Genomic DNA, 121896 nt, shown 5'->3' on the forward strand with positions numbered 1-121896 from the left:
AATAAATTTGTACCAAAATATACTGATCCTTGAATTCCATTTTCCATGAACTTACAGCAGTACCTGCATATAAGGAGAGACAGATTCAGAGTCAGAGTCTGTCTCTGTCGCATCCTAAAGTCCTTACTGTTTCTCACCATCATGCATCTTAGAAAAATTAAGTTTCCTAAAAGACTTGCTCACAGAGGACCATTATTATTATTATTATTATTACTGAGACTGGAGTAAGAGTTCCTGAGATGACACTCTTCCCCTGATAGCCTGATGCTCTGAGCTCCTCTCTCACCCTCTCCAACAGGCTGACTCATAAGCAACATCTCAGAGGGGTGTGCAGTCCAGGCAGAGAAGGCTTCCTACAGAGTCACATCAGCAGCAATGGGAAACTCAAGCTGAATTATGGTTTTTCTTGTTTTTTTTTTAATAGAACCCAAATAAGGCAAAAGCAAGACCCAGACCTTGTCTGTCTCCCAGAGCCCAAGGTGTGCTTGGCCTGTCCTTTACCAAAAGGAACTCACTGACTTGAGAGAACAATCCAGCTGGCCCTACACAGTTCTACTCTCCAGATTTACAGAGTCATTTGCATCTACAATTAAAACCTTGTTGGTCAGTACTGTCATGGGATGGTTTGTGGAGAACAGTTCCAGGTCACCGTCCCCTTTAGGTAACCCACAGATCAACTTTAGCCCACCTCATCATCATAAAATCCCTAAAGAGCACAGCATCACTGACCAACCCAAGAAACCTCACAAGCTCCACGAACCAAACCGAAACTTGGATACAAGCTGATCATGCACCTCTCAGCCCCAGTTTCAATCTATATGAACCTTCACCCCTAACTCCTTGAAGAGCCCAGGAATTGGGCAATAGCTGCCTGGCTCTTTGTTCTGAGCTTTGGAATAAATACCTACTTTCTTCTAAAGCCCTTTCCCGTGCCCCGGTTGTCAGTGATTGGCTTTCTGCACATTGGGTGAGCCAATCCAGTTTGGAAATTCTACAGCTATGCCTCCAACAAGTTTGGGGTCCTGTTTCGAGAGTTTTTCTTTTCTTTCTTTGGTTACTAAAACCATAATGGAGATTGCAAAAATCTTCCAAGCCAAAAAAACAAAGCTAAAGGTTCAAAAGGAGTCTACATTCTTAGTTTCGAGTGTTTTGAAATCTTTTTTTTTTTTCTGAAATTAATCAGAGAAGCCAATTACATTCAACTTGTGATAAACAATCTAAAAAACAATGATTAGGACAAATGACTCAATAGAAATATTTGTTTTCTTCTGAAAGTGACATATAAGAATAGTGACAAGACAGAAAGTCTCTAGCCTGAAACCCAGGACAATGGAGGGAATTTCTCACGGCTGAAGTCAGTGCACAGAATATTTCTTTGTGAACAACATGCACTTTCCCGGGATGTTGGTGCCTGGGCTGAGGAAGAATCATTGTCAAATGCAACAACAGCTCCAGGGTGGCACTAAAGTGATGGACAGCATGATTTCACGCCTGTCGCTTTAGCTAAAACAATGCAAAACCACTGAAGGGCTGGGGAGAATTTGGTGCAGAGGTTAAGACATCCTGTGGAATGCCTGCATCCCACATCCAAGTCTCTGAGCTCAAATTCCCACAACATTCCTTACTCCAGCTTCCTGCCAGGACAGACCTTGGGACCAGCTCTGGCCTGGCCCAGTCCCAGCTAATGTAGGTCATTTGGTGACTCAACCAATGGGTAAAAAAATTTTTTTCTGTGTCTCTGACTTCCAAATACATAAGTAAATAAATAAACTTGAAAAATGGTTTGTTTAAAACATGAGCTGTGTTTTCTACCAACAGGGCACGCGCTTGGCCTAGCAGTGAAGATGCCTGTTACACTGTCCATATTCCACCCTGGAGGATGTGGCTCCCACTTCCAACCCTGACTGCTGATCCTAGCTTCCTGCTTTTGACCAGAAGAGGCATGAGTAATGGGAGTTCAGTCTTCCCAGCTCCCATCCCCCAGCAGTTGTAGGCTTTGGGGAGTGAACCAGTGGAAAAGAACTTTGCTTTTTTCTCTCACTCCCTGACTCTCAAATAGATGCTTTTTTTTTTTTTAAACATTTCCACTGACAAGTCACCTAGAGAGCTGGTCTCTATTCTCTTGCCAATCAACGCATTTCAAAACCTGGAAGTTTTGGTGGGTTGTACAAGGAAAATTCTACTTCATCTGATTGACACTAAGCTTGAATTGTGAAGTCAACTGAAACTTTGTGGTGTGACTGGAAAATTGAAAAGCTACATTTCCCCATGTGTTTTGAATGTGTAGTTAATGGGTACTCCATGGATAATCAATCCTCAGCCTGCATCTTCTACTCTGCAGGATGAGGGTTTTGATTAAATAATCCCTAGGGCTCCGTTAAGCCTTCTTCATTTAGATTTCTAAATTTATCTCTGCTTCTTTTTTTCCCCCCTTTTGATTTCAAGTGCTTCTCCCATAATTTCATCACTTGCCTACCAGATTCCAAAGCAAAACACCATCCCAGGCACTTCTATAAAATATACACATATACTCTGTCGAGAGCTTAAAAATATTATTATCTTGACATGCTAAACAGACATTCAGATAAAAGTACTTGTCCAGTAGATTTGTAAAGAAATCTGTTCACAGTTTAATAAGACAAGCTCACTGTTACATTTACAGCAATTACTCTATTTTTCTTTTCCCTGGCATCATATCAAGGCCTTTTTAATAATTTTTTAAAAGATTTATTTTGGAAAGTCAGATATACAGAGAGGAGGAGAGACAGAGAGGAAGATCTTTCGTCCGATGTTTCACTCCCCAAGTGAGCGCAACGGCCAGTGCTGCGCCGATCCAGGGTCTCTCATGCAGGTGCAGGGTCCCAAGGCTTTAATAATTCTTTTCTGATTATAAAGAAAACACTACTACACAGCTAACATAAAGGTTAATTTTTTTTAAAGATTGACACTATCAAGTCCAGGATCCTTGCCTCACATATGCTGGGAACCCACATGGTTGCCGGTTCAAATACCAGCTGCTCCACTTCCTATCCAGCTCCCTGCTTATTGCCTGAGAAAGCAGTAGAGGATAGCCCAAAGCCTCGGGACCCTGCACCTGTGTGAGAGACCCATAAGAAGCTCCTGGCTCCTGGCTTCAAATCAGCTCCTCAGCTCTGGCCATTACAGCCATTTGGAGAGTGAGCCAGCACAAGGAAGATCTTTCTCTCTGTATCTCCTTTTCTCTGTATATCTGCCTTTACAATAAAATAAAATAAAGCTTTTTTAAAAACTGTCACTACCAAATACTGAGGGATATGTGAAAAGATGGAAACGTGTTTACATTACTGGTGTCAGTAATAAAAAGTAGAGTCACTTTGAGAAGAAGTCTGACAGTTCTTACAAAACTAAACATACTCCTACCCTACTAAATCAGAAATTCTACTCTTAAGTGTTTACTCAAGAGAAATAAAAACATATGTCCACAAAAGTGCTTGGAGAAGAAAGCTTCTAGCAGCCTTCCTCTCTGTATATCCGCCTTTCCAATGAAAAAATAATAAAAAAATAAATCTTAAAATAATAAAAACAAATCTTCAAAAAGGAAAATGGAAGATCTCTATCTGCCAAATTAAAAAAAAAAAGTCTTTCAAGCCACAATAAAATTAATACTATGAACTTAAATTTAGTGAGTTGATTTCATCACTCATTTCATGCTTATGGAGGTGGTTGGGTGTTTTATAAAACTAATATCAAACATTTACATCTTATTATAAAGTAACATTTTATCAATGGTATTTTACCAGCTCATTAGATATTCTTTAAAAGTACTGTGCCATAATTTATTTAAATATTTTAGCTAACCTATGTTGTTTTTCACCGCTGTATATAATACTTGAATGAACATAAACAAGTAATATGCATTTTACTTATGATCTTATAGCAACCTAATGAATTGACCAAATAAAGTACTTTTCCAACCTGTACAGCACTGTGGTTTAATGGAAAGGCACTGTCTAACTTCACTAATTCTTATGTTGTTATTTTGAGAAACTTAACAAATTTACCAAATCTATCTCTTCTTCTGTGCTATGAGAGTTTCAACATGATAGAACGTGGGCTGTGCCTGGTACAATACCCACATGTAGCTTATTTCCGATAAATGATAGCTAATATATTTCCAGTCATGATTCTTGTGTTCTGTGGCAGCCAGTTTAGGTTATCCTTAGCAAACAAGGTAATAAGGAAGACTCAGCAAGGGGCAAGGACAAAATGAACTCTGTCTAAATTTGAAGTAATGATATCACTTATTGCACAGCTTTAGTCATGTAAGAGCTGCTCAGTAAAAGTAAGCTGAGTAAATGAGTTAGGGAATGGATGTGCAAATAAGAGAGTAGCCACCTGATTTTAACTCACCTAGACCTGAGGCCAGCATCAACCTCCCTGGAAAGCTTTTCCAGGCCCTGCTGCTCCAGAAGCAGTTGAACATACAGGTTTGCAAGCTGAAATTTGGAAATCCCTCCAAGAGGGGATCAGAGTTCAAAAGTCTGTCTACATCTCTAACTATATTTCTGTCTATATCTCTAACTTCAGCTTAGATTAAAACACTGGTAACAACCTGCCTGCAATTCTAGTAGATTATTCTGGTTGTCCCCAACAAGGCAGGGGAGCAGAGTATCCCACTGAACCTGGTTCCCATGAGGAAGATGAGGCCCAAGGGAATGAAACGACTTGCCCAAATCCCCTGCTCCAAGCCAGGTGGCAGCTGGTGGATTCACTCCACAGATGCTGTGCAGTTCCCAGCTAAGCACCTCCAGCCTGCAAATAGTGTGTCCCGTGTCCCATCCTTAATTAAAATTATTTTCTGTATTTACTTCCATCCCTGTCCCTACTCCACTGTCAGCTCTGCTGAAATACACTAGGGATTCTTGACAGCAGAGGGGGCAGCTGAGCCAATTGTGACCTTTTCCCGTTTATTAAGGCAAGCCAGGCTCCCAGATGGGAGGCAGTTGGAGATGATCTCTCTGTCCTTCATCTGAAAAACAGTTAGGTCACAGTAGTTCAAACCAGGGATCTGTAGTAAGAAACCCAACATGGGGCCCAGCGCAGTAGCCTAGCAGATGAAGTCCTCCCTTGAACCCATCGGGGTCCCTTATGGGTGCTGGCTCTAATCCCAGCAGCTTCGCTGCCCATCCAACTCCCTGCTTATGGTCTGGGAAAACAATCGAGGATGGCCCAAAGCCTTGGGACCCTGCACCTTTGTGGGAGACCCAGAAGAGCTCCTGGCTCCTGGCTTCGGATCGGCTCAGCACCGGCTGTTGCGGTTACTTGGGGAGTAAATCATTGGACAAAAAATATTTCTCTCTGTCTCTCCTCCTCTCTCTCTCTCTCTATATATATATATATATCTGACTTTGCAATAAAAATAAATAAATCTTAAAAAAAAACGAAAGAAAGAAACACAATGCGGAGACACAGGTGTTCTGATCCTAGCTCGGCCAACAACTTGTCTTTTCAGTAAAGTCCCTTCATTAAAATGTAATGAAGGGCAGGTCCGGCACCCAGCCACCGCCCTCATTGGGCGGTGAAGGGGATTTGGGAGGGGCGCGACCTTAGGCCTGGGAATTTAAACCTCCAGCTGCCTCCTGGCAGCTGGTGGGTCTCGGGTCGAGGCGTCTCATGCCTGGATTCCAGACGGCTGCCATGGGCACATGGTGAGCCATGTCTGGGCGGCCAGTGCGCCATTGGCGCCAGGCTCCGCCTACTGGCCGCCCGGCTGGGAGCTCTGGGGAGTTTGTTCTTTCAGTCGCTGCTTAATTAGCTCCAGGTTGAACACATTGTGATTCTCGGACCTGAAACAGGCAGTAACTCTTTCTTTGTAAAAGTTGTAATCACTAATAATACTGGGCACCAAATACCAGTCCATGCAGAAGCCTGGGCTTGGGGCTTGTCCTGCAAAAGTAGCTCCAACGGCTGGCTAATGTGTCAACTGGTGGGGAACAGAGTAGATCTGGTACGAAGGAGCAAACCTTAGCCCACAAGCAAAACTAGAAACCAGGAGGGAGCAAAGGTCATGCCAAGCTAGGCTCTTGTACCTACTGGTCTGCAGGAGCCAGGGACACAAAGCCACAGTGTCTAAGGCAGAGGTCGGGACAGGTGATGAGCTGTGCTAAGCTGAGTCAGAGCAACCACTGGCATGCGAGTGATCTATGGCTGGGAACAGACCCGGTTGGGGAGCAAAGGGGACAACCCTAGCTGGGCTGAGGTTCCCACAAAGAGGCACGTGGCCTGGAAGGGGGGCTGCGTTCTGATCTGGATACAGTTGTAGTCTCCCTTGGCACAAGTGTGGACTGGGATTGGATGCACCGAACCGGGCTGGACCCCGACTCCCCCTGGTGTTCTGGAGGACCAGGGCAGATGTGTGATAGACTAGGCAAGGTCTCAAACCCCTACTGAGCCATGTGTGAGCCATACGTAGGTATGGACAAGCCATGGCTGGGCTGGAACATCCAACAGCAAGAACCAGATTGGGTGGAAGGCCAGTCAGGAAAAGCCACAGTTCCTGCTATGACAGGAGGTGGACTGAGTAGGATTGGCTCATGGACCCACTGGTAAGCGTGTAACCTGGCATTGGGAGAGGTTCTGATGGAGGAGCCTGGGCAACTCCTCTGGCAGGACACAGACCCGGCAGGTCAGCGCAAGAAACATGATAGGAAACAGCCCAGAACAGGCCATGGAAAGCTACCCACTGGCATACACTTGGCAGACGTAGGGGCAAGACCAGGCTGAATCTGTCCACGTCATCCACTGGCAAATCCAGGCACCAGTGTGGGTCGACCTAGGTTCGGTTGCAACAAAGACTAGTGCACAATATGGAATGCCGAGGTGAGGTTGCCTGTACCGGAGGGGACCGCAGCGCCCAACCAGCCTGAGAACAAGAAAGGAAGTAGGCAGAGCCAGCAGGGGAATAAGGGAGGGTTCCTTTGCTGGACAGCTACTCCCGCTGGAGAGCATGGGCTGGGATGGGGGCAGACCAGACTAGGCAGAGCTACCACACCTGTGCGCCTCATGTGGACTAGATCAGGGAAAAGCCGGGCTCGGTGGATTATTCCTACTGGTGCAAACAGAATTAAAGTGGGCGAGGTTTGTTTTGGGCAGCTGGAATCTGGGAGTGGGAGAGGCCTGGGAGGGTAATAGTGGGCTCATCCCTCTTGGGTTACCACTTCCACGGGAGGACATAAAACTAAACAGTGGCTGGGGTGGAATGGGGTGTGGGGCAGACTGGATTACTGCTACACTTACTGGCAAACCAGGGTAGGGGCGGTCCTGGTGGGGGTTATTGTGGGTCGCTCCAACTAGGCTGCAGCTCCCACTGGTTTAGGTGAGGGCCAAATATGTGCGGGGCAGAACCAGGCTGGACTGCAACACCCATTGGTTCCAGTGGAAGTCGGGAGTGAAAACAGAACCAACCCAGCAATTACAACCACCAGCTGATTGGAGCGATGGACGGTGCCTGGCCCTGTACTTGTTAGCACATACAAGAAGTTTCTTTGGAGATCTTCCTAATCTAAATGCTGGACTCAGAACCCTAACGAAGAAAAGAGAGAAGACAGAACAGGTCAACCAACCATCTCAGCTATGATGGACTATGTCAATCAGTGGATTTTTCAAAGACCTCATAGTGCTTGGAGTGGCGAGATTGACAGCGATTCATAACTGTTGCAACATCAAAACCACTTGAGCAAGAACCTCAGAGCATGCCCTACACCCGGGACTTGGGGAGGGTGGGAAATTGGGTTGGCCTTCTCCCTTAATACCCCCCTTTTAAACATGAAGGTAACAATATGGAAAACATACTAGTATTATCCACTTTCCTGCAGCCCTTGAACCTTCTTACTCTAACTAAGTATGTAAAGAATATAAAAATAAATTATATTTAAAAAAAAAATGTAATGAAGTTCTAGATCTGGAGTTCTCAGACCTGGCTACATATCAAACCCCCCTAAGGAACAAGATCAGGGAGACGGCAGACCTCCAGGGGAGAACCTGAAGAGACATGATTTTTATAACTGGACATCCCAGGAGTTTCTAATTACACGCACCTTTTGGGAACTACTAAGCTAGATCACCTCAAAGGTTGTTAGTTTCCTTCTAACTTAAAGTTCAAAATGTGTACAGCTCTATCCTGTTCCCTTGAAAAACACTACTGTTGTGTTGGTACAAATTGCTTACGGAACTATGTCAACAGGCTTTAAAGGCAGTGCCGTTCTTCAAAAATACAACATAAATCACAAATGGAAGTCGCCTAGATTTTCATATTTTCTAGTAACAGGGATTTTTTTAAGATTTATTTATTTTTATTGGAAAATAAAATACACAGAGGAGGAAAGGCAGAGAGTACAATCCTCCAGCCACTGATTCATTCTCCAAGTGGCCCCAATGGCCCAAGCTAAGCCAATACGAAGCCAGGAGCCTCCTCTAGCTCTCTTAGGCGGGTGCAGGGTCCCAAGGCTTGGGCCGTCCTTGACTGCTTTCCCGGGCCACAAGCTGGGAGCTGGATGGGAAGCAAAGCCACGAGGATTAGAACCAGCACCCACATGGGATCCCTGAGCACTCAAGGTGAGGCCCCTAGTCACTAGGTTACCGTGCCGAACCAAGGTTTTTTGTTGGTGTTTTTTGTTTTTTAATATTTATTTATTCATTTGAAGGAATTACAGAGAGAGAGAAAAATAGAGATCTTCTACCTGCTGGTTCACTCCCTAGATGGCCATAACAGCTAGGGCAAAGTCAGGAACCTAGAACTCTATCCAAGTCTCTCTTGTGTGTGGCAAGAGGTCCAAGCACTTAGACATCTTCCCCTGCATTCCTAAATGCATTAGCTGGAGGCTGGATCAGATGTGAAGCATCCAGGACTAACCCAGTGCCTATACTGGATGTAGGTTTTGCAGGAAGTTTAAACCAGTATACCACAACACTGATTCCTCTAGTAAGTTGTAGGGCCCAGTGTGATAACCTAGTGGCTAAATCCTCACCTTGTATACCCAGGCCTCCCATATGGGAGTCGTTTCGAGTCCCAGCTGCTCCACTTTTCATCCAGCTCCCTGCTTGTGGCCTGGAAAAATAGTAGAGGATGGCCCAAATTTTGGGACCCTGTATCCATGTGGGAGACCTAGAAGAGGCTCCTGGCTTCGAATTGGCACAGCTCCAGCCATTAATCCACTTGAGGAATGAATCAGCAGACAGAATATCTTCCTCTCTGTCTCTCTTCCTCTTTGTATATTGATTTTTCAATAAAAATAAATATATATATTTTTTTAAAACACTGTCATTTGACCCAGCATATAGGACACCTGCTATGACATTGTGCCTGTGAATGTCTGCTCCTTTGTGCCTCACTCGACCTTCCTACTGATGTGCACCCTGGGAGGCAGAATGGAATGGCTCCAAGACTTCTCTGCCATCCCCAAAGGAGATCCATACTGGGTTCTCATTTCCACCTGACCCAGATGCTGTGGGCACTGGGCAGTGATCGAGAAGGTAGAAGATCTTTCTCCAACTTTCTATCTTTGTCTCTCTTTTAATTATCCTTTCAAATTAAAAATGAAAATAAACTTTTGTCTAAAAAAGTTTAAATTAGTCATAAAAACCAATTTTAATTACATGTTATTTAACTCAATATATCTAAAAATCATTTTAACTTGTAGGCTATAGAAAAATGTATTGATGTCATATTTTATGTCCTTTTCTTTTATGGTAGGTCTTTATAATCTGATATGAACTGTTTCAGCATAATTGATTGCTCAACATATCCGAATTTAACTAGTCACATTTCAAACGACCAATGGTAACTACATAAGCACAAGACAGATCAATAAGCCATATCAATAGGATAATACAATAAATCAGCAGTGTCCACAATTAGCAGAGAATGACAGTGATAACATAGGATCACCTTGGTAATGTAGATGCCACATGACCTAATTTCTGGTTCTCTAGAGATCAAGTACAATGTCCAAGTTCAGGATGATTCTGTCTAGGACTGAGGAAACAGGTGAGGAAATAGGAACTTAGGCTGGTATTTAGTGATGTCAGCTATATTAGGCCAGGTTACTCAGAACTGGACAGTCAATTCATGAGTTGCTGGAAGGGAAACGATTTATTTAAAATGAAAACTTCCTGGAGGCAAAGTGACCTCTTTGGTCTCAAAAGTGCTTTTTCCCCATCCGCAAGTTAGCCACAGGAGTTTTCAGGGAGAAGGGGGAATTGGGAGAGATTAGGGAAGATTGTCAGGTTTCTAGGATTGGTGCTGGTACTCAGACATCTGATGCCACTTCAGAAGCTACCTGTGGAAGGAAGCATGGCTGTTTAAAGCTGGTAGCTGTAAATGCATACCTTAACTGAGGTTAGGCCCTGAAATCCTTTATCTAACATTACTGAACAATCAAAACATCAGTAATTATGTTGTGTGAATAAAAAACATGAAAAGGAAAGCAAGATGTATTTTCTGTACAGTTACAGTACAGCCAAGTTAGGATATGAAAAGGAAAAAAAAATGAAAGATAAATTCAGTACAAGGCTGGCACACTGGATCAACTGCTAATCTGCCTCCAAGCACCACATCACATATGGGCACCAGTTTGTGTCCCAGGTACTCCACTTCCCATCTAGCTCTCTGCTTTGGGCATGGAAAGGCAGTCTAACATGGGGCAATGTCTTGGGACCCTATGCCTACATGGGAGACCCAGAGGAGGCTCCTGGTTCCTGCCTTCTTGCTCCTGGCTTCAGATCAGCTCATCTGCAGCAGTTACAGCCATTTGGGAGTGAACCGAGGATGGATGATCTTTCTCTCTGTCTTTGCCTCTCTCTGAATATCTGCCTTTTCAATAAAAACAAACAAACCTTTATTTTAAAAAGGTATATTCAGTATGGTTATAATGGAACACTGCAATCAAGTGCAACTATTTAAAAATAAGTAAAAAAAATATAAAGCCAAAACAAGTGGTAGACCCAAGCACCAACTGTAGAGAATACATGTAGCATTACACCTATGCAAACAAGCTTGCTGGGGCTGACACTGTGACATAGCAGCTAATTCTCAGCCTGAGCTGCCAGCATCCCATCTGGGTGCCAGTTTAAGGTGTGGTGGCTACACTTCCAACCCAACTTTAGCTAATGGCCTGGGAAGGTAGCAGAGGAGAGCCCAAGTCCTCAGGCCCCCACACCCACCTGGAAGGCCCCAAAGAAGATTCTGACTCCTGGCTTTAGAAGGCCATTTGGAGAGTGTGCCAGTGGATGGAAGACCTTCCTCTCAATCTCTCCTTTTCTCTCTCTCTCTCTCTCTGTAATTCTGCATTTAAAGTAAGGATAAACAGAGAGAAAAAGAAGAGGGAGAGGGAGGGGAAAGGGAGGGAGGAGCAGGAAGGAAAGGGAAAAGAAATCTTTCTAACTCAGGGTAAATGTAACTGAGCCTCTTGAGAAGCTAATGACTGATTTATAAGGTGTCCTTCACAGTTCTACTGCATTTCCACTACAGAAGAAGTGATTGTCAGTGGAGTATACTTATGGTCACTGAAACAATAATGTAGCCAGTAACGATACAGTATATTTAAAATTCATGTTTAAGCATACTTTATTTTCCTTTCTCATTTCTGATTCATAAAAAGCCCGTGTACATCAGGCAGATGGTATGCATATCCGTAGTTTAGGGAACTGTGGTTCTGAGAAGGCATGTGATTCCTTAAGTCTCAGAACCAGTGAGTAAATAGCATAGCTTCTCCATGTGCCGCTCCTTGGTCCATGTGGGAATTCAACCTTGGCCTCATTATCGGCAAGCTCTCCCCAGCTACTTACCTGATGCAGCTATAAATATCGCTAATTCACTTTTCAAAGGCCTTTCCTTTTCTAATAGATTAAGTTCCAGTTAGCCTCCGATCCGCCCCCTCCACTGGGTCTGCCTTCTCTAATCACACATTTCCCTCGAAGGTGTGAATGCCTTTGCCTCAGGCAAGGATGCCTTTTCTATAGCACCGCGTGGAGCTGCAAGCCAGCTTTTAAAGTGGGAACCACACTCTTCTGCTGGCTGAGATAACAATTTGCAAGCTCACTCAGGGAGACACAGAAGAGTTTTGAGCAGGGATGGGATGTGACATGCTAAGCTGGTGTGTAGCAGGTGAGAAGTTGAAACAGAAAAAGGGAGAACAACAAGAGCAATGGTCAATACCAGCTCCTCCTGATATTCAGGGCCTCATCAGTCCAGTTTACCTAAAGCAGCCATCTCATCATTCTTGATGGTACCAGGTCATCAGTCTTTAGTTTCCATATAACATCTGTCATTATCGTGCTTTTATTTCTTATTTCATATACAAATTCTAAGTTGAATTCTAGAGTCCATGAAAGTACAGACGCTCCTGATTATATACTCTATTTTATCCACAACTATTAAACTACTTGTGAACCCATAGTAAACACCTCACAGATACGAGTACAATATACAAAAGAGACTTTTGCTTTATGCCAGGGCCGGGCCAAGTATTTAGCTCTGGATATAGACACTATCACTGAATCTTGTTTTTTTGTTTTTGCAAATTCAAAAGTTGCCTGTAGAATTCAAACTGCAAAAACAAATTGAAAATCTGTGGACAGGAAGGATTAAAGGGAAAGAACCACAGACATTGACAACGGAAATGTGGAGGCCAACGGAGCACAAGAACAATCTTGGCAAGTCAGTGCCCTGATCAGCAGTGGAGATATCTCTTCCTCTGCAGAAGAAGGCAAAGCGAATTCCGTGAGAGCCACTGCCAATCCAAAATCAGAGTCTGTGTGCAAAGTCACTGAAAAATAATGTCGTGATCAGCTAATGATTTCTGCCTTTTCAGGGTGAGAGAAACAAGTAAAAATAGGGTTATCTCACCAAACTGCCATCGCCAATCTGCAGTTCTCAGATGTATTCTATTCACAGTCTAAAACATCAACATTTTCTTCATGTAGCATGCAAACATGTGGATTTAATTTTTGAAAAATGAAATGGATCAAGCTAAGGAGCAGCTGCTTGTCATACTGTATTGCTGAGGTCAAAGTCGTGGGCTCAGTCTCTATGGACCTGTTAGCTTTGCTGTTAAATAGTCCTGATCTCATCCCTGGTCAAAATCATATGTCTACATGTAAATGTGCACTCGAAAGTTATGTAAAAACTAAATCAAAGTTAAATGCACCCTCAATATTAAGATGTAAGTTCTTCCCCAATTTATCGGTAGATTCAATCTAATTCCTACCAAAATCCATGCATTTGTGATAAAATTCACATGCTGACTCTAAAATGTATGCAGAAATACAAGAGAATTCACATAACAACTGTGAAAAAGCAGAATAAAGGGAAATTGTACTATCTGATAGTTCTATCCTAAAACTATCAGAAAATCTCAAATATGTTCACAAAAAGGTGTTCTTAGAGGTCAGTGAACAAAACAGAGAATCCAAAAACATCCCCACATACATGCTCAACTGATTCATAACAAAGATGTCAAGTTAATTCAGTGGGTAAAGCATAATATTTCCAAAATATGGCACAGCAATATAAACCTCACTCATTTTATTCTATATATACCATACACACTAAAATTAATAATAGAGCTAAATGTAAGTAAGAAAACTATAAGAAGAAAAACAAAAGAACCCTAGGAAAGGCAAACATTTCTTAAATCAGAACGCTTCATTAAATTTAAAAATTTTTGTTCCTCAAAAAGATACACTAAAAAAATATACACTAAGAAATATAATAGCAAGACTGGTAAAAACAGACATCTGACAAAGAATTCTAATTTGAATATATAAAGAACACTTATAACTCATAACAAGAAAACAAGTAACCCAAATATAAGAAAACATTTGAACAGGTGCTTCCCCAAAAAAGATGCAGACATGACAAACAAGAATACAAAACAGACGCTCATCACTAGTACTTCAGGAAAGTGCCAACTACACCACAACAAAATCACTTTTACACAATCTTCAGCGTGATTAAAACTAAAAAGATTGATTCTACCATTTGCTAATGAAGATATATAGCAACTGAAACCTTCATACATTGCTGGTGGAAATGCATAAACCAGAACCACTTTGAAAGTTTGGTAATTTCTGGGCCCGACACAATGGCTTAGTGGCTAAATCCTCACCTATACATGCTGGGATGCCATATGGGCATCAGTGTGTGTCCCGGCTGCTCCAGATCCCATCCAGCACCTTCCTGATCTCCCACATGGGTGCAGGGTCCCAAGACTTTGGGTCATGCTCTACTGCTTTCCCAGGCTACAAGCAGGAAGCTGGATGGGAAGCAGAACATTCGAAAGAAATTTCTGGATCCTGGCTTCAAATCGGATGGGATCAGCTCTGCTCCAGCCTTTGGGGAGTGAACCACAGAATAGAGGATCTTTCTCTGTGTCTCTCCTTCTCTCTGTAAATCTGTCTTTCCAATAAAAATAAAATAAATCTTAAAAAAAAAATAAGTTCCCACTTTGAAAAAGACCAAAACAAACAAACAAAAAAAGGTATTCTAAAAGCAGAAAATTACAGCTAATCTTCCATATATAAACAGCTTAGATAATATTTTTAGGAAACTCCATAGAACTCTAATTTTAATCAATTGCCTCACTGAGCCTCAGAATTTCAATTGTATTTCTTGATTTCTTAGAACCTATTCAACCAAGAGTTGTTTAAAATGAGGCAATCAGGAGTAGGCATTTCTCCAAGGAGTTAAAACTGCCTCCGTTCCACAACAGAGTGCCCAGTTTGATTCCCAGTTCCACTCCTTATCCCAGTATCGCATTAATGTGTATGCTGGGAGGTAGCAGGTGATGGCTTAAGTCATTATGTCCCTGCAAGCCACATGGGAGATACAGACAACTTTCCTCTCCCACCTCTCAAATATATAGTATAAACAAATATTTCTCTTTTTTATTATTATTATTTTTTATTGGAAAGGCGATATACAGAGAGGAGAGACAGAGAGGAAGATCTTCCGTCCGATGATTCACTCCCTAAGTGAGCACAACGGGCCGATGCTATGCCGATCCAAAGCCAGGAGCCTCTTCCGGGTCTCCCACGCGGGTGCAGGGTCCCAAAGCTTTGGGCAGTCCTCGACTGCTTTCCCAGGCCACAGGCAGGGAGCTGGAAGGGAAGCGGGGCTGCCGGGATAGAACCGGCGCCCACATGGGATCCCGGGCGTGCAAGGCGAGGACCTTAACCACTTGCGCCACCGCACCGGGCCCTAAACAAATATTTCTTAAAAGAGGCACGCATGCCATCATTGCCATTACCAGTCCTTTCTTTGTCCATGGTAGACACTGCTAATGGCACATTGTCTTCTGGAGCCCACAATTGGCCCAGAAATCTTTGAAGCATTACAAGGAACAGCATGCTACCAAGTAATAGCAGGAGGCCTGTGAGAAACAACTTGTTTAGGGGTTCTATTCCAACTTTCCATTTTTAAAGGAAGATGGGACCAGGTGAAAGATATGACTTATATCAGAACATGGAGCAAGTTAATTGGAAATTCAGTCTCCTGCATTCCAAAAGTACTTAGGGATGGAGTAGGCAATAAGGGTTGCCTCAAAGAACAAGCCCAGTAACAAAACCCAGTCTCCATACTGGTGGTATGATTAACTGTTTTTGCAGTGTAGTCATAAAAATCATTAGGAACAATAAAAGAGGATCGTGCCTCTTCCTCTGTCCTTCCTTAGAGCAAGCAGCCCTTTTCCTCTAAATTAACACAGTATTGGAATCAATTTAAAGGATCTTCACATATGAAGGATCACTGTAGTATTGGCTGATCTGCATGCTGAGTTACTGATTCATTGCAAGCACTCACATGTCTCCAACCGGCTTGACTATCATTCCTCAGTATCTACCCATCCTTCCATCTCACCTACCCTGCAATGACCTTCCTGACACCCATCCCACTTAGAATGAGCATTTCTTCTCTTGTTTAGCAATTCACCCTGACTAGGCCCCGGGAATGTGTCACATGTTAGCAGGAAACCCAACTTGCTTCTTCTTCATAGGCCTCTAGAATCCTCCAGCACCTGGCTGACACAACCATTGCTCCAACGATAAGTGCTAACTAAAATGTGAAAAGGATAACAGTAGTTTCTGGACTTTATTTTCAAAAAGCCCATGGAGATCTTGGAAGCACACAGTTTGTTCTCATCCTGACTAGGTCCTGAACCACTCATGGAAAGAGCCGACTTGGAGAGGCATCCTGTTGAACTGTCTTACCTGGTTTTGTTTCACAATAGTATTGTACATAGAGTAATTTATTTCTACCTCCTCTAATACCTAAACCTAGTAATAATTTGTAGGGAGGCCTGTAATCGAATTTATTTATCCTCTATCATACAAGTTGGAATTGAGGAGAAATCTGGAAAAGACACAGAAAAGCTGAGCAGGAACAAGAGAAGGATGAGGCCATTGATGATATGCGTTCACTAACAAAATCAAATACGTATTTTGAAAAGTAGCCTGTAACTAAGGGAGAATTTATACCTCCTTGCTTCCCATAATCATAGGTTGTCAAATTGAATAGAACACATGCAGTTAAAATCATACATACTAAAAATTATTCTTTTTTTTTTAAATTCAACTTCAACAAAGAATTTTGTACTTATTTGATAAATCTGACAACCCTGCTCCAGGAGACATGTGGTATTGTCTGAAGACAATCTTGCTTGTAGTAACCTGAGGGTGCTACTGGCATCTAGTGGACAGAGGGCAGGTATGCTGCTACAAGGCATAGGATAGGCACTCCACAGCAAAGAACAATCTGCTCTACAAAGTGAATAATGCCACTATCCAGAAAAGCTGATTTAGAAAGATGATTTCCTCAGTACAAACTGCCAAGTGAAACCAAGCCCACAAACAGTGTCTTGAACACAGATGCTAGATGCCATCAAATCCAGGTCTAGTAGGAGCCCTGCCTTGGATTAACCCACTGAATTGAGAAGGCTGGAGAGCCAGCCCAACAAGATTGCAATCACCAGACTCATTAGGTCATTTGTTCCTCCGGTAGAATAAGGGCGGGGGACAGCATTGTCTGGAAGGGATCTGCTTGGGAGAGTGACACAAGTCAGGTTAGAGTGGGCAATTCCAGGTCTGGGGTAGAAGACAGGTCCAACCTGCAGACAGCCCAGGCTGACTGAGGCCCCCTGATCCCTCTTCCCAACAGAGCTTCAGGGCTCTGATTCAGAGCTGGACCTCTGGTTTCCTGCTCTTCTGTGTCTAAAGTACACATAATCGTACTCCTTATCTCAACTTCTATTGCAGAGAACCAGACACTAGACAAAGCAGGAACGTATGTGCCTCAGCACCTGACAGCAGAGACCTATTGCTCCTTCATGCATTTCTAGTCCACCTCTTGTTTTCCTTGTAGCCCATTTTAAAACTCCAGAGTATCTCAGTTCCTGAGACCCAAATGTCTGCTAACCCCATATCTAGCAGCAGATTAAATATTCTCTTCTCTTACCCATATTGTCCTGATTTTTTAAAAATTTATTTATTTAGGGGTCAGCATAGTGGCTCAAAAGGCTAATTCTCTGCCTGCTAGTGCCAGCATCCCATATGTACGTCAGTTCATATCCCAGCTACTCCACTTCTGATCCAGCTCCCTGCTTATGGTCTGGGAAAGCAATGGAGAATGGCTCAACTTCTAGGACAGGTTAAATAAGAGAGAGAGAGAGAAAGAACTTCCATACTACAGTTCACATCCCACATGACCACAATAAGCCAGGTGCCAGGAACTTCTTCCATATCCCCCAGTGAGTACAGGAATCCAAGCATTTGGGCGATTTTCCACATACATTAGAAGGAACCTGGATCAGAAGTGAAACAGCCAGGACTTGAACTGTGTCTGTACGGAATACCAGTACCACAGGCAGTGGCTTTACCCATTAAGCCCCTCTCCCCAGCCCCAGCTCTCTTAATTTTGATTTGGCACAGAGGGCAGGACCAAGATTCCAGTAACACTAGTATCACCCAAACAACACAGCAGGAAACTAGGGAAGCATACCTCACTCCTGTGCAGGCACATACTCCCACCACCACTACAACTAGCTTTCAAAAACATGTTTGCAAAATTTCTTTCTAAATCCATATGTTATCATGAACTAGAATGTTATAGTATATTCCACAGTGCTCGGCAGATATGACAAAATTCTGATCATGTTGGGGGGGGAATCATATATATATATATATTTTTTTTAAGATTTATTTTCATTGGAAAGTCAGATATACAGAAGACACAGAGAAACAGAGAAAGACCTTCTGTCTGATGATTCACTCCTCAAATAGCTGCAACTACCAGAGCTGAGCCAATCCAAAGCCAGGAGCCAAGAACCTCTTCCTGATCTCCCACATGGGTTCAGGGTCCCAAAGCTTTGGGCCATCTCTCCTGCTTTTCCAGGCCACAAGCAGGGAGCTGGATGGGAAGCAGGGCCACCAGAATTAGAACCAATGCCCATAGGGATCCCGGCGCATTCAAGGTGAGAAGTTTAGCCACTCAGCTACCATGCCAGGCCACCAAAATCAGATATATTAAATGCTTCTCCAGCGTCCCTTGAGGTGCAAAGGAAAACACAATTAAAACTCACAACTGTGAAACACATTGCTCATTCCAGGAGAGCCAGCTTGTCTGCACTTCTGCTCAGCTCTCACCATGTTGAAAAGGGGACAACTGCAAAGGGTTTGCATTTTCAAGAGGAGATCAAAAGTTTTCGCAACTGATTAGCATCCAGAAAGCAACAGCCTGCTTTAACCTTGAGATGCAAATAACCAAAGATTGTCAAGGGATCTGAAGGGCTGGACGATTTGATGGAAGATCAAATTCCCGACATTTCCAGGGCAATTAGTTTCACATGCAAAGTCACAGGAAGGTGCTGCCCATTCTCCACAAGCAGTAAAGCTGTAACAAGACTCTGAGCTTTACAAACCTGGACTAATTGGCCTGCACCCACCCAGCAGAGTTCATTATTGTTATCCCCATTTCAGAGAACAGAGGAAATGGTAGAAATCTTTTTACTTCGCCACTAGGCTCAGGGATCTTGAATATTTCCCACTTCAGATCACCATACATAAACTCCAGATACCAAGGTCAGGATTGTTTGGCTAATTATTTATACTACTAGGAAGGCGAAGTCTGGAATTAAGTCGAATCTCTTCAAAGCTGCCTCTTAAAATCTCACTTGAAGTTGAGTTCTGACCACAAAAAGGTTTAAAACGGCTCAGCACTTTTATCTAATGGGTACAGAAACCAGGAAGGAAGTTACTGTCAATTCCAGCCAGGACTTTAGAGCAATGAGCTAAATTGATTTTGAAAGATCTGATTGCTGAATTGCTTCCCTTGAACCAGCCGCCTGGACTGATGCCTTGGCTGACTTCTAACCTGCTGTAGCCACGTGGCTAAGTGCATTTGGTGACAAATGTGGCCTGTTGTCGTGGTAGATTTTCCACTTACAAGTGCATAGCGGTGTGTGTCTTTTGTCATCCCTCTAACTTTCTGAAGGGCAGTATGTCACTGTCCTCCTGGGCTATTCAATGACTGGACAGTCTTCCAGTGGGACACCTGACTGACTGACAAGGAGTGTGACAACCCCAGATTCCAAAGGGCCTCCACCTTACTGTCCACTACTCTCTGGCATGGATGAGGCTTTGTCTTATTGGAGCTGGCAGCCCATTTTCTCATTTCAGCTAAAGGCGCCTGGCTGCAAATCTTGCCCAGACAGAATGTAGTCACCCAGAGGTGCCGCTGCAATTCTTGCTGGCAAGACCACCTGACACTGAACAGGTACTGGCTTTCCTGACCTTTTGTTCTACTACTCTTTCATGAAAAAAAGGCGTGGCAGATAATAAGTAATCTAGGCCCTACAAAGGCTTCTGCTCCAACTGCCTCCCCTCTCTCAGGTGCTTATAACAATAAGGTGTGGTGGTGAAGAACAGGGCTCTCTGCCACCTTACCAGTTTTGGAATCTGCCACAGTTATTTTTTAACTGCAATTTCCTCATCTATGAGCATAAGAGAACGATTCTCAGACCATGGGCAGTTGTTGAGAGCAATAAATGAATCACTGGCACAAGGTCAAACCTCAATTAATGTGACCTTTATGTCATCCGGTTGGTGGTGGAGCAAGTTTCCCTTGCCAAAACCATGGGCAACTGCAAGCTTACAGGCCTACCTTTTGATGCTTACAAATAAGCTTTCTGTCCCACAAAAATAAGGAAACCAGGAGAAACAAATCCCAAGTTACCTGGTTCTCCTGAGTGTCTTGTGTTAAATTCTAACCTCATTGGCCTCACTCTGTCTCTGTGACTTCCTCCTACCCTGGTTCACCAGAAATCTCTACCCCACTGACCTTGACTCAGACAGCTCTCCCACATGCACCTGGCACGCATGGAAATTCCCATTGTCTTCACTGCTTTGATCTCCTTCATTACAACAGCATCCACACTGATGAGTGCCAGGAGCTGACACTTTACACTGGTACCATCAAAGCTGGGCTAGGGGGCCACACACTTCTGAGGAACTGTCCCTACTAGTATGCTGTAGGGCCATTTTTCTGTCCTCTCTGACCTAAAATGCCCAGTATAAAACTTTCAGTTTAGACAGCATCATTCCTCCATAGGCTCCTCTATGGATATTCATTTAGTACAAGAAAAGCAGAGGAAAGCCACTTCCCTTAAAAGGGATTCATTGAACCCCTAGTTCTCCAAAAAGGATCAGATTAGGGCATTGAAAAGACAGTGAGAGACCTGGGCCATGGGATTGAGAGACTTTGAGAAGGCTACAGTGCAAACCATTACTGCATCTAAAGCATGTGGCTTTGGGAACCACAGTTACTGGTGGGTCCAATGACCAAGAATGAATAAGGTAAAATGTGCTCAAGGTTGTAGGGCAGAACTATACAAAAGTGAGTTTTTCCCACTTCCCTTGCCTCCCTGAAGGCAGCTCCAGTCTAGTTGAATATGCATGTTCGTGGCACCCAGGCTGCTGTGGAGAAGCCTGAAGACTTGAAATAGACACTTTCTACTTTTGTTATGGATTCCAAAACCTTCATAATCAAATTGTGAAAGTCAAGGAGTTTGAGGAGAGACTTAAAAGAATCTAGGACTTTCTAGGACTTAAAAGAATCATAAAGGTTTTTTACCTATAAGGAATGATATCAAGTGAAAGAGATAGTTTCCACATGGTGGTTTAGTCTGCTGTCAGAAAAGAATCCAAGGGTAGAACGGTGATCATAAATACTGGCCAGAACAAGAAAGGCTTTTACAGTTTTTCAGTTTATTGAGTAATTCCTCTTGATTCACTAAAGTGCTTGAGATATCAAGTGCAATGTTTGCCGATTTCCCAGGTATATCATTAGCATTTTAAATACCTCCCCAGTGCTTCCACATCTAAAAGTAAAAACAGAAAATAAGACAGGAAAGTATATGAGGAAATCAAATTTCTCCCCCAAACCTCAGAGCCTCAAAGTTGATGCTCCTATGATAACACACAGGATAATAAGGGAAAAGCATAACAACTTGGTAGATCACAACTCTACTGACATGAGAAAGTTCAGACTGAAGACCAAAGATACAGGAGGGAATTATGTCTGATCAGACAGACACAGCTGTGTGAAACTGTGATTCAACCCAAAGGGTCCGAGCTGGAAGACTGAGTGGGAACTAAGTGGGGAAACCCAGGTAGGCACATCTGTTCAGATCCTTCTTCTCCTCTCCCAGCAGCATTGCTCCCTCCCAGGATGGGGCAAAACCTCTACTAGAACAGGGGTCTTAGGACTTTCTGTCCCACAAGGGGAGTCAGAAAATTCCTTTATTATATACCTCTAAAACAGAAAGGCAGGGTAGGGAAGAATAAAGCTTCTTGGGTTTCATGGCTTACTTTTGGGGGGAGAGGCAGTCCAGTTTCTAGGGACTGTCCTGGGGAAGACAAGTTACAGCCTCTGTGGGTTACCTTTGGAAAGGAGGGAGGGTTCAGAGATAGAACGGGAAAAAACAGAAATTCTGCTTCTGGGCTCTTCAATTTTGGGTATGGTGTTCTGAACCAACATCACTGAAATTCAACATGGATACATCAGCTCTGGTATCTTACTCCTTCCATTATGATTCTCCGTATAGAACTAGGCAAAAGCAGAGAGAGGTAGCATGAAGGTTCTCCTGCACTGGCTCATGGTGACTCCTATCACTTAAGCTAAAGTGACATTGGTGGGAACTGGTCTGTGGTCCAAACAATGCAAACAGGCTGGAAAAACCTGGCCCAGCTGTACAGAGAAAACAGATTGGCAAGCACTTGGTCTGCCACAGCAAGCAACATTAACTCTGGCATTTAGTCAGTTTCACATTTGGTTTTTTCTTCATTGGCACAAAAATATATAATGCAGACATGGCTGGGTTGAGCAAGATTGATATTCACAGGAACCAGAGAAATCATCTTTCCCTAAATTGGCACATCTTTGGCAGGGTTGCTGTCGCTTCCTATTTCCTGACCATAGCAGACATAGCTAATTAATCATGACATCCCTTGCCTGAAACTCTAGTCAAATCCACACACTCCTTCTCAAGCTAAAATTATAGACATTTGCGACCAATGGATCAGAAGTGGCATTGAAAACAAAAAGCTTAATTGTATCTCTGATCCTTTCCAACTCCTGCATTTTTGTAGATGAGAAAACAGAATTTTGGAAAGTATAATAGAATCATTCATTGACAAAGTTATATTATACCCCTACTGTATACTAGACACTATGCTAAGTTCAAACAATATTATTCCAAACAAGGCATAGGCCTGCCTTAAGGAATTTAATGAATATATAATGATTGAACAAGTCATCACAATACAGCAGACCAAAAACTAAGAAAGAAAAGCAGGGTGCCAGCTGTGAAACAGCATGATAATGTTAGAAACAAAACACAAACCAACCAATAAGTGGAATACTTATTAAAGATAGTAAGAAAATCTATATTCAAGGAACTAATATAATAGAATTTAGTAGTAGGTAAGGAGGGATTGGCCAAACTTTAAATACAGCAAGGAATAATGAGAATTTTTTTAAGCCAAGAATCAGGGTAGAAGCATCAATGGGTGGGGAATTACAAAAGGTATAATAATTCTTGCTCATCTGACTTGCCAAATGAATGGTTAAAAACTCACATAGAAACGTAATTGCCATTGCAACCGCATTAGAGGTGGGGTCTTTCAGGCATAACCAGGCCTTGGGTCTCTGTCCTTGTGAATGGATTCATCTCTTAATTTTGGGAGTGACTTCATTTCAGTGGTGGGTTCTCCTATCAACACGTTCTGTTACTGCCACCTTCTCTTTCACATGGTCTCTCTGCAACATCCGCATCACATGTCGTAACCATGCTATTGGCTTTTATAGCCTCCAGAACAGTAAGAAATAACTCTCTCTGCTTTATAAACTATATGATCTGTGGCATTCTCTTGCAGGAGCAGAAAAATAGACCCTGACAGATGGACACTGAAGGTCAAGGCCTGGAGGACTTAGAGGAGTCTGACTACAGTGAGGTCAAGGAGAGAGACTACCAGCAGTGACAGCTAATAACTTCATCATGCCTAGGTTTAGACAAAATTTACTAGGGAAAGAGCCATCTATCTGTGCTAAGTCATGAAAAATGAACAAACTTGGGCCCGGCGCGGTGGCACAAGTGGTTAAGGTCCTTGCCTTGCACGCCCGGGATCCCATATGGGCGCTGGTTCTATCCCAGCAGCCCCGCTTCCCTTTCAGCTCCCTGCTTGTGGCCCGGGAAAGCAGTTGAGGACGGCCCAAAGCTTTGGGACCCTGTGTCCGCGTGGGAGACCCAGAAGAGGCTGCTGGCTTCGGATCGGCATAGCATCGGCCCGTTGCGCTCACTTGGGGAGTGAATCATCGGACGGAAGATCTTCCTCTCTGTCTCTCCTCTCTGTATATCGCCTTTCCAATAAAAAAAATAATAAAAATAAATCTTTAAAAGAAAAAAAGAAAAGAAAAATGAACAAACTTAAGCCAAAAAAAGGATGAAGTTGAAATATCTCAAGCAGAAGAAGCAACCTGTGCAAAAACAAAAGATAGAGATGAGGATGATCTGTGTAGAAAAGAGCAAAAAATTAAGCCTGACAGGAGTTCACACTGTAAGGACACAGAAGTAGAAGTATGTCACAGGTATGTCTGTATACCAATCCCAAAACTCAGCGGCTTGAAGTACTAAGAGCACTGCTGCTCCTTAGTCCCTGGGTCAGCTAAGCAGTTCTTCTCAGCTAGGTTCACACATGCATTGGCAGTCAGATGTGGGCTGGGCACCAGCTCTCTCTTATGTGTCCGAACATCGGGAAAATAGTCCAGGATAGACTTGGCTGTGACAACAGGGCTCTTTTCCAAACAATCTCCCATCCTCCAGCAGGCTAGCCTGGCCCTGTCCACATGGCAGTGGCAGGGTTCCAAGAGGAGAAATACTCCAGGCCTCTTGATGCCTCAGTTCAGAATTGACACAGTGCCACTTTCAGCATATTTAATAAGCCAAGGTACATTATAAAGCCAGCCTGAGGCTGATGGTGTCGTATAGTAGGCTAAGCTTCTGCCCATGGCACCAATCCAGCTCCTTGCTTGTGGCCTGGAAAAACAGTAGAAAATGGCTTAAGCCCTTGGGCTCCTGCATCCACATGGGAAACATGGAGGAGGCTTCTAGCACATGGCTTCAGATTAACTCATTTTAGGTCTCGGCTTTTTGTGGAGTGAACCAGTGGACATGAGATATCTCTCTGTGTATCTTTTTGCTCTGTAACTTTACCTTTTAAATAAAAATAAAATAAAATAATTCTTTTGTTTGTTTAAAGCCAGTCTAGATGAAGGGGAGTTAGGCTTTATAGGTAATAATTAAGCCACCACTCAGGATGTTATATCCCACATCAGAATGCTTAAGTTCATGTTCAGTTCTGCACCCAATTCCAGCTTCCTGTTAATGTACACCTATGGTGTGAGGAGATGGCTCCAGTACTTGAATCCCTGAAACCTATGTAGAAGACCTGGGTTGAGTTTCCAGCTTCCTGCTTCAGCCTCGCCCAACCCCCAGATGATTGGGACATTTGGGAAATGAATCAGCAGATGGAAGATCTCTATCTCCCTTCTTCTCTGCCTTTCAATTACATTAAACAAAGAAATAAAAAATTATGCACTAATGTAAAAGAATGCTAAGCAGAGATATACATTTTTATTACTCTGAAAGGAATGTTGCTACATGCTTTAAACAATTTTGCTCAATGAAATACCTTTGCCAGTTGTTTTGAGGACAGGATATATATGTTTATTGTACTGGGGTTGTATGTCAATAAATGATTATCTCTAAAGAAAACAAAACCCAAAGCCAGCCCACGCCAAAATGTGGAGAAACAGACTTCATTTCTGAATGAAGAGGCTGAACAAACTTTCTAGAAAATAATGAGTATGTGGAAGGAGAATTATGTATTTTTCTTTTCCCTGCTAATTTGATCTGTGAAAGAGAGAGAACAGTGAAGAAGTAAGCCTGTAGAGATGGGCCCAGAAGTTTTACTTGCCAGACTCAGGGTCTGGAGAGGTGACAGAGTGCCACTGGAAGAGTGGCATAATCAGATAAGAAACCATCCCAGTGCTATATCAGTGCAACAGACAGTTGATAAAGGCATGGGTTATGATGGGAAAAAAAAGAAACCAGCAGTGAGATTACATAGAATAACCATACACAGTTATTAACTGTTGCAAGAAAAAAGAGAGAGAGGGACCCAGGTTGGTGCTCAGTTAAAGCAACGTCACTGACATCCCCATAGGAAGTCCTTGTCTTCCCTCTGCTGGATTCACTATGTGAAGTTCAGGATTTTGTTCTCTCCCTCTGCTACCAGCTGCAGTGTATCCTTGTCTAATTTCTGAATTTAACATCAGGAAGCAGCAACACAGGGAACACTGTAAGAAGTAAACCTCATTGAGATGTAAAGCCCAGCTTATCATAGCTAACAGTCAGAGATCAAAAGTCTTTGTAGATGGAAGAAAAATAACAGATACCAGTAACTAGTATGCCTCTTTGGTAGTGGCTTAGAGAATCATTAACCATGTTAGATACATAAATCATGCCACGGCTCACCCTGGAGCCTGTTCCTCAAGGTTATGTAGAAGAGAAGCAGCCCAGGTCCAAATTGACACCTGCCATTAGGAGCCTTGTCTGTCTATTCTTTTGACTTTCAGTATGCTGCTCATGCTGGTAACCAGTTTGTTGTCTCTGCCCATAGCATCTCAGTCTTTGGCACATCCTCCCAGTCAGCAGTCTGTGGGCTTCTGTTCAAGTTAAACTGCTCTAGTGAACAATGCCTCCAGAGCTACCCAGAGTGAATCATATATGTGCCAAATAAGTATTGCTACAGTCTTGCCAGCACACACCCCAAATCTGATTAATGTGACAATCACAACAGAAACTACCTCTGTATATTCATGGTGGAAATGTGCACCTCAACCATGACCATGTACCTCACTTTTCAGCAAAATGGTTCAAAAAACTATTACAGCTTTGGGGCTAAGCATGAGCCAGCTCTTCTTATTCCTTCTGATTCAGACCTGAAATGGCAGTCAGTCTGCAAGGATGGCCTAGCAACTCCACCCAGCCCTTGTGTACACAAGGACAGAATCTGTTTTTTCACTTCTTGAACCCAGTTTGACCTTGTTGCTTGCTTGAAGCCACAAAACATGGCTAAGTGACACTGGCAACACAATAGGCCCTGCATTTTCTGGCACTGCTCTCCTGCTGCCATATTAGTTCAGGAGAACCTGCCAGCTACCAGTAACCACCAGTCAAAACAAGTCTGCTAGGGGGCTAGATGAGAGGGTGTGTACTACATCCTCAGCAGAAAGAAGTTGTATGTGTTTCAAGAGAGGATAGTTTCTTGCTTCATTTCTTCTTTTTTTTTTCTTCTTTATAATGTGTTTACTTACTTAAAAATAAAGTTGTGTTGGGGGGTGAGACAGATACCCTCGATTTGTTGATTCTCTTCCTGACACTAGACCCGCTTGTTGATAATGGGATGTAGGTGTCCCAAGGAGCTGTTTAACCCACCCCTTTTCACATTTTCTACTGCAATCACTTTCTATCTAGGGAAGGCTAGCAATAAATTAATAACGTGTGTGTGTGTGTGTGTGTGTGCGCGCGCACTAGAACAGTTCTTCCTTTTCTTTATTCAGAAATGCATTTAGAACTTGACATTATGATGGCCAGTTCAAGTGTGTAAAATATGATTACCAACTAAAGGACAGCAGCAGGATTCTTTGCCTCTGAGAGAAAGGTTTCACTTTGTAATACATTCGCAAGCAGTAAGAACAGAGTGTGCTTTGAATTCTGAATACTAAGTATAGTTCAAAAATTCAACTCATTGGGAAGGAGAAAGAACAAATCACAGGTTTTACAACAAAGTCACTTTTCAGGTTCTCAGAATCGCTTGAAAAAACCTACTTCACTGTTTGCCTGCCAAACTTGAGGTTTTTTGTGCTATGGCTGCTAACCTTAGGTCTTCATGGTTCATCAGATCCTCAGAAGTAGAGGGACTGGGTTGCCTTAGCAGGAAAAACCAGTCCAACTAGTGGGGACAGTGCAGCGGGTGGCAACTTAATTCCTCCTAGGGCATTCAGGTGCTGTAGGGTACAGTGATAACAGTTCCAAATCTTGTTAGTCAAGAACAGAATAAGATTCTGTGTCCTCTAAAGTCCTCACCTTGCATGCACTGGGATCCCATATGGGCACTGTTTCAGGTCCCAGCTTCTCCACTTCCCTTCCAGCTCCCTGCTTATAGCCTGCAAAAGCAGTAGAGAACAACCCAAAGTCTTGGGACCCTGCACCCATGTGGAGGACTCAGAAGATCAGCTCAGCTATGGCCATTGCAGCCACTTGGGGAGTAAACCAGTAAATGAAAGATTTTTTCTCTCTTTCCTTGTCTCTGTAAATCTGTCTTTCCAATAAAAATAAATAAGTCTTAAAAAAGAAGAGAGATTCCATGCCCTGCTGAGACATCCTGACCACCATCAAGAAGTACAAAATGTTCATCCAAGACTCTGTCTGAGACAACACCAGGATAGAATGCCTTGGTACTAGGGACTGGAAGCAGAGAAGTGTGGATGCCAACAACACCCGCACCTATGCTTTTAGCTGGAGCTGGGATGGGGAGGTTTCTCCCGTGCCAGTTTTCTTTGGCATGTGACTTTCAACTTGTCAATACTTGAAATACAACCAATAAATTGAAGACTGTACAGAAGTTACTTTGGAAGGAAAAAAAAATCATGACCCAAGATGCCAGGCTTGAGCAATGTCATATGGTTTTACTTTCCTAAACGTACCTTGTAGCCCACACGCTGAGGTCAAGGAGAAGCATGCTGCTGTTGTTTTTGCAGCCTCCTCTCTCAGAACACACGTGCTGATGCAGTCTGGTCCACAGTCTCTCATTATTGTTATTAACATATGCCATGGCTGAGAGATGTTCCCTTCAAAGGCCATGCTGGGTCCACATGCTCTTTCAGCCTTCCTGTTTGTAAGTTCCCAAGACACAAAGGCTGAGACACTTTTCCTAACAGCGCACTCTCTATACAGCTAACCAATAGCCTGCAATGCTCGAAGCACTTCCTACTGGAAGCAGCTTATATTTTGAACACTCTAAGCAGAAAATCTACAATCCCTAATCATCTTTAGTCTTGTGTTGTACCTTCAGCACAGCATCCCTCTTTTCATTTGGACTATAAAGAAGGTTGTCTATGCACAGACAGACCAGGGAAACCCAAAACTCAGCGTTATTTGTCCTTCCTCAGATATGAATGGGAAATCAACTTTTTCATTCTTTGGCCATGATTCCACTATGCAGGGTAAAATAAAGCACAAATAGTGATTAATGACAACCTGCCTGACCAGCTCTCACTTTTGGTAACAGTAAACATTTTCTGTTAGGCATAGAGATGCAAAGTTGTAGCTCATCCAGTTAAGCTTTTGTTTACAACACCAGCATCCCATATTGAAGTGCCAGATCAAATCCTACTTCCATCACTCCTGATCCACGTCCTGCTAAAGTGCCTGGGAAGGGAGTAGAAGATGCCCCAAGTGGGCGCGACACAGTGGCTCAATGGCAAAAATCCTCACTTTGCAAATGCTGGGATTTCAAATGGGCACTGTTTCCTGTCCTGGCCGCTTCACTTTCCATCCAGTACCCTGCTTATGGCCTGAGAAAGTAGTAAAGGATGGCCCAAAGCCTTGGGGCCCAGACCCTGTATTCATGTGGGAAACCCAGAAGCTCCTGGCTGCTAGCTTCACATTGAGTCAACTTAGCTCCAACCATTGTAATCATTTAGGGAATGAACCAGCAGATGGAAGATCTTTCTCTGCCTCTCTTTCTCTGCATAAATCTGATCAGCCTTTCCAATTTAAAAAAAATAAACCTTAAAAAAAAAAAAGATGAGGGCTCAAGTGGAAGATGGAACCACTGCCACATAGACTCAGGGTTCTAGACTCCTGACTTCAGCATGGCTTAGCCAGGAGAAGTAAACCAACAAATAGAAGATTTCTCACTCTGTCTCCTTCTCTCTATGCCTTTCTAATAAGTAAATCTTTAAAAATTAAAAAAGAGGAGCCCAGCTCAGTAGCCTTGTGGTTAAATCCTCACCTTACATTGGCTGGGATCCCATATGGGTGCCAGTTTGTGTCCCAGCTGCTCCACTTCCCTTCCAGCTCCCTGCTTGTGGTCAGGGAATGCAATGGAGGAGGGCCCAAAGCCTCGGACCCTGTACCCATGTGGGAGACGCAGAGGAGGATCAACTCAGCTCCGGCTGTTGCCACTTGGGGAGTGAACCAGTAGATGGAAGATTTCTCTCTCTCTGTATCTTTTTCTCTCTCTCTGTATCTCTCTCTTTCTCTCTGTAAATCTGACTTTCCAATGTAAATAAATAAAACCTTTTAAAAGGAGAAGAAAAAATTACAAAAAACAACTCTTCAAATAGTACATTTGTCTATAAAGTGTCTCAGTTAAAACATTATGACAGAGAAACCTCATCATTCCCCAGGGACCAGATGCAAGGCCATCAGATAATTACACAGGTCTCCTGAACATATTTACGCCACAATTTTATTGCTTTCATATTAAGGAAACCACTGGCACTGTATCATCAGAAAATTCACGATGTAGTAATAGAAAAACTAGGTAGCCGTAAAAGGTCAAAACATTGATGCAGAAAAAAAAAGCTGCTTGTAAATGTAAATTCATCCCAGGGACTAAGCACTATCTAGAATATAGCAAGTCTTTTATGAGTGAATGTACATGAAGGCACAGTAGACAAAATTGTGAGGGAGATTAGAGAAAAAGAGAGAAAAACAGTCTTTCGTGACTTCACTGAGAAAGGTATTCATTCCAACATAGTAAGTAACTTGAATATGATTCCCATCCAACTATAGAGAGAATTATAAACAGCAAAGTGATTTGTTTACATAATACCACATTCTTGGTACAGCCTTTTAGGGCCTCAGTATGTTTGCATTTGGTCTGGAAGCCTTCCAAACACATCTCCCAAAGAACTTGAGGGAAACCAAAATATTTAAACCAAATTGGAGGGACCCATGATGTGTAGTTCAAGCTAAAAATAATAAGATCTCAGTGCGTACACTCATTCCAGTGAGAAGGGGAAGTATAACTCTACTAACACAGGCCTAACAAGAAAGTCAGTACAAGGTGAAATTTTTCAGGGCGGAGATGGGTTGGCGATGCCAAAAGTTTCAGGCAACTCCCTGTTTCTCCGTGTGCTCTGTGTATTTTGGAAAATGAAACATGAAACAGTTCCCAAAGTCAAAGACTCTGCAGTATGGAATCTAGGCAGTATATTCCAAGTCGATGTTACACATGAAATTGGAGAGGAAAAAATGTAATTGTTAAAATTCATGTGCGTTGCCAGGAACAAGCAAGTCATTTTCACGTCAGAATCTAAGATCTCTTTTCCCATCATTATCCCACTCAATTTCTTGCCAAAGGAAAACTGCGTGTTGCAGAAACACAGGTTCTTCTGGCATAGCTGATCCTTTTGGATCATGTACCTAAACTTAAAATACGCCAACTGCTGACTTAAATGTTTGAGAATCCTAAAATACTGATGCCAGAAGGACTTTACTGGTCAACAAACACTTTAGTATTTCTCACATTAAGGCCCAAGAAGATGAAGTGACTTCTCCAGAATTTCTGAACAAGTTAGTGCTAGAGCCAGGAAAAGAGACTACAATCCTTACCCGCATGCCTACATCCTGAGACCAGCTGGCCCTGGTAGCAAAACTGCACTGCCACCCATCCACTACTTCCCATCTGTGACTCCCTACGTAATATAACTCTTCGGAGCTCAGCCAAGAACTATTTGAAGAAATACTACTTAATTCTTTTTCTTTACTCGACACCTATTTACTGAGCTTTTTCCACATGCCAATGTTCTAAATGCAGTTAAGAAAGTGATTAGCAAGATACGCTCTCATCTTCGTGAGGATGGGGGAAGAACAGACCAGAACTAAATGCATAAACAAGATGACTTCAGGTAGCAATAAGTCCTCTGAAGACAACAGTGTCATGTGGCAGAGTGTGGCTTTGAGAGAGGAGATTCTAGGGAGGATGTTCAGCAAAGGCCTCTCTAAGAAGGTGATATTTGAGGTAGAAGTATTCCAAGCAGGCAAGGAAAACCAAAGCCTTTGAGATAGCAGTTCTAGCTCGAGGTGAGATGACATAGGCACATTCCAATCCTTCCCCCACCCCCCACCCCAATGGAATGGTTACAAGACCTGTGAAGAAGTATGGGACTTTCTTAAACACAAGAAATCCAAAAAAAATTTTTTTTTGGTAAGATTTATTTGTTTTTATTGGAAAGGCAGATATACAGAGAGGAGGAGGGACAGAGAGGAAGATCTTCCATTCGATGGTTCCCCAAGCGGCCGCAATGGCTGGAGCTGAGTCAATCCAAAGCCAGGAGACAGGATCTCCCATATGGGTGCAGGATCCTAAGGCAGGTGCAGGGTCTCCCCCGTGGGTGCAGGATCCCAAGGCCTTGGGCTGTCCTCGACTGCTTTCCCAGGCCACAAGCAGGGAGCTGGATGAGAAGTGGGGCTGCAGGGATTAGAACCGGCGCTCATATGGGATCCTGGCGCATGCATGGCGAGGACCTTAACCACTACGGTATCGCACAGCGCCCAAAGTCCAAAATCTTTAAGTGTTTTTGGGTCAGTTATAGATTTTTCTGCACCCCCTGTCCCCCCCAGAATCTCCAGCTGGGTATCAAGATAGAGCAGACGAGGTCCAGGAGAACCATCTGGTTTTGGCTTCAAGAGAGGGAAAGGGAATTTCTGAAGCTAAATACACCAGAAAAATCCCTTTGGTTTTTTTCTCTCTTCTTTCTTGTTCCTGCCCAAGGCACTGCAGTGGTCACAACAGTGAAGTGATAGCAACAGATAACAGGAACAAGATTGCACAGGTGCCTAATGCTCTGAGGGAAACTTTCCTCCCTGATTAGAAGGGCTGTGCCGCAAGAAGGTGAGGATACCATTTGCTGCTTTCATTTCTCCTACATAATCCAAGTCCCTTTAATTCAGTATCTTAGTCTCCCCCAGTCTCCTAGCTTCTCTCCCTGAGCTTAAAGTTTCCTTGCTCTGCTTTTACTAAAAATAACTCACTAAATTAAGAACGGTGTGTGCCCAGCGTGATATTCTAGTGGCTAAATCCTTGTCTTGCACATGCCTGGATCCCATATGGGTGCCAGTTCCTTTCCCAGCAGCCCCACTTCCCATCCAGCTCCCTGCTTGTGGCCTGGGAAAGCAATAGAGGATGGCCCAAGGCCTTGGGCCTCTGTGCCTGTGTGGGAGACCTGGAAGAAACTTCTGGCTCCTGACTTTGGATTGGATCAGCTTAGCTCTGGCTGTTGCAGCGTTTTGGGAAGTGAACCAACAGACAGGAAACCTTTTTCTTTGTTTCTCCTTTTCTGTGTAAATCTGCCTTCCCAATAAAAATAAATAAACCTTTAAAAGAATGAAAAAAGAGTGGTGGAGCTGGCCCTACAGAGTCCCTGAACACAAGACTCTTAACATCACTTACGACATTTTAATGCTTGGTTTTATCTTGAGTGGCTTCTTTTCTAGGAATCTCTAACCACAAGCAAAAAGTAACCAACATCTGCAAGTAGCCTCTGCCTGCAGCTGTGGCATTCCACAAGGATGCCAGTTTGAGTTCTGGCTGCTATAACTCCAATCCAGCTCCCCACTAATGACCTGGGAAAGCAGCACAGGATGGCTGCAGACTGTGAGCCCCTGCACCAATGTGGGCGACCTGTAGGAAGTTCCTGATTCCTGGTTTCAGATTCATTCAGCTCCAACTGATGCAGCTACTTGAACCAGAGGATAAAAAAACCCATCTGTCTCTCCTCTCTATATAACTATGGCTTTCAAAGAAAAAAATAATTCCAAAAAAGAGAAAGAGAAAGAATCTTCCTAAACCACATAACATCAACCAACCAAAAGAGTGCCCAGAGCACTGCAGACTAACCAGGAACTTGTACATGAACTAAACATGCATCGCTCAATTCCAACTTTGATCTATAAAAGTCTTTAGCCCTAACAACTCAGGGAGCCCAGGAATTAAGCCACAGCCACTAGGCTCCTCCTTCTGTGCTTTGCAGCATCTCAGTGTCAGTCATTTACTTGTTTGTCACATAAGGAGACCTAGTTTAAGGGTTCTATGGCAATCCCTCCGGTTGGTTTTGGGGGTGGTCTAAACACTCTCAGCCCCAGCCTCTGAGGAAGACACAACTGTAAAAAAGCACACAGCTAACTGATATTCCTAAAGCCTAAGAGGCTAAACATGCAAATACCAGGGCCCTTACAAGATTAGAAATGACAGAAAGAGAAGATACAGGAAAGGTATTTCACAAAGCTATAGACTTAGTTATAGATTCCCATTTGTTATCATTTAGATATAATGAGCTAAGTAGGACCTGGTGCCATGGCCTAGTGGCTAAGCTCACCTTGCATGCACTGGAATCCCATTTGGGCACTGGTTCATGTCTTGGCTGCTCCAGTTCTCATCCAGCTCCCTGCTTGTTGCCTGAGAAAGCAATAGAGGATGGCCCAAAGCCTTGGAACCTTGCACCCACATGGAAGACCAGGAAGATTGGCTCAGTTTGGGCAGCTGCAGACACTTGGAGAGTGAACCAATGGGTGAAAGATCTTTGTGTCTCTCCTTTCTGTAAATCTGCCTTTCCAACAACAACAGCAAAGCTCTAACTCTGCCTTTCAAATCAATACTAAACAATTCTCAAAAAAATAAAATAAAATGAGCTAAGTATAAAGAAGATCAAACTTACAGAAAGAAAGATGAAAGATAAACACAGATCATGAATGACATTAAACACATGAAAACCCCAGTACTGCTCATAATAAAAAAGGGAATTAAAGCCATGCTGAGATACCATTTCTCACTTGTCAGATTCACAAAATATACAGAAGATTTACAATCAGAGGTGATACTATGGGGAGACATCCTTTCATTTATTAACAGGGTTCCTGTTAATGAAAGGGCAGAATATTGTCACCTCTATAGAGAAAAATGGTCAATATTCACAAAATTTTTATTTGCATCTCCTTTTTGGCTCAGAAATCCCACTTCCATGTTTCTATCCCCAAAATACACCTAGAGACATGTAAAAAGTTGCATGTATGCCATGCCCAGGACAAACTGGCACCACCTGGAAGATCAGGAGTGAAGAGTTCACGACTGCAGTGGAGATGCCTAATACAAAGACTATAAGGTAACACCCAAGGCACCAAGGTCAGGACAGGTTCCCCGCAGAAATCATGCTATAATTCATTTGCCAGTGTGATGATTTTAAGAAGTAATTAGGTCACAGCAGTTCCAGCCTTGTGAATGGATTAATTTCTTTCTCCAGGGATTATAGAAATATATGCTTTCCTATATTTAAAGCAGAAAGCTATCTATTGGGGTAGGGAGGAAGTAGGGTAGAAGGAATAAAGTAAGAAAATAGATTTCTGAATGTAACTTACTTTGTGATTTGACTTTCAACCACATAAATGTGAGAGAGAGAGAGAAAGAGAGCATATCCTAATAAACAACACAGAAAACCAGCAGAACATTGAAGGGAATTCTTCAACACATTTTAGTAATTTGATTATATATAACTAATGAAATATATCCTAAGGAAAAAAGAACTGTAAAACATTCAAACTATTTTCAGTGATCAAATTGTTAGTAATAAGATTTTCTATTGCTAATATTATTAAACTGCTATGCTCATTGTAGGACAAAGAAAATAAGTCTTTAAAATGTTGCTAAGAAAAGATTTTTAATATAGAAGAAATATAAATACATAAAACAAAATAAGTAACACCCTGTAATAAATTTTGAATTATTTTGACCTAGTGGTTTTCCTCTTCAAAATGAAAAAAATACGTATTTTTAAGCACTGTCTATGAAGAAGTCCTCCAAACACAATAAACCTAATAATGATGACACTGCCAATGCTCAGATCACACCCTTACATTCCACTTCCTTGAAGAAATGGTCAATTTCACACTGGGGCAGGAAATATGGAAGATGAGCCTAAATATCTTTTCATAATAAAAAGTAAGAAAGCAATATTAAATAAGACTGCCATAATATAAAATGGCCTAATAGCCAGAGTAAAAAGGCTCCCACAGGCCAGGATTTGGATAATTTAAATATTAGAAAGAGTCATACTGTAGTGGATGAAATAGGTCAAATTTATAAACTACATGAGTTCATTAAACAAATATTACTCCCTTTTGATACGTGCTGGGGAACCACTTCATTCTGAATGCTGGTGAATAGAGACAATCAGGCATTTATGCTTGTTCTCAGAGTTTCAAATATTTCATGAAGGAGGAAAATCTCTTTAGAAAAGAAATCCAGTTTTTAAAAAAGCAAAAAGGGAATGCTAGAATTAGAACATGACTATGTTTGCTATGAATCGTTCTGCATCTCTCACGTTGGACACAGGCGATAGTCATCAATGGCAGTGAATATCACATAGAGGTGCCTCACGCTCCACACTCCCCGATGGTAATTCCTGTCACCACATGCATTCATTTGCTAAGGTGGCCCTGAGTTAGTGCCACATATTGGTGGCTTAAACAACAGAAATTGGTTTTCTCATAATTCTGAAACTAGGAGTCCACCATGAAGGTATTGGCAGGATTTGCCGCTTCTGAGAACTCTTTTCTTAGCTTATGGCTGACCATCTCCTCTGACCCTACACCTTGGTCTACCCTCAAGGACTACCTGTGCCCACATATCTGTCTTTATGTGTGTGTGTGTGTGTGTGTGTGTGTGTGTGTGTGTGTGTGTGTGTCACAGTTAAAGAGAGAGAGGGAAAGACAGAAATAGAGATGCTTCTAACTGCTGGTTCACTCCCTAAAAGGCGGCAATGGCCAGGGCTAGGCCAGGCTAAAGCCAGGATCCAGAAGTGTCCTCTGTGCATCCCACGTGGGTAACAGGGGCCCAAACACTTGGGCCATCTTGAGTTCTTTCCCAGATCATTAGCAGGGAACTGGATGGGAAGTGGGGCAGCCAGGACAGGAACTGGTGCCCACAAGGGATGCTGGAGCCTCACATGGCTAACCTCACTGCTGGTCCCCAAAATTCCTCTTATGTCAGTCATATCAGAAAGAGTAGGGATTACACTAACGAATAACTTCATTTTCACTAAATTACTTCCTAAAAAACCTTGTTCTCAATTATAACCAGTCTGAGCTACAGGAGCATACAACTTGTAACAGATAATTTTGTTTTCTTTAAAAAAAAATTTTTCTATTTACTTGAAAGGCAGAATTACAGAGAGGAGAGAGAGATCTTCAATCTTTTGGTTTACACAATTTTGCTGATAACACCATGCATGGAATATTCTCACCGAACTAAAATCTGAATCAGATTTGCAACATACACGGGTGGCAGAAAAACAAGTTAAATAACACTGTGAGGACTCAATCAGCAGAAAGCAGAATTCGGAAAACTCTTTTAGGCAAGTGACATATTTCTACAAGTTTCAAGGGGAAACAAATAAACAAAAACCCCACTGAGACTTCTGGCTTTGCAGTTGAGAAGTAAACCAGTAGATGGAAAAGCACACTTGCTCACATTCTCAGCTTCACAAACAAACAAATAAACCTTAAAGAAAAAAAGGATCAAAAAGATTATAGAAGGCTCATTGAGATTTATTAGATTTGTTCTATTTTTTAAAAAGATTTATTTTACTTCTATTGGAAAGTTAGATATACAGAAAGGAGGAGAGACAGAAAGATCTTCTTCCCATTCGTTCTGCCCCCCAAGTGGCCACAATGGCCACAGCTGAGCCAATCCGAAGCCAGGAGCCAAGAGCTTCTTCCGGATCTCCCACGTGGGTGCAGGGTCCCAAGGCTTTGGGCCATCCTTGACTGCTTTCCCAGGCCACAGCAGGGAGCTGGATGGGAAGCAGGGCTGCCAGGATTAGTACCAGTGCCCATATAGGATCCGGGTGCATTCAAGTCAAGGACTGTAGCTGCTAGGCTATAGTGCTAGGCCCACCATCTACCACTTATAACACCAGTATCTCACATGAGCACCTGTTCTTTTCCTGTCTTTCTGCCTTTGAGATACATAAAACATGTATTTTTTAAAAAAGAACTTCTCCATATGCCTGAGTAATGCTCATTATTTTTCAAACGCAACAAGCATTGGAAATGGCTCTCATCCAACAGAAGTGCTTGCATTCACACTTCTGCAGGTCACTGTTACAGCAGTGAGCACCAAACTTTCTCTTCCCCTCATGCTGACACAGACTGTTAGGACACTGACATGAAAATGTAAAGGAAACGTGGCCAGTGTGAGAAAATACATGTTCACTCCTGATTCTGCTGTCAATGTCCAGATACTCCTCCACAGCAAAATGGAATTCCTCAGATACGATTCACAAGCCCTCCACTTCACAAAAACATCAGTCTTTTTCATGTTGGTTTTGTTTTTATTTTCACTATTCTCCATTAAATAACATAGAGAAGTAGATCCTTTAAAAGATATTTTCATCAAAACAGATAAAAATGAGCATTCTAGCTCATGAAGGAGAAGCTGAGCTCTTGTATGTCACTCCACAACAAGGCATTACTCCAGAGAGTACAAAGTTAGCTTGTCTTTCTCTAGATTAACACTTCCCTTGCAAACATTAGGAAAAGAATTAGTCACTTCCAGAATCAGCTTTTATTAAAAGCAGAGCAAGAAGAGAGAGCTCTCTTTCTCTGATTGACTCTCTGAATGCCTGCAACAGCAAACGCCGGGCCATGTCGAAGCCAAGAGCCAGGAACTCCAGCCATGCTTCCCACATAGGTGACAGGAAGCCAGGGCTGAACCATCACTGCTAGGTGTATATTAGCAGAAAGCTGGATCAGGAGAGGCGAGACAAATCCCAGGAAGTCTGCTCAAGACTGCAGGCCTCTCAAGCATTTAATCACTGCATGCCAATGCCCGTGCCTAGAATGAACTTTTTGACACTGCTCCTGAATTCAAGACACTTACTCTCCAGCCACTTCCCCTCTGTGAAGACAAAGGGAGTTTGTCAAGGGCCAGCCCTCACTCTTTGTGAATCTACTGCAGGCCTAAAGATTAGGAATAGAGAGAACCAAGAAGAATTTAGGTTTCTTGATTTTTTTTTTTTTTACAATCATGAAAACACTAAAATGTGTTTATGTTAAAGATAAAAGAGGCTAACTGAATGGCACTACTGTCTACATTACAGCTGTCAGCTTTTACTTAATCCCTGAGCCACAAAGAGTTTACAGCACAGAAGTTGCATTCTGTACAATTATCCTATGAATAGCATATTTATTTATTTATAGGAAGGACTGAGAGAGAAGGAGAGAATGGTTAGACAAAGGGAGATATCTTTCATTTGTTGATCCACTACCCAATTGATCACAACAGCTGGGGCTGAGTCAAGCTGAAGCCAGCAGCCTAGACCTCCATCTGGAGCTCCTGTTTGGGTGGCAGGCGCCCCAAGCACTTGGGCCAACTTCTGCTGCTTTCTCAGGGACACTAGCAGGGAGCTGGATTGGAAGCAGAACAGCTGGGACTCAAACTGGCCTTCTGGGGATGCCAGAATTGCAGGTGGCAGCATTACCAGCTGTGCCACATCAGCTCAAGTATGTTCTATTGTTTGCTTTGATTGTGTGTGTGTTGCAAAGCATAAGTTTATCATATGTAAATATTTAAAAGTTACCACAATCCTATTTTGTAATTTCCCCTTTTTCTTTCTTACAAACGGTGCTGGTTGTTGAGAAACAACAGTATTTGAGAAACCTCCCAAAGGGGAAGAAGGCATTGAGGCTTCTGGCAGTCACAACAGCTCACATAAACTGAGCATTTTTTTGGTCTGTGTGCCACACAGGTGTCCTAACCATCTGCATTCATTAGCACATTTGATAAGTCATAATTAACCCTGAAAACAACCACCTGAAGTAGGCATTGTCTCCATTTTACAGATAAGGACTCTACAGCATGGCTAGAAGGTAACTGTGTATTCTAGTCTACTGAGAAATTACTGGAGGAAGATAAAGGGAATTATAGAGTATGAGGGAAGCGGGTTAAAGCTATGAACAAAGTATAACTCTGCATGGTTGCATTTTGAAAGCAGCTAAGATGTCAAACCCTTTACCTTGTAAGTTCCCTCTTTGGAACACCAGGTCTTGACCTTGTTTCTTGATCATCATTCATTCACATGAGAGCCTGTCTTTCTCTCTACCTCTCCAGAAAAGCCTAATCTTCTACCGAGGACTCTTATTCCCCCAAGGTCAACTCCTCTCTCATACTAAATAAAATGTGTTCCTCACAGGTGGGAAAAACATAGTGTTCAATGACACACAAAAGTTGTCAGGTACAAGTTGTGGGGGGGTCCTCTGCCAAATGCAAGCCTAAGATCTTACCCCTTACGGCCGAGGAGCAGTCATCAGATCAGGCCTAGATTTCACCCACATCAACATTAACTGAGTCTAAACCAACCCAGCAGCATGTAGAAAAACATCCTTAATAATCCACAATGTCAGCAGTTCAGACCTGTTGAACTATCAAAAACCACTGGAGCAGGACCCTCAGCGCATGCCCCGCATCGGGGACCTGGGATGCGTGGGAGGTTGGTGGGGCTTCTCCCTTTATCTCCTCCTTTACCCCAGACACTGAAAAAAAAAAAAGCAATAATGTAGAAACAATAGTCTTACCCACTTTCCTGTAACCACTAACCCTTTGTGCCCTAATCAACTATGTAAACATTGTCAAAATAAAGCAATTTCAAACAACAACAAAATAACCTGACAGACTAGAGCTGCAACGAGAAAAAAATAATCTACAACGCTTTGCAATTTGCAAATTTAACTTCCTCAACAATGTAGTAAGTACAGTAGATTATCATGTCTAGGACGGTAGGTTGAAGGCTTGGGTCTTCCAGCATCATCACAGTGCAAATAAGTTTGTCTAAGGATGTCTTTTTTTTTAAGATTTATTTATTTTTATTTGAAAGTCAGATATACAGAAAGGAGGAGAGACAGCAAGAAAGATGATCTGCCCGTTCATTCCCTCCTCAAGTGGCTGCAATGGCCAGAACTGAGCTGTACCAAAGCCAGGAGCCAGGAGCTTCTTCCTTGTCTCCCATGTGGGTGCAGGGTCCCAAGGCTTTGGGTCGTCCTCGACTGCTTTCCCAGGCCACAAGCAGGGAGCTGGATGGGAAGAGGAGCAGCCAGGATTAGAACCGGCACCCATATTGGATCCTGGTGTGTACAAGGCAAGAACTTTAGCTACTAGGCTACTGCGCTGGGCCCTCCTAGGTATGTGTGCTAGAGTATCTGTAAAGATGGCATTAATGATTAATTTCAATGCTATACACATCTTTTACGTTTCCCCTTTTATGGTAATATTTATTTCCCCTCCCCTTGCATCTAAACTTGTCCAGATCAATAGAATATGGAAATGGGAAGACCTGCCAGTTCTAGAAAAGAGTTTCAGAGTCTGACAGTTTCTGTTTTGATGATCATAAGCTCCAGCAGCCTGTTAAGAGCTTGCACCAAATTATTATAGAGGAAACAGCCTGCCTCATCCTTGCCATTCCAGCTCACCAAGCAAAAACACTAGATATACAAATGAACTTATTTTTTTAAAGATTTATTTTTATTATTTTTTCATTGGAAAGGCAGATATACAGAGAGGAGAGACAGAGAGGAAGATCTTCCGTCCGATGACTCACTCCCCAAGTGAGCGCAACGGCCAGGTCTCCCATGCGGACGCAGGGTCCCAAAGCTTTGGGCCATCCTCGACTGCTTTCCTGGGCCACAGGCAGGGAGCTGGAAGGGAAGCGGGGCTGCCGGGATTAGAACTGGCGCCCATATGGGATCCCGGGCATGCAAGGCGAGGACCTTAACCACTTGTGCCACCGCGCCGGGCCCTAAATGAACTTATTTTGAGTCGAGTATCTTTTTCCCAACCAACTCCACAAAGTGCAGAGCCCAGATAAGCCATTTCTGACAAGCCTTGCACAAAATGGAGAAACTGTGAGCAAATAAATGATGTGCTTTTTCTTAAGTTATTAGCTTTGGGGGCAGCTGGTTACATGGAAGAAATAATTTGAAAACAGGTAACGGTTTCTCTGTGCTGCTGGCCCCAGGTGCTTCAGCACCACTGTTTATGTCCTTCACTGGGCCTTGTCTCCACATAGAATCCTTTTACTTCCTTCTCTTTAACAAGAGTTTTGTTTCCTGCTTGACACACCTAACACAATAATTGAACAAAGAAATAAGCTCGGATTTCCCGTTGGTATCAAGATGAAAATAAACAGGCTACGGTAATAAAGAATGAGAGAAAGCCAACCTCAGGCAAGGTAGTTACAAGAAGACTTTTTGATTCATGCTTCCCAAGCCAACTAAAAATCCACAGCAGAGAAGCTGATGCTAGTACAAGTGAAGTGGTTGTATACAATCTGCCAACCTGCCACTAGGCAACAAACACAGATGAGCTTTCAGCCTCTTAAGTCAGATGCCTGCATTCTGTATCAATTGCTAGATTTCATTCCTCTCTCTGGCTTCTGACTCCAACTTCCTCCCAAGGAAGACCCAAGGTGGTAGCAATGATGGATCAAGTAGTTGGGTTCCTGTTACTCATTCAGGAGACCTAGCTTGCATTCCTGGCTCTCAGCTCCCAGCTCCTGGCTCCTGCCCCGGCCCAGCTCCCTACTCTACCCACCCACACCAACCCTTCTTATATCCCACCCTGTCTCTTTCTCAATACCTAATTTAAAAATCATTGAAAACTATTATAAAATAGACTCTAATAATGTGTTCTAAATACCATATTGAAAGATATATTTACAGGGCCTGGTACATTTGCCTAGCAGCTAAAAAACTCACATTGCATGCTCCAGAATCCTATATGGGCACTGGTTCTAATTCCAGCAGCCCTGCTCCCCATCTAGCTCCCTGCTTGTGGTCTGGGAAAGCAGTCGAGGATGGACTGAAGACTTGGGACCCTGCACACGTGTGGGAGACCCAGAGGAGCTCCTGGATTTGGATAGGCTCAGCTTTGGCCATTGTGGCTGCATGCGGAGCAAATCAACGGACAGAAGATCTTCCTCTCTATCTCTCCTTATCTCTGTATATTTGACTTTCCAATAAAAATTAATATTTTTAAAAAAGGTATATGTACAATGACCTATTTATTTCAACATTGTTTGCAGTGGCAAATGCTGTACTGGACTACTCCTCAATAGGATGATTCAACAAGTATATTAGAGTACTGCAGTATGTGTCAGGAGAACTGACAATATAAAAATTGGATTGGTAGGATGTGCTATTAGATCAAAGAAAAAGGTGGACAATGCAGTATTATAAAGTCGAGTCTATGAAGGTCTATGGACAGAAGCAACTCCTCAGTGGTGGTTGAAAGCAGGATCCCTCCACGTGCCAGGAGGCATAAAAAAGTTTTCCAGGCAAAGGTGTGCATTTTACACAGCTTTGCATTCTAACTCCCTAGAAGTTTTATCTGTTTTCCTTATTAAAATGTCTTTTTTTGTAGATTTATTAATTTATGTGAAAGACAGGATTATAGAGAAAACAGACATCTATCCACTGGTTCATTCCCCAAATCTCAACAACAGCCAGGGATGCAACAGCCAGCTTTGTCCTGTCCCCCATATTGAATGTAGGGAACAAAATGCTTAGATTATCTTCTCCTGCTGTCCCAGACACATCGTCATGGAGCTGAATCAGAAGTGGGCCATCTGGATATCAAACTGGCACCCATATGGAATGTTAGCACTGCAGGCAACAGTTTAATTCACTGCACTACAAAGTTCATTGCCAGCCCAAAGTGTCTGCTTTGTTTTCTTTTTGAATTCCAACACTCTTTCCACCTCCGCCAAGCACAATTCTAACTTCTTTTCACCTTAAGAGATCCTGTTGCAGAATTTTATAAAAATATAGCCATAACTTTTGGTGTCTAACTTGTTTGGTCCGTCTCTTTTGCTTATATTTGTGAAATTCACTCAGCTTGTTGGAATTCCATTCAAATGATATATCATCATTGGTTGATCTGCACCTTGTTGGTGTACAAATAGGCTATTTCTGGTTTTTGAGTATTCTAAGCTGTTATCTTACATGGTAGTTTTGATATTTTTTCATTTTCTTAGATTAATACCTAGGAGTTAAACTGCTGGGTCGACAAGTAAATAGAGAAGGAAGAATGGGTATATTTTCCTGGCCTAACTTTAAACACACATTTAAGAAAAACCTTGAAGAAAGGTACTTATTTTTGTTAACCTGTAATATATTGTTTCTTTCCTATTTCCTCCTCTCCAGAGAAGCATTTGGGTCTGTCAGATCTTAGACCTCCCATACTACATCTTAACTCACTTTTTTTCAGTGTGAACCATCAACAATCAGGGAATTCTAAGGTTAAATGTGTCCAAGAGGAACTAGGAAACATGAGATGCAAGCTATAACTCAAGAGCACTAAGCAAAAAGCACACACACACACACACACACACACACTCACACACAAGCGGCTACTAAGGGCAGGCACAATTACAAACAAAACCAAATAAAATCATTCTAACAGTGCCATCAGAAAAGACACTTAGCCTTTAAAAGAAGAAAAAAAAGCTATCTCCTTCTTGAGGTTTGATTCCAGTGGTCTGGGTATTCTCTATTTGTTCTATTCTTTTTAGTGGATGATTAAGCCTGTGATTATATAAAAACAATTGAATGCTATCACAAAAATTAAAAGGAAGAGGGACTGGCACAATGGCTCAATAGCTAAATCCTTACATCTCAAGCACTGGGATACCATATGGGTACCAGTTCGTGTCCCAGCCACTCCATTTGCCTTCCAACTCTCTGCTTGTGGCCTGGGAAAGCAGTTGAGGATGGTCCAAAGCCTTGGGACCCTGCACCCACATGGGAGACCCAGAAGAAAGGGGCTCCTGGCTTTTGGCTTTGGATCAGCTCAGCTCCAGCCATTGTGGACATGTGGGAAGTGAGCCAGCAGATGGGAGATTTTTCTGTCTCTCTTCTCTATGAATCTGACTTGCCTTTCCAACAAAAATAAATAATTTTTTTTTAAAAAAAGAACTTAGAAAAAATAAAAGGAACAAAACAATTTTTTTAAAAGTAAGAAAATGGGACTGACTCAGTGGTATAGCACATTAATCCTGTACCCTGTAGTGTCAGCATCCCTTATGGGTGCTGGCTCATACCCAGCTGCTCCACTTCCAATCCATCTCTCTGCAAATGGCCTGGGAAAGCAATGGATGATGGCCCAAGTTCTTGGGTACTTGCACCCATGTAGAAGATTGGGAAGATTCACCTCGCTTCCAGCTTCAGATCATCTCAGCTGTGGCTATTGTGGCCACTTGTGGGGTGAACACCATTCTCTGTCTCTCCCTCTCTCTGTAAAATTTGACTTTCAAATAAAAACAAATTTTTTAAATTAAAAATAAAAATATAACAAAAAGAAATAGAAGTGTCCTAGAACTACTGAAATTCACAGATCAAGAATGAAAACATCAGAAATAACCTTACAGGGCCCGGCATGGTAGCCTAGTGGCTAAAGTCCTCACCTTGCATGCACCAATTCGTATCCCAGATGCTCCACTTCCCTTCCAACTCCCTGCTTGTGGCCCACTCCTCAAGTGGCCACAATGGCCGGAGCTGAGCCAATCTGAAGACACAAGCATCTTCTGGGTCTCTCACATGGGTGCAGGGTCCGAAGGTTTTAGGCTGTCCTTGACTGCTTTCCCAGGCCACAAACAGGGAGCTAGATGGGAAGCAAAGCTGCCTGGATTAGAAGGGATTAAAAACAGCACCCGTATGGGATTCTGGCACATCCAAGGCTAGGACTTTAGCCACTAGGCTTCTGTGCTAGCCCCTTCTGATCCCTTTGCAGAAGGGATCCCTGATCCCTGGCAGAAGTCCCTGGAAGCCAGAAGCCACGAGATGCAGCTCATGCAGTCCAGGGATGTCAGAAAGGCATGGAGGACAGAAAATGGGCCGAACAATAAAAAATCAGCACATCCTTGCTCATCTCCCACATTCATCTAGGACTGTTACCTCCTCCCTCTCCATGCTCGGGGCCTTTCATATCTGTCTCCTCCAATCAGACTGGAAATTCTGTAAGGACAGAAATTGTACCTGATTTTCACAGCACAATTTCTGGCTTTGTTCCTGATTCCAGATTCCCAATAATGCAGACCCAAAGAGGCAGCAATGAAACCTCCCACAATTGGGTCCCCGCCTCCCACACTGGTGACTTAGATTAAATTCCCAAAATGGCCTCCTCCCAAGCACTGCAGGAATTTGGGAGTGAACAGGTGGGTGGGAGCCCCTGCTTTATCTTGTCTCTCTGCATGCTTCTCACAAATAAATAGAGGAAAACTTTTAAACACATTGAAACAATGGGGTGAGTGACCAAAGGCATACTTACTGACCGATCTGGCAAATCTGCTATTACATCCACTCCCACATTACCTAAAACTCTAGATACAAGCAGTTTAGAAATAACTGATCTTAACAGACCAGTGTTACATGCCTAGTGTTATGCTAGAAACTGAACAAATGTTATCTCATTCACTTTTCACAGTAACCCGATGACTCTTAACAGCTCCATTTTTCCAGAGAGACAGCTAAGACCTGAGAGGTGAAATCATTTACGCAGTTACACTGCTCTGTGGAGGGAACCTGCACAGAAACTAATGTGTTGAAGTCACCATGGCTGGTGCAACAAGTCCTTCTCATACTCCTCCCTGCCTCCTTCAAGCTCCCATTGTGGCATTGCAAATTGAAATATGTTATCTTCTATACTCGACCATGTGGGGACCCACTCAGAACCTCAAAGCTGATAAAGATGATTTTCAGCTGAAGAGCACTGAAATCCAAAAGATACAATCATTCTCATAGCTTCCTTCACAGAAACTTCTCAGAAATAAAGATAGCATAAATTTCCTCTTAAGAGTGTTTTATTTTCCAGTTAAGAAAAATGTGTAAATTGACCATAAAGCCCCTCTTCAGATGAGTTTTATGGCCTAGAAGAAGAAACACCATTAATATCTATACTTAGAGACATCACAATCAGGATTATCTCTTGTTTGTTATCCTAGAAAATCCATTTGTCCTTCCCATTCTTCCCCCAGGAGCCTCTTCCCCTGCTCATCTTCTCCCTCTAAGTTAGGTTTATAAGCCTCCCATTCTGACCACCCCTTTGGGTTACTCACCACCAAGCATTTCTGCTTGTATGCACACTGCACACAGAAACAAACTTCCTTGCTCATCTGTGGTTTGTCAGTTTAATTCACAGTGCCTTGGGTATGAGCATTCAAGATACAACAAAAGCCCCAATCCCAGTAACTGTAGGTTCCCTGGATAACATTTTTTAAAAAGATTTATTAATTTGAAAGCTGTAGTTATAGAAAGACAAAGGGAGAGACAAAGTGAGAGAGAGAATCTTCCATCTACTGGCTTACTCTCCATACAGCTGCAATGGCCAGGGTTGAGCCAGACCAAAGCCAGGAGCCAGGAACTTCATCTTGCTCTCTCAGGAGAGTGCAGGGGCCCAAGCACCTGGGCCTTCCTCCACTGCATCCCTTGGTGCTTCCGTAGGGAGTTGGATTAGGAATAAAGCAGCCCAGACTCGAACCAGGACCCATGTGAGATGCCAGTGTTTTAGATGACGGCTTTACCTACTGCACTGCAACAATGGCCTTTGAGAACAGTAATTTTTGGCTATCTATTTAATTCCACTCCACATGCCAGGTGTCAAATAAATGGTAGATATTGATGATGCAATTCTGTCAGGAAAGCAGACCCAACTATTCTCCATCTTATACAAGTCTTTAGCCACATGCATTCCCTTCATCAAAGAGCAGGGATATGTCCCCTGGAATATCTGAGCTTCACTGCAGCAAGCTCTTCCTCTGGAGCAAAAATCTTATGATGAACTAACAGATTTGGGAGACTGATGGAAATTTAGTATGAACTCAGGATACATGGGGTCTTTCTCGGGACATTTGATCTTAGTCACAAAGGCCCTGTCCCAGAAATGAATCAGCCATCCTTTCTGAAGTTCTCTTCAGTCTGAATCTGACTTGACCATGCAGGATGAGCTTCCACAGATACAACTGTCTAGTTGCCCGGACAGTAGGAGCAGTTCATCCACTCTGGGTTCATTCATTTCAGGAGATAGGAGATAGGGATCCCAGCAGACAGGAAAATAATTCTAAGAGCATTTCTGCCTCCATCTCTCCTCCTACTGGCACCTGCCCGTTCTAGTAGAAGGTCTGTAAATGTGTTAGCACTCTAAACCATGTGCTAGGCTTCCTGAATAGGCCCACCTGAGCCCTGCTGACTGCCCTGAAAGGGGGATTGAATTTCAGCCAAGAGGAGCCCAACTGTTGGCAGAATCGAGTTAGCCAGGGCATGCCCTGCTATCAGCTTACCTGCTACACAATGCTGGCAATGCCACAGAGGCCTCGGAGCGCTTAACTCCTTCTGTAACAGCTTATGCTTTTTCTCTGTCACCCCTCTAGGCTTTTCTCTTTCACTCTTTCCAACCCAGCTACTTATATGGAATTCAGAGAACTAGAAAGGACCTTATGTCGTCGATTCCAAGGCCTCCCAAACTCACGTAATATCACTTACTATCTGTACAAAAATATGGATTTTTAGACCCCACCTAAATCTTACAGTTATACACAACTGTTGTTTTTTTCTGCCAAGGTATGGCATTTTTCGTGATATCCTTAGCTCTTTTGGAATCCCAATTTGTGGGATTCCACTAAAACTATCAATTTCATAAAGCACAACTTTATAGAAGTTACGGACATCAGGATAGGCAAATGATCCAAACTGGAACAACCAGAACTATTCCTTGTGATGTTAGATTCAGTAGAAGAAACACGAAAGTGTCTCTTTCCCCTTGGTTGTCTGAGAAGCTGCTGCCTGTTGCTACCAGGTGACAGGCCCATTTCATACCAAATAAGGGCAGCATATCTGTAATAAGGGAGAGGGTGAATCAGAGAGTTTAGATGATGTTTATGAAGTTTCTGAGACCAACTCCCCAGTGTCCTGTGACAATACACACTCCTAGTCTACAGAAGTTAGTTTGAAGTTGATCACCTCCTGCAACCAAAAAGTATTAAAGGTGTAAGACAAAGGAATCTCAGGTTTGCTTTTTTTTTTTTTAAGATGCCCATGAATATCCGACACATGACAAGGTTTAGACTCCTCAGACCAAATCCTCAGGTTTTAAGGAGATAGCAGAGGTCCACATAAGGGATTTAGTGATCTTAATGAGGTAGAATTTAGTGAGTATTTATTACATACAGGACCCAATGTGAACAGTCGCACATTGTATGTCATTTGATCTTCTGGTGAGGTGGAAATCCAGAGGAATTCAGGCGTCAGGCTCTCTTTCCTAATGACCCATTTCCACACACACTAATTCACTCTGGGAGACCAGAGACTGAAGCACCCACCATTGGGCCCTGTGTCTCAATATCACATTGAGGGCCAGGCTTCCAGCATGCAAACCTTGTAGGGGACACGCTCAAAACACAGCACTATCATTATTACCTATAAATGTAATCACTATTATTACTAGCAGCAGACTATTGCCACTGAGTGTTCTGTGCTAAGCATTAAGTCTTTAAACTATTACCTCATGTAATTGTTTGAAGCAGCAGGGCAGGTTTCCACTGTCTCCCACTGTAATCAGCTGAGGAAGAGAGATGTCACAGCATTTCCCAGACAGCTCCTAAGTAGCAAAAAGATGCAAAGATAGGCAACACGGTTTGAAAGCCTCTGTTCATAACCACTCTGTTCTACTGCTTTAATAAACTTAGCAGATGAACCAAACTACTGCACAGGAGATACAGACCTGCGGCCTGGGTCTGTCTGACTGCAGTCTGTGCTCTCCGTCCACCACCCAGCCTTCCCTGTGCACATAAACAGGCCCAAATGGGGCTACACAATACTTAAACTACATGGCTCTTTGTGGCAACCCTCATGGCTCGAAACCAAATATCTTGACTTTTAGACGGGAACAGTCAGGTATGAGCAAAAACAAGACTTGCAGGCCCAAATATTGAAACCGAGGTATACAGGCTTTCAGGCTGTGTCATTCTTGGTACTGCAGGAAGCAGAAGCCAAGATAGAATCAAAACAAAGAGATTTGCAGGGGGAAAAGCTCTAAAAGGGAAGAGAGAACAGGTGAAGGTGGGGGGAAGTTTTGACATCTCTGTAACAACAGCAGGAAAGAAGGAAGGAAGCTGAGGTAGGAAGAGTGTCTGGTTATAGCACGGTTCTGAGGAAATCTGAGGAGTCCACGGCAATGCTGCCTTGTGTAGAGAAGCTGTCACTTAAAGAGAGTAGTTCAAAAAGGGGAAGGCCTCACTGAACCCAGAGGAGTGCTTGTTGGAGGCTGTCATCCAACCACACTCTCTAGCTGGTTCCCTTAAAGCGAGGTTCAGCAGGTGCCTTTGCATGCTTTGCACGGCCACGGGGCCTGGGTACCACGGATTAGACTTGTCCGGAGGAAAACACCAGGGAGCCACCGATCGGAGAAACGCACTCAGAGTCCACAGTCTGCCAGTGCTCTTCGCACAGAGGAGTAATTAACTGCTGAGTGCGCCTTCCTCCACAACATGTGCTGGTTTGCCCTCGCTAAAAGTGTCAGCTACATTTAGTGAAAAACATGTTTTCCTGAAAAGGAGTGGGTGGGGTATTTTCTTATTTATTATTCTACCATGGACATATTTAAAATGCCACCAAAAAGTTACTATAGAAACTGCTCCCCAACTTAAAAAGTAAAAATGGAACATTTTGTTACATGCAAATGGTGAGTCTCAGGAGACCACTTGTTAACAAACTGGCTGGTCTGGTTTTTCTGAGGTCCTGAAGGAGCTCTTTTGAACAGAGCTGGACAGGGTAGTTTTTGTTTGTTTTTTGGGTGTTACACCATAGACGATGAATAAATCTGGAGTAAGTCTGGGTCCACCCAAACTTGGAAAGCTCAAAGTGGACAATGACACTGTAGTCTCAGGACAGTGCTAGGCAGGCTGAGTGAGCCCTGATGTAAACAAGAAGGCCCAGGGCAGGGCAGGCCAGTATTTTTGTGCCAGGCCCATTCTGCAGGTGTACTCTGGACTGGCTGGTTTGAAAGTTAACTCACTGAGCTTCTACTTATGCAAAGTCTTACCTCCTCTGGCCACGTTCCAACCTTTGAATCCTGGGTTGGAGAGTTCTTGTAACAAGAAACACAAACTTCTCAATCGAAAGCTCTTTCCTCTACTTTAGCAGGCTTTCCCCACCCCGCCTCCAGATCAGTGTGAACCCAAGCACTCCTATCTTGACAAGGCTACTTTTATCTCACTTTCTGTTCCTCAGACCTTTTCTGGCAATTCCTTCAATTTGTTTTTTTTTCTAGGGCCTTAATCTCAAAGTCTTCCTGAAACCCCTTTCAAAGCCTCTTCTGGTACTTAGAAGATGCTCAATGAGTATTTGAAGAACAAAAATAACTATAAAACTGAAAGTTGAGCCAAGCAAAATTGAAGGTTACTTGAAGATCTCACATAAGCATTGTCAGAAATAAGTGAAAAACATGGAGATTAACTGCCATTGCAACAAAAACTGCAAGTAATATTTTTTTTTCTTCCTTTCTCTCTCTTCCTTCCTTCCTTCGTTCCCCTTTTCCTCTTTTTTTCTTCCTTCCTTCATTTATTTTTTTTTTTTTTCTGGTAAAGAGTTTTATTAGTCGTGTGAGAGTCTAATGGACTGCTCCAGCCCAGGACCACTTCCACACTGTGAGGGCAACGGCCCTGAAAGTGTTTCTGTGAGGGTAATTTCAAAGTTCCCGGCAAGAAGGCATCTGGTATAACAGCTATTGTGCCACTTGGGATTCCCAAATCCCATACTGGAGTGCCCAGTTCCAGTTTGGTTTTGTTGCTTCTGCACACCGTGGGAGACAGCAGGTAATGGCTCGGTACTCGGGTTCCTGCTGCCACATGGGAGACTAAAGGTGAGTTCATCGCCTCTGCCTCTGGGCACCACCCCTGGCAGCTGCAAACATTCCAGAATAAACCAGCAGGTGAGCCATATCGCTCTTGTTTTTCTTCCCTGCCTTTCAGATAAAAATGAAATACAATTAAAAAGTTCATAGGCTATCTGGCTATACCCATAATGTAAAGCAAGTTCAGTGATTCTCCATGTAGCACCTTCCATCTTTGTATCCTAATTAGTAAGCCTATATCTTCATATACTAAAATGAATTTTGCTTTTAGATGTATTTTATTTTCACTAGAAAATCAGATGTACAGAAAAGAGGAGAGACAGAGAGAAAGATCTTCCATCCGTTGATTCACTCCCCAAGCGGCTGCAATGCAGCTGGAACTTCTCCGATTCAAAGAAAGGAGCCAGGAACCACTTCCAGGTCTCCCACACGGGTGCAGGGTCCCAAGGCTTTGAGCCGTCCTCGACTGCTTTCCCAGGCCACAAGCAGGGAGATGGATGGGAAGTGGGGCTGCTGGGATTAGAACCGGTATCCCAATGTTCTAAGCTTTTTATCATGTGTGGAACACAGAGGAAAGATTTTATTTAAAAGGTCCTTGGTGGCAACAATCTTACTGCTGAATAACTTGGTTCAAGTATCCATTTTAAAGTGGATAGTAGAAAGGAAAATAAAAATTTCTTTCTTTTATCTTTTTATGGATTTAGTTATTTTTATTGAAAAGGGAGATTTACAGAGAGAAAGAGATAGAGATCTTCCATCTGCTAATTCACTCCTCAATTGGCTGCAATGACCGGAGCTGCGCCAATCCAAAGCCAGGAGCCAGGAGTCTCTTCCGGGTCTCCCACGTGGCCGCAGGGTACCAAGGCTCTGGGCCGTCCCCCACTGCTTTCCCAGGTCACAAGCAGGAAGCTGGAAGGGAAGTGAAGCAGCCAGGACATGAACTGGCATCCATATGGGATCCCAGCCGGTATAAACCTGCAGGTTCTTGGATATGTCATATACAACACACATTCATACGTGTCTACGTGGTACTGTTTCTGTTCCACAGAAGTGTGAACTGAATGTCTAAGGTTTATAACAAAGTATACAATCAGAATACCACATAGTTTTTTTTAAACATAAAAAAGACCATATTATAGAATTAGAGCGGAAAAACTTAAAATACAAATTCCTCAATTTAAATGAGCAGAAACTAAGGTGCAGCAAGGTTTGGACTTTTTTTTTTTTTCCAAATGTGTATTTATTGAAAAGGCAGATTTACAGAGAGAGGAAGAGACGCTGGCTCAAGTCCCAAACGTGACCTGGGCCTGACAGAAGCCAGGAGCCAGGAGCTTCTCCCGGCTCCCAGACTTGCTTGGTGCCGAGGCCCAAGGACTGGCGCCTAACCCGGCTGCTTTCTCCGGGGTTCGCAGGCGGCTGGGGAAGTGGGGGGCCGGGCCGCACAGGGGTCCCCTGCGCCACAGGCGGGACTTCACAGGCCACCACAGAGGACTCGGTTTGGTCATTTGTAAATGAAAAAAGAGAGATGTATCTGTCCAAGAGGACCGTAAAGCCCCGTCACAACTCCTACTCAACACCAACAGAACAACTCCTTATGTTTGACAAGAACGTTATGAATTGGGCTAGGACCTTCACCAGCAGTTCTGACACTTGGGCGTGACTAAAATCACCTGCAGGAGGTGTTCAAGCCCAGGATGCCGGGCCTCACCTCCTGTTTCCAGCTCGGCAGGTCTGGACCAGAGAAACCACGGAATATGGGCAAAACTCTCCTCACCTCAGCACCTCAGCGCCTCGGCTGCCTGCGCGCGCAGGGAAACTACAAATCCCGGCGTGCCGCGCGCGCAGCGGGCGGAGAGCAGGGCACTTCCGCCCCACGCAGCGCCCCTGCCGCCGCGTCTCGACGTGTCACCGGCGGCGCCGTGGCCGTGGCCAGGGAAGGAGCTGACTGAGGGAGTTGGAGGCGGCGGGCGGCGGCGACCCCGGTGTGGACCTGCCCCGGCACAGGAGCGTCCCGGGGTCCGTGGGGAGCAGGAGAAGGAGGCGGTGGCCCGACCCGCGCGGGCAAGATGTTGAACATGTGGAAGGTGCGGGAGCTGGTGGACAAAGCGTGAGTATCGGGGACAGTTGTGGGCCAGGCCCACGCGGGGCAGCGGCGGAGGGGCCGGGGCAGGGGGTCCCCGCGCGTGGGGTCGTCCGGGGCACGCCCCCCGCCTCGGCCGGCCCGGTGATGGCGGCGGCCGGCGGCTGCAGTCCCGGGCCTCGTTCCCACCGGCGAGGCTGGGAAGGGACCCTCCCCGTCCCCGTTCCAAACACCCTGTGCAGGCCTTCCTGCCTTCGCCCCTGCCCCAATCCCGGAGTGTGGAGCCTGCGACCGGAGGAGGGCCGGGCTGTCCGCGGCTGGGTCAGCGCCTTGGCCCGAGTGCTGTCCAGGCTCCCCGCTCTGGGCTTTGCCTCCAGGGCGAGCAGGGAAGGCTTGGGGGGTGGGGGACGCCTTGCACTGGCCCTCTCTGTCCTCAGGGTGTATAGCACAGGGAGATCTTAGGCTTGGTCGGAATGTTCCTTATTGTTACTTTATTTGTTGTTTTTTATTTGAACTCGCTTGGCTTTTATTTTAATTCCTTCAGTGTTGGAGTGGGTGGCAGGTGTAACAAGTGGCCGATGTGGTCAGGCTGAAGTTACTCAAGAGGAGAGACTCATCCTCTGTTTTTCCAGTACCAGTGAAAGTAGATGATCTACAACTTGGTTTGATTATCCTCCATTTCCTTGGTGGACCACTTGTTCCATTTGGTTTAATGAAGACGTCGTTGGGAATTTCCCCTAAAGAAAACACGCCAGCTTTGTATCCTGTTGCTCTGCTTTTGACTTGGACGGGGGAAATAACCAGGTTATGATTTGTGACTTTCTTTAAGACGTGAAAAAAACCTCAGTGACTTACCACAAAAATAAAACACTTAAATTGATTGTATCACATATAACAGTGATGATCTAGGCCAGCAGGAAATAAGGCTTAGAAGTTCAACCAGTCCTCTTCCTTTTGAGTTTTAGTGCTGATTATGCAATATGTGGTGAGAAAAATTCGGTTGTGCCACCCACCTGACCCCAAATCAGGAAGTGTAGATTGGCAGACTTTTGACACCAGAAAACAACATAGTTCACCATGAGTTGGACAGTGGATCAGATAAAACTAAGATTTGTCTAAGTTATAAAAATGTTTTCTGCGCAACCAAAAAAGGCACTATAGTGCCTAATGAGCGTAAGATGTCAGACTTGCAGGGCTGGGTTAAAGTATTGTAACCTGGGCAACTTGCCTGACTGTGCCCCAGTTTTCTGTGGTACAAAATGGAAATAATGATGTCTACATTGGAGTGTTATTATGAAGACTAAATTGCACATGAAGCTGTTAGCACAGATGTTGAGACTAATAAACTTTTGAAACTAGCAGGTGTTGTGCATTTAGAGTGAGATAAACTTTAAGAGAAATTCCAAGTTTGGAGTGTTGCTTTAATAGTATTCCTTTACATGTATTCATCCAACCATTAAGGCCTTCTGATAATAAATTCTGGGCTGTTTTGCTGTTTGTACACCCTTTGCTTTTGCTTATCAAAGATAAAATAATGGCTGATTTCTAAATCGAAGTTTCTTAGGAAGCCTCCTTATTTATTTTAAAAATGTACTTATTTATTTAAAAGGCAGAGTGACACAAAGTAAGAGGGAGATTTCCAGTCTGGTGAGTTTGTGTCGCAAGTGCGACAGCCAGAGTTGAACTAAACTTAAGCCAGGAATCCCAGCGGGGTCTTCCGTGTAGGTGTCAAGAGCAAAAGTGTCATCTGTTCCCTCCCTGCACGTTAGTGGGAAGCTGAATCAGGAGCAAGGAATAAGGTATTCATACCTGGAATGTGGGTGTCCTAAATGTCAGCTTAACCCTCTGTCCCAGCTTAAATTTGTTGGAGGATTTACTCATTTGAAGGGCAGAGATAGAGATCTTTCAGCCACTGGTTCACTCCCTAAATGGCCAAGGTGGCTAGGCCTGGGCCAGGCCAAGCCAGGAGCTTTACCTGGTCACCTCGTAGGGTCCAAGCACTACGGCCATGTTCTGCTGCTTTCCCAGGTACTTTAGCAGGAAGCTGGACTGGAAGTGGAGCAGGTGGGACTCCAGCCATCACTGACATGGGATGCCTGTGTCACAGGAGGCAGTTTAACATACGCCACAATGCTGGCCCCCCGAATTAAGTTTTTAGAAACTTCTTCAAGGCTTATCTATTTCAAGTCAAGTGAGAAAAGAAAACCACTAAGAAACGTTATTTTATACAAACTTTTTAAAACGATTTTTTTTTTTATTGTAAAGTCAAATGTATGGAGAGGAGGAGAGACAGAGAGGAAGACCTTCTGTCCAATGATTCACTCCCCAAGTGGCCGCAAATGGCCAGAGCTGCACTGAACCGAAGTTTGGAGCCGGGAGCTCCTCCAGGTCTCCCACGCAGGCTTTGGGCTGTCTTCGACTGCTTTCCTAGGCCACAAGCAGGGAGCTGGATGGAAGCGGGGCTGCCGGAATTAGAACCAGTGCCCATATGGGATCCTGGCGCGTGCAAGGTGAGAACTTTAGCTGCTAGGCCACCACGCTGGGCCCGAAATGTTATTTTAGAAATCTAAATTTGTGATACTTAAATGATACATCTTTTTCAAAGCTGTACATTTTTCTAAAGAAACTAAGACAGTGTTCCTACTAGGTTTTCTTCTCTTGTTTGTCTTAATTACTGACGTTATTAATCTTCAGGTACTTGCAGCTAAGTTTTGTTATGAGAGTAGTTATCGATCATGTAGTGGAAGACCTATTGAAAGTAATCTTTATCTGCGCCCAGCGTTTTAGCCTAGTGGTTAAATCTTTGTCTTGTATTGGAAGTTCATTAGGAAGAATTTATCAGAAGGGCTTAATGGTTGTATGAATACCTGTAAAGGAATATTACTAAAGCAGCACTCCAAGCTTGGAATTTCTCTTAATGAAGTTTATGTCACTCTAAATTGGGCACTAGTGTGTCCTGGCTGCTCCACTTTTTTCCAGCTCCCTGCTTGTGGCCTGGGAAAACAGTGGAGTTTGGCCCAATGCCTTGGGACCCTGCACCTGCATGGGAGACCCGGAGGAACCTCCTGGCTTCAGATCGGCTCATCTCCAGCTGTTGCAGCCATTTGGGGAGTGAATCATTGAACGAAAGATCTTACTTTCTGTCTCTCATCCTCTCTGTATATCTGCCTTTCCAATAAAAGTAAATAAATTTATAAAAAATAAAAAATTTGCATCTTCCTTTCTGCTATCCAGTGTAAAATGGAGACTTGAAGGTAGTTAGTCAGCAGTAAGAATGTTGCCACCAAGGACCTTTTTAAACAAAAGCATTCCTCCGTGTTCTACCCATGATAAAAAGCTTAGAACATTGGGTTATTTTACTGATGAGTGCTCAGGATTTAGTTTTCATCTTTCACTGGCAGCAAGAGAATAAATTATCCCACTCCCATGAATAGCATGTACCTGTGTCCAGTGAGACTGGGTACCTTCCAGAGCTGTAATGGAAGAGAAGCAGATCTCTGGAACTGCGCTCTGATGGTCTAAGGGGTAAAACAATGCTAACACTTAGAAATGAAGCAAGTGAGATGTTTAAGGACAGCTCTGATGGCTGGGTTAATAGAACGAAGGATCAGAAGGGATCTGACTGGTTCAGACCCCAACTCTGCCTTTTAAACTAGCTGTATGTGTGATCTAAGAATCACATGACTTTCCAGACTTTGGACCCATTAACTGTAATATGGGGGGGGGGGGAGAGGACTGGACAAAGTAACACCTTTTCCAACTTTGATAGCAATTTAAAGAAAAGTTTTCATCAAGGAAAAAGTAATTGGAGCACCAAATAATTGGTGCTTCACAGCGGCAGATAAGGTGGGAAAGTTATTTTCTCTGGATAACAATTTAGTCAGGAAAGGGAAATTGTTTTTAAAGTGTTTAGTAAATGTTGTGTTTCAATGATTTTTGTAATGGGTGCATTTCATGACTCAAGAAAATCAGGATTTATACTACGCATGCACATCCACTGAAGTTTCCTTCAAAAAGAAAAATGTACTCTTTTAAGAATGTGTTTGCTATAGCCACTTTTAGAGTAGTATCATAGCAGTTCTTGGATATAGCGGCCTAAGTCAGTCATTGACTTTTGAGGTCTTGAAGTCTTTGAAAGCTGAGTCAGAGGACATGTTCTACAGTGGCTGCACTTCCTGGTGGTATTAGAGGGATCTATTTTACAAAGTAGTGTGGGACTAAGGGGAAGCAGATAGAACCATAGGCCAGATGAACTTGGGGTGCCAGTGTCCTCCTCCTGATGGGTTGCGTAAGAGGCAGCCTTGGGAGGAAAGAGGAAGCCACAGCACTCCTTTGGAGACAGATTAACTTGATCCTGGTGCCCTGCCTCCCTTTACTTGAGGTGGTAGGAAAATTAAAATCTGTTTATTTTTGCCCTACCATAAATAGCATAAGCTGAAGGTTGGTGTAGTTCTGTTAAATTTCCCTCCAAGTTTGAAGAATGTGGTGAAAGTGACAAAATAACAGTATATCCAACCTGCTACTTATTGTTCAAGCCCAACTAAACCTTTTCTTCCTTTCAGAGTAATGTCAGTGGTAAATCTGTTTCATCAGTTGCCCTTTTCCTTTTTGTAGTAGTGACTCGGTGCTCTGGCTAAGGTCCTAGAGCAACTGTTATTAGATAGTCCATTTTAAGTTATTAATGATGGCCGCTGTCTCCCCCATAACTTTTTGTTCTGTATCTGCTTGTTTTAGTTCTTAAAATTTTAGATCATATACTGATTTGGAAAGTATCATTCTGGTCAGCCAGCTCCAGACAGAATGCTTCATTCAATTCTTTCAACGAAAATATATTTATTATTTATTTGATTAAGCACTGAGTTTTCTGAACTCATAAAGTGAAATACCTGCATTTAAGAAACTCGCCCCTACAAACATGCTACAACCAGCATGGATTAATGACTTTGCTTTCTTGCAGCATACTGTCTGATTTTACCCTGAAATCTGTCCAGTGCTTCTTGGAGCTTAAAGTAAAGATAAAGATGATTGTCGACTTTCTAATCTTCCATGTCAACTTTTCTTTGAACTGATTGTAGGTAATCATTTTTACTAAGACAATAATTATTCTAGTAACTGTACAACAGTAGGTACAGAGAAGTTTATCTTCTGGCATCTGTTAGGATGATTTTCTGTACTTTAATCTATTTAGTACTGTTGTCAAGATGCTTTTAAAAACTACTTAGCAGCCTCTTAGGTTTTCCTGAACTCAGTAGTGTTCGTTTGCAAGTAGTTTTCCTCTGTTTGCAGATAATGTTCAACAAAAGTAGTCACTAGTACCCGTACATTTCACAGTATAGCTCCCATAGTTGAGTTTCTTGCTGTACTCTTTTTCCTGTTTATTTTTAATGATTATTTACTGTTTCATTTAGGAAGAAAGAAATACATAGGCAACTTAGCTAATTTTAATATTCTGGCGGCTTTATTGTTTAATATTGCATTTTTACATTTATTATGTAGCTGGGATTTTAGCTTCTGTGCAAAATGTCAGGTCCAAAGAGTCGTGGCGAGCAGTAAGAGCAGCACCTTGCTTCAGCCCGGCGGCTGGCCTTTGTGAGCTGACCCTGACTGCGGCCCAGTCTGGGTCAGGATAAGTAATTCTATGAATACATCAAACCCTACAGTAAGCATTTACTTGTTAAAAATTTAGTCACCATTGTTGTGCCCTAAATAAAAAGGCAATTGCTTAATACCAGATACTTAGTATTCAGTTTTTTGTTGCTTTATAATTATTTTTGATGGGTGAATGTAGCCTTTAATTCTCTTAATCTATAGGTTCAAAGTCCATATTCTTTTCTTTCCTCCTGGTAGTATCTTTGTTGAAGAAACTGAATTGTTTGCAATTCCCTCCTTCTAGGTTTGGCTAATTGCATCCTCATGGAGTTATTTACATGTTCCTCTATTATTGTATCGGTTCAAAGCACATTTTTAGCACTTCTAGTGTTCCTGTAAACAAAGAGTTATACTTTAGACTCAGGTAGCTGCACATTACAATAGTAACTGTTTACTGTTTCTTTCTTTTGAAAAAGTACTTATTTTAAAGGCAGAGTGACACAGAGACAAGGAGTGCTTCCATCTATTGGTTCAGTCTCCAAGTAAACACAACAGCCTGGTCTGGGCCAGCCTAAACCAGGAGCTTGAACTTCCTTCCAATGTCCTATGTAGTTGCTAGGGGCCCAAGTATTTGGACCATCTTCTTGTTGGCTTCTCAGCCATTTTAGCAAGGAACTGGATGGGAAGCAGAGCAGCCAGGACCCAAACTGGCGTTCATATGGGCTGCTGGTGTTGCAGGCAGTGGTTTAACCTGTTACAGCATAAATTTAGCCTATTCTTTGTGTTTTAGGGCATTATTTTTCATGTGAGATTTCCTTGTTTGCTCTAATTGTGTGTGTATATTAATTATTTTTCAAATATTTTATTAGTTGAATAAAGTTAGAGAGGCTGAAAAGAATCTTTTTTCTACTGCCTGCTTCATTCCGCAGGTGGCCACAATAGCAGGGGCTCAGACAGGAGCCTGAAACTTCACCCTATCTTCGAAGGTGTAGAGGCTCAAGGACTTGGGCCATCCTCTGTTGCTTTAGCAGGCTCATCAGCTGGGAATTTGGAAGATGAGTGTCCATGACTTGAGCCAATGTCCATGTGCAGTCACTGCAGCTGGTAGCTTAACTGTTAACACCAAAGCGCCATCCCCCTGTTAATTTATATATATAGTGATTTGATAACCAAAGTAATTTTCCCACTATGGTTAGGCATGCACATGATATTTAATCATTTTGGAAAGCAGTTAGTGGCTTGAAAATGAACGTTGAGTTGAAATCTTGTGCCTGCTCTTGAGGAACAGTATGCCAAGCATTAGAGGCATGGCTGTGAGTCTCCATGAATTCAGAGTGGGTGGAAGTAATGACACATGCTTTACAGTGTTGAGAGAGTTAGATGTGAAACGCCTATTATAGTACTTGATATGTAATAAACTGTTGATGTTACTGTATTATATATAAAATAACCTGGAGAAATGAAAACATTAGTGTTTGAGGCAATAAAAATACACCGTTAGAGATTATTTGCAAGTATGTAAGGACTATACTGGTCCACAACCTTTTTTTTCTATGAACACTCCTAAAACTCTTAACTAAAAAGACAACTTAACCTTCATATAGGAAAACTCATTTAACTTCTTTTTATGTATGCCATGTTATTTTTACTGAAGTATAAGCTTTACCAAATTGTAAAGTATGTTGTAGAAACCCTCTTTTAAAAGACATGTTGAAGAATAGTTTTCAGAAAGACATGTTGCAATTTCCATCTGCCAATTCTTGTAATATTTTATTAAGCTTGTTTATATTTTTTTCAAGATTTTAAAGATATTGCTAATGTAAGACATTTCTTTCAAAGCAGAGTAGTTACTTCATAAATGTGAATTAAGATTCTTTATTCTTTAGAGACTGAGCAATATTAAGAAAAGGAGCTCTCTGAAATAATATCAAATTCCTGATCTCTGACAGTAGAGGAGTAGTTACACAGGGAAGGACGCTGCAGAGAGGATGTGGTGGTTCTCTAACACACTTGCCCAAATTGACAAATTCTTTCTGGTTTATGAGAGCCCTACAGCCTGAAAATTAAGTAAAGTTAAAAGAATATGGCAGGGCCCGGTGCGATGGCACAGTGGTTAAGGTCCTCGCCTTGCATGCCCGGGATCCCATATGGGCGCCGGTTCTAATCCTGGCGGCCCCGCTTCCTATCCAGCTCCCTGCTTGTGGCCAGGGAAAGCAGTCGAGGACGGCCCAAAGCCTTGGGACCCTGCACCCACATGGGAGACCTAGAAGAAGTTCCTGGATCCTGGCTTTGGATTGGCATAGCACCGGCCGTTGCGCTCACTTGGGGAGTGACTCATCGGACGGAAGATCTTCCTCTCTGTCTCTCCTCTCTGTATATTCGCCTTTCCAATTAAAAAAAAAAAAAAGAATATGGCATAGTCTCATGTTAGAGCAATTTATAGTTATGATTTGTGGGTAGATTTAACTAAGTTGTTAATTACTATTAAATCTATTAATGTGCAGTGATGGTCATGCAAGCTTTTTCTTGGGAATAATCTGGTGGAATCTGGCATTTATGATTAATAAGTAGCAAACAGAAAGTTGGTTGTTTTAGAATTTTTGCTTTCTTTTGACATAATTTCGTTTAGTTCTAAATTTTCTGGGGAATATATAAATTTTGCATGGTTCCTATGCAAGTCTTGAAATTTTCACCACGAGGTTGTCTTATTTTTAAAGATTTATCTCTTTGTATTTGAAAGGCAGATTGATAAGAGAAGGACAGACAGATATTCCATTCGCTGGTTCACTCCTCACAAGGGTACAACGGCCAGAGCTGAGCCATTCTGAAGCAAGGAGCTTCTTCTGAGTCTCCTACACCAGTGTTGGGGCCAACACTTTGGGCCACCCTGTGCTGTTTTCCCAGGCCACAGCAGGGAGCTGGATAAAAGTAGGACACAAACTGGCACCTGTATGGGATCCGACACTGTGGGTGAAGGATTAGTTAGTTGAGCTGCTCCACAAATTTGTCTTTGTGGTAAATGTACATGTATGTTTTATGCAATGTCTCAAGAATTCTCATCAAAATATTGCTTCACAATTTTAAAGTACAGTTTGTTTTCTATTTTACTCATTTGTTGTCATTTCTTAAAGTCAATTAAGTTATCTGGATAGAACTTTTGTTTTTGATTGCACTGAAGATACCAGATAATCCTTACTTAGGTGTATTTGACTTATATTTATCAGTTCAATACTGAGTGAGCTTTTGAAGTATGCTCATTTCTCATTAAGTCAAATATAATTTTTTAGGTTTATTTATTTTTTATCGGAAAGTCAGATATGCAGAGAGGAAGATGTTCCGTGCAATGATTCACTCTCTAAGTGATCACAACAATGTGCTGCGCCAATCCAAAGCCAGGAGCCAGGAACTTCCTCCGGGTCTCCCATGTGGGTACAGGGTTCCAAGGCTTTGGGCCATCCTTGTCTGCTTCCCCAGGCCACAAGCAAGAAACTGGATGGGAAGTGGGACTGCCAGGATTAGAACTGATGCTCATATGGGATCCTGGTATGTTCAAGGCGAGGACATTAGCCGCTAGGATAATGTAAATTCTGTGGGAATTTGGAGTAGAAAGAAACAAGATTGAGCAAAATTATCATGAAAGAGAGGCCCTGGTATTTAAAACAGTGTTTATTTTCTGTGAAGATGTGACTGAATAAGGTGTCACAAATGAAGAGGGAAATCAGCATGCTAACTCTGAGAAATGTTCTGAAAGGAGATCCCTATTCTAGCTCAGTTGAATAGTCCCAAGTAAATAATTTGAACCATGGATTTTTTTTTTTTGAGAACTTAAAGAAGTGAATTAGAAAGTGTTGCAAATTTTAATAGTGAGATTGTGCTTCTCTCTCAGAAAAGTTGAGTCTTAGGGGTAGGTGTGTGTGTAGTGCTTAAGAAGCCTGTTCCTTATCAGAGTACCTGGGTTCAAGTTTGGCTGTGTTCCTGAGTCCAGGTTCTTGTTAATGTTTACACTGGAAAATGATAGGTGTTGGCTCAAGTAGTTTGATCTCTGTCACCCATGTGGGAAAACCAGATTAGTTCCTGATTCCTGGCCATTGTGGTCATTTGGGAGGTAGACTAGTAGGTGGGAGAACTCTTGTCTCTGCAAAAAACTTTATATATATAAAACTTTATATATATATATAAAGGAAGAAATGGGAAAATGTCTATGCTATCAAACAGCACAGCATCCGACATTTGTGTGCACAAAGATGTGATTTTCCCATATTGAATCACTACAGGATGTTGGTTTTTGTCATTCACTTAGAAGGATTTTTTAAAAGATTTATTTATTTTTATTGGAAAGTCAGATATACAGGGAGGAGGGGAGACAGAGAGGAAGATCTTCCATCCATTGATTTACCTTCCAAGTAGTTGCAACAACCCGAGCTGCACCGAACTGAACCTAGGAGCTTTTGCCAGGTCTCCCACACAGGTGCAGGATCCTAAGGCTTTGGGCCGTCCTCAACTACTTTCCCAGGCCACAGGCAGGGAGCTGGATGGGAAGCAGGGCCACCAAGATTACAACTGGTGCCAATATGGGATCCCAGTGCGTTCAAGGCGAGGACTTTTAACTACTATGCTATTGTGCCTGGCCCTACTGTTGCAACTTGTAAGTACTCAACGAAACTTCCTTAAGAAACTTTAATTGTACCCAGATTGTCCCATCCACTGCTTGATTCCCCACGTGACCACAATGGCTGGAGCTGAGCCAGTTGAAGCCAGGACCTCTTCCAGGTCTCTCACATGGATGCAGGGTTCCAAGGTTTTGGGCCCGCCTCCACTGCTTTCCCAGGCTACAAGCAGGGAGCTGGATGGGAAGCAGGGCGTGAGCCAGGATTAGAACCAGCACCCACATGGGATTTTGGCACGTGCAAGGTAAGGAGTTTAGCCACTAGGCTACTGCATTGGGCCCAGTTCTCATATTTTTAATTCTAGAAAATTGAGATGTTTTGGGTTCTCTGCATGTCTATTCTTAGCTTGTTTTTTCTGCCTCCACTGATTTACTTTGCTTATATCACTTAAGTACATGGAAACAAAAAGCATATGCAAGTGCATATGTATATATAACCAGTAACTATTCTGATTATGTCAATAAAATCCTCCCCTAAAATTTATTCTTCCTTAATGCTATTTTCTGTTAGTCTTTTACCTGCAATTCACAAGACTTACGTTGTATTGCAACCCCTGTTGGCTTTTAAGTTGTTTATACTAGCAGCTGACTACTGAGTAATTTAAGAGTCTGTCTTATGGCAGCACTATTCTAATTAGAATGCTAGATGTTTGCACTCTATTTGGCAAACTAGTATAAAATATCTGTGTATGTGAAATTTACAGAAATATTCAGGATTGATGCATCATCTTTAGATGTGTATCCTCAGTGGATTTCTACCTGCGTTATCCCTAAGCCATCAACTTCATTTGAAAATGAAGGGTAGCTTCAGGTTGATCATCGAGACTGGCATCTTAGCAGGCTTAGTGTTAGCATTCAAACCAGCAGAACTGGAGAAATGTATTGGAGGAGCCTGTCGTGCCAGCATGCTCTGTGGATGCTGCTTCCTGTTCTGGCTGCCCCACTTCCAACTCAGCTGCTCGCTAACAGCCTGGAAAAAGCAGAAGATAGTGGCCAAGTGTTTGAACCAAGTTTCCTATATGGGACACCTGGACCGAGTTCCTGGCCACAGCCTGGCTCAGCCCTTGCCTTTTTAGCCTTTTGGGTGTAAAAATCAGTGGGTGGAAGATCTCTCTTTAAGTTTGACTTTCAAATGAAATGAATGGATAAGTAAATAAAATTTTAAAGAAACAAATGTCCTGGAGATTTAATCCTGATTTTTAATTTAATGTAAGTAATATTCCTTTAGCCATCTTGAGATTATTTTATAGAGTAATTTAAAAATTAACACATGGGGCCTGGTGCAATAGCCTAGTGGCTAAATCCTTGCCCTGCACATGCCAGGATCCCATATGGGAGCCAGTTTGTATCCTGGCTGCTCCACTCTCCATCTAGCTCCCTGCCTGTGGCTTGGGAAAGCAGTAGAGGATGACCCAAAGCCTTGGGACCCTGCACCCACGTGGGACACAAGGAAGAAGCTCCTGGTTCCTTTCTTTGAATGGGCACAGCTCAGGCCATTATAGCCACTTGGAGAGTGAACCAGTGGATGGAAGATCTTTGTCTCTCCTTCTTCCTGTAAATCTTCGTTCAATTAAAAAAAAAGATACGTTTTTTTAAAAATTAGCACATAATTGCATTTCTTTTAGATTGATCATCTCTCTTAACTATGAGTTGATAGCCTATATAAAAGATGTATTTTTAATGCTTGTATAATCCTTGATCAAGGTTAAAGTTGTAAGTATCTCAAGTTAGATACCCATATCATTAGGGGACGGATGTTGTAACCTGATTTTTAAATGAGTATTTATTGACAATCTGGAACTCTTACAGTTGCTTGAAATGGAGTTGCATGTTTTGGTGGAGAAGCTAAGTGAAAAGAGCACTTAAAATAATTATTCTGTCTGTGAATGTTAAGAAAGAGCCTGAAGTAGAGAACGATGAATGGGGCTCTTAAGTAGGATGAATAGTGGACGCTTTTTCATTAGATTGACATCTACCTTATGACTGTGAAAAATAGAATGCAAAAGGAAGAGTGATGTGGGGAGAAGATGCCACAGCTGGAACGGTGGGAAGCTGGTGAGAAAGTAGGGAGTGTAGAGACAGGAACGGTTGGGTAGGGGGCGTTTCAGGGCTAAGTCACCCGCCGAATTTGAGTTTATATAATAAGAATCCAGTTAGAAAATGTGGGGAGTGAAGTGCTCCTACTTCCATAGCTTACTGTTCGTGCTGAGTTGGGTAGTGGATCAGAGAACAAACTTAGAAGGTGGAAGTAGTGGTTGATATCATGATTATAACAAAACAATTAGGAACATGATCTCCGGATCTTCTGGAACAGCCTGGAGTCAAGGCTTGAGTCTACCACTTAGTGGTTGTGTTAGTTTGAGTGCCATGTCTACCGTTGTTAGGTCTCAGTTTGCTAATATGTAAAGTGGAGATTATAAATATGTAAAGTGGAGATTTTATCTTGGTCATAGCATTGCTAGGATGATTAAGTAAATTCTTTGTAAAGGGCTTAAGACAGTGGTCCATTTAAGTTAACATGTTAAAAGTTAATACACAGGATTGTATTATGGAATAGAATATGATTTGTGGAATAGAATGTTCTTATTTTCTGCTGCTATTTGCTTTACATTGGAAAGAACACAAAAAAATTACTGCTTTACTGGGGTTGTTGCTTTACACAGTTCTTTGGTAAAATTATGTGAAGCAAAGACTCTGTTCCAGAATGTATGAGTTAACAAAATACTGTGATGCAAAGTGAGAATTGTTTATATGAAAGAATTGTGAAGAAAGTAAAATCCATGGTGGTTCTCAAATCTGTGTTTTACACAGAGTAGGAGGATGTTTAGTGCTTTGAAGGGGCATTTTTTTGTTTTTGTTTTTAAAGATTTATTTATTTTTGTTGGAAAGGCAGATCAGATTTACAGAGAATAGAGTTAGAAAGACCCTCCATCTGCTCGCTCATTCTTCAAATGGCTGCAAGAGCCAGAGCTGAGCCAGTAAAGAGCCAAGAGCTTCCCCTGGGAAGGGCTGAAGAACTTGGGCCATTTTCTGGTGCTTTCCCAGGCACATTAGCAGGGAGTTGGATGAAAAGTGAAGCAGCTGAGACCAGCACCCATATGCTGTGCTGGCATTGCACTTGTCAGCAGCTTAATTCTTCTATGCCACAATGCTGACCACTGGAGTTTTGTTTGTTTTTAAGATTTGTTTATGTTACATGAAAATCAGAGTTACAGGGAAAGAAAAGGAGACACAGAGATTATCCATCCTCTGGTACATGCCCCAAATGGCCGCAACAGCCTGATTATTGGGCTGGTTCAAAGCTGGGAACCAGGAACTTCTTCCAGGTCTCCCATGCCAGTCCTATGTTCCAAGGGCTTGGGCCAACCTTCACTGCTTTCCCAAGCTATTAGAAAGGAACTGGATTGGAAGAGGAACATTTGGGACACGAAAAGGTATCCATATGGGGTGCTAGCACCTGCAGGCAGAAGCATAGTATGAAGTGCTACTGCATTGGCCCCTGAACTTTTTTTTCAAAGCTTAGATTATCTATTTAATCCTTCAAATGTTTTTATGGGATATTGAAATCTTGTGCCAAGTTATTGTAAATGTTTAAGTCCTTGGTAGAGATCAATACGTGATTTCTGGAGATACTTAATTACAAATTCATAAATCCTTCATGCTGAGTAACCAAAAGGCCTGGGAATGAAACATCATTCTGTAATAGCGTTCTTTAACAAAAAGGGGAAAAAAAAGAAGAAAGAAACAAATAAAATGTGAAGGTGGTATTTTATCATGTCATTCTTTTTCTTGTTTCGTTGTGTAGAAAATGTTTATTTTAGTCCCCTTTTGGTCTTAGCTTCCTTCCTTTCTGTCCCTATCTCCACTTCCAAGATGGCATAGCTTTTATTTATATATTCATTTTATAAATTCATTTGACAGTTTTTAAGTATTCATGTCAGGGCTGATGGGGGGGAATACAAAATACTGTAGTCCTTGGAGGGTTTTTTGGCTTTATGTTTTTTGTTTTGAGATAGTTAACATTTTATAAAGAAATTAGCTCAAACCAAACTGCTGTTCCTAGAGGAGGACATAGATCTTGGCTAATGTAGGCCTATTATTGATTATTTTTCAGCTAATAGTACTTAACCTTGTTATTCCTGTGTTTTGTTTAAAGACTTACTACTTTATAAATAATACGTAAGAGGCTTGTTTCATTTACATTGAATTCACCACCAGCAGCTTATATGATACAACTATTTTCTCTAAGATATGTCACAGCCTTGACCTTATGAGCACACTAGGTAACACTTTACTACAATTAGAGCCATTTTAAGCATCAATATCAACAGACTCACAGGCTGTGAAAAACATGGCACATTTTAAACAGACTGCAGAAGGGACTTGCATTTATGATATGAGAACCGAACAAGATCAATTGGGAACATACATATGTGATGAGTGTCTAAAAGTTTTGGCTTCTCTGAAGTGGTTCTTGATGATCATAAAAGCACCGTGAATACTCATTTCTGTGGTTACAGATGGAATATAATGAGTAGGCAGATTTGCAAGTGTGAAACTCAAAGCGAGAATCAGTTTAACTTGTTTTTAAGACTTGTGTTAAAGGAATAGCGGATGGTTATTGTACATGGTATACAATTGGATAGGAGAAATAACTTCTAATGTTGTGTAACATAAGGGCAGGTTGACAGCTATTATGTATTTCAAAAAAAGTAGAGTTTTGAATATTCCTAACACACTAAGAAAAGCCTGAGGTGATAGACCTGCTAGTTACTCTATGTATTATGCACCTATGTCACTTTATACCCTGTAAACATATACATCTACATTCTTTTTCCTTCTCTATAAATCTTGTAAATCTGCCTTTCCAATGAAAGTTCATTTATATCTATGTTTACATATATACACACAAAACTACAGTGTGTTAGTTGAAAAGATAAATTCACATACACCCATGGTGTAAGGCAGAATAAGGTATAATGTTAAATTTAGTGAGAGGAAGGGGGAATTATGATCAGAAGGATTCAAGGTATCTTCATTGCTGCTTTTTGTTTAAAACTAGGAGGAATGAAGATTCCAGGGATGCAGTGAAACACTGAATCAAGAAAATAATAAAGAACCTGTTGCTTGTACACTGCTGGTAATGTGGTGTAATTATCCTGTATGGGAAATGAAACAGAAGTAATGGGAGAAAAGGCTAGCTGGTTCGAGGACAAATCATACAGGTTCTATTCATTAATTCATTTAGGACTTTTGATAGTCATAAGGAAATTAAGGAAAAGGCAAGAATTTCAGTACTTTTCTTTAGTTACTAAAAATTTATTCAACACCTGCTATTAACAGGCTTGTATCGGGCACTGGGAGTCTGAATGAGCAAGATACTGTGTTTTGTCTGCTGTAGGTATTTTCAGCTGTGAGATGGGGGACAGGCAAATAAACAGTCCTGTTAGGATACACTGGTTTTAGTTTTAGTCCAGGATTGTGGAATTGTGGGAAGTACAGGACACTGTAAAGAATATAGACAATTCCCACTGCATATGGAGTTTAAGAAAGATTCTATGAGGGAGCATTGTTCAAGTTACAATTTTATAATGAAGCAGAGTTAGAGAGCGGGAATGAATGGGTATAGAATTTAGAAATAGAATAACTCTATTCTAAATAAATAGAATAACAAAAGATCTAGAGGTAAAAATGACATGCTGATAACACAGAAGAAGCAAGTTGAAAATCCACATGATGGACCTGTTATGTCATGCTAAGAAATTCAGACTTCATTTTGAAGGCCATAGGAAAGTCATTATTGTTGGATTTAAAATGAGGACTCAGGTAGGATTTGTATGTCTTTTTTTTGGTAAAGTTCATGTAAAAGATGAGGAAATCACAAACACATACGAGTCATAATCATGGATACAATAGGGAGAGGAAAGGTGGGAGATGGATGTCCGCTTGTATCTTGTGTCCATGGGAGGAGGGATTGGACCTAGGTGCCCCTTGTCATTGCCTAGACATAAGCCTGAAGAGGAGAGTAGTTACATGATCCCACCTTCAAGTCCCTGGGGAGGGAGAGTATATCCTAGGGGAAGGATCCATTGCTTGCCAGGCAAAGAAAGAATGGGGGCAATAGGGCTTCCATTCAGTGACTCTAACCTAGCTACCTTCCTGTCTGACTCCTCTTTATGGTTGCCAAACGATGTAGAGTCGTCATCTGTTCTGTAGCTACTCTTTGCTGATTAGGGGCGTAGTCCTGAATGTCCCAGGTTCAGAAGTCTCCAATTCTCATCTATGGGTTCATCTCACAGACCAGAGAAATTCTGTTAGTGCCAATGCCCGAGCCCTCCACCTTGTCACCACCACTTTTACAAGTTGCCTTTGTTTTTGTTTTGTTTTTCTTGTTTTGTTTGTTGTTGTTGTTGTTGTTTATATTTTTGGGGTTTTTTTTTAAAGATTTTTTTAAATTGGAAATGCCGATACACAGATAGAAGGAGATATAGAGAGAAAGTCTGTCACTAGTTTGCTCCCCAAGTGTCTGCAACTGCCGGAACTGAACCATTCCAAAGCAAGGCATTTATTCCAGGTCTCCCACTCAGGTGTAGGTTCCCAAGGCTTTGGGCCATCTTCTACTGCTTTCTCAGGCCACAAGTAGGGAGCTAAGTGGATGTGAGGCACCCGGAACACAGTGCAGTGGCCATATAGGATCTCTGTGAATGCAGGGCAAGGGTTTAGCCATGAGGCTCTCACACCAGGCCCCTATTTGGTTTTTATAAACATTTTTAGGTATCCACTTTTTTTTTGGTAAGATTTTTTTTTTTAAAGGTGGAGTTTCAGAGAGAAAAGAAGAGATGGAAATCTTCCATCCGCTGGTTTACACTCCAAATGGTCACAATGGCCAGAGCTGGGTTGGTCCAAAACCAGGAGCTTCTGGGTTTTCCATGTGGGTGCTGGGATCCAGTGACTTGGGCCCTTCTCTGCCGCCTTCCAAGGCCATTGGACATGGAGCTGCTGAGATTCAAACCAGTGCCCACATGGGGTGCTGGCGCTGCAAGCAGAGGCTTAGCATTGACCTCAGTACTGACATCTTGTTTGTCTTAAAATGACATTCAAAGGCCCTGATTAGTTAACAGGTTCAGGCTGACTCATCGCTGGGGTGCATCTGGGCATGATCGTCTCCCCTGCACGGGAGTCAGCATAGGAGGCACAACGTGCACTGTGGGCTCTGGTCTCTGAGATTGGAGATTCTGTGGCATCTGAGACCAACTGGACATGAAAGCCCAGTCTTCTTGGTGATGCCAAAGACCATCAGTGAGCCTTCTCTTGCATTTCCTTCCTGGGCCCCTAAGCTAGAGCATTGATTCACATGGGTACAGATTGCTAGAACTTTTAAGACCCCTTGCCTGCTGCTCCAAGACTGGCATTGTGGTGTGTCACAGGTGCCAAGTGCCTAGTGCCTAGGACCCCTGCCTCAGGTCACTTGCCTGTTGAAGACCATCAGTGGGGCACACCCCCATGACCCAGCCTGGCCTAGTGCTGTGGTTACCAGTGCAAGTGGCCACTTAAGACCCTGCAGCAGGGTCCATGGCCTGCCTGCTGCCAGATTGAACTGATCAGGACTGCTGAGTGAGCCCATCCCCTGCCTGCTGCCAGCCCTGTCCTTACCAGTAGTGCTTCGTGCAGCTGGGAGCAGCCTGTCTTAGGACCTAAAGTCTGAATTTTTAGATCTCTTGTTGCAAAAATCAAACTCTTGCAGATTTAACATTTAAGAAAAGCAACTTTGCTGGCACGCTCGTATAGTTAATATAGAGCTGGCATGAATCAGGTCCAGAACGCCAGCCGCTGTTGGCTGCTGTTCTTCCAGCAGTGTAACACTTTCCTTAGGTACAAGGCAACCTAGGGGGCTGCCTACAGCCGGGGAGGATTTGTATTTCAACAAGAGCTCCTTTTAAACTCTAACCTGGTGGGAGGTTTGGTAGGAGCAGAGATTAGTTAGAAGGCTGTTGGCAGCAGTCCAGGTAGAGTTGTATGGCTAAGAGTAAGTGGACAGATGTACTTGAGAAGTACTTAGGAAACAGAATTTAAAAAAAAAAAAAACACGATGGCAGGAAGGGAGAAAAGTCACAACCATGCACAATACTGTACATGGAAAAAGAAGCTTTGTGAGAAGCTGATTATTAATTGTGATGGACTATTATGGCCAATACTAACATTAGAAAGGTGAGTCTAGTTGTGATTTGAAGGATCAATGAAGATACACCAAAGATAGTTAATTTTATGTCTCCACTTGACTGGCTATGGATGTGGCTGTGCAGAATTGGATGAGATTAACATTTGCATAAGTAAACAGTGTCCAGTGGTTTGCCCTTCCTGATGTGGGTAGTCTCATTCCATTAGTCGAAGACTTGAATAAAACAAAAAGGGTAATGACTACAGTTATGTATGCATCCAAAATTCAAGTGTTAAAAGTTAATGATGAGGGGCTAGTGTTGTGGCACAGCCATTCATTCACCATTTGTGATGCTTGCATTCCATGTTGAGGTAACTCAGTCAAGATCCAGCTGTCGACTATCCTAAAATTCCTGAAGTTCAGTAAAAATCACGCTTGAATACTATAAACTGCTAAATATAAAAATGAAAATAGACACAAGACAGCTGACTAGTACCCTATAACCATTTTAAGGTTTATAGCAGCCAGTTGTTGTATATACTAAAATTGAGATGTCAGTGAAGTAGTTACAGGATGTGGTTGAGAACTTGCATTTTCTAACATTGGTCACTCAATACCATGTCAATTAACTTTATGATGTTGTAAATTTTCAAGTTTCTTCCTGTTGTTGAAGTTGTATAGTGACTTTTCACTGAAGGGGATGATATTCTGCCAGCTCTACTTTCAGAACAAGGATGGTCTCCCAATGAAACTGGTGAATTTATCTGGACAATAAGATGCTGGACTCTCTGCATGGTCCATACCCACAATGAAGGAATCATGACTGGTTATGAGCTGTACTAGTGCAACAATATGGAGGAATTCAATTTAGGGGGAGGGGTTGAGGAGGGGTTGGAGAGGGGTGCATAGGCCCAGAGCCTATGAAACTGTCATAAAATGAAATAATAAAATTTTTAAAAAATCCAGCTGTCTTGCATCTGATCCAGCTCCTGCTAATGCCTACCCGCGAAGGCAGCAGATGATCACTTAGATACTAAGCTCCTGCACTGCTCACATATTGAGTCATACTTCAGACTTCAGCCTGGCCCTGCTGATAGGGCATTTTCAGAGGGTGCCAATGTACGCTGCCCTCCCCCCCCCCACCTCTACTTGTCAGATATAAACAAAGCTTAGCCAAAAAAAAGAGGCCAAATGTGATAGTATTACTAAAAAGTAAAAGGGCTGGCCTTGTATGGCAGGAGAGACTGGGAGAATTGGGACAAGGCTTAATGAAGTAAACTAAATTTAAAAAGGTACCCCCAAACATCACAGATACTAAAGAAACTAGTCAAGATTAATAAAGGAAAAATGTTTAACGTATATATATTTTAACTACTTATTGATTTGTGTGAAAGGCAGGGTTTCAGAGGAAGGGAGAATAATCTTCCCTCTAATAGCTCACTGCCCAAATGACTAAAACTAGTGGGGCTGGGATAGGTTGAAGCCAGGAACCTGGAGCTTTATCCAGGTCTCCTGTATTGCAGACAGGAACTTAAATACTTTGGACCATCATTTCTCCCAGGCTCATTAAGAGGGAGCTAGATCAGAAGTAGAGCTGCCAGGATTCAAACTGACCTTCATATGGGATGCCAGCATCTCGGGCAGTGTCTTGATCCATTGCATCACACCGTCAGCCCCAGTTGATAAGATGTGAAACAAGACATAGGGTTGGTGTTCAGTTGCAGCAGGTTAAGCCACCATCTCTGATGCTGGTATCTCTTGTGGGTGCCAGTCTGAGTCCTAGGCCAGCTTCCTGCTCATCTTCCTGGAAAACAGCAAAAGATGGCCCAAATGCTGGGGTCCCTGCCACAACCTGGGAGACTTGGATGGAGTTCTAGCCAAGTTTCTGGTTTTGCTTTAACCCAGGTCTGGCCATTGCACTGATTGGAATTGTCACCAGAGTGTAGATCTGTTTCTCTTTTTTCCCTAGCATCCCGTTTGAGCACTGATTCTAGTCCTGGTTGCTCTATTCCAGTCTAGCTTCTTGCATATGGACTGGGACAGCATCAGAGGATAGCTCAAGTCCTTGGACCCCTGCCACAACACGGGAATCCCAGAAAAAGGTCCTGACTTCCGAGTTTGGACCAGCTCAGCTGTGGTTGTTGTAGCCATTTGGGGAGTGACCCAGCAGATGGAAGATATCTCTGTGTCTCTGTCTCTATCTCTGTCTCTCTTTCTGTATGTAAATCTTTCACATAAAAATAAAATCTTCAGGGCCTGCCATGGTAGCCTAGTGGCTAAAGTCTTCATCTTGCACATGCTGGAATCCCATGTGAGTGCCAGTTTAGTTTGTGTCTTGTCTGCCCCACTTCCCATCCATCTCCCTGCTTGTGGCCTGGGAAAGCAGTTGAGGACAACCCAAAGCCTTGGGACCCTGTGCCCGCGTGGGAGACCCAGAATAAACTTCTGGTCCTTGCTTTGGATCGACTTGGGGAGTAAATCACTGGACGAAAGATCTTCCTGTCTCTCCTCCTCTCTATGTATCTTACTTTCTAATAAAAATAAATAAATCTTTGAAAAACAAGTAAATGAAATATTTGAAAAAAATGTACTGAAAACAAGATTGTGAAATGGAAAATATGAACAATATTTTTGAAAGTTCAAACCAAAGGATTTCTTATCCCCCTAAGAATATACTATAGCAGATTTCTTGGGACTTAAGCTGGAGAAAAAATGCGTTGTCTCAGAAGTTCTAGAAATGTATAATATAGTTCCCTGTATGAGAGTAGTACAGTGAAGTCTTTGAGAAATGTTGCAATAATAATGGTTGCCTTTGTTTAGGTAGCATTTCCCAAACCTGCCCATGAAACCTTGTTCTTACATAGCACCTGTTATATCTCTCAGAATATTTTCTCACAAAACACTATTTAGACTTGTATTTTAGAAGACAAAAGAAACCTTCCAAATTGTGGTATAATGTATTGAAAGAGAAATCAGCTGGAAATAGTTTGGTGTTGGAGCTGACATAAGGAATAGTCTGTTGAAGCAGCTGTGTCTGTATCGGAGTGCAGAGCAGCTTGATGTCCTAACATTCAAAGTTGGCTCCGTGCTGTGTGTGCAGAGAGGGCACGGAGAGGGAATGGAGACTGCTCAGTCAGACGGTAATCCCTGGAAGAATTTTACCAACCTGTTCACAACACTTGCTTATGCTGAATGCAACCACCATTTCTCTCCCATCTATCCTCCCCCTCTTCTTTTAAAGATTTATTTTAGTTGAAAGAGTTAAGGAGAAACAGAGATCTTCTGTCCCCTGGATCACCACCCAAATGGCCGCAACAGTCACAGCTGATCTGGTCCAGATCCAGGAGCCAGGACCTTTTTCTGGGTCTCATAGTGGGTGCAGGAGCACAAGGAGTTGAGCTGTCCACTGCTGCTTCTCAAACTGTATTCATGAAGCTGGATTGGAAGTGGAGCAGCCAGGCCTTGAATTGGTACCCAAATGAGTTGCCAGTATTCAGACTGAAGATTATATAGCCTGGTATGCCATTGTGCCTATCTCACTTTTTCTTTCTTTCTTTCTTTTTTTTTAATAAGGTCAATTTTCCAGTTTTCTTAGAAAAAAAAAAATAAGGTCAATTTTTTATTTTATAATGAAAAATATTTTAAAAGTTTAAGTTAATGCCCTGCCTTTGTCTCCTTTTTAGCTATTAGCATCCCAACTCAAATGTCCTCGTGTGTTTTTATCTTTCCAGACCTTATCCACACATGTGTTTTTTATGTAGCTGTTAGTAGTATTCATGTAAGTAGTGGTTTTCTGAGCAATGAAAGGAAAAGAATTTTCTAGTAGTTGTTAACCTGTGCCTGTTCTAGTACCGTGACATGCCAAGTACCATTGCTACTCCATTTTGTAAGCTATGTTTCTGCCTGCTTCCCTTAGCCATAAAACTCACCATTCCTTTTTACCATTCATAAATGTACTGCTACAAGAGTGCTTGTCTGGAAAGTAAAAGCTCATATCACGGAACAGGCTTTTAGTGAAGCAGCTTTTCCATAAACTTCTGCTGCCCACATCCTAAGAGCAGCGCCTCTGCTACAATTGGAACGAAAGTGTTTCCACGTAAAAAATCAAGACCCAGTGAGCATCCAGATATTGCCAAGTGTCTTGGATTGTATTCTTGCAGAAGAAACAGTCCAGAAACTCAGTAGCAGTAGTCCCTCTGAAACTCTTTGTTTAGCCAAGTATCTCATCAGGTAAATTTTGTGAATTTCATATTTGGCAATTTGGAAACTTGGAGTTCTTTTATGTTTGATATTCCTGTGTTTTTTTTAAAGATTTGTTTATTTTTATCAGACAGGTTTTTTTTTTTAATCAGAAAAACAAGAGGAATCAGAGAAAAGCCTTTCATCTGCTTTTTCACTCCCCATATGACTGCGACAGCCAGAACTGAGCCAATCTAAAACCAGGAGCCAGGAGCTTCTTTTAGGTCTCCCACACAGGAACAGGGTCCCGAGGCTTTGGTCCAACCCATGCTGCTTTGCCAGGCCATAAGCAAGGAGCTGGATGGGAAGTGAAGCAGCCTGGACATGAACCAACAGCCATATGGGATGGTGGTGCTGATTATGAAGGATTAGCCAATTGAACCTTTGCGCCACCCCTAGTATTCCTAAATTTTAAATTCAAACTTCATGTTAGATAATTTCCATCTTATTTTTTATAATTTAAAGCCTTCATTTTTGTTATAATTTGGTATTGGATATGCCACTCCAGTAATTAACATGATGCATTATTTTAGTGAGTCCAAAAAGTGTTAGCCTTACTGCTTGATGGTATTAGATTGCTGCTAAAGGAGAAATTGCCACTTAATATAAAATAAAATCCTAAGTTACAGTGAGTAGGGGCCCAGATTAGTAAGTAAACTTTTAAATTCAACCTCTGTTAATGATCAGAAAGCAGTTACTCTGTGGTAGGGCTTATATTAGTAGATTTTTGTCTTTGGTGATACTCATCTTCACTTCTTTGGCCATTAAGTGAGGAGATCTGTATATATTTCTTTCCTTGAAATTTTAATTTCACTGTCTATGGGACATCAGATTATGGTTTTGTTGCTGTGACTTCTTTTGACAGTGAGATGGCAAATAAGTAATAAAGCAGTATGCTGTCTTCAGCTTAACTAACAAATAACAACAGAAAATGTTGTATGCTAAGTATTTAACACATACCATTTCATTTTTATCTCTAATACCTAGAGACCTCTCAGATGAGGAAGCAGGTACATGGTGGGTATTTTATCAGGGGACCAGAATTTCTGTATGTCAGAAACAAAATTAAGGCTCTAATAATTGCTAGTGAATAGTTGATCAATTAATATACATATTGCTTTGTTTTTTACACCAAATAACCATAAAAGCTAAAAGCAGTTTGTGGAAATAGTTAGATGTGCAACGTGTTTCTTTACTGTGGTCTTGTGTTTTGGAACAGTTCATTGCGTCAGGGCCCGCTTTGACATCTGAAAATGTGCTACTAACAGACAGGCTATTTTATTTGTATTGCTAATCACTGAAGTTGTAAGGAAAGGGAAATATTTTTGTAGTTTCTTCCTCCCATAGGTCATAATTTAGTGTAGACTTCAGGATGTTTTTCTTGGTTTATCTCAATTATGTAGTTTCTTGCACATCTGTTATGTAAATTAATAAATTATTTCCTTGAAAAATTGCCATTTCAAGTCATGCTTAATAACCATCAAGAAGTTGGTATCTTTTGAGAAGAAAAATTAAATGATAGTCTATAAGGAACAAAAATCTGACTACTGTTCTGGTTTATACCTTATTTTGTTTTATTTTTGGACTTATTCTAATACTTTTTGAAGCAGTAAAATAATCATATGTGGTTTCTGGTGTTTCCTAAGAGACTATTCTGGACTATAAATATTTAATGACCTTTTTTATAAAATGAGTTATTTTAGCTTCTGCCTCTATAATAAATTGTATCTTTTCATTGGTAATTTGAATATATACTCTGGTACACTTTTGGCCACTGAAACTAAATTTGGAGTATTGACTTATTAAATGATTAGTTGTTTAATTTCATCTTCTGATCTTGAGTTCTACAAAAGCCATCAAATAATGGTATTCTGAAGTTTTTTTCGTTCAGAAAAAAGTCCAGATTTAGGTGTACCTTGAGACTTGAAGTTAAAGCTAGTTATTAGAAATCTCAGAAATTTTTGATATGGGACTGGTTAGTTTTACTCTACCCAAAGTGACACTGAATTCATTCTGGACATTTTCTTGATAAGTTAAGTGAACTCTTCTAAACGCAGTCTTCTAGGTATTTCTTTATAGTACAGTTTAGAATGATCAAGATTTAGAATCATGGTTTTTAAGCTAGAAAATGTTTTTTAAAAGATTATTTATTTATTAAAAATATTTACTTATTTTTATTGGAAAGCCAGATTTACAGAAAGGACAGACAGAGGAAAACATCTTTCATCCACTGGTTCATTCCCCAAATGGCTGCAATGGCCAGAGCTGAGCCAGTTTGAAGCCAGGAACCAGGAGCTTCTTCTGGGTCTCCCATATTGATGAAATGACCCAAGTATTTGAGCCATCCTGCACTGCTTTTTCAGGCCATATGCAGGGATCTGAATTGGAATGGAAAAGCTGGGGCATAAGCTGGCACCCATATGGAGTTCTAGTGCTTGAATGTGAAGGTTTAACCTGTTGAGTCAGAGTGCTTGCCCATAAGCTTGAAAATTTTAAAAACTATTTGTAATGTTGGTGTTCTGTGATAAATATTTATAGAAATCAGAAGGGTTAATATAGTACAAATTCATTATCAGCTACTAGGAAATCTCGAATAACACAATTATCTTGTCAATTAGAGAAAGTTCTCACTTTTTTTGTTGTTAATATTTATGTGTTTGAAAGACAGAGAGAGTTATTGAGATTGAAAGGTGTTTCTTCTATCTGCTTCATTTCCAAATGAGCACAATGGCCAGGCAAAAGTGAGGAGCCAGGGAAGATTTCATGATTTTATTATGATCCAGTCGCCTTTGGAGTAAGTAGCTTTTTACGTCATTGGCTTCCAGTTCACAGCTCAGCTTTGTTCTCTGTCTCTGGAGCTGTGGTAACAACTTGAGTCTTTGTGAAAAAATTTCTTAAACTCTAGTGCGAGTAATGAGAGTGACAGAGTCTAAGGAAATCGCAAAACACAGACAGAATATAATGTTCTACATTTATGTGAATACATCCTATTGGGCAATAAGTTCAGATCAGTGACATAGTCACATTTATATAGAATAGGTAAGGTTGTGAGACATGTGCTTCCATACTGAAGTTTCCTCAGAAATAAAATGTTGATGCCTTTAAAAAGTGATTCTTCTGTGGTAAGGAGCTGTAATATGTACAGGATGCTTTGAGTTTCTTTGCCTCTAGGAGAAGGTTAGGAGTCTGCACAAAAATGTGCATGTTTGTGATTTGGAGGGCACCGAGGGATCTTCAGCTTTCCGATGGGAATGTTAAGAATTTGTTCTTCCTGCTTTGTTTCCTAATTGTAGAATATTCAGTGTGGTATTTGCTCCCGTCTGTACCTTCTTCCACAAAAACGGCAAATTATTTTTATTTATTTATTTTTAAGATTTATTTTTATTGAAAGGCGGATATACAGAGAGGAGAGACAGAGAGGAAGATCTTCCGTCCGATGAGTCACTCCCCAAGTGAGCGCAACGGTCGATGCTATGCCGATCCGAAGCCAGGAGCCTCTTCCAGGTCTCCCACATGGGCACAAGGTCCCAAAGCTTTGGGCTGTCTTAGGCTGCTCTCCCGGGCCACAGGCAGGGGGCTGGATGGGAGGCGGGGCTGCCAGGATTAGAACCGGCACCCATATGGGATCCCGGGCCTGCAAGGCGAGGACCTTAACCACTGCGCCACCACACCGGGCCCTGAAAATTATTTTTAGAAAGAACATTTTAATAAAACTTATCTTTCTGGTTTATCTGTAAGTAGTATCAATATAGTCTAAAACTTCGAGTTAAGATTATAAGAGTTTGAGCCATATTAATCAACAGTGTTCAATAGTTGGAAAATATCAAGTGATTAATATTATACAGTTCAACTCTCCACCCCCATAATATTGAACTAAACTCTTACTAAAACTGTGTTTCAATCTTGGTGTGAATGAGAGAATTTGGCAACAGATTGTCATAAGACTGTTAACCCTTGATTTTCATACAACTTCACACAAAACACAATTTCAAAAATAGTTACATCATTTATGAGTTATTTTCTATGGTCTTTTTTGTTTTTTAAGATTTGTTTATTTTTTATTGGAAAGGCAGATATACAGAGAGGAGGAGAGACAGAGAGGAAGATATTCCGTCCGATGGTTCACTCCCCAAGTGAGCGCAACGGCTGATGTTATGCCGATCCGAAGCCAGGAACCTCTTCCGGGTCTCCCACGTGGGTGCAGGGTCCCAAAGCTTTGGGTTGTCCTCAACTGCTTTCCCAGGCCACAGGCAGGGAGCTGGAAGGGAAGCGGGGCCACCGGGATTAAAACCAGCACCCATATGGGATCCTGGTGCGTTCAAGGTGAGGACTTTAACCACTATGCTATTGCACCGGGCCCATCTTCTATGGTCTTAATGTCATGTACTGGAGGAGCAATTGGGCATTATTTCTCATCAGTATTTTTTGTAGTTCTAATGTCAGCTTGAGTTTAGACATCAGCAGATTTCTATATTTGAACTATTTTAGATACCCAGTTATGTTAACAAATCTGGCATTTCTTTAAATATTCAAAATTATTCTTACAGTAGAACGACTGTGCAGCTCCCTTCTTCCTCCAAAACCTGGCAGGAAGTGCTCTTGGTTTGATCTTACTTTGTTGCTGAAATAGAAAAGATAAAATAGTATTTCACTGCACATTTTTTTGTGGTTATCTCTGAAGGCATGCTTCAGCATTTAGGATTTTAGTATTCCTTCTTGAAGGTCAAGAGGAGAACAGACGATGCATAATCTGGTGTAATCCTGTTGAAATAGTTGAAATGATGCACCACATCATGGTTGAAATAGACTGTGGTTTTTTAAGTAAATAGGTTACCCTTTTTTTTTAAATCTTGTTAATTCAGAAAGAATAGATTGAAAGAAGCCTCATGTTTTTAAATATTTCCAATTTCAGCCCTTACCCACACTGTGGTTTTTCCTTACCTTCCATTGAAGTGTGTTTGTGTTAAGAATGAAGTGCATTGTTTCCTCTTCAGTTGGATGGTTTATATGCAACATTTGCTAAAACTGATGAAAATAGAATTTGCTCAGTTAAGAATACTTTAGATAAGTGGCAGACTTTTCACTTAGGTCACATAACAAATGGCCGCCATGACTGGCACTGCAACAGGCTGAAGCCAAGAGCAGTGATCTCCCTTTGGTCACCCATGGACCCATGGAAGAGCTGTCTTCATCTGCTTTCCCGGGCTCATTAACCCGAGCTGGGTTGAAAGTGGAGTCCTGGAACTCATGCTGGCGCTCATGTAGGATGCTGGTGTCACAGCCAGTGGCTTGAGTTGCTATACCACAACACCCGCCACGTTTTTAGCCTTTAACAAGAAGTCATAATGTGCTTGTTTATACTGTTCAAACTGATTGCGAAGAGATAGTTTTTGTTGTTGTTTGTTTGTTTTAATATTTTTAATTCAGGAATTTTTATTTAGGATAGTGAAAGCCAGATGCTGCTTGTTTGGACTGTTAATCCAACTGGTATGAAACTTGTATTTTTCTTACATACCTTTGTATTTTTGTGTCTTTTAAAAAAACCAATGAAAGCCCCCTCTAGTGTTGAAATAGACCTTCTTGAGATACTGTATAGATCATAGAAAGTTTTGAGAATTAAACCAGCAGTGTCTTTCCTGTCATATCTGGGCATGAGTTTTTGTTTGCTTTTCCTTTGTGGCGAGAGGGAATAGTTTCTCTTTTTTAAAAAATACTGCCAGAATTATGAGTTAAAGCATGGATTGGGGGCCACGGACAACCTGAGGAAAAAACTCTCAAAATGCCAGTTCTACCTCTTTAAAAGTAGTTATTTTTTGAATGACCTGGAATAAAGCCCAACTGCAGCGTAGAGGTGTTCTGGTGTCATTTATATTTGTTTTTGAATTGAGTGAAACTTGAAAACACTTTGCTTTGGAATTGTTTGTGCCATCAGATCTCTTGAAAGTTCTCTCCAGTTTTTGAAGGTGACAATTTTGTTGGAAAATAGTTTTAAAATAGACTGATTCATATCATAGAAGTAGTTTCTTTTTGTTTTTGTTATGAGTGCCATTATCCTACTGTAGATACACTTTGTGACTGTATTTTATGTTCTGATGTATTCTTCCCCCCCTCTTTTTTTTTTTTTAGCCAAGTCAGTGAGGAGATTCTAAAATTGCTGGGGGTTTTTTTTCCCCATTTTTTCCTCTAAACATGAGCCTGCAACCCAGAGTCCTGTGAAGGGTTACAGAACAGAACTTTCCTTACTTAATCCAGGGGCCTTTGTAACTTGAGTAAGGAAAATGGTGTTCTGAAAGCTCTAGCGTTTATGAATGCACTGGTAAAAATATTTCAGGTAGAGGAATTGGAGATTAACTCCTTTCATCTTGGCTCTGCAGCAGATTAAACAATATGAAGAGATTTCAGCTGCATTGTTGGGAATCAAATGCTCAGCTGAGTTATAATCCTAATTGCTGTTGTTCATTTTCAGAGCTACATTTTGACAGTTCTAACTGCCTACACCACACATTGTTCAGCCACCAGGATAAACAAATAGATCCTGAAATCCATCATTCTGTGCATCCTAAATTGCTCATCACTTACTGGCCTTCTTGATTTCATTGTTGGTAAAATTAGAGGGGAAATTATTCTGCATTTTACATAGAACTGTTAACAGAATCATTACTGGATTTTGTTTAAAAAATTCATTAAGAATCTTACATTTTGGAAGGGCAGTAAAGATTATGAAAATTTGTTTCCTGAGAAGTAATTTGTATTTGTATTTTGTAAAACTATTTTGTAGGCAGCTTTTTTCAAGATCTGAAAGAATGTTAAGATTTCACACTTCTTTCTTAGTAGAATGGTATTCTGAATATAAATCTGAAAACCAGATTTGTTCATTGAATTTGTAAGTCACATGATAATTTTTTTAAAAGCTTGACACAAACACGTTACTCGTCCTAAGAACTAAAGAAATTGAAAGTGTGCAGTGACTCTAAAATTTGTATGTCATTATAATTTAGAGATTTGAGTGTTAATTTTGATCAGAATTTTTGTATTTAAAAAAAGGAACTTTTGTATTTAAAAAAAGGAACATACGTACTGGTGGATGCATCTCCCAAGTCATTCTGCCTCAGCCCCATCTTTCATACGAACTGACAGAAGCTGTGGCCTAACCTAGCACAGCACATCAGCAGGTTTCATGGCCTACTCAGGGTGGCTCCCAGTAACCCCCACCAGACCTACTCCCAGCCCTGGTTTTTGCATGTGCCAGCATGTACTGTGGCCTAACCCAGCCTGTCTTACATCCCATCTGTCTCTGTGTACACCCATGGGTTCTATGGCTTAGCTCAGTCAGACCTTCCTCCATACCTAACCTAAAGATGCCAGCAGGTGCTGCTGCCTTGAACAGCGTGGCTGGGCACCAGCATTGGCTTTCATGCACACCAGTGGGAGCTGCAGCCCAGCAGGAGAGAGTGTAGGTGCTATCCTCTAAGGTAGTATTTATTCCCAGTTTATAGGAAGAAGAGATTAAGATACTGAAATAATTTTTCCAAAGATCAGAAAGTAATTAAAGTTAGATCTTTCTACTCCTGGAGCTCATGTTCTTGAACGTTGCTGAAGTCGTCAGGAAAAGTTAAATGTATTATGTAATTTTGTGATGGACTATTGTGTAACCACACATTGCAAGTTTCAGTGGCTGTATAATGACATGTAAAATGTGCATGATATAGAAGTGGAAAGAGACCGAGGGATTATAATTAAATGTGTGTAGAGTCCTAAACATCTGTAGAGTGTTATCTTTAAGGGTTTTTTTTGTTTGTTTTTTACGTGATATAAATATGTTCAGATGTTAAGAAATTCTGCATGTTAAGCAAAATTACTTAAGCAGGGTACCTAACCCGGCATGTAAACCAGTCCTGGTCAGGAAGCTGACAACTTAGTTTTATGATAGACTCTACCATGCTCAGTTTCCTTTTTAATTTGACCCAAAGCTATTTTTTACTGGACTAATGCCAGATCTAATGCAGTCTCTCATCTGTATTCTTGGAGGCTAATGGGATAGTGAAATCTTCTTAGAGATAACTTAGATATGTTACCTGGTGTCCTTGGGGTGCTTGTGGACCAGAGATGTTTTCACTCCACCCTGTAGAAGTAGCTCATTAGGACACCCAGTGGTGTCATTATTAAGTTTTCATGTGTTTCTCAGTTTTGATGCTAATCCTTGTGTATATATTTTTTTCTCTGTAGCACCAATGTGGTTATGAATTATTCAGAGATCGAGTCTAAGGTTCGAGAAGCAACAAACGATGATCCTTGGGGGCCTTCTGGGCAGCTCATGGGAGAGATTGCCAAGTAAGTGATAATTTGACTCAGCAGTGCGGAAAGAATCAAAGTATCTTTTCACAGAAACGTGAATTTGCTTTCAGTTTTAAACTCTTCAGCTGCCAGGTAGAAATCTTGCATAATCATTCAAATAATGTAGAAAGTTTTATGCAAGATCCATTCCCCTCTAAGTATTAGCTTTAAACAAACAAGTGAACTGTCAGTTTTCCATTTTCAAGGTTAGTGACTTACTTTAACTTCCTATCTAAAATTTTGATGAATGCATTTAAGGTGTTTTAAAGTAAAATTATAAAAGTTTTCACAAGGAAGATATAGGACCCTGTTGAAATGAAGAGTTCCCACAGTATGATGTTAGTGAGGCTTACAAATATGCCAGATACAGTATAAAATAATATAGGGTGAACATTTTCAAGAACATTTATTTAAATTTTTTGTGTTAAACTTATTTTAAAGTGCTTTGAAGATAATCCAGTAAGTTAGAACAAGCCTGCCATCTACTGTCAGAATTAATATATTGCAAGCTTAAGGGAATAACCTTTTTTTCAGGGCAACATTTATGTATGAACAGTTTCCAGAACTTATGAACATGCTTTGGTCACGAATGTTAAAAGACAACAAAAAGAATTGGAGAAGAGTTTATAAGGTATGAATGTAAGCTTATTTGAACAAGTTGATCTGTTGAAAATAAATGCTTGAAACTTAAGACATACAAAAGATCCTAAAGCACATTAAAAGCTTGCAATACAGTATTTTGAAATAGAAGAGGTAGATTTATAATTTGCTTTATTAGTTGTGGTAAATAGCCTAAAATGTTAAGGTAATCTGACTCGTATTTGTAAATTTGACTTCTTACTTTAATCTGTTAATTTTTTCCTACCAAAAATTATGCTACTAAAATAATGAATTAAGATGAAGACCGTGGTTTAATTTGATTTATGTCTACAGAAAACTTTGACTGTTAACAGTATTATTACAAAATTCTGTACCTCAAAATGTATTAGTTCAGAAATTTCAAAACATACTAGATTGAAATGTATTATTTTTAATTTGTGAGTGTGTACTCTTTATCAAATTCTTTGCATTTGGTCCCAATCTCATGTAATACAGAATTCTAAAAGAGCAGCCATTTTTCTTCTAGCCCACCATTATTTTTTGCTGCTCAGATAAGTTTTTCTGTGTTTTCTAAAATGACATGTAACATTCTTGTTTGAAATTTTCAAAGTAACATTTCTAGCCTTCAGAATTGAAAATCTATGCTTTTATGTTGTTTGTTTATTGAAAATCCTCAGTTCACACTGTGTGCTTGTGTAGTAGATGCAGTGAACTAGTTGGAAGTTTGTTTCTTGAGTAAATGACTTTAAAACGGTAACTGGTATAATGAAATTTTGTACCATTAATTTTGTAAACCAACCTGGATCGTCTCATATTCAAGTGAGCATTTTCCAAGCAAAGTTCAGTTCATCTGTAAGTGCAATGTAGTAGTTCTCAGTGTATTCACAAGGTCGTACAAGAGTCATTGCTGTCTAATTCTAAGTCATTTTCATTACTCCCAAAGGAAACCCTGTACCTATTAGCGGTCATTCTAAATTCATGTTGCAGTAAAATTTTCTGAAGTGTTAGTTTTCTTTACCTTGTTGGCAGCAGCTGTTGAAACAAAAGCCTCATTAACATCGGAATTATATTTTATCTGGAGAAAACACTATGGGATTACCAAATCATTCTAAGTTTCCATAGCTATGTAATACCCAGTAAAAAATAAAAACTGCTTTCTAATGCTTTATTTATTAGTATAACATGTTCATATTTTTCATTATCAATTTTTAAAAACTTTTTTGATACATATTTAAAGTCTGATGTAAAGAAAAATTATTTATTTTCTAATTCTAGAATTTTCTTTTTATCCGTTTTCCAAAACTACCAGGATTTATTTTGTTAAACCAGTTGTTGCTTTGTATTTTTACAGTCATTGCTACTCCTAGCTTACCTCATAAGGAATGGATCAGAGCGTGTTGTTACAAGTGCCAGAGAACACATTTATGATTTGCGATCCCTGGAAAATTACCACTTTGTAGGTGAGCATTAGAAAAACCTTATAAGCAAATTAAAACAGTAGTTGGAGTTGTCAGTCACCTGAACCAGCTTAGAAGCTTCTCTGCTCTAATTAGAATGTGACTGTTGCTGGTTGTGTGACGAGTGCAGAATCCAAGACGTGGGGCCCTAGAGTATTAATTAGTGAAGACAAGAACTTGCAGAAAAGACTGGCTAATAACAACAGAACCAACACAACATGAATGTTCGGGTTTATATTAAAATATGCACTGGAGGCTGGTCCCCTGTGGTGTCCATAAAGGAATAGCTTTAATCATATGGGAAGAAAAGGTTAGAGCTCCAAAACACACACATCTGTTTGAAGCTGAGTTTTTTTCCCTCCCACCAAATAATATTTACTGTGCAAAGGCAGCAAGGCCAGAGTGTGTTTTGAATGTGAAAGAGGCTGGAGAATGAAGCACATTTCATTTTGTAGTATAGTTGCTTTAATGTCCTTTAAAAATTCAGTGTTCTAGCTACACTAAGTCCTAGTAATTAGTGTTCCCAAATTTCTATTGAGGAATCCAAGCTGTTTGGGTGCTTTGCAGTTACTAAACTTGTTCTTCTTTTTTTTTTTTTCCTCCTGATAAAATAAAATAGAAAAATAAATACTAGTAAATAAATATGTGCATTTTGTTTAGTCATCAGTAATTCTTTTTGGTGGATCATTAATTGACCTTGCATGGTACCATTATCTGTAGTCCTTAAGCCAGAAATGTATTTCAAAACTTGAAATTTACTGAAAAGGATATGGCAAAGTCCAATAGCATAATCTACCTCTTTTCATTATTTTTCTGAATGTTGAAGTTCATTTCATACTGAGATTTTTGTTTTTATTGTACTAAAGTTTTGTTTCTCCCCAACCATTCTCTCAGATGAACATGGTAAGGATCAAGGTATAAATATTCGCCAGAAGGTAAAGGAGTTGGTTGAATTTGCCCAGGATGATGACAGACTTCGTGAAGAGCGAAAGAAGGCAAAGAAGAACAAGGACAAGTATGTTGGTGTTTCCTCTGACAGTGTTGGAGGTTTCAGATACAGTGAGTATCGAAGACAAGCTGGCACCTAAACATCAACTTAATTTCTTGGGAATTTTTTCAGAATTATTGACGCTCATGCTTCTCTGCTCTTTGTTTTCAGGAATATATACAACACTACAATATGCATAATATTTATTTTATTTCCTAGCATATGGACCATAGACTGGTGTTATTTTCAACATTTATAGGTTCAAGAATATGATTTTATTAGCCATTAGTGTGCTAACTACTTAATTGCTAACTTTGAGTTGACATACAGAAAATATATCCTTCCCTCCTCGAGGTCCTTAAAAATGAAGAAAAAAGTTTTTCTAGTTCACTATTTATGGTATAAAAATATGATCTGATTAAGAGATTGACCTTTCTAATTCAAAAACAATGAAACTATTTCAGGGCAACAGTAACATCCTGTAAATGGGCCTGCAGTCTCTCTTCCCTTAGTTAAAGTAATGCATAGGAATATAACCTGGAAAGAAGATGACTGATGATATTGCTAGTTTTCATTTGGGCCAATTTTCTTGATTGTTTCTTGCACATTTAAGAACAGCTAGAGTGTTCATGCTTATTTTTTTTAATATAATGATGTAGTTTCCCTAAAACTGGGCACTACATGTTTAAAACAGATACACAAAGTAACACTTTTTGACAGCATGTTCCTTTGGACTTGTTTTGTCTCCTTGAATTCTGAGTATTCCTTGGCCATTTTGTGTCAGTGCAAACAGGCCAGTACTGTTTCAGACACTTCAATTCCATGTGTAAGTTTAAGCTTTGATTGCAGTGAGATTTTTTAGCACCTTCAGTGGAGCAACATAAAACCCATTTGTCATTACCTGTAAAATCCCACATTTGGTTAACTTGGTGGATGTTTTGAATAGCAGAAAAATTCCATTTTTAAAGTCAACATCATGTAAAAGTAAATTCTTGGATTTGATGAAATTTTCTTAAATCACATGAATATGCCTTAGAGGTTTTATTTTGGCATTGAGGTATGATTGGATTATGTACCCGAATATTTAATTTTTAGCATTTTTAAGTAGAAATTCCTTTGTGCAGCTAGTTTCCTCGTATTAGGTGCTTATTGCTTCTCTTTTTACCATCACAGTATTTTTATGTCAGATATTTAGAGAATAGTTCTCAGATTCAGTCACAACTAATTGTAGAGATAGATTTGCAAATTGGTTTTCATTCTGTCTTTAAATGACCTTACAGATATCTTCAGCACACACTCATTGGAATTGTCCACCACTCTTGTCAATTTGATTTTCTTCTACTTTCATTTTTCTTGTAATTTTTTTTGTTTCAGATGCTGGATCATCATATTTGTTTTAAGTTGTACAGATAATTGCAAAAATTGTTCTGGAAAACCATTATGGCTTAAATTTTATCTAGAAAACCTTATTATGCATGTTTTAATTTAGTGGTCACTACAGATTCAGTAAATGTGTTTTAGAACTCTTATATAGAAAATTTTTGAACTTGGGGTTTTAGTAGACAGTTTAACAAAATGGTTTTGCCATCTTCAGAGAATATTTGTAGCCCCAGAACTTAATGTCAAACTCAAAACAAAAGCTCTATTAGTTACTTTTTAATTATTTTATTTCTCATTGCCCTTTTTTTTTTTTATTTCATGCAGCTCCAATTTTTAGTTTTTTGTTTGTTGTTTTTAATGCTTGGTATGATTTGCTATTTCTCAGGTTGAGTTGGGACATGAAAATGGAAGGGTTGAATTTTGTATACATAATATCTCCTTTCCTTTATGCCACTGAAATCCAGGGCAACAAATCTCAATGTTGGGGTATTTTGTTCCCCACAGTGACCTAGTCTCTGTATTGCTAAATTGATGCGGAGGCTCTTGAGGTTTTACCAGTCTCAGCCTCTATTCCAAATTGCTGAACTGCTTCATAATTCTAGCACGTAAGTTTTGTAAGTTAGGATATTGTTTTCCTTTTACAGTAATTCTGGAATGCTTTTCTGTGGTCTGAAATCAGTTGGGTTATTTTTTAGTTTGATATTAAAGCATGATCACTACCAGGTCTCAGTGTGTTGGGAATGGTAGTATTCAGGAACAGTTTTTAGTTTGTGTTTTTCCACTGTTGCTGTCTCATACTTTCCCCCAAGTTAAAAAGCTGTTAACAGACAGGAATAAAACACACATTGTAGTTTGTGTTGGTTTTTGTGTTTTCCACTGCTTTTTCTGTCTGTTGTAGGGGCTTTGTAAAAAAAAAAAAAGTGCTGTGCTGCGCATTAACGAAGGTAGTATAAGTTTTCATAAACAAAAGTTTTGAGAATCTTCGTTTCTGCCACTTAATCACTGGCATTACATGTTGTGCCTTGTGTAATCGTATTAGAGCTTTCTATTTTCTTCTGAAAACAGTTGTATTATGAGGAAAAGCTTCAGCTTCCTATAGACATCTTTTGATTTTAATATCCTTAGAATTGCTTCCTTTTTTATGCTTTATGTAGGTGAAAGATATGATCCTGAGCCCAAATCCAAATGGGATGAGGAGTGGGATAAAAACAAGAGTGCTTTTCCATTCAGTGATAAACTAGGTGAACTGAGTGATAAAATTGGAAGCACAATTGATGACACCATCAGCAAGTTCCGGAGGAAAGATAGAGAAGACTCTCCAGAGAGATGCAGGTATTAACACTTTATATCCTGGGTCTCTCAGAGTGGTAAGTTTATGCATCTGCAATATTGTGTTTTTCTTTTGTTTTCAACATTGTCATTGTTTAAAGTTCAAGTATTTTACCTAATGGGCTTTATTTTCTACAGGAGCAGTCCTAAGTTTACAGAAAAAACATTCATAATATACAGAGTTGTCATTTGCTACCTCTCACCACCACAGTTTGTTCTTACTAAACTCTTGTATTGGTATAGCATATTTGTTAACAATTGAAAGGATAATTTGTTGTTATACTATTAATAACTGAGGAGTATAGATTACATTAATGTTCATTTGTTCTACAGTTAGGCCCTGATATATTCCTAATAACCATCATAGCAATACCATATGAAACAGTTCACTGTCATAACAGTGTCTTTGCAAAAATATAGAACATTTCATGAAATTGCAGACACTCTTGTCTAGGATCCATACTAATCTGTGTATCTTTCTAGTTTTGTTTGTTTGTTTTTTTTATCTTACCAGTTTTAATAGAGGGATTACCAGAGCAAGCACTGTGCAGTTGCTTTCAGGATATGAAGTCAGAAATTGTTGTAATTACTATTGACATGCCTTCAGGTTGTCTCTGTTACTTTGTTTCTAAGTTGACCATATGTCATATATTTTTATACAGTTCTCTTAATCTTTGGTTGGAAATTATTTTCCCATTAAAAAGTTTTGGAGATAACTCTTTATTTACATAGCAGATGATTTAGCAATCTAAATATTGTTTAAGGATAATGAAGTTTATACATTAAGTTTAAGCAAATCTAAAATTCAACTTTTTCTAAAATACTTTATGTTTCTAAAATCAATCCAAATGAATTTTCAGTCCAAAAGTTTTCAAGTATGAACATAGAGTTTCATAACATTTCTGCTGATTGAGCATTTGTTTTATATACAACAGTACTTGGAACTTTACAACGTTCACTTTTTGTTAATAAGTGCCAATACAGCTATAAACTAATTTTTTTTTTCCAATTTAAAGGACAACATACGGAGGACTTAAAATTCATTAAAAAGGCACATAGAGTTGGATCTTGCCACCTACATCCACATAGATCTGAGTTTGATACCTGGCCTCAGCTTCTAATATAACTTCCTGTTCATGCGAGCCTTGCATTTAGGGTCTTCAAGGAATAGAGGTGCTCTGATCCATATACAAGACCAAAATTGAATTTCTGGCTCCCAGCACTAATGAGAACTTTCTTTCTTGTTTTGTTTTTTTAAAGAAAAAAGTACAAATAAAATCTAATCTAATTTTGAAGAAGGTCTGAAATGTTGGTATTATTTATTTATGTTTCCATATTAAATCCTTGGAATGCCTCTTTTGCACGATTTTTTTTTTTTAAATTTCTGGAATGTACTCTTTGAAGAGGAAGAACTTATTTTTAGATTTTAAATATGTGTATTTTGCAATTCCATGTCTAACCTGGCTCTTTTATATTGTAGGCATATGTACATGGTAGTTACGAATACTCAACTCTGGAAGACAGTGCCTACGTTAGACATTTTAGACAGTTTTTTCCACACTGATGTTCCCAAATTGATGTTTATATATAAATCTTTTGTTCTGTATAGAATGCCATTCTTTGTTATCCTTAGTTTATGCATGCACCAATTTGATGTATATTTAAGTAGAAGTTGGTTTAGTCTGAATTAAATTGCATCAGTAGAATATCTTAGCCTAAAGGAACTTTGAAGCATTTTATTCCATAATATTTATAAATGAAGCCACCTACTCTAATATTAGCAATATAGGTAATGGAACAAATTTCAAGTTTTTTTCCTACTCTTCACCCATATATCTCAGAAAAAAAAAGATAAACAGTTCCTTGTTAGTGAAGAGCAAATTATGGCTGACATGTTCATTTGTAGCATTTTAAAGTCATAGTTGTTTTACTTTTAGATTCTTTTCTTTTTGCTTTCTTAAAGATGTGTTTTTATTGCACCTAAGGAGCAGTTGAGACTACAGCTATTTTAATACCAAGGTTTTAGCAGTTAATTCTGATATAATAATGCTATTTTATTTTTAAGCTTTAAATCTGTAGTGAGCAAAAACTGAAGGTTTCCATTTTTCTTTTTCCATTTTTCTTTGTATGCATTCATATAAGTAGTTTTTTTGTAGCAGTGTTTTAGACTCATCTAGGGAATTCTGTATGTTTCTATTGCCCCTCCCCAGTATACACATATTGTTATTCAGCCAGCTTAAGTAACATTCTGTTGATCCCCATCAAAGTCAGTGTAGAATTTTAAAATAATCCCAAGTCTTCTTACTGTGCTTTATTTTTAATATCTTATAGCGATAGCGATGAGGAAAAGAAAGCCCGAAGAGGGAGATCTCCCAAAAGTGAATTCAAAGATGAAGAGGAGACGGTGACGACAAAGCATATCCACATCACGCAGGCTACAGAGACCACCACCACCAGACACAAGCGCACTGCAAATCCTTCCAAAACCATTGATCTCGGAGCAGCAGCACATTACACCGGGGACAAAGCCAGTCCAGAGCAGAATGCTTCCACCCACACACCTCAGGCTTCAGTGAAGGTGGGCGTTTTCTGGCAGGAATTCGCACATTACCCATGGTTTTATTCTTATAATCTATTCTTACAATTCTTGTATTAGTAGTCTTGGACATTTCTGATAATCATATTAATTATACATTGGCAAGTATTACTGAATCATTAATAGTAAGAAATCTGTCCACTTCCTACGTGATTGCCTATGTGCTTTTTGTGAAAGTAATGATGACACTTCTTGGGTCATTTTGGAAAAATTGTTCATTTTTTGAAAAGGCAGAACACTGTTTTCCCTCCAAGATGCCACTAAAAACAACTAAATTAACTAAGCAAGAAAATACTTGATAGTTTTGTAAAATGACAAATGAGGGACTACTGTTTGTTAAGGAAATAGTCTCTGTTAACATGTTGATGGAGCCTTTAAGGGAAGTCATCCCAGGTCAGTTTCAGAAGCACTGCTTCCTGCCTTCATTGGTTTTACTTACTCCCTAGAAATGAAATCCACCTTCCAAGCATTTGGCCACAAGTCAGTCATTTAGACAGACATTTGCCAATCAGGGAGATTTGCCTGGAAGATAAGATTGCTGTTGTCACTTATCCACCCATCTCTGTTTGCAGTAGCCAAAAGCTAAGGAAAACATTTTTTCTAATTTGTTTGGTACATACATATTTGGTGTCTTTAAAGATGAAATTAGGCCTATTTAGTGTGGAGAACCTTTTGCAAGATTTTATTCAAGTTATCTTTTTGGTTTTGATTATAACTCAGCTTTAATTATAATGACAACAAGTGTCTCTTTCTTTGTAGTTGTAGATTCCCATTCCTCTGGATATTTAGCTTATGGACAGCTGTATATGCTTTGATAAATAGCCATAATATTTAATAGCTAAATACATAGTGGCCACATAAGGAAAATCATCCAAACTATAATTTTTAACAGTAAACCAAGACATAAATATTAAAAGGATTTGATATTTAGATTTCTAGTGACATAATATATATACTTATGAATATGATGTTTCGAGTCTAAAGAATTTTTTTAAACCGGTATTTGTGTATAAATTGGGAAAGGTAGCTAGAACTTAGAGCAGATGTTTCACTTACTGGTTAAGACATCAGTTAGGACACCCATATTCCACTTAAGCAATTGGTTTCTATCTCTAGTTCTATCTCCTTTTTTCAGTTTCCTGTTTGTGTAGATCCTGTAAGGCAGAAACTGATAGTTCAACTAATTGGATACCTACCAACCTTGTAGGCTTCTGCATTGGGTTCCTGGCTCCCTACTCCAGTTCAACGGTTGTGAGCACATGGCAAGTGGACCATTGGATGGAAGCTCCCTGTCTCTTCATCCTCTCTCTGCCTCTCGGAGAGAAAAAAAAATAGAGCTGATTTTAGAAAAAGTAGGAATTTACTTTTGTAAGCTTACTATATGTTTATTTTCAGACATCAGTGCCTAGCAGCAAGTCATCTGGTGACCTTGTCGATCTGTTTGATGGGCCCAGTCCGTCAACAGCAGGTAAACCTACACTGTGACATTTTCATTCTTATGGCTGAGATTTCAGAGTCAATTTTTTAAAATACCAATTAAAGGAATTAATAAATACTTGTTGGAAAAAAAAATACCAAATAAAAATGAAGTGAAAAATAAAATTTACTTTCCTTGGACTTATTTCGATGTTAAGTTAGTGATCCCAGACCATTATTTGGTAGGGATTATTTAATATCCTAAAATAAAGGAGATGGCTGCTTTTCATATTTGACAATTCAATAATCTCAGTTTCTTTAGGAACTAATGCCTAATCTCTCTCAAATTGCCAGTTTGCTGTTTTGTTTTTATCTTTCTTCCTATTATTCTACCTTTCAAAGTTAGACCTTTGGAAACACAGTCTGTTTTCTGACCCTCAGAGCTGGCAAAAACCTATTTGTGTTGGGTAGTGAATTAAAAGCGGTATATTAAGAGTATTGAATCATTTGTAATTTTAATTGCTTTATATATCTGATATATATATCTGACTCCTATCTCATAATTAATGATATTTAGGATGCATATTTTTAACATTTTTCGTAATTAAAGCTTTTTAGAGACTTTCTTAATTCCCATTTTGAATTTTTTTAACTTAGAGAAACAAAAAAGTATGCTAGGATTGCCACCTTTGCATTCTTTATAAGCAGGCTGTGCTGTTCGTACTTTACTCTTTGATACAATCTTAATTCTAGCTGTCAACAAGAACACGCTCTTAGAGTTTGCTTAACTTTTCATTCACTTACTCAACAAATATTTGTTAAACCAGACAGTGGGCTTGGTGTTTGTAAAACAGAGTTCTTGCGTGGTGGAAAGGTCAAGTGGAGAAAGTAACCATCAGTCATAGTCACAGATAGCCGCCTGGCTGTAAACACAGGGAGTGCTTTGGAAGAAAGGCTTTGAATGAAACAAAGCGTGTCAGGATCTGCAAACATTGTCTCAGTGCTGCAGCAAAACCAGCTAACCAGTATCTTCTCATAGTTGATTTTGATGATTTCCTACATTTGATTTCCAGTGTTCTAGATTTTGAGTAATTCATAATTTTATGAAAAGTATAGTTTAGGGCTGCATTTGATTACAGTGTTTTATTAAACTGATATGTCTAAAATTAACATAGCTCAACAAAATGTCAGTTGTTTGGACTTTTTGGTTGTTTGATTTTTGTTGTTCTTGTTTGATTTTTAAGATTTATTTTTGCATTGAAGTCAAAAGTGGTGAAAAAGAGAGACACATACTCTATCTGCTAGTTCATTGCCCAAATGGCCTCAACCATTTGCTCTCAGGAGGCCAGAGCAGAGCTGGTCAAAAGCTGGGAACCGTTAGCTTTCTTTCAAGTCTCCCACATGGGTTCAGGGACCCAAGCCTTTGGGCCGTCCTCCACCACTTTACCAGACTATTGACAGGGAGCTGGCTTGCAAGTGGAACATCTGGGATTAGAACTGGCATCCATATGGTATGCTGGCACCTCATACCGAGGATATGCATACCATGCCACCATACCAGCCCTACAACTTCAGTTTTGAAAGACAGTCTTTCCAAGCCTATAGTAAGTATATTTCATGTTAAATGTAGACAGCAGAATTGGGTTGTAACTAACATGCAAAGTGAATCTGTTATTTCCAGTTGTATGTTATGATTTTTCAAAGCTGAATAGTTTCAAAACTTTACGTTAGTGTTTAAGTTTTTGATGGAAATTAGTTTTCATTAGTGATAGTTAGAGCATGTAATTAATATATATAATATATGTAATATACAATCTCCTATATTATCTTGTTATTCCTGCTCTCACATAATTCTTGCACTGGGAATAGACTTACAGGACATCTGATTTGAGATAGTTTGTAAGATTTTTTGCTTCCTTTCTCTTTTTTTTCTGTAACTATGGATGTAAATTTTTAAAATTACTCTTTAAACTGTCACACTATTATGCCCAGGGTTACAAACAACTGCATTTATTGTTTAACAATTTATGTGCTGTCTTTTTGTATGTTTTTAAGATCTGGGCTGTAATATTAATTGGTGGTTAGCATGTCATGGTATAATACAGATGTAGTGTCACAAAGTATCAACTGTTTTGGACTTCCTAGCATAAAATATTAAAGGACCCTTTTCATGCATCTCTGGGAAGTTTTAATGGAGTAATCAGAGAAGAATTAACTAGGAAGGTCAGATGAGTGGATGTAACTTTTTTCCTTCATGGTTTGAACAGAGAGAATTATTAAATACCATCATGCTTTCTTAGCTTGGTAAGAAACTTTTGAGTGATTTTTTCTTTTCCATTGCAGACAGTAGATAGACTAATTAAATGTAAGTAACAATTAATGTGAGTGCAGTAATTGATTGAAATCTGAAAGATTTTTTACCATAAGATTTAAAGTTAACTCCTGTTTGAAGCAATGTATTTTCCCAGTTGTGTGCATGTTGCCTTCCAATCAGTATACATAAATTTAGTTATCTCCTATTCTGTACTTCAACATCTTCATAATATATTTTAGATTGAATTCAGCAGAGAAAAAAAAAATGCATGCTAAACCTTTAGGACTTATAAATGAAAAGGTATAAGAGTTTACCATATTAACATTGCTATTTGGTATGCCATTTGGGTGTCATTTACCAGATGTGCCCATATTTATAATTGTGCCATCATGTGAGTAATATGAGCATGAACTGTAAAGCTAAGCAGATATGGCATCTGTACCAGTCATCAAAGATAACTCCTCTGAGAAAATACTCCAATTTTCCTTTATGTGTATGTGAGAGATTTCCTTATTGTTATCTTCAGAAAGATGTATAGTAAAATCATCATAGATTATCTACCAAGTTTAAAAATATGTGTGATACCTAACCATTCACCAAGATTTGTTTGAAACTATCTTGATAAATGTCCCATTTTAAAACACTTTCAAAGTTTTGAATGGTGGTTAGTAAGCTTTTTCGTAGTTTATTTCTCTGTAATATTTTAAGAAATGAACAGTGTGTTTAGAAAATAAGGAAATTAAAATGCTAAAAGCAGTCCCTCGTTTCTTCTTAGTCTATTTCACCTCTTCCTAAAAACAGAAAGTCTAAGTTGTCTTTCTTGTTCCTTGTTATTAGAAATTTGGGTTTTGCTTAACATGACAAAAATTATTTTTAGTCCAAAAGTAAAGTTAAAGAGTAAATACACCGTAATCGGTGCAGATGGGAAGACCTGATGAGACATTCGGTATATTTTGATTTTTTTTTTTAAGCTGCAAAGTTAAACATTGAAATGGACTCAAGGTTAAATCAAATCCAAATATTTCAGTAGTCTTAAACTTTAATCTGTGGCTTTATACTCAATAGTTGTTAAGGTTTTTTTTTTTATCTGAATATGAATCACCCCGTTATATCATCAATACTCAACATTCAAAGTAGAATTTCATTGGAGGTTATCTTTAGCTTTAAGCCAAGTTAACTACACATAAAAATTTTCCCACTTACTCCTCTTTTCAGACACTAGTAAAAGTAGTGCATGTTTATTTTAGAAATTCTATATAAAATAAGTTACCCTAATTTAGACACATATAGTTAATTTTGGTGGATATTGTTAAGACATGTTGTCTGTTCAGCCAGTACGTTTATTACACGGTAAATGTTTTTCAGGTTCTTCTATTTTTCTGGCTCTTCATGAGGAAATTTTTTTCATGTATAAACTGCTTTTCACCCACCACCTCCTTACCATTTTAAAAATAATCTTACCATGTGTGGCCATTCCATACTTTAATCATCCCTTCTTTTCTGGACATTTTTGTTTTGTTTTCTTGTTTTTTGTGGGGTGGAGAAGGGAAGTTCAACATTTTCTGTTATAAGCAGAGTAGCTCAAAATACATGCTTCAGAATACTCCAGTTTCATAAGGAGAAAATGCTGTCAATGTAAAGAATATTTTATTTTGCATTTGTTTGATCATTGAAGTTGAATGCTTGATATTTGTACATAGCAATTGTGACTTGTCTATTCATGCCCTTTGGGGTTTTTTTCCTGTAGGGGATATTCATCCTTACTGATCTCTTAAAACTTCCTTTGGAATTAATTATTTCATCATGTGTTTACATTTTTCACATTTTGTGATTTCATGTTAGAACTCATGTAAAAGTATTCTTAGTGCCATCTAGGTTAAGTTTTTTGTTGAAGGAAATTCTGTTTTTATTTACATACTATCTGCTTCAGCTATATTTCTCTTCACAGTGTTTCCTCGGAAAATACATGTTCCCAGCTGGTGACTGTAAATAACCTCCTTGCTGCCCTGAAAAGGCAGATGGAAATGGTTCATTTAAATGACAGCTCTCATGAGGGAATCTTAAAGGATGGCTCTTGTGAAAATTAGCAGTCTTCCACATGCAGCAATTTTTGGTAGTCTGTTTTATTTACATTCCCTTAGATGCGCTTATCTGGGAAAATGCTTAATGTAGGAAATTCCTGCTGGATTTCAAGCATTGGCATGAGTAACATTTATGTGATTATGGGTAGTCCATTTTAGAAGAGAGAAACTTTTCCTAAACAATGAAGGAGATTTTTAATTTCTGAGACAGCTTTCAGAGTTGGAGATCATATTAAACTGTCAAGGCATAATGTGTTGCATTTGAAAAGTTGAGAGAAATATTCAAATCTGCTTCATAGAAAGGTGGCTAGTATTTGTAAAATAGCTGTGTCTCATTCTGCTCCTTACTCTTGCAGTTCTCAAAGTAGTCATATTAAACTCCCTGTGTTAAGGGAGAATGGTGTTTGCTAGGAATAAGTTATGAACACCGTATAATTTCAATTCAGGTTGTAGGAGGTAGAGTAGCAAAAATAAATTTTTTCCCTAGTTTGAAGTTGTGGTTTATAATATCCAGTCCCTTTATTTTCAACATGAATTTTTTTGTAGCTAAACTATGTAGGTTTTGAAAAATCCCTAACCTGTTTGGCATAATATTCATATTTAGATTTATTCTCATTCTCTTCTTGGTTGAAGGGAAACTTCAAATCTCTTAGTGTTAAGGTAATTGATTTACTGTCATTCTGTTACTTAGCAGTGTATTTTGATGAATACTTTTAACAAGAAGGAACATCATAAAAAACAAATATACAAATATTAAGCATCCATTGTTTGCAACATGTTTTTCTGCTGGTTTTTATAGTGTAGAGCTCATTGATCTTTTGTGCTCTTGATCACATTTTGTCATGTGTGTGTACCTTTAAGAGAGAGAAGACCATGTCACTATGGTACTATCCTTTAATGAAGCATTAATATAATCTGAAGCATTGATTGGAGAACCTTGACTTGATTAGGCATTAGGTCAGTGATGAGTAAGGATATGTGTACAAGGATGCATATGAAAAATGGTGAAAAGAAAAATTAGTTATGCTTGCTGGATAGTTGACTACAGTAAGTGTGCAAATACCAAAAAGAATACCAAATACATGGTATCAGAAACTGATTTGCTCCTTTTATTACTGCTGGCCATTTATTAAGACGAGAGATAGTTCTACTTTAATTAACCCAGTTGAATGTACCAGATGGGGCAGAATGTCTTGCAGCGATAAGACAATTCAGAAATGGCACCAGATGTTGGAAGCTGTCCCTGGTGGTGTTTGAGTGCAGCCCAGATGTTCCAGTCCCACCTGGCTAGTTTCTAAGCACTGCAGGCTAAGCAGCTGTGATGTAACCTGTATAATGTTCACATAACACTAAAAGCACAGTAATTGCACTGCTTCTCCAGACTGCTAAGGTTGAAATTCTAGAAGGACAGAAATCTTTAAGGACAGAAATAAACACAACTCCTTAAAGTTTCAGATATTTGGCTATTCTGTTGATAATTGAATTTGAGAAAGTGGAATATCAAAATTTGACATAATGTCATCTTTCCAAATTGTAAATAATATTCTTACCCATGTAGTGTTTACAGATCAAAATATGTATGAGAATATGGTGTGTGCATGGAGGCTGATTTGAAGACTTGGAAAACAGCAGGTCAGGAGTAGCAAAAGCTGTTATTTTCCATACATTAAAATCAAAATCTCTTACATGGAGTAAATAATAAGAGGGAAAAAAGATGCTGAAATCATTGCATTGTATTTTTTTCTTCTTTCTTATATATTTAAACCTACTTTAGAACTTTTGCTTATTTATTTGAAAGGGACAGATGGACAGCATGCTCCCATCCTCTGGTTCACTAAAATATTGCAGTGACCTAATTCAGCTGGTAGCGGGAAGTTAATTTATATCTCAAGCATGGGTAGCTGGAACTCAGTAACTTGAGTCATCACTGCCACTTTTAAGGGTCTGAATTTACAGGCAGTTGGAGTCAGGAACCAGACTCAGGAAACCCAGGTACTGTGAAGTGTGCCATAAGCACCTTCATCCACTAGCTAAATGTCTTATCCTCGGCTTATGTTTATACAACTAATTTAAAGGGTTCCCCTTCTTATTTTTTATTTTCATAATTTAATTTTTTTAAAGGCTTATTTTTTTTCTCTACAAAGCAAAATTTTTTTTAAATTAATAACATTGTATTATGTGACACAGTTCCATAGATACTGGGATTCCTCCCACTCCTCCCATAACCCTTCCCCCATGGTGGGCTCCCCCACCCCACTGCGTAACCACAGTTCAAGTTCAGTTGAGATTCCTTCATTGCAAGCATATACCAAAAGGCTTACTTATTTTTATTGGAAAGACAGATTCACAGAGAGAAGAGACAGAAAGATCTTTCATCCATTGGTTCACTCCCCAAGTGGCTGTGGCAGCAATAGCTGAGCTAATCTAAAACCAGATGCCAGGAGCTTCTCCTGGTTCTCCCACGCAGGCGCAGGGTCCCAAGGCTTTGGGCCGTCCTTGACTGCTTTCCCAGGCAACAGGCAAGCTGCAAGCAGCCAGGACACAAACTGGTACCCATATGGGATCCTGACACTTGCAAGGGGAGGATTAGCCAATTGAGCTATCATTTTTGTTTGTTAAAAATTTCAGAAATACAGAAAATTTGCTCATTTAAATATGTTTAGTTACTTGTTATTTGTTTATTGTGCACTATTTATTCTGTGCCATTTGAAAGGAAATTTCAGACATGACATTGGCATCTAAAATAGCTCAGCATGAATCTCACAAGAGCATTCTCCTTTTATTCTTGGGAAATTAAAACACTTTTTTTCTTAATACACAAACCATATTCAGATTTCCCCCACTATCTCATTTATATCCTTTGAGTATAGCACTTTTTTTCCCCCTCAAAAATCCAGGGTCCAATCAAGTAATACGTACTTTATTTACTTGTCAGTGTGAATGATCTACTCCCCAGCAGTGTTTTACTCAGATTTTTAAACCTGATGAATATTGTTATGCACAAAGCATAATAGCTGGGTATGCTGTATATGCATGTTATGTTTGTGAAATATTAGTGAGTGATTAACTATAACCACAATCTCAAACATCTGCTAGATATAGGACTGATATTTGTAAAAGTCTGTGGTAGCTTATAAAGGGAACGTATTTGACACCGAAACCCAGATAAAAAATGTACAAGCGCGATCTGAGGCCTCTAACATTGAGTATTTTAGGTGTGGGCTTGAGTGTGGCTTCCTGAAATTACTTAGAGGTGTTCTCTAGTTCTCACAGTCTGACATCTTCCTTTTCTTTAACTCCTAGGAGGATCTGCCGATTTGTTTGGAGGATTTGCCGACTTCGGCTCAGCAGCTGCATCAAGCAGTTTCTCTTCCCAAGGTAGGATGTGATTTAATTGGCCAGAAATCAGTGAGGGGTGGAAAAATTATCAAAACAAAAAAATTCCCATCATCTCAGATTTCATTATTATGTTCTTATTCTCCTTGTAGTATTTATAAATCATAATTTCTAAGAAATTATTCACAGTGCATGTTATGGGTCTTAAATGTACCAAGTGAATTAATTTGATTGCAGGCTACTCAGATAAATCTAAGGAACATTGCTCATATTTGTAACTGTTCTAGGGGGATTCATGAGTAAGTTTCAGTAATTTGATTTTGGCAGCAGGAATATTGTTTTCCTTTAGCATTCGTTATTTCATTTTTGTAGATGAAATTTAATTGGGATTGGGCAGACAGACTGTCTTAACACATTGATTCCTTTAGGTACCTTAAAAAGTATATGAAAGTAAGTCAACTTCATTTTGACATATCCAAAAATTAGCAGTTGAAATCAAGCATAATTTAGGCTTAAATTATCAGCATTAAGATAGCTTGTCTTTTAGTATTTTCTGACATAGTTCTTATTTCATTTACTGTGGTATCTGTTTAACTTTGATTCTAGTTTTATAAAACTGGAAATCAGATTGTTGCTTCTTTAGAGGACAAAATAATGTCTATAAATTCATTCTTTGGGAAGGTTGATAGTTTTAGTGTTTCATAAAATCTGGCCGGTCTGCAGTTTGAAAGATATTTTAAAAATCGGCTATAAAAATCTTAAAGTGAATAAGGCAATAACAATACAGTTTCACTGATAGAATACAACTCCATTACAGATAAAATAATCTGTTAGCTCTAATATAATATTAAACTGATTACAATTTGTATTTAATAATGGCTGGAGTAGGTTTATGAGAAGTTAGGATAAATGCATAGCTTTTAATATCATTTGAAATTATTTTGACAGTTTTATAAACTCCAGTGATTTTCCAGAAACCAGAATTGTTTAGTAATTAGCTGCTTCATTTTGGTAGTGCAATTTTGCCTTTTCAGGGTTGGTATCTTACTTTAGACAAACTGAAGTGAAATGTTGCCTACTAATTTTACAAACTTTCTATGTAATTCCCAAAGTTTTTATGTATCTAAAAGTTGCCTACTATGCAAGTATTTTGAATATATTAATATTGCCTAAGTGATACATTTCTTCATCTGTATGCATGTGATTAATATAATGTGATCACCATTACGCAGGGGGCTGAAACTGTTGCAACAATGATTAATCATTCCTGAACAGTATATCCCCCTCTAGAAATCTTTTCTTCCCTTGATTAATCATCTCAGATACAGAGTTTTTGGATGGGGCAACACATTTTGCTCCAGCTTCCATTTATATTGTTTTATAGATAAATGAAATAGAAAATCAGGATAAAGATTACCTTTATCCTGCAGCCTTAACTTAGATTGGTTTAAATTGCTTAATGTATAGAAATAACTGGAACTCAGTGCAGTTTCTTTTATAAAGAAGATCAAAGACATGTTTTAGTAATACTGTGAAATAATAAATGTTAGTCAAATTCTTATATTAATTTGTTGGTAGGGCTTGGGACTTCTATGTGAATTATTTTCTTTTTGAGTATGATTACATTGTAGTATGGTAATGGGCAAATGTAATTTTTTTAAACTTCAAGTGATCTCTTGATATTTTGCATAATGAGACAGTATTACAGTGGTTGGGTACCTTTTAGGCTAGACAAAATGTATTTTCAAGTTGTAAATGAACTTGGAGTGCAAAGAGATGGTGTTAATTAACTTGGAAAATACATATTATTTGCTTTTGGGTGACAGTTCTGTGGTTTTTTCTTCACCTTTTGCTTTTCAACTTCCATTTATTCATATTTTTCCATTTTTCCCTTTCTTAAGGAAAGGCTTATTTAGTTATATGCATACATAGCCTAGTTTAAAGTTTTTTTTGTATGTCTTTAAAATTACTGTGTGCCAAATTGGTAAAATTATGTATGTTTAATTTACAGGAGTTTGACTTCCACTTTATGGCATTCGTACAGAAAAGAGAGTGCAATGCATTGATTATAGTTGGACTTTGACAGTTCATCCAGAGTTATAAGAACTTTGAATGATACTGTATTTTGAATTGCTTAACCATCACTATTTACACTGTACAGGTTAAATACAAAGAGGTTAAGTAATTCATTGGGTCACACAGCTAGTCAAGCACAACACCGTGCTCTTCACCAATGTCCAAAGTTTTCTATCAAGATTTTTGTTTTTCCTTATTTGAATGAATTACGGAGAGGAGAGACAGCGAGATCAGCCTTCCATGGAATTACTTACATTATTCTCCAGGTGACCGCAGTAGCCAGGGATGTGTCAGTTAGAAGCCAGGAGCCAGGGCTTCCAGGTTTCCCAGGTGCAAGGGTCCAAGTGCAAGGACCGTGTTCTGCTTTTCCAGGCACACTAGCAAGCATTAGCCATGGAGTAGCCAGGTCTGATACCAGTGCCCGTAAGGGGTGCCAGTGTTGTAGGCCTTGACTGTGTCCACTGCCCACAGTGCTGATCCCAATCTGTCTGTCTTGATATTGAATATGTTGGAAATGTATTTTGAAGTGTCATGACAGAATTGTTTGTTTCTGCTTAGCTTTTTAAATCTTACCATGAGTTTCACTTCTCCTGTTTTTATTTAAGTAAATAGAGGAATACTTAAAGCAAACCATGTACTGAAGAGTATATCATGGTGATAAACTTTGTATTATAAATGGAAACATTTCTGCTAAATGAGTGAGAACTCCTTTAAAAAGCCTTTCATTTTACTAGAGTAGTCCATGTGCTTGTTTCTTTTTAAAATAAATTACATGAAATAGCATAACTTTTTTTTATTTCTCCATAAACTCTTCAAGTGAATTTTGCAAATTGAATTGAGTTCCCTAATTTTACCAAATGTTTCCTCATAAGAATTTCTGAAGTACCCAAAAGAAATTTAAACAAATCAAGAGTTTCTTCCTTGTGTTTCTGGGTCCCAGGCTAGAACATATTTGTTTAACTGGAAGTGTATTTGGTTGAAGGAAAAAAAATTTTTTTAAGGTTTATTTATTTTTATTGGAAAGGCAGATATACAGAGAAGAGGAGAGACAGAGAGAAAGATCTACTGTTGGTTGATTCACTCCTCAAGTGAGTATAACAGCTAGAGCTGAGCTAATCTGAAGCCAAGAACCCAGAACCTCTTCCAGTCTCTCATGAAGGTGCAGGGTCCCAAGGCTTTGGACCGTCCTCAACTGCTTTCCCAGACCACAAGCAGGGAGCTGGATGGGAAGCGGGGCTGCCGGGATTAGAACCAGCTCCCATATGGGATCCTGACACGTTCAAGGCAAGAACTTTAGCCACTATGCTATCACGTTGGAAAATTTTTATGATGACTTTTACAAGTTACCTATAGACCTGCAAAGTTTCAGTGTGTATATAGAGCTTTTTCCCTTTGTTACCTTGTTAACATTCGTGTAATATCCATGAGAAAAAATAATGTCCATATGGAGATGATACCTGTAGATGTAGACTCAGATCAGTTCTAATTTGTTTCCATTCACAGATTGTTAGCATGTCTCCTGTGTGTTTCAGAAAGTTTCTTACCTTTACAAGTTTTTGTTTGTTTGTTTGTGTTTTCTTTTTGTTTGTTTTTGTCTTGGTAACAGCAACAAGTGGGAATGGAGACTTTGGTGATTGGAGTGCCTTCAGCCAAGCCCCGTCAGGTCCTGTGGCTTCCGGTGGCGAGCTCTTTGGCAGTACCACACAATCAGCAGTAGAACTTGTTAGTGGGTCACAACCATCTTTAGGCCCTCCAGCAGCTGCCTCAAACTCTTCAGATCTGTTTGATCTAATGGGCTCATCCCAGGCGACCATGACATCTTCCCAGAGTATGAATTTCTCTATGATGAGTACTAATACTGTAGGACTTGGTTTGCCCATGTCAAGATCACAGGTAAGTTTTTACTTTCCTTAGAAATTATGATCCACAATCTTTGAGATGCTCTCATAATAGGCTAGTATAAAATAAAAGTGAGCTTATTCTGTATATATCTATATGTATTCAGTCCTGTGTAATTTAACAGAGATACATGTGTTCTGAGACATGCAGCGTAAGGTGTTCCATTATTGCGTAGACATCATCGAATGTTCTTAGACCAAGTCAGAGAGCTGTGATGCCAGTAGGTGGTAGTGTATGGGGCCATTGTTGACCAAATGTTGGTGTGCAGCACAAGGCCATGTATACTCACAAACTTGAATTTTAAAAACCTTTGTTTTAAATTGCATATCCCATGAACTATTTGAAGTGCTCTTTTACTGTTATGTACACACGTGTCTGATTTGCTTTTCTCTAATGTGCACATTTGAGTTCTATAGGGTTAGATCTTCTGACACATCTTGTAAATCTCTGTAAAAATGAGCAAAATTATTTGCATAAGGAAGGGACATACTGCAAGACTATTTAGAACAAATTAGTATTCAGTAGATTTTGAAACTTGTTTTTTTTGGTGGGGGGAGAAAAAGATACTGTTTTCCATCTTTTTTTTCCACTCAGAGAAATTTCCATTCATTCATATCCTTAAAATCACATCCCTAATTTGTTGTAAATAATCCGTGCTAATATAAAAACTCAGTGTTTCAAAGGGTATTTTCCTTTTCTGAGCCTGCTGTATAAAACGTTTGTTTTTCCAGCTTTCATTTTTATAAAGGACGTATAACATTACAATACCCTAATGTACTTTTTATAGTTAAATTCAACTTACCTAATATGAACTTAGAATCCCTGCAAGTTTAGTGTGAGCAAATATATGCCTGAGTTGTACCAGGAACTTGGGTGCTTGACTAAAGTGCTTGTAGATATTTGTTTATGATGGTAATTACTCATTTTAATGTGTGAAGTTTCCTCTTTTGGGTGTTAGGATGAAGGGGAAAAAAGAAAGAAGCAACAAGCTGACTGTTGTGTATAACATGAATTAGATGTAGCATATGATACTTGCATGAAGCCAGTCTGTCTTCGGTGACAATTACAACTATGTTGTGATTCTTTGTACTGGTATATTTTAAGAATTATTCTTCCTGTTATTCCTCTCCTTTTTTTTTTTTTTTTTTTTTTTTTTGTCCCTCTCAACAATTGTCCTTAGTAGCTACAAAATAGTTTTGTTTCTTTCTCCTGAATTTCTGGTTTATCGTAAATTGGTCAGTAAATGCATCAAATTCCACTCATGTTAGGTAGTGGAACTATGAAAACTATGAATACAGTAGGGAAATGACACTCAGGCTATGCTAAATATAATTTATATTTTAAAATTCTCTTTGTAGAAATTGCCATTCACATAGTTCCTTAAAACTATTCTTATCTAAAGTTGGGCATTGCCCTGAACACTTGGGAAGGATGGTAAATTCTAGACTTTGGGTTATAGAAGAGTAATTGCTAGTGTAGACATACTGTGGATTCTTTCTACCCCAAATCTGATTGGAACTTGAGAGGGCTCTCCTTAGGAAGCTAATGATTAGGGTATTGATGACATTAGCATAGAACATTTTCAATTTCCTATAGTTTCTGAAATAGATTAGTGATTACTATCTGATATTGTCTGGGAAACAGATGCTTAATTTTTAGAGCATTTTTCTGTTTTCCAGCCTTTGCAAAATGTTAGCACAGTGCTGCAGAAGACTAATCCTCTCTATAATCAGAATACAGATATGGTCCAGAAATCAGTCAGCAAAACCCTGCCCTCAACTTGGTCTGACCCCAGTGTAAACATCAGCCTGGACAACTTGCTACCTGGTATGCAGCCTTCCAAACCCCAGCAGCCATCGCTGAATACAATGATTCAGCAACAGAGTAAGTTATTTCAGGACGTCTCACTTCTCTGTGTACTTTTTACCTTTTGTCTTGATGCTGGGACTACTTTAAGCTGTGAAGTAAAAATATATAACAAATTTAGGAACTAAATTCCATGCACTCCCATATAACAGTTTTTCACATAATAATCGCTTGATGTCCCTGCTAGCATATTAACTTGCTTTGTGTTTTGTTCTTGACATGATAATACTTACTGCGTTGCATTGAATTTGGGTGCACTGTATACTGAAATATATTTGCTATTTAAATTTTTTTAATGCAGAAATGAAGATTGTCTAAATGACACTGTCTAATGATAATCGTCATTAATACAGCTTTCCAATTTTTTTTTTCTTTTTTTAAAGATGATCATTTTTTCGGCCAGCTGCTGGTGCATCTCTCTAGCTGACATAATCTCTCTAATGGTTTTTGGGTTTTTGTTTTTAATTGGAAGGTGAGATTTACAGACAGAAGGAGCGAAAGAAAGATCTTGCATCTGTTGGCTCACTCCCCAGTGGCTGCAATGGCCAGAGATGAGCCAATCTGATACCAGGAGCTTCTTCTGGGTCTCCCACAAGGGCTCAGAGTCCCAAGACTTTGGGCCTCTTTGACTGCTTTCCCAGGCCACAGACAAGGAGCTGGAAAGGACGTGGAGCAGCTGGGGTTAGAAGCAGCACCCATATGGGATCCCAGCACATACTAGCGAAGACTTTAGCTGCTAGGCTATCGCACTGTGCCCCCATCTTTCTAGCTTTTACAAGGATATTTTTAGTAGTTGGAATCAATCTGTATTATGTTTCTTTGTGTTCTCATTCTGTGTTAATTTATGATCATTTTTCCTTGGTGAATATCGGGAGAAATGACTTTTGAATCTTTAAAGTATTCATCTAACCAATAATAGAATTCCTCTTTTTGGGTTACTTACGTTGTTGCTAGCTTTTTATTGTAAAAGTAACTTTGTGATTTTATATAAATCTATGTACTTTTAATTTTTTCATATAATATAAAAGTAGAATGAATCTGTAGTGATACACAGTACCTCTTGACAACTGCTGTTTAGAATTCAGTAGATTTATAGCAGTTTTTTTTAATTGGTTCATATTTTTCCCATGCTCATTCTTAATTCTTGGTACATATTTGAGAAACTAAGCCAACAACCACTAAATCTTCTGAGAGCAACTGGTTTAAATCCATTGTCTTTTTTAATCACTATTTGGGGGCTAGAAGTACTGATGGCCAGGAAAAGTGTATTTTGTATTTTTATTTGTTTATTTTAGATGCTCTGTAAGAATTCAGTGTATTAAAATTCTTCCATCTCTTTTCTTCTGGTAGATATGCAACAGCCTATGAATGTGATGACTCAAAGTTTTGGAGCTGTGAACCTCAGTTCTCCATCAAACATGCTTCCTGTCCGGCCCCAAACTAATCCTTTGATGGGGGGACCCATGCCTATGAGCATGCCCAGTGTGATGACTAGCACCATGGGCATGGCCCCTCTGGGAAATACTCCGATGATGAACCAGGGCATGATGGGCATGAACATGAACTTAGGAATGTCAACTCCTGGGATGGGCTTGACAGGCACGATGGGAATGGGCATGCCCAACATAGCCATGGCTTCTGGAACTGTGCAACCTAAGCAAGATGCCTTTGCAAATTTCGCCAACTTTAGCAAATAAGAGATTGTAAAGAAGCAGAATAAATGAAGAATTTTTAGCTGTGCAGATAGGTGATGCTGGGATGGACAGTGCTAATCAACTCTACATTCTTTTATCAGTTAATTAAATAAACCTATGTAATGAACCAAAAAAGCTATTTTATACAAGTGAAGTATCTACAATTTTAGAAGGCCAGGCAAGAGCTCTTCAGTTGAGACAGTCCTTTTTCCCAGTGAGGATGGACCACTAGTAGAGTGGTAAGAACACTGAAGGCCTTTATAAATTAAAGAGTCCATTTAACATCATAATTTGTGTGGGAGTATTGAAATAGGGCTGAGTAAATGTTAGAATCTCTAATTTTATACTTTCGTTTTCCTGAGGAACTTGATTTTGCTGTCCTTGAATCGCCTTGTCATAATTGGGTCTGTTCCTTTTACTACCACTCTTGAGTCCATATATGAAATCATTAAAAATGTTGGATGATCGGTTTTTTTATAAAAATATATATTTTTGTCCAAAAAAAGCATACATATGTGATTATGGCTAAATCAAAGGTAACTGGAATGTATATACTTTTGCTAATGTTCCAGCAACACTGCTATTATCCAAATTTTTATTGTACAAAACTTTAAGCAATTGGTAATAGCTATGGGACTTTTCCCATGTCTTCTGCTATAATTATCCTTTGGAGAACTAGGAAAAATATTTTTTTCAGGACTGCTCTATGGTTTCCTTTAAAATTAAACAAACAGTATTTTATTTGTTTCTTTGCAGTCATTATTTACAGTTTGCAGTGATTAACTTGGCAAGGCTTCCTTCCGTGTTTATCCCTGTAGCCATCATTTAAGTCAGGAAAAGTCAAAAGAAAAAAATATTTATTTTTTTTCGATGTCTTTTCAAAAAAAGTTGAACAGGTAAAAATTCATTAAAACCTTAAGTTAAATATCAATGTTAGAATCCAAAATGTTCACGTTTAGATTTTATACAGTACTTGTTTTGTTTGGGTTTTGAGTGTGTGTAATATGCCATTAGCAATATGGCTCCAATAGAGAGGCGTTAAATATATATTATTAAAGGGAGACCTGTAGCAGTCAAAGATTTTATTGATTTAATGACAGATAAAGGAAATTAATTAAAATGTTTTTGTTTTCCTGCTGTAATTCTGCATTGAACTCACATGAAAATCATGATTCTAGAGTTTGGAATGCAAGATTAATTGTTTCACCCTCAAGCTGGGAATATTTTTTAAACTAAATATTATAATATAGTTATCAAATTATTACCTCTCCACTTTATGTTGAAATTTTTTATTAAATTGATAAACCTTTGTTTCCATTGTATTCATAATGTTCTGTTATACACAATATTAAAATGTTCATTAAAATCAATGTTGAACTGCTTTTTCTTCTTATTAGACATTTGAGACTGTTTGGGGGAAAAATAATTATAATTTGGGCAAAGTAATTTTTATAAATAATTTAAAATTACTTAATGACTTCTCTGTTCTTTTCTATCAGACTCCACTGTTAGGAATTAAAAATGAAGCGGCACAGATATCCTGACCTGCTCTATTCTTGCTAATGCTCCATCTACAACATTTCTAATTAGGCAGAAATTCATGTACTTCAGCTAAGTGGTAATGAAAAGTGATTCATTTGCTGAATAAGAGATGAGAGAGAGTGTAATTAGCTGACTGCGGTTTTTAATCTTTCAACAATTCAGTGTGTTTAAATTAGTTTCAAAGAATAGGAGCTTTCAAGTGTTGTTACTTCAGACCAATCAAGCCAACCTCTGGTGGCAGCACAGTAGAATAGCTCCACTTACATTTACAACCCATAATGTTAAATAATGCTTTTCTTTAAATTGAGAACTATGTGTTTCTTAGAGGAAGAACATATTTTTTATCTGGATATATGGTGGTTAAAATTTTTTATGGTAAGATTTTTCTGGCAAGCACTTTCCTCAGCAGTGCCTCCCTGTATTTGATCTCTCTCAGGATACTTAAGAGTATCCCTTATCTCCTTTTTAATCAACACACATTTAGTATTTAGAATCTTAGTAATTAATATCTTCAAAATATTTTTTGTATTAGAGCCCATGAAAAAGAAAAATATCCTTATGGGGAAAGGGGCCATCTATCAAATTTCAAAAAAACGATTACTAAGTGATGCTTTAAAACAGACATGAATTTCCCCTACTTCTTGGAATTGACAAGAGAATGGCTTTTTTTTTTTTTAAGATTTATTTTCATTGGAAGGCAGATTTACAGAGAGAAGGAGAGACATCTTCCATCCACTTGCTGCCCAAGCCTGTACCTTGTTTGTGGTGTCCCGCATGGGTGCAGGGACCCATGACTTTGGGTCATCCTTGATTGTTTTCCCAAGCCACAGAAGTGGAACTGGTTCAGGCAGGGTGCAAATGAGCACCCAAATGGGGTGCTCATACTGGCAGGTGCAGGATTAGCCAATTGGGCCATTGTGAGCCCATTGCCTGTGGGGCTCTCTTTTAATCCTGTACCACTTTCCTTCTTACCCAAAGTTCTGTTTGTATCCAGTTGTCATATTGCCTAATGCTGTGGGGGTCAACCAGACTTCTCCACCTGCAGTGTTTATACATAGCTAGCCACTCCAGATTCATTTTGGTTTTCCTCTAGATTTTGTTTGTCTCTGTGATATCTTCAAGAACCATAACTGCACACAGAGTTCTTATACAGCACTTTGGAGTTCTGTTTCAATTGCCTGAGTTATTTAGAATGCTAAGAGGGTGGTAGTAGTTTAGTCATAATTTGGGGCCTGTAATCACTTGTATTTGAAAGGGTTAGTACTTTTTTTCTAAATGTGAAATAATAGTTTTTCCTATACAAAAGAGTTAATCTTCGGAATTTCATTTTGTCTCAATATGGTGATCCATTGTCTCGCTGTATTTTAGTGGCTAAGATGCAGAATTTGTATGGGCAGGGCTGAGCTGAGCTTAGACAGGTTCCTGAAGTAAACTGGCTGGTTTATTTAACAGCTCTCCTAGACAACACTGCATTGTGTAAAGGTACATGGCTTGGAAATTGATGAAATCCTGCGTCCACCATTTACTGTGTAGTCTGGATCTGTTTACCTGACCAGTATCGACCAATACAGTTTTTCTAAAATAAATTTAATCTTGCAGTGTTAGATAATTAAATAGGATGATTAGTTAGATCTACCAGCACTGGCAAATGTGGTGTTCATGTGTCCCCGTCCTCACTGCCATTTTTTTTATTGATGTGAGCATATTTACATATAAACAACTTTGTGCCAGACTGTATGCCAATTTTTCACAAGAATTTCATTTAACTTACACAACAAATTCAGAAGTTTTTATTCCTGAAAGCAAAACAACCAAGAAAGCCTGTAAGACTAATGTCTTTTTCTGATAAGCATTTACTATCTGCATTAATTTGAAACCCTGTTTTCTTTAACGGTCATCAGATATTTAGCATATATCAATAGATTTTTTTTTAACTTTTGAAAAGCCATGAACACAAGGGGACTTCAGAAAATTCATGGATGGTATATTATTAAGAAAAAAAAACATGAGGCCAGTACTGTGGCACAGTAGATGAAGCCTCCATGTGTGGCATTACAATTGCCTATGGGCATGTTTCTAGTCCTGCCTATTCCATTTCTGAATCAGCTCCCTGTTAATGTGCTTGGGAGAATAGTGGAGGGTGGTCCAAGTCCTTGGGTCCCTGTACCCATGTGGGAGATCTGCAGAGAGCTCCGGGCTCCTTGCTTCGAAGTGGCCAGCTGATGGAAGGTCTCTGTTTTTTGGCTTGCCTCTCTAACTCTGCCTTTGAATTTAAAAAAGAAAAAAAAGTTTGTTTATTTTTTTGATGCATGGATTTCAAAGTTGCACCAAAATAAACTCTGTCTTGGTTACATTTTCCACGAACTTTTTGAATTAAGTTTGTGTCAGTGTTTACTGTATATGAAGTTAACAGAAACTTTGCAAATAGAAATTGGTATGACCATAATAAATTCACTACATGTTAACAAAATGCAGTTCTACCAACTATATTTACCAAAATGAAAGTTTGAGTGATATTTTCATTTTTGCAAATCTGTTTAATGCTAACCTGGCCTAATAGGATATAGCTGGGTGCCCTGATCTGTTTCCAGATCCAATCTTCTGTGTTTTGATGGGAGTGCTGTGTGTAAAAAGTTCCAACTCAGCAGTTGAGAAGAAGACTGCGTTCCCTGGGAATTGGCCTTAGGACACTTCAGTGGTCTTCAGCCTGCGCTTGGCCAACAATAATAGAACGAAGCGGTAAGATTCTTTTCTAGTGTATTATACATCTGTTTGTTTCGTTTATTCCAAAGTGATCTGCTTGAGTTACAAAGAACTTACTTTTGCCTTTCACCATTCAGCAAAACACCAACCACATGAGATTGTTTTCCAGATACTGAATTTTAAAAATAGATTATACCATAGAATTTTGCTCAGTATTTAGTGATTTATTTTGACACACAGTACGTATCTACCAGTTTGTGAAGAGTTAAGTTTCTTTTTTTTTTTTAAAGATTTATTTTTATTATTTTTTCATTGGAAAGGCGGATATACAGAGAGGAGAGACAGAGAGGAAGATCTTCCGTCCTCCCCAAGTGAGCACAATGGCCGATGCTGTGCCGATCCGAAGCCAGGAGCCTCTTCCGGGTCTCCCACACGGGTGCAGGGTCCCAAAGCTTTGGGCCATCCTCGACTGCTTTCCCAGGCCACAGGCAGGGAGCTGGATGGGAAGCGGGGCTGCCAGGATTAGAACCGGCGCCCATATGGGATCCCGGGCCTGCAAGGCGAGGACCTTAACCACTGCGCCACCGCGCCGGGCCCAAGAGTTAAGTTTCTTAGCCACATGGACATAAGCTGAGAGATTGGCTGTTGGATACGTAGTGAGTTGAAAACCTGAATATCCTTTTCTGGCTTTCATTAGGTCATGTCTGAAGGCCTCTGACCTGTTTACAAGGGACCCTGGAAATTTTGTTTGCTTAAATGTTCTCCGACAGATATCCCGCAGGAAGATACTTCTATGGAAATACTGCGTCTGTGTTGTGTGCGATCCCTGCTGTGTAAAGGGAAATACAGTGAAGTTGACATCCACTTCATGAATTGGGGGTGCTAAGCTGTTAAGTAGCTCCATCACAGCATTGCATTTTCACAATCCCTGAAGTATCCCTTCGCCAAGATGAGAGAACTAGAGTGACAGGGATAGCAAAAGCTTTTAGAAATTTGAGTCAAGTCCCCAGTGTGGATACTTGATTTCCAGTGGCTTGGGGATGCAGTATATTTGGCAAGAGTTTTTATTTTCTTTTTATCATATAAAGAGGAAGGAATTTCTAGATCAGGTTCCTCCTTTAGGAGCAGTTCAGTACCTAAAACAGACACATCATTTGTTAAGGAAGCATTGAAGCTGTCTGATAATTTATAAATCACTTCTGTTCAACTATAGTTTACTGTGCTCGCTTTGGCAGCACATATACTAAACTATAGTTTACTTATTAAACTATAAATGTGATAATGGATTGTGTTTCAATATTCATAGAATTATTTTTGTACCTTTTCAGTCACCAAAAATTAAATCAAGAAGCAGACATTTGGTGCATCAGTTAGGATACTTCTATTCGTCCAATATCCAAGAGTGTGATTCAAGTCTTGGCTCCTTCATTTCTGATCGAGCTTCCTACTAATGGGAGGCGTCAGATAAGGGCTCTGGGACTGGAGTCCCTGTCAGTCAGTTTGAGAGACAAGAATGAGTTCTAGGCCCCTAGGTTCCTCCTGGCTCAGCCTTGTCAATTGTAGACATTTAGGGAATGAGTGAACCAGCAAGTGGAAGATTTCTTTGTCTCTTTGCCTTCCAAATAAAGTGAGAACTGTATAAATTTATTTATTTAAAAAAGAGACAAAATCAGAAGCAGGCATTTGGCCTGGTGGTTAAGGTGCTTGCAATCCTGCACTGGAGACCGCGTATTTGGGTCCTGGCTGCACACCTGATCCCAGCTTCCAGGAAAGTGAGTAATAGCTTACACAGTTGAGTCCCTGGATTGAGTGCCTGGCTACTGACTTCAACTCGAGCCATCATTTGAAGAGTAAGTATTGCGATGGGAACACTATTTCTCAGTCTCCATCTCTGCTTCTAAGATAATTTGTTAGTGAAGGAAAATAATACCAGGAGTCATAGTAATTATGATGATGTAGAGAACGTAAGTCCTACCAACTAGGAAATGGGATTGCAGTATTATACCGGGACACCACACCACACAGGACCCCTACCCACGTTTTCTTTGGTGTGTTTATTCATGTTATGTGTCTACTACCTACATTACCTAAAAATTACCAGCTAAGGTAGCCACAACAAATTTTCCCATAAGATCACCACCTGGAAGCGTGGGCAGGAGTTAAGTGTTACGAAGGCGCTAGTCAAGGTACTGCTAAAGGAGCAGAAGCCTAATTCAAGTGTAGTCATTGGTGAGGACCTCTGGGAAAGGAGCTTGTACTATGATGTGTGGAGAATGAAGAGAAGATAGTGGCCATGCTGGAGGAGAGGATGAGTTGAGCCATGGAAACTGCATGTGGGAAGACTCCCAAGTGGAGAGAGGATTGCTTAGGGTTCATTGAGTTTGGATAGAGCTTTTTAAGCAAAAGCAGTAGAATGGGGGAGGCAGTCAAAGGCCAGAAGTTGGTGTGTAGGGTGTTGAGGTAAGTGATTCATTCCCCTTAAGTCCCTGTAGGCATCTCAAATGCAGTGTTCTGAAAGCCCTATTTGCTTTTGTTAGCATGGTTGCCACAAGGCTCACTTGAGCATTAAAGCTGAGTGAAAAATTTTATGGTAGTGGTTTGGTATTTATTGTCAAACCTGAGGTATTCATGTTACGGTTAAGAAGTGTCTTAATACTCATTTCTTCCCTAGTTAGTCCAAAGCTATGATTGTTGTGATGCTCTTAAAGGAAATCAAGGCCCAAAGAATTCAAGATTGTTCAGAAAACCACATCTCCTAGAACTGGTCATCAGAATCCAAATTCAGCTTCATTCCAGTATCTCTCATTACCTGCTATAATGTTTCAGATTCTTGAATTCAGAGGTTGTTTCTGTCACACATATCCTCTTGAATTCCAACTAGTTTGTCCCCAGATGCCCTGTGATGCTCCACATATACCAGACAGTTAGTAAATGCTGGTTAACTAATATGTTCCTGAAGTAAGCACTTCACGTAATCTGTTTGCGTTTTCTGAAGGTCAGCAGTAGGAGACGAGCCTGAGAGCCAATGAAAACTGATCTCTGCAGAAGGGTAAGTGTGTTGTTGACGTGGTGAGATAGCTTAGCATAAGCCATTAGCTAAATCTCCCAAAAAGTAGGAAAATCCAGCAGAATGGGAATTAAAATTGCATAAAGATTACTCAAGGAACCGAAAGATATGCTTTAAAAAAAATAAGCCACAGGATGAAGCTTAATGTCACTGGATTGTTTGGTTGAGGAATCTGTTTCAAAAAATGCACTGCAATGTTTTCTAGAGATTGTGTGCTCTTGGACATTTTGTGTTTGCTTCTGTGACTCTTAAGCTGAGAAATAGAATTGAGATGCTAACTCAAGAAATGATAGTAAAAATGGGATTTCTAGGTATTACTAAAGGAAGGTTTGAATTGACAATTTTAGGATCAGGTTTAAAAATGCATTTAGAAATATCTAGCCTTTTGAAAACCTTGCTTTGTTTGCCAATAGTAGAGCATCCTTATTTTTATAGGGAAAAATACTGTTTGATGAAAAATTTTTGATGAAGTTTGGGATATAAATGACACGAAGAACCATTTTTCAATTGGTCTTTTTTACGGGAAAGCAGTAAGCTAGATAAGAGATTATCATCAAAGTACCTTAATTGCAGTGAACTTACTGGGTTTTTAGATATTGTCCTTTGACTGCAGTGAATCAAGGAGTGATTCTAGCTGAAAACCTTTGTCAGTTAAGAGTTCATCATATCCTTCGCATCCTCCAGTGTAGAAATGTGTAGGTGTGTCTTTACATATACTATTTCTAGGTATATAAAAATGTAATAAAGTTTGGCACTTAAATACTTTCTCTTCACCAAAATTTTTAGACATCCCAAGAGTTCTCAGATTTAAATGATAAAAGGGGTGCCATAAGGCACCATTTTAGTAATTAACTGATTCTTTAATAAGGCCTCAATTACTTTGTTTCATGATAAGGAAAAAAAAAAAACATGTTCCAAGACAGAGTTCCATTCGACATCTGGGAACCTCCTAACAGCTGGCTACCTAATGAATATGCATCTGCTTAAAAGGCTGTAGACCATTAATAAACCAATAGATGTAAAGCAGAAACAATCTCTGTCAACTTCAAATGAGATTGGATGCAATGTGCTGTGAAGTGTCACTGTCACATTGAATTGAGTTTGGGAGGTTAACAATCACCTCTTAGCTACTCATGTCTTTGTATACTGCACTGGTGCTAACACTCTTCCAGAACTGGTGGTCATGGTTCTGATGTACAGCTTCTTTCTCCTGATTTGAGGCTTACAATGTCCCTGTTGCAAAAATGTCTTTCATTTTTTTTTTAATAGTAAATCACATGTTTGCCAAGACACTTTTAAACAAAGGCATGATGCCTATGGGGAAGGAAGAAAATATCAGGAACAAATTGCTGAAAGATGTGTGTTTAGTGAACTAGAAAACTCTTAGAGAATGAAACCAGTCCCTAGCAACCACCTTGTACTTCCTGTGTATGAATTTCACTACCGTACCTCCCTTAGAAGGTATGTCTTGGAGTGTTTGTGCTCTTCTAACTGCCTTTCTTCATCTTGCATGGAATCCTCAAGGTTCATCCAGGTTACACCATGTGCCGGAATTGCATTCCTATTGAAAGATGAATACTGTTCCCTTGTATGTGTGTGCCCTGTTTGTAGAGGGCCTCTTGAGGGGTTTCTCCCTTGTGGCTGTTAGGAGTGCTGCTTTGAGCAGAGATATGCAAATATCTGTTGATGAACTTGCTTTCACTTCTTTTAAGCATATACCCAGAAGTAGAATTACGTGGCAACTCAAAATTTAATTTTTGGAAAAACTCCATTTGGCTCACTTTGGATTTCTTATCCTTTTACTTTGGCACAGAGTCCTTGATCATGGTCCGTTTCGCACTTTGGTCTTTTCAATGGGAAATCCCAGACTTATTAAAGATCTTAGATGTTATTTTAGATTTTTTTTATCATGTTACGTTTGGAAAATAAATGGAAATACACACCAGTAGAAATAAGGGTTTTAAAAAGGGAATTAAGGGCCATCCAGTGCCCACAGAAATAAAGTACAGAACAATGTGTTGTTCTATCACAGACTCAGGACTATGATTGTCTTTGAAAGAACCCATGGCATTAAACACAGGAAAAATCCCAAGAGCTGGTAGATGTGTGAGTAGCTATTTTGTTAAATAAAAGATTACCTTGAATTCTTACCCAGAGATTAGTACTGTATTTATGGGAATGTAAGATCAATTGCCCCAAACATTATATTAAAGGAGCTAGTGTTGAGGACCAGGAGCTGCTGCCGTCTGTGACACCAGCATCCCATATGGGCAGCAGTTCATGTCTGGCTGCTCCACTCCTTATTCAGCTTTAAAGGGCCTGGGAAAACCAGTGGAACATGGCCCAAGTGGCTGGGCCCCTGCCATCCATATTGGAGACCCAGATGAAGCTACTGGATCCTGGCTTCAGAAAATGACAACATCAGTAATGTAAAGTGATGGTGTTTGGCATAGGGTGCTGCTCAGGACCCTAAATCCCATGCTAGAGTGTCTGGGCTTGACTCTTAGCTCTGCTCCCAGTCCTAGCTTCCTTGGGAGGAAGCAAGTTGAGGGCTGAAGCAGTTGCTTCCCTGCCATCTACACAGTAGACCTGTATGGAATTCCGGGCTTCTGTTTTTACCCTGGCTCAGTACTGGCTGATGTGGGCATTTGGCCAGTGAATCAAAAGGTGGAAGGTCTCTCTGTCCCTCTATGCTTATCTCATTCTCTGTTTTTGCAAATCAAACATTTAAAAGTTTTTTTTTTTAAATTATGGGATAACTCTGTGACAAAGGGAATTGGTTTTTTTAGACAGACATGTAAATAGGAGAGCATTCAATACAACCATCCAGTCGGAAATCATATGCAATAATATTGTCTAACACTAAGCAGGTGGGAGACGTTTATTTGGAGGAATTTTAACACTTATACTCGGGCAGACTCTAAAATTTATATAATTTGCAATACAGATATGTTGAAAAATAATTTTAAGACAAAAATTATAACATTGAAAGCAGGTATCCACCTGTGTATCTTAGACACAAGGAAATGCAAGAAGCAGGTGGTAGAAATAATACTCATCAATACCTTCCAAGGTGTTTGTAAGACAGCATCCTTTTTACTATTTTTAATTTTCTTCCACTGTTTTAGTGACACAAAGTGCATGTTTATGAAGTACCATGTGATGTTTGAATGCATTTACACATTGTGTAACATTCAAATCAGGTTAAATACCCTTTTAATATTTTAATTTTTTTCTTGCTCTCATTATGTTGTCTTGAAAGTAATTGGTTCAGCTGAATTCAGTTGGCAGTGAAATATGAAACTATAGAGTTTTTGTCTGTTAAGGGCCAGAAGTTACATTATTACTACATGGCAGCTGTTGCTGGGCCCAGGATCCCAGGCTGGGGATTTTTCCATGCCTTTCTATAGCAGTTGCATTCTTGGAAATTTAATTTTGAGTCCTGTGACTTGTGAAAGTTCTCAATAATGTTTTCATGGTTTGAGTTCCTCCATCCATGATAGAGTTCAGAATTCCACATTTTATACTTGAAAATGACTTTTTAAAAAATTACTGATAAGTGGTAGGAAACACATCAAACATTTTTGGTAAGATGGGAATACATAACTATAGCAAAAAACCAAAACATCCAAGATCTGCTCAGAAAATGTACAGACTAATCTTTGCCCACATCAGCTAACACCTTTCCTTTTTGCTTAGAAAGACTTCTCAGTGAACAGCCTCCTCAGCACTTTCCATGCTGCCAGCTTATCATTCGTTTCAGTATCTATGTATAGTATGTGTCATATAGGGACCAGTGTGGTGGCATGTCAGGCTGATCCTCCGCCTGCAGTGTCAGCAGCCCATGTGGGGACTGGTTTGTGCTCCCACTGCTCCACTCATCCAACTCCCTGCTTATAGTCTTTAGGCTCCTGCACTCACATAGGAGAGCTGGAGGAAGTTCCTGGTTCCTGGTTTTGGATTGCTTCGGCTCTGGCCATTGTAGCCATTTGGGGAGTAAGCCAGTGGATGGAAAATCTGTCTCTCCTATCTCTAAGTCAGCCTTTCAAGTAAAAATAAATGAATCTTAAAAATTAAAAAGAATATGTGTCTCATGCTTAATGTACAACCTGACAACCATACAGATATCTGTCTTATAAACATACACTTTTGGAGGTGGCATACTGTTATTTTACTTTAGGATTTTTAATTGAAATAGTTTGATTACCTGGTGCAAGAGAGGAGATGCTAGGAAAGCTGTACAACACACAATATGGGTGTGTTTGCAGCTCCTTTCCTGGCACACCTGTTCTCTTTCCCCTGTATGTCCCTGAGGGAAAGCAAAGGGTCCTGAAGAATCTGCCCGAGAGGGCCAGGCCTGCAAGCAAGTGCTCACTCTCCTCTCTGAAGGCCCACTGCCTGTTTGTATAGCGGGTACCTCAAGATCTAACCACCTTGAGCCAGTGCCCAAGTTTTAAAAAGGACAAAAATGTAGGCATATGACTGACTGCAAACATAGGTATGTGGCACAAATTCCTTTGTAGTCATTTACAACTCAGAATTAGTTTGGCCACAATAGTGATTTATAGTAGTTTAGAGTTTTTTTCTTTCCATTTAATACTTATTTAATACTCCTTATGGCAGGAAGAGACATTTGCAAGGACAACTGACAGACTGTAATGTCAATTGTAATGAAATGAAAACTGAAGAGTCATTTATTTTGAACCACGTGGTACTTTAGAGAAAGCCACAATGAGAGATAGAGATTTCAGAGATCTTTTCTGTTTTTGAGCAGATTCACTCTTGCTACAGACCACGCCATCCGTGGGGTGATATGGAAACAGATGAATATTTTAAATTCACCTCAACACATCAGAAAGGTGCCAAAACAGAAACACATA

General features: G+C 40.2%; 1 protein-coding gene and 1 long non-coding RNA gene across 5 annotated transcripts; both read left to right on the plus strand.

Moving 5' to 3' along the window:
• Positions 1-53522: 53522 nt before the first annotated feature.
• On the plus strand, positions 53523-110695 carry CLINT1 (clathrin interactor 1). Of its 4 annotated transcripts, none has more exons than XM_040988270.1 (12): positions 53523-53713; positions 84565-84669; positions 85207-85303; positions 86624-86732; positions 87624-87788; positions 90252-90429; positions 92758-93004; positions 94418-94490; positions 102140-102211; positions 105852-106138; positions 107878-108028; positions 109361-110695. In XM_040988270.1, the coding sequence occupies exons 1-12, from the start codon at positions 53673-53675 to the stop codon at positions 109705-109707; spliced, it is 1872 nt and encodes a 623-aa protein (XP_040844204.1). In that variant the 5' UTR covers positions 53523-53672; the 3' UTR covers positions 109708-110695. The 4 variants fall into 4 exon arrangements, with proteins under 4 accessions (XP_040844204.1, XP_040844117.1, XP_040844032.1 ...); XM_040988183.1 differs by having other exon boundaries at positions 53524-53713; positions 102137-102211; XM_040988098.1 differs by having other exon boundaries at positions 53524-53713; positions 107824-108028.
• A 3079-nt stretch (positions 110696-113774) lies between these two features.
• LOC121161746 lies at positions 113775-118183 on the plus strand. The gene is made up of 2 exons (XR_005884722.1): positions 113775-113985; positions 116945-118183. It is a non-coding gene; the product is annotated as an uncharacterized LOC121161746 (long non-coding RNA).
• The last annotated feature ends 3713 nt before the right edge of the window (positions 118184-121896 follow it).

This window comes from Ochotona curzoniae, unplaced genomic scaffold (genome assembly GCF_017591425.1).
Source record: "Ochotona curzoniae isolate NIBS_2020 unplaced genomic scaffold, NIBS_Ocur_1.0 contig_1, whole genome shotgun sequence".
Taxonomy (NCBI): Eukaryota; Metazoa; Chordata; class Mammalia; order Lagomorpha; family Ochotonidae; genus Ochotona; species Ochotona curzoniae.

Excerpts from the sequence above, each read along its gene's own strand:
- CLINT1 (XM_040988022.1), top strand. The coding sequence starts at position 53,673 with ATGTTGAACATGTGGAAGGTGCGGGAGCTGGTGGACAAAGC. Across the intron at positions 85,304-86,623 it reads ATTGGAGAAGAGTTTATAAG|TCATTGCTACTCCTAGCTTA; the intron begins GTATGAATGTAA and ends GTATTTTTACAG. Across the intron at positions 106,139-107,823 it reads TGCCCATGTCAAGATCACAG|CCTTTGCAAAATGTTAGCAC; the intron begins GTAAGTTTTTAC and ends TCTGTTTTCCAG.